This window comes from Rana temporaria, chromosome 2 (assembly GCF_905171775.1).
Source record: "Rana temporaria chromosome 2, aRanTem1.1, whole genome shotgun sequence".
In the NCBI taxonomy this organism is placed as follows: Eukaryota; Metazoa; Chordata; class Amphibia; order Anura; family Ranidae; genus Rana; species Rana temporaria.
The window spans coordinates 274,047,182-274,160,963 of NC_053490.1; the positions used below are offsets into that span (position 1 = coordinate 274,047,182).

Below are 113,782 nucleotides of genomic sequence, written 5' to 3' on the forward strand. Positions count from 1 at the left end.
GGAGCTTTACTGTCAATGCCCCTTAGCTGTTTGTCTTTTTTTCTTTTACTTCTTTTAGTGACCCTCATTTGGGAGCTGCCAATGTAGGCCTCCTGGATGCCTAGCTGTTTTTTGACGTCTGTCTGGGTTTTTTTTGTTTGTCACAGACATGTAACAAGTATAATAGAAAGTTGTTCAACGCTTCATATAAAGCACACATCCCCAAATTGACAATAGAACCAAAATCCCTCTATATGGGACTGTACTGGGAATAGAGATGGATATCTATCTCTATCTATATAATGTGAAATAAAAAAATGTGTGGCCATTTCATACATGTACCATTCCTGAACTTATACATTTAAGGGAAAGCCTACTTGGTTCTGTTCACAACACCATTTGGAGTGAAAATCTGAATACCCAATGCATTTCGAATATACATTTTTTTTTTCATTCTTCATCAGGAGTATAAATATGCATAATGCAGAGATTCTACAGTAAAGGCATATATAGCATTAACCACTTCTGGACCACCCCACGTGTATATATACTGCAGCAGAGTGGCCCGGCTGCGTGAAATCACGTACCTGTACGTGATTCGGAACTGATCAGTCCTCTGGTCCAGGCCAATGCTTTATGGCCTGCACCTGCTGATCGGTTCCGATGAATGGCAGGAATGTCCTGTGCCTGTGCCAGCGTGAGAGGAGAAAACATCTACCGTGAGTCAAGCACTACACTGACACCAGGACACAGGCATGTTTAACCCCCTGATCGTGCTCCCCCCCCAGTGTACAGATTTTTTTTTTTTTTTTTACTTATCACTGTATTGGTGTCACTTGTGACATTTAAATAGCATTAGTGTCAGTCCCAAATGGGTTCAGGGTACCTGCTATTTATTCTTGGTTTACCCCCAGTTAACCATTTTACTCCGTCAGTGTCATGTGTACAGATCCCCCCCCCCCCGGTACTTCCAGGCAACAGATTTTAAAATCGTTTCCGTTGCTCATGAAGGCAGTGGGCTTTCTAGCAGATGCTTCTTCAGAATCTGTGAAGCTGGCAGCTAGATCAGCAGCGTCAGTTAACGCAGCCAGAAGGTCGGTCTGGTTGAAGACATGGACCGGGGACGCCGCATCTAAGCTAAAGCTCTGCGTCTTGCCGTTTTCAGGGGACCATTTGTTTGGTCCTGGCCTCCAAGAAGCGTTGGAAAGAACGCAGGACAAGAAAAAAGCCTTTCCCGAAAGAAAGAAAAAAGATGGGAACAGACGTTTTTTTCGAGGGTTCAAACAGAACCAGAAAGATAGTGATACCCGTCCTAAAAAACACTGGGCAGGCCAGAAGGGATGAGGTAGAGGAGGAATCTTGTTTAACCCTCCTCAGGCTACCCCCAAATACCAGTGATGCTCAGGTCCCTGTAGGGGGAAGGTTGGGGGAGTTCCTCTTGCAATGGACAGAGTCTACAGTCAGCCCGTTTGTTCTAGACGTCATAAAAAACGGCTACAGACTGGAATTCCTTTCTCCCCCCCCCCCCCTCCGGTATTTTTGGTCACCCAACTCCCAAGGGATCGGGAGAAAGCGGAGGCCTTAGGCCTCCTTTTGGGAGACCAGGGGGTAGGCCAGGGGGTGTATTCACACGTGTTCGTGGTGAAAAAACCCTCGGGAAAATACAGACTGATATTAAACTTGCGTCCCCTGAACAGGTTTGTCAGGTACAAGCGCTTCAGAATGGAGTCGATATTTTCAGTGACCAATCTTATCTTTCCAAATTGTTTTATGGCCACGGTGGACCTCAGAGATGCATACTTGCATATCCCGATTCGCCCGGAAAGTCAAAGATTCCTGAGGCTAGCGGTGAAGATGGGGTCAGCCATCAAACATTTTCAGTTCAGGGCCCTCCCCTTCGGGCTTTCATCCTCCCCAAGAATATTCACCAAAGTTCTAGCAGAGGTCTTGGCACCCCTGAGAATTCAGGGCATCACAGTTATTCCATAACTGGACGACCTCTTGTTTATAGCCCCGTCAGGTCCCCAACTAGAGAGCGACCTGAAGGTAGCCTTGTCCTTCCTGGGCTCCTTAGGGTGGCTGCTCAACAAGGACAAATCACAGCTTGTACCTTCCCAAGAAGTCATATATCTGGGATACAGGATCTCCTCAGTAGAGAGGAAAACTTTCCTTCCGCAGGAGAAGATTCTCAAGCTAGAGCGGGCGATTGCACAGCTTCAGACAAATCTGGAGGCCAACATCAGAGAAGTGATGAGAGTGTTGGGCCTTATGTCGGCCTGTTTCCCGGCGGTGCCCTGGGCCAGATCCCACCTACGCCCCTTACAGGGGCTTATGCTCAAGCATTGGAATGGCAGGAGGGAGGGATTGGACCTTCCAATGCCTATTCTCAAGAGAGATCTGTGGTGGTGGCAGTCCAGAGGGAACCTAGAGAGAGGTCTTTCCTGGGATCCCCCAGCAGCCTTGGTGCTGACCACCGACGCCAGCAGGAAGGGTTGGGGAGCCCACTTAGAAGAAGATTGGACCCAGGGACGATGGTCTTCTTCAGAAGTCCTACGGTCCTCAAACCAAAAGGAGCTGTTGGCCGTCCTAAGGGGATCTCCAAGGCCCGTTTAGGAGGACAGCTTCTGCAAGTGAGAACAGACAATGCTTCCATGGTAGCCTACATAAACAAACAAGGGGGCACAGGGAGTCCAGCCCTTCAGGCCACGGCTGCACAAATTCTAAGTTGGGCAGAGTAGAATCTAGTGTGCCTTTCGGCAGTCCACTTGAAAGGTTCTCTAAATACCCTGGCCGATTTTCTCAGCAGACAACCCGTAAATCAAGACGAGTGGTCTCTGGACAGGGAAGTATTCGAACAAATAGTGTCTCTCTGGGGACTACCAGAGGTGGACCTATTCGCGGCAGAAGGGAACAGGAAGATTCCAGTGTTCTTCTCTATTGACCCTCAGGACAGAGCGAAGGGAATAGATGCCTTCGCCCATCCCTGGCATTTCAGCCTGGCCTATGCCTTCCCCCCAGTGAGGTTAATCCCCAAAGTGATTCGGAAGTTTCTCAGGGAACCTGCGGACCTGATTTTGGTCACGCCTTTTTGGCCCAATCGGCCTTGGTTCGCCAGCCTGAAAAGACTGGCCCTGTATCCACCTTGGACACTTCCGGAAAGAGAGGACTTGTTATCCATAGATCCAGTCCTTCATCCTCGGATAAAGAGCCTGAAACTGACCGTTTGGTTTCTGAAGAGCAACTTTTAAAGGCCCATGGTTTTTCAGATAGGGTGGTTAAAACCCTCCTGGAATGTCGCAAACCAGTGACAAGGGCTATCTACTCCAAGATCTGGAAGAAATTCAATTCCTGGAAGATAGAGCAGGGGTTGTCCCGGACTAACATCCCAGCAGTACTAGATTTTCTGCAGGCAGGGGTGGAACTAGGCTTATCCATCAGTACCCTTAAAGTACAGGCGGCGGCCTTAAGTATTTTTTTGGAGACTCCTCTTCAGCAAGATCGTTTCGTTAATTTTTTTTTCAAAAGCTTATCAAGGTCCAAGCCCGTTGGGGTCAGAGCCTGCCCCACTTGGGATCTTTCATTGGTACTGAAAGCTCTTACCAACAAACCGTTTGAGCCGCTGGAGGAATCTTCATTGAAGCATGTTACATTAAAAACAGCGTTTCTAGTTGCTATAACCTCAGCCAGGAGAGTTAGTGACCTACAGGCCCTTTCTATTAGAGAGCCCTTCCTAAAGGTTTTGGATGACAGGGTCATTCTTAGGACGGATCCTAGTTTCTTGCCAAAAGTGGCATCTACCTTTCACAGAACTCAGGATATTATCCTGCCAACTCTTTTTTCCTCTTCAGATGATGATGAGGGGGAATTGTTGTCCTTCTTGGATGTTAAAAGAAATATTTTATTTTATTTGGAAGTCACTAAGGAGTTTAGGCTTAGTGATTCCCTTTTCGGTAATTTTTCGGGTGCCCGTAAAGGCTACGGGTCATCAAAATCTTCCATCGCCAGGTGGCTTAGGATGTTAATTATTGAGGCTTATCAGATAGGGGGTAAGGAACCACCTACAGTCAAAGCCCATTCTACCCGGGCAGTTGCAGTTTCCTGGGCAGAAAGAGCCGGAGCTTCCCCGGAAGAGATCTGTAAGGCGGCAGCCTGGACATCTTATTCAACCTTTGCAAGACATTATCGGTTGGACCTGCTGTCAGACAAAGATCAGGCCTTCGGACGGAGGGTCCTCCAGACAGTGGTGCCGCCCTAAAAAAGAGTAAGTTTCTTGCTTGTCATCTCAAGAGGCTGTCCTGGAAGACGACTAGAGAAAAACCAGAGTTAGGCTTACCGGTAACTCTGTTTCTAGGAGTCTTCCAGGACAGCCAGAGTTTTTCCCACCCGGTGTCAATTTAGGAACTGGTATTGTGGTAATGATCTAACGATGTGTTAGTAGATTGTGTCTTTCAGGGTCTTCTGGTATTTCTCGGGCAAACTGAGGAGGCTGTCCTGGAAGACTCCTAGAAACAGAGTTACCGGTAAGCCTAACTCCGTTTTTTTTTGCAAGAAAGTTAAGTTGAACCCCCAAACATTATATATATTTTTTTAAAGCAAAGGCCCTACAGATTAAAATGGTGGGTGTTGCATTTTTTTTTCCACACAGTATTTGTGCAGCGATTTTTCAAACCCATTTTTTTGGGAAAAAATGCACTTTTTTTTATTTTAAAGCACTAAAACACACTATATTGCCCAAATTATTGATGAAATAAAAAAGATGATCTTAGGCCAAGTACATGGATACCAAACACGACATACTTTAAAATTGCGCACAAACGCGCAGTGACGACATACCACATACATTTTTAAAAGCCTTTACAGGTTACCACATTAGATTTACAGAGGAGGTCTACTGCTAAAATTACTGCCCTTGATCTGCCCTTTGCGGTGATACCTCACATGCATGGTACAATTGCTGTTTACATATGACTCCAGACCGATGCTTGCGTTCGCCTTTGCGCAAGAGCAGGGGGGGACAGGGATGCTTTTTTTTTATATATATATATATATTTATTTAGCTTTTTTTATTTTATTTGTAAACTATTCCTTCCATTTTATTTATTTTTTACCATTTTTATTGTTATCTCAGGGAATGTAAATATCCCTTATGATAGCAATAGTTAGTGACAGGTACTCTTTTTTTAAAAAAAAATGGGGTCTATTAGACCCTAGATCTTTCCTCTGCCCTCAAAGCATCTGACCACACCAAGATCGGCGTGATAAAATGCTTTCCCAATGGCGCTGTTTATATCCGGGGGGGGGACATTCCCTCCCACTGAATGAAAAAGCAGTCTAGAGACTAATTAGCCGCTAGGACTGCTTTTACATGAAAGCCGACCGCTGGCTGAAAAGAATGATACCAAGATGATACCAAAACCTGCAGGCATCATTCTGGTATAACCATTCAAAGTCCAGCAACATACCAGTACGTTGATGGTTCTTGTTGGACATAAATTGTAATCTTTTTTTTTCATGCAGCCTGTTGGCTGAACGAAAAAAAGATTGATCGGTGGGTATGCCCACCATTAGAATACCTCCCTTCATCCACCCACTTCTAATGATGGGCATACATGCACCATTTATATATGCCGAAGCATGGGGGCATCCTCCCGCAAAAAAAGTTATGCCGAGTACACATGGTCAGACTTTTCCACGGGAAAGCCTCCGTAGGAATGTCAACCGTAAGTACGCGGCATTAGGAGCAAAATCGCTCCTCCGCCCCTAATGCCCCCATGCTTCGGCATATATGCTCTTTTTTTTAACTGTGGTAGCGTTGGAGTCGCGGCTTTATATATCGTGGGAGCAAACGCTGTTGCTGTCACGCTAAATAAATCCGCGCTGCAACTGAATGGCGTACCTGCTAAGCAAATGATGGTTAATATTAAAACAAAGTAACATTACAGTATAACAGATCATACCATACCTGGAAAGCAAATACCAAAAAAAAAAACATAGTAAAAAATAAAACATTTTTTAACGCAACCTGTGCCTAAAATATATATATGCCGAAGCATGGGGGCATCCTCCCGCAAAAAAGTTATGTTGCGTACACACGGTCAGACTTTTCCACGGCAAGCCTCCGTCGGAATTTTGACCGTATGTACGCGGCATAAAAAGTTATGCCGCGTACACGCGGTCGGACACGGTCGACCGTATGTACGCGGCATTAGGAGCAAAATCGCTCCTCCGCCCCTAATGCCCCCATGCTTCGGCATATATGCTCTTTTTTTTAACTGTGGTGGTGAAATCACCTCCTATAGCACTGGAGTCACGGCTTTATATATCGTGGGAGCAAACGCTGTTGCTGTCAAGATAAATAAGTCTGCGCAACAGCTGAATGGCGTACCTGAAAACAGTAAAGTAAATTACATACCTGAAAAGCAAGCATGAAAAAACAAAACAATAAAACTTTGCAGAATAGAATACAGTAAAAAAGAGCAGAACAATAGAGAGGGAGAGAACAATAAAACGACAACTATTTTATTTATTTTTTTATATTTTTTGTGTTTTTATTTTTTTCTTTAACACTTTTTTTTGTAACTGTTGAACTTTTCGGTTCCAGGTTTGGGTCTCTCAAAATGCGATGGCATCTTGGGAGACCCTGTGTAAGTGTGCCTAGCCTGTGAAATGTTTTACCCTACGCTAATACTTCACTAGTGTGTGGAAGCGTTCAAAAAAAATTCACCAATACAAAGACCAGGATCGGCAGGACAGCGGGGACAAAAATAACGGGTGTCACGCCTATATCCGCGCTTGGTACAGACACGACATCTGCTTTGGGGGGCACGTTGGGTAGGGATACTCTCGAGGACATACGAAAAATGCCTCTCATGCAGTCGGCTTACTGCATTTGGTAGGGGATGGTGAGGTGCAGAACCGCCTGGATACAGGAGTTCTAAGATGATCTCATCCTGGAATTCAAGGAAGGATCAATTCCGTCCTGAAGCTTTGTATAAGACATAAGCATTCAGTAAAGTCAATTGAAATAAATATAGAGAAACTTTTTTGTACCAGCGTCTCGCCTTACGGGCAATATGATACGGCGCCATTAACTGGTCGTTGAGGTCCACCCCTCCCATATTTTTGTTATATTCGAGGACACAGAGGGGTTTCTCCACAAGACCAGCCGCCGTACAAATTTGTACTGTCGTGTCTGTGTGAAGGGTGGTAAGAACGAAAACATTCTTATTGTCCCACCACTTCACAGCGAGCAAATTATTACACCTGCAGCAGGCTCTCGCCCCCAGCCTAAGACGGAAATCTACAAGCCACTGGGGAAAGCCCCGGCGATTAGGTCGCACGGTGCCACATGCTCCAATCTGACGATCGAACAAGTGACTAATAAGTGGCACGCTGCTGTAATAATTGTCCACGTATAAGTGGTACCCCTTTCCGAAAAAGGGTGACACCAAGTCCCACACGATCTTGCCAGCGCTCCCCATGTAATCTGGGCAACCCTCCGGCTCTACCTCACTATCTTTGCCCTCATAAACCCTAAAGCTCCATGTGTAGCCTGTTTCCCTGTCACAAAGCTTATAGAGCTTGACCCCGTATCTGGCACGCTTGCTGGGAAGGTACTGCTTGAAATACAAGCGACCAGAAAATGTAATCAGGGACTCATCAACGCATACAACTTGCTGGGGATTAAACAAGGCTGCATAACGTTCGTTGAAATGGTTTATGAGGGGCTGAATTTTGTAGAGCCGGCCAAATTCAGGGTCTCCACGCGGACGACAAAGTGCATTGTCACTGAAATGCAAGAACCGCAGGATCGCCTTGTATCGTTTCCTGGCCATGTGAGCAGAGAATATGGGCATATGGTGGTGTGGACTTGTGGACCAATAAATCCGCAACTTCGGAAATTGGTTTATGCCCACGTTGAGGGTAAGGCCCAGAAAGGTCTTAAATTCGGAAATCGTAAGTGGTTTCCATTCTCTGGCAAGGACGGACTGGGGATTAGCGGCGATGTAAGTACCAGCATATAAATTACTCTGGCCCACAATAGATCTATAGAGATCTTCCGTGAAATACAGTGAATAAAAATCAAGTGACATAAAATCAGCTGTATCCACCTGAATACCGAGTTGGCCAGTGAATGGGGGAAGTACGGGTTCTGCAGAAGTGGTGGGAACCCAATCAGGATAGGCAAATTCTGCAGGAAGGGCACTATGGGCACGACGGGCCTGTCTTTGTCTTTTTCTCTGTGGCAGCGGGACACTACTTGTGCTTGCCACCTCGCCAGCTTGAACTGCACTTATGGGACTCGCCACGTCACCACGTCATACTGCAGTGCTGGATGAACGACCAGGGTGTACTAGTCCGCTGGTGCTTGCCAGTTTACCAGAAGGAATAGCGGCACTAGTACTTCTCTGCTCCATACAAGGGTCCTGCGGTTCTTGCTGATCAACAACATCAGAACGGGGTCGGGTACGCCTGGCCTTAGCAGGGACCACAACTTCGTCGTCAGAGCTATCTGGCATGGAGCCGCTGTCGTAAACAGGATCGTATTCTGAGCCAGAATCTGACAGATGCGTGACCTCCTCTTCACTATCTGTCATGCTCAGAATCCTGAAGGCCTCTTCACTACTGTACATACGCTTTGCCATTTTGGGCTCTAAATTTAGTCGTACAGTAGTGATAATTCACAGGTAAAAAAAGCACCTGACTGTCAGCAAAAGTAGAAAACGCTTCCAAAAAAAACTGTTAGCGATCGCAGGGATCAGGCCTGTCTCTGCGAACGCTGCAGTTATGTGTGTTGTGTTTTGGAAGTGACAGTGATCAATCGATACTGCACTTGGGTGGGTTGGGCTGGGCGGAGGGGCAAAACGCAGGTGCTAGCGGGTATCTGGGCTGATTCCGCTAACAATGCGTTTTTGGGTACCCTAAACTGCTGGGTACGCTAGTATAGATCTGATCAGATCAGGTATCGATCCGTTCAGATACTATACCACTAAGGGGGGTGTATGCTTTGCGCGTGGGTGTAAGTGTTACTTGCACTAACCTAACGCTGCCTGAGGCGACGCAGACCCTGACTGACGATAAAAATTAATTGATATCACCCGCCGGGCGATCAGGGGGTTAAACCTTTATTGGGTTATATACGGCGGGTGCCCTGATGCTATAAACAGCAAACTAACTAACCAGCGTCAACCGTAACACTTATACAGTGATCACTGGTGAAAGGGTTAACTAGGGGGCAATCAGGGGGTTAAAACCTTTATTAGGTATTATATGGGGGTACCTGACGCTTTCTAAAAACCTGGCGGCGAACCTAAATAACTAACTGGCTAACCTGCGTCACCAGTGACACTTATACGGAGATCACTGGTGAAAGGGTTAACTCTAGGGGCAATCAGGGGTTAAAACCTTTATTTATGGGGGTACCTAACGCTATAAAAACCTGGCGGCGAACCTCAAAAAATAACTAGCTACCTAGCGGCAACAGTGACACTAATACAGCGATCAGAAAACCAATCGCTTAGTGACACTGGCAATAGGGGGTGAAAGGGTTAACTAGGGCGGTGATCAAGGGGTTAAACCTTTATTTAGGGGGGGGGTAGGGGGCTACCCTGGACCTAAAGGGGCCTAAAGCTAACTGCCCTAACACTTTTTTCTGTCACAAATGACACTAAATGCAGTGATCAGAAAATAAATGATCACTGCAATCAGTGACACTGTGACAGGGGGCTGGGGGGTGACTGGGGGGGTTTATGTGCCTGTGTGTACTGGTGTCAGTGTGGTGCTTGGTGCAACTCACTGTTCTGATGTCTTCTCTCCTCAGCGTCGGACGAAAAGACCGACACGAGGAGGGTGACATCACTTCCTCTGCCTGTGTTTACACAGGCAGAGGGCGGGCAGAGGAGGAATCTGACTAGCTGGGAGCGATCACGAGGGGGTGGCTAGAAACGAATAGCCTCCCCCTCATCCCGGATCGCTCCCAGAGCCCACGGAACCGCCGCATGTAGTGGGGGGGTCCCGATCGGACCCCCGACCCACGTCAAGGCAGGCACGTACAGGTACATACATGTGCCTGACCGTGCCATTCTGCCGACGTATATCTACATGCGGCGGTCGTTAAGTGGTTAAAGTGTATTTAAAAAAAAAATTGCGTTTGAAAAATTACTGCGCAAATACGGTGTGACATAAAATATTGCAACAGCCGCCATTTTATTCTCTAGGGTCTCTGCTAAAAAAATATATCAAGTTCGGGTGTTCCAAGTCATTTTCTAGCAGAAAGTAATGATTTTTCTTTTTCGTACATCACGGGACACAGAGCTGCATATTAATAACTATGTGGGTATATAGGCCACCTATATAACCCCTCCCATACCGGGAGTACCTCAGTTTTTTCGCCAGTGTCTAAGGTTCATGGTTAAGATGAGCTCCGCTGGAGGATCCTTCCGGATCAAGCAAGCTTTGCAAACCGCATCCCTCCAAAGTGCCATTAAGGCCAAAGTGGATGGTACCCGGGCCTTCAGTAAAGAAGAACAAGGTTTTGCCTGTAATGTTCCTCGTAGGAGGGCTGGACCCAGGAAACCAGTGCTTTGGTTATTCATCAGATACCAAAGATATTTGGCTGGGTGCAATACAGGTCCAGGGCAGTGGAAGTTCTGAAAGCACCCGAGTCCCTGAAGGTCAGTGACATTGCCCACCGTGATGGGTGAAGATTGTATCTGTCTGAATTTTCCAGCAGAATCCTGTGGCAGGAAAGGTAAGTGAAGAGTCCTAAGGAACTTTAAAGTTCACTTGTGGATTTCTTCTTTTTAGTAAGGCGCCGTGTCTATTTTTCCCCACTAAAGGGTGTGAAAACAACATACCTGGTCAGAGCCTTCAGTGTGTCGCTGCTTCAGCAAGCCTGTCTGATGGCTTCCTCCTGGGTACAGTCCGGCCATCTGGGGATGTCAGGGGGAAATGCTGGCAGTCTTACAGGCATGGAGGTCAACCCCCCCCCCTTGTTTTTTGGTCGAGGGCTATGGAGCACCCCCGGTCTAGGGGACTGCTGGGCGCCCGCTTATAACTACCCCTGGAGGCTGTCTTCTTTCCCTTCCTCTCCCCACGCCGGCCTGTACAGCGCACGGAAATTGGGTTTAAACATGCCGGTGGGCGGGGGAGAGAAGAGTGGGGCGTGGCTTAGTGTGGCGATGTGTCTACGTGACCTGGCAGTCACATCCTCACATGGTGTGGGTGCAGGACTGATTCCCTACATAAACAAGCACCTTGTGGGGGTGCAGGCTGACGGAGGGATGCAGAAACGCTGGGGGCATGTGAATGGGTGATACTGGCACTCCCCGTGACACTTTCATCAAGCTGAAAAGTGGATAGCAGCTTTTAGGCGGGACTATAGTTTGGCAGTGGATGCTTTTTTGGTATAGTACTTCCGCTTTTGTGCTAAGGATGCTAAACCAGGGAATAATTCCTCAAAGAAGGCTTCAAAAACATCACCACCAGGCTCTGAGGACCCGTCATGCCTCCACAGTTCCTTCTTCTCTGGAGAGACCAGATGTGCCCCCCCCGCCTCTTTCTATGTTTCTGAGGAAGGGCTTTCCTCAGCTTTCTTGGGTTTAAAGGAGCGACTAGCAACTTTAATCGCATTCTCTTCCCATGGTGGTGAGAAGCGTAGACGGTCTCCCTCCCCCGCTCTGAGCCCTCAGGCTGTGGAACAGCAGTGGCCAATAGAGGATGAGGGGAAATGCTTGTTTACATCAGCATTTCCCCGTTCTCCCTCAGCGGACAAGGAGGAGGGAGAGACTGATGACTCCTCAGAGGAGTTTACTGTAGGGGAGCCTTTTTCAGCCTCACAAGCTGAAAAGTTATTAGTGCAATCCCCTACTGAAATTGTTTGCTTGGCGCTTAAGTTACAACAAGCTGGACCAGCCGAAAGGTCAGTTTCCTCCCTGGGTTCTTTAAAAGCCACTCAGGCCTTGCATGCCTTTCCTGTTCATCCTTTGTTTGAACAGCTTCTCTATGAAGATTGGGATCATCCGGATAAGCTTTCTTCCTCCTAAAAAATTATCTGCGCTTTTTCCCCATGGAAGAGAAGTTCACCAAGAAATGGAGTGTGCCAGCGGTTGACGCTGCTATTTCTTATGTACATAAAAGTCTAACTTGTCCAGTGGACAAGGTTCAGAGATCCAATGGATAAAAGGCTGGAATCTTTGTTGAAAACCGCCTTTTCTATGGCAGGTGTTGTAGCCCAGCCTGCAGTGGCTGTGGTAGGCATTTGTCAAGCCCTAAGGGATCAAATGGAGCAGGTTCTCAGGATGATTCCAGTCCGTCAGGCCCGAGATTTAGCTAATCTGCCAAGGGCAATATATTTTACAGTTGATGCTATTAAGGATTCTATTCATCAGGCCTCACGCCTTTCTATCCTGTTGGTGCATATGCGTAGAATTCTGTGGTTGAAGAATTGGTCAGCCGAAGCACCATGTAAGAAGCTTTTGGCTGGTTTTCCATTTCACGGAGAACAGTTGTTTGGAGACGATTTGGACAAATATACCCAAAATATTTTCAGTGGGAAAAGTACTCTTTTACCAGTTAAAAGAAGGAGTAGGTGTCCTTTTTTAAAACAGTCTTCCCCTCCACTGAGAGCAACCTCAGTCTCTAGGCAGTCACGACGGCCTACTCCGTCAGGGTCAAGAGGGAAGACCCAGGGTCAATCTCAGGGACACAAAAGAACCTGGGGGCCGAAACCTATTAAGCAGAACCCCAAGGCCTCCTTTATAAAGGGGTGCCCTGCACGATCGGGTGGTGGGGGGGGGGGGTTCTGCAGTTCTCAGGGACTTGGAGAATTACGGGAGTTTCCTCCGCCTCGTTTTCTGAGATCAAACGTTTCCCCCGGTTATCTCAGGGGGTAATCATAAAGATTCCTCCAGAAGAGCACGGGTTGGGATTCTACTCAAACCTCTTCACGGTGCCAAAGCCAAATGGGGATGTCAGACCTATTTTAGATCTAAAGGGTCTAAATCAGTTCATAAATATCCACTCTTTTCGCATGGAGTCTATATGGTCGGTAGTCTCCACCCTGCGGGGGGAGAACTGCTGGCTTCCATAGACATCAAAGATGTATATCTGCATATGCCTAATTTTCCCGCTCACCAGAAATTCCTGCGGTTCAAGGTAGAGCAACAACACTACCAACACACAAATCTACAGATAGGAAAGTTCTTTGTTCCGGTCACCTGGAAGGTGGTAACAACAGATGCCAGCCTTTCAGGCTGGGAAGCAGTTCTAGAACAAATGTCTGTCCAAGGCAAATGGTCCAAAGCCGATTTTTTTTTTCCCCATCAATATCCTAGAGCAGTGATGGCGAACCTTGGCACCCCAAATGTTTTGGAACTACATTACCCATGATGCTCATGTACTCTGCAGTGTAGAGGAGCATCATGGGAAATGTAGTTCCAAAACATCTGGGGTGCCAAAGTTCGACATCACTGTCCTAGAGATTCGGGCAGCACGCCTGGCTCTGAGCACCTGGACTTGCAAGTTACAGGGTTTTCCTGTCAGGATTCAATCCGACAATGCCACGGCTGTTGCTTATATCAATCACCAAGGAGGCACCAGGAGTCTCGCAGCCTAAAGGGCAGCAAAATCCTAGCTTGGGCAGAGAGGCATGTTCCTTGCATATCGGCTGTCTTCATTCCAGAGATAGAGAATTGACAGGCAGACTTTTTAAGTCACCAGCAGTTGTCCCCGGGGGAGTGGTCTCTTCACCCCGACATCTTCCTGGCCATATGTCAGAGATCGGGGAACCCGGACGTAGATCTGTTGGTGTCCAGGTTCAATAAGAAGTTGGACAACTTTATGTCAATAACAAGGGATGCATTGGTAACTCCTTGGAGTCAGTTTTCACTGATTTATGCGTCCGTCCCCCCCAGTTCAGCTGTTGCCACAGAATCAGAACCGAATGAAGGGCAGTGATTGTGGTAGCCCCGGCTTGGCCCAGGAGGCCTTGGTACGCAGAAATTGTAAAGATTGTCGTGGAAATATTATGAAGATGTATTTAATATGTAAACAGCATGCACACCCACCCTCCCCCAAAGACAAACACCCCCAAGTACACCTAATACAATGACTGAGTCACTAAATAAACCCTATTGTGTTCCTACGTGGGGCAGTGTATCCTGAAAAAACAGGTATAATCAACACTGGCCCGGATTCAGAGAGCAATTGTGCCTGCGTAACCATAGTTACGCAGCGCAATTGCTTACTTGCGCCGGCGTAACGAATGCTCCTGATTCAGGAACCTTGTTACGCCGACTGCAGCCTAAGATATGCGTGGCATAAGGCTCTTATGCCCGCATATCTTAGGCTGCATTCTTGCGATGGCCGCTAGGTGGCGTTCCCGTTGTGCTCTGCGTATAGTATGCAAATTGCATACAAACGCAGATTCACAACGTTACGCGAGCCCTGCGTACGCAGTTTACGTCGTTTGCGTACGGCGGTTTTCGCGTAAGGCTGCCCCTGCTAACAGCAGGGGCAGCCAATGTTACGTATACCCGTCGTTCCCGTATCGCAAAATTTAAAATTTACGTAGTTTGCGTAAGTGAATCGTGAATGGCGCTGGACGCCATTCACGTTCACTTTGAAGCAAATGACGTCCTTGCGACGTCATTTACCGCAATGCACGTCGGGAAAGTTTCCCGACGGAGCATGCGCTCTACGCTCGGCGCGGGAACGCGCCTAATTTAAATGATTCCCACCCCCTACGGGATCATTTAAATTGCGCGCGCTTACGCCGGGCATTTTGCTGGAGCGCACACGCAATTTACGGAGCTACTGCTCCGTGAATCGCGGGTAGCGCAGACAATTTGCGGGGGCACAGGGAAAAAAATGTTGCCCTGCGCCTCCGTAAAAAAAGCGCAAAAGGTACCTGAATCTAGCCCACTGTCCCTATGTGGAACCCAAGCGCTGGAAGCAAAACAAAAAATTATAGATATATATATGGGTATATGAATCCACCTTGGTAACCTACACTTGGAGAAAAATAAATATAGGAAAGCCTGTCACAGCTCCAAAATATGAAAAAGTAGTAATGATGAAATATCCATATGGGCTACAAGTGATCGCCTTAACCACTTGACTACTGGGCACTTAAACCCACTTAATAACCTGACCAATTTTCAGCTTTCGGTGCTCTCACATTTTGAATGACAATTACTCAGTCATACAACACTGTAACCAAATGACATTTTTTTTCTTTTTTTCACACAAATAGAGCTTTCTTTTGGTGGTATTTAATCACCATTGGGGTTTTTTTTTTTGCGTTATAAGAGAAAAAAGACAGAAAATTATGTAAAAAAATTATTTTTTCTTTGTTTCTGTTATAAAATTTAGCAAATTAGTAATTTTTCTTTATACATTTTGGCCAGAATTTATACTGCTACATATCTTTGGTAAAATAAGTACAAATTGGTGTAAATTATTTGGTCTTTGTGAAAGTTATATAGTCCACAAGCTATGGTGCCAATAGAGAGTACTGTAAGTGCGAAACGCGTCGGCCATACTGTATCTTGTTGGTTTGCAGTGACTGTTTGTGCAGTTGAAAAATAAAAAGACAACTTTTTTAAGTGATTTTGGAGTGCGGCTGTCCAGTTCTCGTCCATTTATTTGCTATGGTGCCAATATCTGAAAATGAATCACACCTGAAGTACTGAAGGCCTATCTCATTTCTTGAGACCCTAACATGCCAGAAAAACTGAAAATTTATTATCAAATACTTACCGTAATTTTCCTTTCCTGATAGGCTCCATGGCAGCATATGTGTGGGTTGGCACCGCCTCCATAACTACCCAATAGGACCCCTCCCTATAAATTTCAGCTGTGGGCTCTCAGCCGTGTTCTGTAACTAGCCTACTCCAAGCATTTGAAGGGACTCCTGCTGCCATGGAGCCTATCAGGAAAGGAAAATTACGGTCAGTATTTGATAATACATTTTCCGTTTTCCTGACATGCTCCATGGCAGCATATGTGTGGGAAATAACTTGCCAAACACACCCGGGAGGGAAAAATGCTGAGGCAAGAAAATAAATTAATTTAACACTGTCAACTGACAGCACTTGTAAATTAAAATTCAGTGAAGATAAAGCAGCCAGTTCAACACAATAGTGGGAAACAAAACGTATTAATAGATGACCACAAAGCCGCTCTGCATATAACTTCAGGTGCGACATGACGTGAGGCTGCCCAAGAAGTCGAAATGCTCCAGGTTGAGTGCGCAGTCACTGCCTCTGGAGGAGCCAAGCCATTGGCTTTGTATGCCCTCTGGATGGTCTGAACTATCCAAGCTGCAATGGATCTGATTGAGGCCCGTTTTCCTTTGTTCTTTCTATGAAGAAAAAATGAAAAGAAAATCTGTTTGAAAGATTCTGTCATTTCCAGATATTGACTTAATGTGTGCCCCACATCAAGGGGATGAATACTTTGAGCTTCAGATAACCCAAAAGTGGGCAGTACAATTTCCTGATTTTTATGAAAAATGGATGTAACTTTAGGATTTGAGCCCAGCATGGGAATTAATACTGCTCTATCTGGAAAGAAGGTCAAGAATGGTTCTTTTGAACCCAGATTTCTGATGTCAGAGACTCTTTTAGCTGAAGTGACCGCTACTAGAGAGTAAGATCCTTAGCTGATAATGGTTTATCCGGATCAGAGCTGATCGTGGTAAGATAGACCATGACAAGAGGCAGATCCCCTTTGGGGGACCTTGGGATGATTGGTCTAAGAGATTCCAGTAAATGCAGAGATGGCTGAGATTTGCACTCGGAGTGAACTGATTGCTAAAGGTAAGTCCAAACCTGTTTGTAAAAAAAAAACTGAGTATATCTTGGACCTCTGGGGAACTGCAAGGGTTAGTTCTGGAAGACATATGATCTGTAAATTTTGACCAGATACGCTCGTAAACTTTGTTAGTACTATTTCTTCTACCGTTAAGAAGAGTTGAAATGGCTTCTTCTGGACATCCTATTGCTTCAAGCCTTCCCCTCTCAAGAACCACACCCTGAGGTGCAGATGAGCTGGACATGGGTGCAACGTTGTGCCCTGAGAGAGGAGATCCGGTCTGAAAAGGAAGAGGGATCGAGTCACGGTAACTGAGAAGCGTTAGGAGGGAAAACCATGGCTTGTTGGGCCAAAATGGAATCACTGCTAGGATTTCTACATCCTCTTATCTGAGTCGGTTAAGAAACTGAAGAATCACAGGTACTGGTGGAAAGGCATATGTTATGCTGAATTTCCATCGATCTGTGAGAGCGTCTATCCCATAGGCTTGGGGATACCGGAACCTTGAATAACACTTGATCAACTTGTGGTTGTATGGGGATGAAAACAAATCCACTTCTGGAGACACTCCCAGTGTTAGAAGCCAATTGACCACTTCTATGTGCAGATACCATTCGTTGTTGTTCAATTGGATTTGTGATAGAAAGTCCGCTTGAACATTCTGGACCCTGGAATGTACACTGACGAGATGTTGGCTAGGTTCTTCTGGGCCCAATTCATAATTGGCTCCACCTCTCGGAGTAAGGACCAGCTGCGGGTTCCAACCTGCTTCCTTATATAAGCAACAGCGGTTGTGTTGTCCAGCCTGAGCATCACAGCGGAATACATTAATAGATGGCAGAAGGATATGAGCACCTCAAAGGCAGCTCGCAGCTCCAGTATGTTGGATACAGTTCATTGAGATGGTGTGCTCCACTTGCCCTGAGCTATTTCTGACAGGCAATGAGCGCCCCAGCCCTGATTGTTGGCATCCGAGGTTATTGTAACCCAAGTGATGGGATGGATAAAATGACAGTTGCGGAGAATCTTCCCCTGAAGCCACCACAGAAGAGACTTTCTCATGGGTTGAGTGAACATGATGCGTTGACTCTTGCTGGGGAAGTCCCATTGATGGAGAAACCCTTTTGGAATGGGTGAGTGTGTCACTGAGCCCACTTCACCATAGGAATGGTGGCTGTCATGGTGCCAATCACCTTCAAAATATTGAAGAGCAGATAGGTGAGGAGCAGCAAGTGTTGCGCGCATCCTGTGCCAGATTGTTGCAATTTTCTCTTTGGGCAATGAAATGGTGCCTTCTATTGTGTTGAAGAGGGCACCTAGAAATACCAGAGATTGTGTTGGAACAAGATGACTCTTCTCCAAATTCAATAGCCATCCAAATTCTTGGAGAGTGGCAATTACTAGGTCCCTGTGTTCCAGGAGTTGACTTCTGTCTTGAGCTAGAAGCAAGAGATCGTCTAGGTAGTGATGAAGACGAACTCCTTTCACTCGGGGGAGAGCCACAACGGCTAACAGAACTTTGGAGAACACCTGAGGTGACGTCATGAGACCAAATGGTAGGCTGGTGAACTGTAAGTGTTGATTGCCTACCGCAAAGCGGAGGTACTTTTGATAGTCTGCCGCCACTGAAACGTGGAAGTATGCGTCTTTCAGGTCTATTGACACTAACCAATCTCCTGGATGGACTGACTGCTGGATTGTCAATAGTGACTCCATTTTGATTTTTTTTTTTTTTTTTAATAAATCGGTTGAGATGAGTCAAGTCTATTACTGGTCTCCAGGTATTGTTCTTTTTCTGTACCATGAACAAAGGGGAGTACATGCCTTTGCCTCGTTCACCCTCTGGAACAGTAATGGCTGCGCCCTGAGTTACTAAAGAGCTTACATAAGCCAATAGGATTTGTTTCTTTTCTTCTGTACATGGAAGATTTGTAGGCATGAATCTGAGCCTGGGGTTGCTGCTGAAGACCCAGGTGTGGCCTGAAGAGACCGTCTTGATGGTCCAAAAATCTCGAATTGAGGCCGCCCAATTTCAGAAAGACTTTTCAGTAGACTCCTGATTACTAGAAGGAGTACTCTTAGTTTGCTTCTTGAAAGTCTGGATTTCCAGGGCCTTGAAAATTCACGACCAGGCCTGTAGCTGTGTGCTTCCCTTGCACGGTCTGTATTCTGCTCTAAAAAAAATGCGTTTCTGATTTTGTAAACGCCTGTCCTGAGGGAGGGACCCCGACTGTGGCCCGGGAAATGGCACTATCGAGTTTATTGCCAAAGCGAGAGGAGCTCTCAAAGGGAATGTGGCACCAAGCTTGCTTTGAAGCTGGATCTGCCGACCAGGGACGGAGCCGTAAGGCACGGCGGGCAGTAACCGCTGACAACAATTCTCGATCCACTAGGCGAATAACATCAGTAGAGGCCTCCCCCAGAAAGGCCGATGCTAGCCTGATTTCCTGAATAGGATAGCTCTTGGCCATTTCTTCAGAGATACTTCTGAGGGAATCATTCACATTGTCTGACCATGCCTCTTATACCGCGTACACACGATCATTTTTCGGCATGAAAAAAAACGTTGTTTTTAAAAAATGTAATTTAAAATGATCATGTGTGGGCTTCACATCATTTTTCAGGTTCTGAAAAACGACAAAAAAAATATTCGAACATGCTGCATTTTTTAACAACGTTTTAAACAATGTAGTTTTTCGGGTTTTAAAAAATGATTGTGTGTGCGCTAAAACGACGTTAAAAATCCGCGCATGCTCAGAAGAAAGTTATGAGACTGGAGCGCTCGTTCTGGTAAAACTACCATTCATAATGGAGTAAGCACATTCATCACGCTGTAACAGACAGAAAAGCGCGAATCGTCTTTTACTAACACGGAATCAGCTAAAGCAGCCCCAAGGGTGGCGACATTTGCATGGAATTTCCCCTTTATAGTGCCGTTGTACGTGTTGTACGTCACCGCGATTTGCTAGAGCATTTTTGTAAAACGATGGTGTGTGGGCAATGTTGTTTTAATGATGAAGTCGGAAAAACCTCGCTTTCATTCCCGGGTCCGTCCGTTCGTAGAACGCAGACGGAAACCCGGAAGTAAGAGGAAGTATTTCTAACACACTGCATATGCATACCACAAATTACACCCCAAAACACATTCTGCTATTCCTCCCGAGTATGGTGATACCACATGTGTGAGACTTTTACACAGCGTGGCCACATACAGAGGCCCAACATGCAGGGAGCACCTTCAGGCGATCTGGAGCACCCAGACCATTTCTGCCATTTCTCTCCTACATGTAAAAATCATCATTTATTTTCTAGAAAATTAAATGGAACCCCTAAACATTATATATGCTTTTTTAGCAAAGACTTTAGAGAATACAATGGTGGTCGTTGCAACTTTTATCTTGCATGGTATTTGCGCAGCAATTTTTCTAATGCTTTTTTTATGGAAAAAAAACTGTTTTGTACCTAAAAAAAACCCAGTAAAGTTAGCCCAATGTTTTTGCATAATGTGAAAGATGAAGTTACGCAGAGTAAATAGATACTCAACATGTCGCCCTTCAAAATTGCAAACGCTTGTGGAATGGCTCCAAACTTCGCTACTTAAAAATCCCCACAGGCGACGCTTTAAATATTTTAACTGGTTACATGTTTTTAGTTACAGAGGAGGTCTAGGGCCAAAATTATTGCTCCCGCTCTAACGTTCGCAGAGATACCTCACACGTGTGGTTTGAACACCGTTTTCATATGTGGGCGGGACTTACGTATGCGTTCGCTTCTGTATGCAATCTCACGGGGACAGGGGTGCTTTAAAAAAATATTTATATTTTATTGTTCATTTTACTTTATTTATTTTAGTTTGACACTTTTTTCCACAAAAATACATTTTTTGATCACTTTTATTCCTATTACAAGGAATGTAAACATCCCTTGTAATAGGAATATGGCATGACAGGTCCTCTTTACAGTGAGATGTTGGGTCAATAAGACCCCACATCTCACCTCTAGGCTGGGAAGCCTGAAATAAAAAAAATAAAAAAACAATCCCCGCTAAAATTGTTCTTATGGTGTAGAGCATTACTTTGCCCAGGGGCCCATGATGCTATTAAGATGGCCCTGGTGTGTACCTGTTTGTTTCTGGGAGTGAGTCCCATCGGGAACTATTCCCATTGGGAAGACGAGCTCTTGATCACATGATCAATGTGATAGCTTCTAATTTGCTATCATAGTGATCATCATCTGTACAGCCCACCCCTGTACTCTTTCTCTTAAACCCCTTTCACACTGGGCCCCCCGTGCATTAGCAGTAAAGTGCTGCTCGTTTTAGTGGCGCTTTACCGTTGTTTCAGTCGCTAGCGGGGTGCTTTTAACCCCTTTTCATGTGGTTTGAATCGCTGTCCCGAAGATGCTGCTTGCGGAACTTTTTCTAACATTCCGCAAGTACACCACCCCAGTGTGAAAGCACTCGGGCTTTAACACTCGGACGACATGGGAGGCAGTTTTCAGGAGCTTTACAGGGACTATTTCTAGTGCTAAAATGCCTGAAAACTGCCTCAGTGTGAAAGGGATCTTAAATTGAGAAAAAGATACATTAAGTGAATTTTACTAGGACTGGAGCAGCTGTGCATTGGTAACACATCAGCTTCAATCTTTTATTTTCAAAACTTAACTGAAAATGCTGAACATAGATGCTGACTGGTTGCCATGCACAGCTGCTTCAGATTTTGGCAGCTCTCGTTTAGATAAATTCCCCCATTGAATCTCTTTCACTTTGCTAGATGAGAAAAATATAAACAATAAAGTGTGTGTAAAAAAATTTAAAAAGATAAAATGGGTAGATCAGGGTTATGGTTGGGGTGTTGTATGTAGTATAAAACAAATAAACAGTTACATTTTAACAAATAATATTGTTTTTATTATTTTGGGATAGTTTTTCAATGCTAATAAAATAAATCATGAGATTTATCCATTACCGTACACCACCAGTCAGATATGGAGTTCGAATCCCTGAGGAAGCGTTGTATACCGCAAGCTCCACGCTAAGTCTGACTATGCTCTTTGTACAGATTTTATGGTTCGGCTTTATGTTGCCCATGGATGCATTTTCTATTTTATATGTTTTTGTATGAATAAATAATATACTTGTTTCTATTTCAATTTTTTTGTGTACTTTTACATATATATCCAGAGACCAACGTCAAATGCCCACTTCTTTTGCACATAAACTTTTTTGGGGGTTAATTCGAGGCACATTTTTGCCCATGCGAGAAGCCTCGGTTACACCGTTGCTTGGTTTCGAGCATGTGCAAAGCGGCGGGGGGGTGTCCCATGGCGCTGTTCGGCCGGTCTCTATGGCGCAGGTGCGCAACGGAGGCTGGCAATGACGTCATTCCGGCTGGGCATTTAGATGGCAGTCAGCCCCTGTCAGGTCGGGATACCTAAAAATATAAAAAAGCCGCGCCCAATGATTTAAGTTAAAGTCTATAGTACTCAGCAGGTGATAAGGATGATTAGATCCCATAGGACAATGTTCATATATTGCAGATGGAAACTTCAAAGTTGGTTCATGTATTAGAATAATGGCTGATCAAAAACTCCAAACCACCAGGTGACATGCATACAGTCAGTGCCAGCCCTCCACCGTAAATAAGAGCAGCTTACCAGATGGCAAGCCTTTAACACAATTGGCTATAGCCCAGCCACGGCCTTTAAATCCCCAGGTCACTTAGTTGGGACACTCCGTCACTACAACAGGATCCCAGGCTCGGGTGTTTGTGATAAAGGGTTGCGGTTCAGCCACAAATAATCCCATCAGCGGAACAACAGCAGTCAAGCGATCCCAAAAGCATGTATCGGAAGATAGAAAGGGACGCAATAGCGTAATATCGCAAGGTACAACAATTTATTAAAAGCAGTAATTTACTTACAGCAACGAGGTTAAAAACAGCATATAGAGCGAGTAAATAGTAAAAGCCGGCCGGCTTGAAGGAGCCCTCCTCCTTGGCGTGGTGACGTCACTGACGCAGCCTCCCAGACGCGTTTCGTCACTAATTGGACTTGCACATTGCCTTCTGCCATGAATCTCTAAGAGGGTTTCTTGTAGATGACATCGATTGACTCCTGAGGAAGCGGCTGTACCTGACTCTTGGAACAAGATCTGCTGTCTCCTGGTCTCTGGGCACCTCTGACCCCTTGATGAGATCCTCTGTCTTTGCCCCCCTGGGTGAGCACCTCTGTGTCCCTCAATGGATGTGATCTCCAAACTGGTCGGGATACCTGTGGGCAGCCTGTGACAGCTTGCCTCGAGCTCAGCACCACTCAGGGCAAGGTAAACCCTTCATTTCTATAGGCCTTGTTTGTCCTCCTTCCTCTTAACAGGGGAAGTAGCAAAAAAAAAGGGGGAAAGGGTTTTTCCTTTTATTTTGCCTCTCTGGTATCCAGGTTCTTTGCCCAGTGGTGTCTACGTGCTTTACAGCATTTGTATTGTCCGTTTTGTCCGGGTATCATGGACAGAGGCCTTCTAGTGGCCAGCCCTCTTGCACAAGGTATGTGCAGATGAGGGGAAGGGGATGAAACTCGCTTGGTTTTGCAAACAATAGATCTTTGGTCTTGATTCCCCTTTCCCCCTTCTACGGCTTCTCTTGCAGCCCTGCCAGATCAGGCCGCAAGACCATCACTCATCGTCTAGGTCCAGACGTGACTCTCAGTCTGGGTCCCACCACGGAAGGAGATGTTCCCATTCCTCCTCCAAGCAAAGGAGATGTTCACATTCCTCCTCCAGTCACCGCACCCACCGCCATGACAGCCGCTCTGATCACAGGGCCTGCTGGGGATGTGGGGCCCGAGTCCCGGAGGGCAAATCATTGTGTGATCTATGTTATGCTCAGGCGGTTGGGGAAAAAGAGACAGAAAACCAGCAGATGGAGTCTCTTGTGAAGCGTGTTGTTCAACAATCCCTAAAGGAGTGGGGTACGACGTACACACAGAGCCAGTCCACCACCCTATCTGGCTCCTTGGCTGGCGAGGACCAGGAGAATCTGGGCCCATCCCAGCCCTTTGATGCCTCCCCTGATTCCTCCCACAGCAAAATGGAGGGAGATGAGTTTGTCGGTGTCCTTGACTACTCCCTGGTTTCCCCATTAATCAAGGCGGTCAAAGAGGCCCTTAAGTGGGAGAACGCTTCCGCTCCCCCGGCAAAGCAGAGGAAGTTCTTTAAGCAGTTGGGGAAGAAACGTTCCAGTTTTCCGCTCCTTCCCAAATTGAAGGACATTTTTGATGAGGAATGGAGTAGAATAGACAAGAAAGTTTCTATATCAAACAAACACTCCAGATTGTACCCCTTCAAGGCTGAAGAAGTGAAATGTTTGAAAAACGCTCCCCTTGTCGACACAGCCCTGATGCAGCTAGCCAAACATGTCATTCTTCCCTTAGAGGACACAGTATCCTTCAAAGATGGCCTTGAGAGGAAGATAGACCAAGACCTCAAGAGGATCTATGGACTAGCTGGGATGGCTTGCAAGCCAGCCTTGGCCATTGCGGCCATGGAGTCTCAGAAGATCTGGCCCGGGGCTCGGCAGTTCAGGAACTGAAGCTGGCAGTAGCCTTCCTGGGGGAGACTTCAATCGACCTTATCTACCTGCTGGCCCGATCTATGCTGTGCTCAGTCACGGCCAAGCCAAGCTAAGTCCTTTTGACATGGTGCCTGCCCAGGCGGGTCGGGTGGGGGCTTCTCTTCCGGCACATCTAGGTGGCCTTAATCTCAGACTACTGGACCATCAAGATGGTCTCCACAGGCCACACGTGGTCCTTCACTAGTATCCCTCCCTGCAGATCAATTCCCACCCTACTACCATGGTCAGAAGTAAAGAAGCAGGTGCTGCTATCCTATGTAGATTCACTGAAAGCACAAGGAGCGGTGGTGCCTGTCCCGAAGGACGAAGAATTCCAGGGTGTGTACTCCCCTCTCTTCTTAGTACAGAAGAGAAACGGTTCATGGCGCCGGTGATAGATTTAACCTTCCTGTCAGGAAGGGCACGCCAGCATTCAAGATGGCGACTATGGTCGTTCCCCTGTTCCCACTGAGAAGGGCTGCAGGGGCGCGCTGCGTTTGCCAGCGCATGCGCCTGTCCAGGCTCGCACCCGCTTGCACACTAGTGCCACACAAAATGCCGGCTACTCCTTCTGCTACCCTGCTGCCAGCCAGTTGCCGAACCTGCTAGTATCTGACCCTGCTCCAGTGGTCACCTGCTTTGGACTTGTGTGTCTACTCCTCCAGTCCATCTGCCTGCACCTGCTCCAGTTCCCAGTCTGACAGCTGTTCCCAGGTCCGTCCCAGTTCCTGTTCCATTTCCGGTCCAGCTCGTCTATCAGCAACCTTGCCAGGCTCTTGTGCGACTCTGCACTCCTGCGCCTCCTGTTTTCCCTATCAGGGGCCTCGAGTCAGAGAGGCCTCCTTCTGCATACCAGACTTTTCCACCAGGTACGTGACACTTCCTCAACAAGTTCATAACTGTGCAACCAGGCAATTGGTTAATCTCGATCAATTTAAAAGATGCTTACTTCCATGTACCAGTGGCAGAGGGATTCCGAAAAAATACCTCCGGTTCCAGGTCGGACAGGAACACCTACAGTTCACCTGCCTCCCCTTTGGGCTGACATCCTCACCTCACGTTTTCTCGAAGGTCCTCCTGGCTGCAGTGGTCATTATCAGAACACGAGGGATACGCCTGTACCATTACCTCGACGATCTACTGTTGTTGTACCAAGACAAGGAGCAATTGCTAGCCCACAGGGAGCAGGTTACCGCTACACAGTGTTGTAAGTAACGGCGTTTAAATAAACACTGTTACCTAACGATGGGCCTTTTGAGGGTAACGAGTAATCTACCAGATTACTCTTCCCCTTTCGGCAACGCCGTTCTCATTACTTGGGCGGCGTTACTGAAATTACCACGGCGTGCGGGGGGGGGGCAGAGGGGGTCATGTGGCCACAGGCTGGCCTGTGATTCGTTCACGGCCGGTCATGTGGCCACAGGTCTGAGCACCACCACTTGGAGCGCAGACGTATTCGTTTGCTCTCCACCCCATCGCCCACATCCTCTAGAGACGCCGCACCGCCGTAATGTACAGCAGTTTCACGGGCGGCGGGCATGTAACTGCGGCACACTTGGGGATGTCATTACATCACCCCTTCGCTGGCAAGCGTCCTGATTGGAGGAGTGGGGATCCGCAGATCTCTCTGTCCCCACCGTCATGGTCCAACTGTAAGTACAGCCCCGGTCTACTAATGCCTAGTGTTTTTACTCATCTACCACCTGACACCTGGTCTTCTAGCTATGGGCATATTAGGAGGCGTTAATGTCAGGGGACACCGCTGCATCCATTACTGATGATTCCTTTGGCTGTCATCATCAATCAGCCCACTTTGCAGTATTGTTTATATTCCAATACACTACATTTGTCCTGCCATTCTTTTTTCCTTCTCATGTATTTATCTATTTAGTTCATGTACCCATTCATCTGCTTGCTACCCCCCCCCCCTTTTTTCTATTCAGTGTGTGACATCCAGCACTGCCCATCCCCGTTATATCAGCTCTCTTGTGAGTAGTTTTTTATTACCATTTTATTTGAATAAATCTGTCAACGGTAACACACTAAGCTGGTGCGCCTTTCTTTCTTTGCTCTTGTCGTTTTCTACTAGGACATTCCCCGTCCACAAAGGGCAGCAAGGCCTCTGTTACCTGTTTTTGACACTGTTGGTGTGTTCCATGTGGAATATTGATTAACTGTTGGACAATCCACCCATGTGCAGGAGTTTGCTTTCTTACAGGTCTGAGCTGGCCTGTGATTCGTTCATGGCCGGTCATGTGGCCACAGGTCTGAGCTGGCCTGTTCCACCTACCTCCTCCTCCGTCCCATGGATCCGATGAAGGATCAAGAAAATCAGGCAGGTCTCGGCGCTGACATCATTTAAGTGCAAAGGACGCCTTCAGCTCGGCTCCCGTGAGGCAAGGCTCCTCGGACCCGGGCCCTTGGACACCAGCTTGGCCTAGGCCGGCCGCTGCGGCCTTTCTTGTCACACCGGCCCCCACAGACTCCCGCACTGCAGGTACCGTACCACACTCACACACCATCTACTAGATATGGCTGTGTCTCTGCCCATTGCCTGGCTGCAGCCATTTGGTGCACACCTTCAGACAGGGATTCCATCCCTCTCACCAGCATGGCCACTGGTGCACTCCATGCTACACCAGCGAACATTCTGGATGTTGCTGCCTGGTTACCTCCATGCTTGTAGGCTTCCAGTGGTCAGTGTAGTCTAGTCTGTTTTGCAGTGGTCAGTGTAGTCTAGTCTGTGTTGCAGTGGTCAGTGTAGTGTCTGTGTTGCAGAGGTCAGTGTAGTGTAGTCTGTGTTGCAGTGGTCAGTGTAGTGTAGTCTGTGTTGCAGTGGTCAGTGTAGTGTGTGTTGCAGTGGTAACATGTGCCTGTAACATGCCTCACTGTGCCTGTAACTTACAGGCACAGTGAGGCATGTTACAGGCACAGTGAGGCATGTTTACAGATGGCACAGTGTCGTCTTATACGCCGGCAAAAAAAAAGTCAGTTACTTTGCTGAGTAACTAATTACTTTGCCAATGAAGTAACTGAGTTACTAACTCAATTACTTTTTCGGACAAGTAATTTGTAACTGTAACTAATTACTTTTTTAAAGGAAGATGAGCAACACTGCCGCTACACTAGTCAAACTCGAGTGGCTCCTAAACCTGGAGAAGAACCATCTAGAACCAGTCCAGCGCCTGGTTTATTTAGGGGCCCAGTTCGATACGGTGGAGAGCACCATCTCCCCCCCAGTGGAGAAGATTCTGGTCATTCGGGAGAGAATTTTGTGGGCTTTGGACTCCTCACGCCTGAGGGCTTCGCAATGCCTGAAAATTGTCGGCACAATGTCTCCGCGAACCCCATGGTCAAGTGGGCGCTGTGGAGATTACGCCCCTTTCAAACAGGGCTTCTTCAACAACGGAAATCAGGGGACATCAATCAGCTTTTTCACATAACACCATCAATGAGGAACAGCCTCTTCTGGTGGCTTCAGCGCAAAAATCTGCTCACCTGCCACTCCACTGCCCCCGTTCCGTGGGTTACAGTCACGTCCGATGCCAGCGGTGCTGGTTGGGGAGCCCTCTGCAGGTCAGAACTTGCACAAGGCAAGTAGGATGCCCGTCTTCACAACCCGGACTCGAATGTCCTGGAACTTCAGGCAGCCTGGTGTGCTCTTCAGTCCTTCACTCACCTCCTGAAAGGGGAATCAGTGTTAGTAAGGATGGACAACACCACAGTGGTTTCCTACGTGAAGAGGCAAGGGGGCGCTTAGAGCTCCACCCTGCTCCAAGAAGTCAAGCCTATTATGTCCTGGGCCCAGAGAAACTTAGCCAATATTTCGGCAGTCTTTATCCCCGGGACTCTCAACGTCCAAGCAGACTTCCTGTCTCGCAAACAGTTGGACAACGAGTGGTCCCTTTATGCGCAGACATTCGTGTGGATCGTATCCCTGGGAGTCGATCCCGAAGTAGATCTATTTACATCCCCCTGCAACTTCAAAGTCAGGAAGTATTACCGTTGCAGTCAGGCCTTCGGGGTAGATGCCCTGACAGATCAGTGGAACTTCAACAGGGCATTTGCCTTTCCCCCGCTTCCGATCATCCTCAAGTTCCTGCAGAGACTCCAAGCGGAAGCAGTCGAGGTGGTGGCGATAGCGCCTTACTTACCGAAGAGGCAATGGTTTCCCCTCCTGACCCAGCTGAGCTTCTGGGATCTGGTGCCTCTTCCCCTCAGGCCATACCTTCTTTCTCAGGGGACAGTTCTGCACCCTTGTCCGGCAGTACTGAGACTGATTGTCTGATTCTTGAGAGGGAGAGGCTGGAATCTCTCGGGTGCGCTTCAGGAGTAATCTCCACTCTCATGAGCTCAAGAAAGTCGAGTATGAATAAAGTCTAAAGGAGAATATGGGCCAAGTTCGTTGAATTCTCTTCCTCTGCTGACAGGTCATGTAGAGACCCCTGGAATCCAGGATATCCTCAGCTTTATTCTGTCAGGCCTAGATCTGTCTCTAATCATCAGCTCCCTCTGGGTTCAAGTCTGAGCTCTGTCTGCTTTCTCCGGAACCTCATGGGCCGTTCACCCTTTAATTCGACAGTTCTTCCGGGGAGCAATAAGACTTTGGCTTTCCTAGTTGCTATCACTTCGGCCAAAAGGGTTTCCGAGATTAGTTCTCTGGGTTGTCAAGAGCCTTTTCTGACTTTCTTCCTCATTCGTATGCTTGGTTCAAACCCGAAAGTCACCTCAGTGTTTCTTGCACCCTTTGGGTCTGGTATGAATATTATCCAAAAAAAACAAAAGCGTGGGGGTCCCCCCCCAAATTCCATATCGGGGCCTTCAGGTCTGGTATGGATATTAAGGGGTACCCCGCGCCATTTTTTTTAAAGAAATGGCGTGGGGTTCCCCCCAAAAATCCATACCAGACCCTTTAGGTCTGGTATGGATTTTAAGGGGAACTCTGCACCAAAATTAAAAAAAAAATGGTGTGAGGTCCCCCCTTATCCGAGCACGCAACCTGGCAGGCCGCAGGAAAAGAGGGGGGAGGGGAGAGAGCGCCCCCACTCCTGAACCGTACCAGGCCACATGCCCTCAACATGGAGAGGATGTCCCCATGTTGATGGGGACATGGGCCTCATCCCCACAACTGGGGACATCCTCTCCCCTACCCCTACCATTTCACAAAAGAAAAAGTGTGAAAATGTTAACAATCACAGCAGACAGTTTAAGACGAGTCCTTTATTAAAAATAAAAAATAAATTCCAGCGATGTAATCCAGTCTCTCGATGTCTGTCCAGCGATGTAATCCCATCTCTCCGTGTCCAACAATGATCCATTCTCCAGCGATGCTCCAGTTTCCACTCAGTTTCCAGCGAGGAATGAAAAAATAAATATTAATAAAAATGCCATAAAACTATCCCCTATTTTGTAAACGCTCTAACTTTTGTGCAAACCAATCAATAAATGCTTATTGCGATTTTTTTTTACCAAAAATATGTAGAAAAATACGTATCGGCCTAAATTGAGGAAAAAAATAATTTTATATCTTTTTTGGGGATATTTATTATAGCAAAAAGTAAACAATATTGCATTTTTTTCAAAATTGACGCTCTATTTTTGTTTATAGCGCAAAAAATAAAAACCGCAGAGGTGATCAAATACCACCAAAAGAAAGCTATATTTGTGGTAAAAAAAGGACGCCAATTTTGTTAGGAAGCCACGTCGCACGACCGCGCAATTATCAGTTAAAGCGATGCAGTGCCGAATCACAAAAAGGGACCAGAAACTTTACTTGCATAATGGTCCGGGTCTTAAGTGGTTAAAAATCAGTTTTTAAAACTTTATTTTTGCATTGATACATGTCCCCTGGGTCAAGACCCCCAAACACTTTTTATGACAATAACTTGCATATTAACCTTTAAAATTAGCACTTTTGATTTTTCATGTTCGTGTCCCATAGACTTTAACGGTGTTCGCGTGTTCAAACTAATTTATTGCCTGTTCGCATGTTCTGCTGCGAACCTAACCAGGAGGAGGGGGTTGGGGGAGGTTCGGCTCATCCCTATTAGTAGACAATCAGCTTCTAACTTCAGCTTGTTCAATTAAGCATTGATAATAAAACCTGGAAGCTGATTGGTTGTCATACAGAGCTGCACAAGATTTGCACTCTCCAGCTTTGGTAAATCTCCCCCACAGACAGTCCATAAACATTTTTCACACAGTAAGCTTTACACTCAGCCTGGAGCTGTCAGTAGACTGACTGAGAACACATCATGTACACACAGCCGTACAGAAGATATTGGACGGCCAGGAGACCAGCACCCCTCTAACCCCATTATCGCAGCTAGCACGTTCGCTTCATCAGAAGGACGTTACCGCCAGGCCTGTAGCGCGAATCTTCCCCTTTAAGCCGGTGGAACGCACGTCGAGGTCCTGTGGCACGCACACGCACAGAGTTCCTAGACGTTACGCACGCCCATTCGCTCCGCGCCTTCATTAGATTGTCGTCTAGAGGCTTCCGTTAGTCAGACATATTGTCCCGAAGGAGCCGGGAGAGGGCCTGACAGACCGGGGGGCAGCATGGGTGAGAACCGGGGGAACGTGACATGGGAAAATTGTGTCATGGGGCTGGAATAGGAGTTCGGGGACAGCGTTACCCGCCTTGTATAGCTTGCTTAGGGACTTATTCACTGGCCACAGCAACCCCACCCTGGAAGTGTGTCAGACCCAGAGAGTGCTGCCCCAGCAGGAGTGTCCTGTGCCCTTGTGTGTGTGGTGGGCTCTCCCCAGACTTTCATTACCTGTCTGCCCTGAATGGTGACCAGTGTTGGTAACCTGTTCAGTAGGTTTGCTCCTTGAATTCCTAGGAGAAGAGGAGTATGTCAGGCTTCAGGGCAATGTGTGTGAATGAAGGAAGGAGCACTCCTGTCTGTGGCATGTCACTTGTCCTCAGGTACTGTCATGGTGAAGGGCAGAGAATACTGAGCACATCTGCTTTCACCTGTCTATCGCACTCCTTATCACACAGAGCCCTTAGAAGTGTTTAGGGACTACTGTGTTGTAGCCAGTACCCTTTTATGTCTGCATCTTTAACTGCTACCGGACCTTTTTATGACACATGCAATTTGCGCAGAAATTTTTCAAATGCTTTTTTTTTGGGGAGAAAAAACGTTCATGAATTATAAAAAAGCTAAAGTTAACCCCCTTTTTTTTATAATGTGAAAGATGTTGCGCCAAGTAAAAAGATGTCACATTTTTTTTCAGAATGTTATGGGTTTATGTCCCATAACCTATCGCGTAAAGTTGCACAATTTTAGAATCTGACTGATATGACTTTGATGGACTTTTACACTCTCTGGCATTAAATCCTTATCAAAGTCGCATGGAAGTAGTGCTGGAACCTTTTCTGAAGTCGAAGCGATTGAATAGTTGTCAATTGGAACTGCTCTCATAGATGCATTTGCATATCCTGCGACTTTGGGTCTTACAAGTTGGATCCTAAATCGAACTGAACCTTAGTGTCAGTGTTTAGGACAAAAAATAAATAAAAACAATGTGGGTTTCCTGGCCCTACTATGGGTACAAAGAACAAATCATGTACATGTGGTATCGCCGCAATCATCAGGAACAGGGGAACATATTTCGTGTTTTTTGTGAGTCTTGGTAATTGCATAAAATAACCAATATAAAAAAAAAAGTTGGTGGGGGGGGGGGGGGGTTTACTCTCTTGCTGTCGCAATTTAAAAACAGGCCAGCACAGCGAGTCATTCATTCACAGGAATTTGTGAATGACAAAACTACAAGTCCCATCAGCAGACCGCTTGTAGAACTGCAAGGGTGCCAGTGAGTGCTTTTGTAGTTCATTCACACTTCCTACAGCTTTAAAACAGAAATCCAATACAAAGGTACTGCAGAAAGCTCTGCAGAAGTCTGACATTGCATCCCTTCTCTGCTGATCCTGAGAAAAAATATAAATTCTCTGAATAATGGCTGTGCTGAGCGGCTCGACTGTGTGTGTGTGTGTGTGCACACGCAATGCATCAGGCTGGCTGCTAAGCTTGGGACTCTGAAGAAAATTGAGATCATTGAAATAACTATCTTCTTGAGTGATTTCCAGCTTCCATAGCCATTGGGCAGGAAGTGTGTAGGTTATGTGTATATACACCCACCTAACCCCCCCCCCCCTTTTTCAGTGCCTTAAAAAAGTATTCATACCCCCTTGACATTTTCCACACTTTCTCATGTTACAACCAAAAACATAAATGTATATTATTGGGATATTATGTGATAGACCAACACAAAGTGGCACATAATTGTGAAGTGGACGTAAAATGATAAACGGTTTTCCAAACTTTTTTTTACAAATATCTGAAAGGTGTGGAGTGCATTTGTATTCAGCCCCCTTTATTCCGATACCCCTAACTAAAATCTAGTGGAACCAACTGCCTTCTGAAGTCATCTAATTTAGTAAAGTCCACCTGTGTGTAATTTAATCTCAGTATAAATACAGCTGTTCTTTGAAGCCCTCATCGGTTTGTTAGAGATCCTTGGTGAACAAACAGCATCAAGAAGGTCAGGGATAAAGTTGTGGAGAAGTTTAACCACTTAAGCCCCAGACCATTTGGCTGGCCAAAGACCAGGCCACTTTTTGTGATTGGGCACTGCGTCACTTTAACTGACAATTGTGCGATGTGGATCCCAAACAAAATTTATGTTTTTTTTTTTCCCCTTTTTTTTTCACAAATGGAGCTTTCTTTTGGTGGTATTTGATCACCTCCTGCGGTTTTTATTTTTTGCGATCTAAACAAATATAAAGCGACAATTTTGAAATAAATATAATATTTACTTTTTACTATAATAAATATCCCCAAAAAATATATTTAAAAAATATTATTTTTCCTCCGTTTAGGCCGATACGTATTCTTCTACATATTTTTGGTAAAATAATTGTACTAAGCCTTTATTGATTGGTTTGCGCAAAAGTTATAGAGTCTACAGGCAAGGAGAGCATTTAATCAGAGAAACAGCCAAGAGGCCAATGGTAACTCTGGATGGGCTGCAGAGATCCACAGCTCAGGTGGGAGAATCTGTCCACGGGACAACTGTTAGTTGTGCACTCCACAAATCTGGCCTTTATGGAAGAGTGGCAAGAAGAACGCCATTGTTGAAAGAAAGCCTTAAAGGCAGGGTTTGACAAATTTGCTTGGAATCTAGGAGCCAGCTAAAAAACTTAGGAGCCAGAAAATGCGCCCCGTCCCGACGAGCTCGCGTGCAGAAGCGAACACATACGTGAGTAGCACCTGCATATGTAAACAGTATTCAAACCACACGTGAGGTATCGTCGCGATCGTTAGAGCGAGAGCAATAATTCTAGCTCTAGACCTTCTCTGTAACTCAAAATGTGCAACCTGTAGATTTTTTTAAACGTTGCCTATGGAGATTTTAAAGGGTAAAAGTTTGTCACCATTCCACGAGCGGACGCAATTTTGAAGTGTGACATGTTGGGTATCAATTTACTCGGCGTAACATTATCTTTCACAATATAAAAAAAAAATTGGGATAACTTTACTGTTACACTTTTTTTAATTAAAAAATATATATTTTTTCCCCAAAAAAGTGCGCTTGTAAGACCGCTGCGCAAATACGGCGTGACAGAAAGTATTGCAACAATCGCCATTTTACTGTCTAGGGTGTTAGAATAAAAAAATATATATAATGTTTGGGGGTTCTAATTAGAGGGAAGGAGATGGCCGCGGCCTCAATTACCGGCCGCCGTGGCCTCAATTACGGGGCGCCAGGTCACAATTTCTTGTCGCAATTGCAACCTGGCGCCCGGATTTTGTCAACCCCTGCCTTAAAGGGGTTGTAAAGGTTCATGTTTTTTCACCTTAATGTATTAAGGTAAAAACATTCGAGGATTAGCGCCCCCCCCCCCCCCCCGAGCCCCTGTTTACTTACCTGACCCCTCGCAAGTCCCGCACCATGAATGCACTTCTAGGCTCATTCATTGGTTGATTGATGGCAGCGCAGCCATTGGCTACCGCTACTGTCATCAAATTAATGACGTGGTGCGCTGGGGGCAGTGCCGAGTGATACAGTCGGCGGCTATGGCTGCAGGCTGTATTATGGGAGCACGCCTGAAACTAACCCCCATGGGAGAGAGCTCCCATAAAAGGGGTTAGTTATTGCGGGGAGGAGCAGAGACAGCTGCCGAGAGACCCTGGAAGACCAGGATCGGGGCCACGCTGTGCAAAACGAGCTGCACAGTGGAGGTTAGTATAACATGTGTTTTTTTTTTTTTTTTTTTTTTTTTTTTTTAAAGGGAACCTTTAGTGTCCCGTTTGCAAAAAGCCATGTGGGGGTTCACGGCAAAAGTGTGTGGCAGAAAACTAACACTGCACATCACCCTGAACATACCATCTCCACAGTGAAACATGATGGTGGCAACATCAAGGTGTGGGGATGCTTTTCTTCAGCAGGAACAGGAAAGCTTGTCAGAGTTGATGGGAAGATAAATGGAGCCAAATGCAGGGCAATCTTAGACAAAACCTGCTCCAGTTTGCAAAAGACTTGAAACTGGGGCGGATGTTCACCTTCCAGCTGAACAACGACCCTAAACACACAACCAGAGCTACAATGAAATGGTTTAGATCAAAGCATATTCATGTGTTTAAATGGCCCAGTCAAAGTCCAGACCTAAATCCAAATGAGAATCTGTGGCAAGACTTGAAAATTGCTGTTCAGACGCTCTCCATCCAATCTGACAGAGCTTGAGCTTTTTTGCAAAGAAGAATGGGCAAGAATTTCACTCTCTAGATGTGCAAAGCTGGTAGAAACATAGCCCCAAAAAATTCAGCTGTAATTGCAGTGAAAGGTGGTTCTACAAAGTAATGACTCAGGGGGGCTGACTACAAATGCACGCCACACTTTTCAGATCTTTATTTTCAAAAAATGTTGAAAACCATTTATCATTTCCCTTTCATTTAAAGGGGTTGTAAAGGATTTTTTTTTTGTCCCCTAAATAGCTTCCTTTACCTCATCCTTCCATTTTGCTTTTAAATGTCCTTATTTCTTCTGAGAATTCCTCACTTCCTGTTCTTCTGTCTGTAACTACACACGGTAATGCAAGGCTTTCTTCCTGGCGTGGAGAAAGCCTCTTGAGGGGGCGAGCAGGAGTGTCAGGACGCCCACTAACACACAGCTCCTTTCTCTATCTGCAAAGTAGAGTGTCCTGACTTGCCTGCTCTCCCCCTCCCCCCTCAAGAGGCTTTCTCCACACCAGGGAGCAAGCCTTGCATTACGGTATGTAGTTACAGACAGAAGAACAGGAAGTCAGCATTTCTCAGAAGAAATAAGGATATTTAAAAGCAAAATCGAAGGATGAGGTAAGTGAATTTTTACCTTTACAACCCCTTTAACAAGTATGTGCCACTTTGTGTTTGTCTCAAAAAAACAATAATGTACATTTACATTTTTGATTGTAACCTGACAGAATGTGGAAAATTTCAAGGGGTATGAAAAAAAAAAAGTGGTTTTCTAGACTAATGGGCAAAGGATTGTTAAACGAATGACAATGGGTGCTGGGCATTCATCTGGTAAGCATGTAGTTTAAAAAAAAAAAAAAAAAACATTTTAAATGAATTTAGGTTTCCATTTGTCTGTACCAGAACCTTATCCTAGATGAGGGCCTGCTATAGATGTTGTCAGCGCCATTCCCAGCACTCCACCATGCTTTTTAACTAGCGTATGCCGAAACATCAAGCTGCCCCTTCCACTGGATGAGTCTGCTCTAGAGGTCGACCGATATTCGGCCATGTTGGAGAAATCGGCCGATTATTATCCAAATTAGGCCGATATTTAACACTGCCCGCACCTGTGTCAGCTGAGTGAGGAGGAGGGTGGCACTGGCAGGTGGCACTGCATGGCACTAGTTGGCACTGGCAGGTTGGCACTAGCAGGCACTGGTTGGCTTTAGCAGGTGGCACTGGCAGGTTTCACAGCCGATTAATGAAACTGCTCTCTGTAGCGCCATCCAACCTCACTGACGGTCTCTCTCTTTCTCTTTCTCTTTCTCTTTCTTTCTTCCCCCCCCCCCCCACGTATTCCACCCTCCTCCTCACTCAGCTGACACGGCTGCAGGCAGTGTTACATATCGGCCTAATTTGGATAATAATCGGCCGATTTTTCCAACATGGCCGATATATATCTGTCGACCTCTAGAGCAGACTCATCCAGTCAATCCATGTGGAAGGGGCGGCTTGATGTTTCGGCACACGCTAGTTGGAACGCATGGTGGAGTGCTGGGATGGCGCTGCCTACGTCAACATGCTTTGTCAGGGCGTATGACGTTCAATGTCTGTCTTTTTAAAGGGAAAATGCCCAATTGCCATCAATTGCCTCAGAACTTCGTTTTGTGGCCATATAGTGGTGACATGTCATATTGTGGCTATTACACTGGGGGGAAAAGGGAAATTGTGCACAATAAGTTAAATATCCCATATTCAATCAATGTATTTACACAGGATAAGAACGAAAGTTTAGGCTATGTCAGTCACCTCTACGATGTTGGGATTGCGAACGGTCACATTTGCTTGTGTTCTCAAACTGTCAAGCCATCAAATGGCTGGTGTCAAAATGGATCACGTGCAGCACCATGGACGTTGCAGATCAAACAGAAGCAGCTTCCTTGGCTGTAAAGATAGGAGGGTTTAAATCCACTTTCAAGCTGTTGGCAGTTTGGCCTCTCTAAATTCAGCAGTGCCTAAAGATGGAGAGCAACTGAGTGAGCATGTGCAGAGCAGGCTGACACTTTGATTTTTAAACCGTAGAGACACTTTTTTTTTCCGCTATACCTGCAAATAGGGCCAGTCTGAAGTGATCTAGCAGGACTTAATTTACTGACTAAAGTTCCACTTTAACGGATTCCTGACCACTACACGCCGATGTACATCGGCAGAATAGCATACCTGTACGTCTCTTCGTAATCCCAGGCTAGCGGGCGCAATTTTTTTTTTTTTACAAAAATATGTAGAATACATATAGGCCTAAATGGATAAAGTGGTGTGTGTGTGTGTGTGTGTGTGTGCGCACACACACACACACACACACACACACACACACACACACACACACACACACACACACACACACACACACACATATATATATATATATATATATATATATATATATATATATATATATATATATATATATATATATATATATATATATATATATATATATATATATATATATATATATATATATATATATATATATATCTCATGCACAGATTGCTCTCGCTCTAATCTGCCCACAGTTAAAATGGTTGCAGCCGGACTCAGTGGAGGGAGATTCACAGTATGTGTATGTATGTGTGTGTATATATATATATATATATATATATATATATATATATATATATATATATATACACACATATAATGCAAAGTGGTTGGAGGGAAACTTCAGAATGGTAAATACGTTTTTATTACAAATTATGTGAGCAGACAGCAGTTTCTCTTTAAGAATTGTTCCTAGTATCACAGTATTCATGCCCCACAAGTAAAAATTCTGTTCATTCCCCACCAGATTCCATAACGAGCCCCAGGAAGGACAACAGTCGCATGAAGAGCTATAAAAATAAGGCTCTAAACACAGAAGAGATGCGCAGAAGGCGTGAAGAGGAGGGAATTCAACTCCGCAAACAGAAACGTGAACAACAGGTCAGTATATCTGGATTAAAAATATTATGTAGAGCAAAACAGCTAGCCTGATTGTAAAACTCTTTCATAATATTTGTAGAAAGAGTACAGTGTGTAAACAGAGAGGAGGGTATTCCTGCAGAATAAATTAGACAATTTCTTACATGTAGTACTAGTTATCAGCTTCTAGAGTATATCCTATTAGAGCAGTGGTTCTCAACCTGGGGGTCAAATGATGATTTGCCAGGGGGTCACCAAATCCTGGGCTGTTCCTGGAGCCCGCAGCCGCCCATTCAGTTCACGGCATGGCTGGGGGCAGAGACTAGAAGTCAGCTGATGTGAGGAATGTGAAGTGGGAGAGGCTGGAAGAGACCCTATCTCCTGATTTCAGCATAGGTGTCACTGCTTCAAGACACCACAATGTCTGAGACACCGTGAATGCGGAGTAACACTACCTGTGATTAGAGTTGCCATTAAAAGTCCCCACTATAGTTCTCAGATCAGCAGATGACCTTGATTAAGAGCACCTAAGTTGACTGATCAGAACTCCCGCCACTAATCCTATTAACCCCACCATGAAATAATAGAAGGAATACAAATAGAGACTACATGGAAGGGAGAGAAAAAGGGGAACGAAAGACGGCTAGAGAGAGGGATGGGGAAAAAAAAGAGGAAGAAAGAGAGGTACATCCTCAAATGTATCATAAGGGGTTTTAATACTGTATGAGTGGAAGGGAGTGCTAAATGTCCGTGGGTTAGGGGCACAAATTACTTGCCTTGGATGCTGACAACCCACGCTACGAAAATAATTTTACCGTTAGGGGTCCCCGGAACTTGGGGAATTTTATCAAGGGGTCACGGCACTAGAATGGTTGAGAACCACTGTATTAGAGCATATAAAGCCATTAGGCTGCACTCAAAGGATGTCAGGCTAGGCATGCATATATCCTCTATTCACTATCTAGTAATGTCGGTGCAACGGAACCCCAAATGGGACAGGGGTTAACGCCGTGTATCGACACTCCACAATCCGGCGACACGACCCATACGAATCCCCCCCCCCCCCCCCCCGAAATGAGACACAGCTCTGTTCTCTGGTTCAACAGGAATAGACAATTTTTATTGAGAAGGCAGGCTCTTGTATACACCAAAAAGAATACTTGCAGTAATCAAATGGACAATGACACACTCCACCCACAACATCATACAATGGTTACTAACGAGCCCCCCCTCAATACACATCTTTTAGTAGACAGACATCTGGCACCAGCTCTTGATATTAACTACAGCTTATAAGTCAGACATCTGACCTTTTAGACTGTCTTGTTAACTCACAATCCACATTTATCAATAGAACTTCACACAATGACAGGTTCTTAGGAGCCAGACTAAGATTCATTTACATGACAGTAGCAGACGACATTAACACCTAAACAGTCGGTGTTCCCACATTGAATGAGTGGCTTTCTATTGACCGGTTGGGTTTAGAATCAATAACCTGTAATATTTCAAGATATCCTGGAATACATTGTGAATTATTATTGCCCCAGCTCATGTAATCCAATATATCATTTCTTAGTCATCCTATGCCCCTAGTGGACATAGGATGACTTTAGACATGAGTCATCGGTGAAGCTGAAACAGGAGTACCCCACACCCTGCAAGAGCCTCTGGGTCCCACGGGCCATTCCGTTACAGTTGGTTTCTGCAGCACGTAGGTATGCGCTGCCCCTCATACACAAAAACGGAAAGGGGGAATCAAACTGAGAGAATAGAAAGGGCAAAGAGTGAAACCTGGAGATTTCACCAGATGCAAAGTCTACTTCACTTTTCAGGGTGTAATTGGTTATAAATGTATGGGTCCCATGTTTTGTCAAATTGTTTAGGGGTGTCATTGATTATCCCAGCAATTATTTTTTTTTTCCCCCATCATTATCCGGTTAATGACCGCCCACTGTATATATACGTCCTGTTTTTAAAGATGGATATCTCAGTAACGGCAGCAGCTGCTGCCACAACCGAGATATCCATCTCTTCAGTGAGCGGTCCTGTGAACGATAGCGGCGGTCTCCGCGGCGGATTCGCCGCTAAATCATCGTTATCGGTGGCGGGAGAGGGGGCTCCTGCCGCTCTTCCGCGCCCTCCGCCGCTTACCGGAGCTGTCGGCAGTGGCGGAGGCGATCAGCTGCTGTGTGGGGATGCGAGTGAGGGCAAGATGGCCCCCACCCGTCCCCATAGCATTGCTGGGTGGAAGTGACGTCAAAACGTCAGTCCTGCCCAGCGTCTTAAAGAGACATCATTTTTTTTATTTATTTTATTTTTTTTCAAATGACAACATTTTTTTTTTTTTTTTTTGCATTTAAGTCTAAATATGAGATCTAAAGTCTTTTTGACCCCTCATATTTAAGAGGACCTGTTAAGGTTTTTTTTCTATTACAAGGGATGTTTACATTCCTTGTAATAGGAAGAAAAATGATACATTTTTTTTTATTTCAGTGTAAAAAATTATAAAATAAATAAGAAAACCAAAACTTTTTTTTTTTTTTTTTTTTTAAGCGCCCCGTCCCGACGAGCTCGCGCGCAGAAGCATACGCGAGTAGCACCCGCATATGAAAACGGTGTTTAAACCACACAAGTGAGGTATCGCCGCGATCAATAGAGCGAGAGCAATAATTCTAGCCCTAGACCTCCTCTGTAGCTCAAAAAATGAAACCTATAGAATTTTTTAAACGTCGCCTATGGATTTTTAAGAGTAAAAGTTTGACGCCATGCCACGAGCAGGCGCAATTTTTAAGCGTGACATGTTGGTTATCATTTTACTCGGCATAACATTATCTTTCACAATATATAAAAAAATTGGGCCAAATTTATTTTATTTTTTAATTCAAAAAAGTGATTTTTTTTTTTTACTAAAGTGTGCTTGTAAGACCGCTGCGCAAATACGGTGTGACAAAAAGTATTGCAGTGACCGCCATTTTATTCTCTAGGGTGTTGAAAAAAATATATATAATGTTTGGGTTTTTTAGGTAATTTTCTAGCAAAAAAAACTGTTTGTCTTGTAAACACCAAATCTGAAAAACACCTTCTGTCTTTAAGTGGTTAACCAACAAATATTCCTTTTAGCCTATACTAAGGAAACGGGTTTTCTCCATGCACTATTGATAGTAATTGAATATAGTAATAGTATTTGGTTCATTAAAGCGGTAGTTCACCCTCCTTCACCTCATTATTCCATTACTTTCGGCATCGTAGCGCGAGCTACGGTATGCCGGTCTTAAATTTTTAATCCCCGTACTCACTGTGCTATTGTTGATTGAAGAATCCGACTCCCGCGGGGAATGGGCGTGCCTATGGAGAGGGAGGATGATTGACGGCCGGCTCTGGCACGTCACGCTCCCCGAAGACAGCCGGAGTAGGTCTCGGCTATTCACAGCGCCTGCGCACAGGCTATGCGCAGGCGCCGTGAATAGCCAAGCCTATTTCGGCTATTTCCGGAGAAGCGTGACGTGCCAGGGCCGGCCGTCAATCACCTTCTCTCACCATAGGAACGCCCATTCCCCGGATTCTTCAATCAACGATAGCACAGTGAGTACGGGGATTAAAAATTTAGGACCGGCATACCGTAGCTCGTGCTACGATGCCGAAAGTAATGGAATAATAAAAAAAAACATTTTTTTTTTTTTTTTAACAGGGTGAACCCCCGCTTTAAGCAGAGCCATTTGACATTTTTGAGGGATTTACAGCCCAGTAATCTGCTGGAGTATTGAAAACCCCCATTCTAATACTCCCTAATATGGGGGCGTTCCCACTATACGTGGTACTAGTGCCTTGTAGGACATCCTCGAAAGCATAGTGAGGAGGTTCTCGGATGTCTTTGCAAGGCGGGAAGGAACTAGATGCCACCTAGTTGAGACCTTTTTAGATTTTCTTCTATCAGTGATACATTTTAAAATGCCACAAAAGTAAGATTAGTAACAGATGTGCAACTGGGTTGGCTCCATATCTACAGAGATCTCCCTATCCCAGTATATCATATAACCCATTTTGTTAGGAGGGTTGAGCAAAAGCCTGTAGATCGTGGATATGCCTGACTGAAGCTCATATTGTTGCAGTGTTAAGTTATACTAAGTTTGTCTTAAAGAGGAAGTAAACCCTGTTGGGCTGTTGAAAAGCCCACAATGTCCTCCATTCTTCATCCCTCTTCCTTCCGGGGCTGCGAACTCCGGCTCTGTGACTGGCCGGAGTTGTGTGTGCGGTGCCAGTCACGGCATGCCCCCAGCTTGAAACGGCACAGCGTGCCCTTTCAAGACCGCTCATGTGCAGTAGAAGGCATCGTTCCGGGACATTGCAAATATCTCCTAAACCATGTAGGTTTAGGAGATATTTCCCCTATCGTCTTTCAGGGCAGCACCTTGAGAGCGTGGCTCCACCCACTTGACAGGAAACACACCTCCACCAAACTTCTTAAAAGGGAGGCTCCTTCCACTTATCAGTCTTTGTGTTTCCTCTGGTGGGAACACATGTGGGGGTTAAGAGCTCTCTAGGTACTACCTGAGAGGTCTGATCTCCCTACTCCACCTGTGTTTTTTTTTTTCTTACCTCCAGAGAGTCTGTTCCTCCCATTCACTGGATAGAGAGTGCCTTGTGCATGGGCTCCTTCTTCCTCATCGGTGCTCAGTGAGCCAGGGACTGCTCCGGGTTACTGCTCCTTGGCAAGGTAGAAAGCGCGGACATCTTTTTTCCTGTCCGGGCAGCCGAACGCCGCCGCCATCTTGGGAAGGTCAGTCAGGCTGCTTCCCCCGGAAGTGAGGTAACCGGAAGGGGCGGCATCCTACGACGCCCGCCGCAGGGCATGGACGTCATTTCCGCCAGGAAGCACTGAGGGAGGAGGGAGGAACAGGTCTGGTGCCTTGTTAGCTGGTTCTGGTCCGGTACAGTGGTGCTAGTGGAGTCCGGAACCGGCAGTTTGGCCACGAGCATCACACTGCTGCCTCAACATGGACGCAGGATCTGCAGTGAGTGGAACAGACACTGGCACCAGCAAGGCCCAGGTAAGGGGTAGACTGAGGTTCTACCCTCATTTACTATGGGGTCTCTCTAGCTCTCTTCTCCCTTTTTAGGGGGGGGGGTGTGAGTGTTTCCCCCCCCCCCTGTTTGGGCACATGAGTGTAGTGGATCTCTTACTGTGCACCTGTAGTGAGCATCTTGATTGGTTTTCAGGCTGACTCAAATGGATGGTTTGTTTTTTTTTTTTTTTTTTTTTTTTTTTTTCCTTATCCTGGCAGGCCAAGAGCTCTGATTCTGGGAATAAAAAGAAATGTCCTTCATGCAAGTCTAAACGATCTGAAGGCTGGAGAAAAAAGCTTTATGTCAGACATGTATTGACTCATTAGTGAAGGAGGAAGCGTCTGCCGCTTGTAGCGACATAATCGCATCTGTTAAAGAATTGGATGCTACTATTCAGTCCTTTAAGTCCTCACTCAAGAAACCATCCGTGAGACAGACCTCTACCTCACAATCCTCACAAGACTCACTGTTGGTCCCTGTAGTGGAGGCAGAAGAGGAAGGTCCCTCCCCCTCACATTCTCTAGAATCAGATGAGGAGGAGGATGAGCTGGAGAATATGTCTTCAAAATATAAATTGTCTTTGGACAGGATGTATGCAGTAATCTGTGAGCCCAAGATACGTACCTTCCCAGTCCATACAGTTAATTTCTGAAGCGATCAAGAAAGAATGGACCGATCCTGAAAAGAAACCTTTCTGTGCTAAGGCGCACACAAGAAAAGGTTTCCTTTTGACGAAGACCCAGCAGCTCCCTGGAATAAAGTTCCAAAACTCGATGCAGCCTTTTCTCAAGTTCTTCAGATCTAGCATTTGAGGACATGGGGATTCTGAAAGACCCCATGGATAAGAGGATGGATCAGCAATTAAAGAGGGCTTGGCAATCCATCATGGGCAACCTTAAGCCAGCAATGGCGACTACTTGCGTCTCCAGAAATATGGAGTATTGGTTGAACCAGCTTAACCACTTCCATACCAGGTACTTACGCAGCTTCCCGCCCAAGCCAATTTTCAGCTTTCAGCACTGTCGCACTTTGAATGGCAATTGCGCGGTCATGCTACACTGTACCCAAACAAAATTGGCGTCCTTTTTTCCCCACAAATAGAGCTTTCTTTTGGTGGTATTCGATCACCTCTGCGATTTTTTTTTTTTTTTTTGCGCAACAACTAAAAAAAGGCTGAAAATTTGGAAAAAAAATTACGTTTTTATTTTTTTCTGTTAATTTTTTTGTAAATAAGTTTTCTCTTTCAATTACGGGCACCGATATGGCGGCACTAATGGGCACCGATGAGATGGCACTGATGGACATCGATGAGGTAGTACTGACGGGCACAGATGAGGTGGCACTGATTGGCGGCGCTGGTATGCGACACTGATGGGCACACATAGGCGGCACTGATGGGCACACATAGGCGGCACTGATGGGCACACATAGGCGGCACTGATGGGCACACATAGGCGGCACTGATGGGCACACATAGGCGGCACTGATGGGCACTCATGGGCGGCACTGGGCACTCATAGGCGGCACAGATGGGCACTCATGGGCGGCACTGATGGATACTTATGGGTGGCACAGATGGGCACTGATAGGTGGGCACTGGGCATGGATGGGCACTGTGGGGTGGCACTGATGGACACTGGGGTGGCACTGATGGACACTGGGGTGGCGCTGATGGACACTGGGTGGCGCTGATGGACACTGGGGTGGCAGCACTGATTTTTGCCAGGTTGCCAGTCAGTGCCCATTTGTGGGCACTGACTGGCATCTTTTTTTTTTTCTTTATGCTTTTTTTTTTTTTTTTTTTAGACTTTTTTTTTTCTGTCTTTTTTTTTTTTTGCCCACCCTGGTGGTCCAGTGTGGCGATCCGAGGGGGGGCTGCGCTGATAAACAATCAGCGCTAACCCCCCCTGTCAGGAGAGCCGCCGATCGGCTATCCTCTACTCGCGTCTGTCAGACGCGAGTGAGGAAGAGCCATCAACGGCTCTTCCTGTTTACATCGTGATCAGCCGTGGTTGGACACGGCTGATCACGTAGTAAAGAGTCTCCGCCGGAGGCTCTTTACCGAGATCGGAGATGCAGGGTGTCAGACTGACACCCCGCATCACCGATCGCCGCGATGCGCGCCCCCACGGGCGCGCGCGGCATGAAATCCTGCAGGACGTTCTAGAACGTCCTGTCAGGATTTCATAACCACTTCCCGGACGTAAATCGGCCATAGGCCGGGCGGGAAGTGGTTAAGGATCATATAATAGCTGATTCTCCAAAGCAAGAAATCCTAGACTCCTTTTCAACCCTGTCAACAGGGTCAAAAATCTTTTGACAAAGGAGTGCTTTATGGCATCAATCGACCTGCGAGATGCATATGCCAATAGCCCCTCAATCCCACAAATTTCTAAGATTGGCGGTAAACATGGGAAAAGAGGTCGTGCAATTCAAAGCCCTCCCCTCCGGCCTTTCCTCGGTTCCGAGAATATTTACAAAGGTCATGGCAGAGGCCCTCGCTCCTCTTCACTTACAGGGGGTAGCAGTAATTCCATACCTGGACGACCTGCTCTTCTTTGCCCCCTCCAGGGAGAAATTGTTGGAGGATCTCGAAAGAGCTCGCAGTCATCTAGAGGAATTGGGCTGGATCATAAATATGGGAAAATCAAATTTCAACCCAACCCAAGAGGCACAATTTATGGGGTATCAGATAAGCTCACTGGAGCAAAGAATTTTTCTCCCAGAATACAAAAAACTAAAGATACTAAGGGTCGTAGCCTCCTTACAGACAAATCAAGAGCTATCAGTCAGACAAGTAATTTCAGCTCTGGGAACCCTTACCTCATCTATGCCAGCGGTGCAGTGGGCAAGGCTTCACTTCAGACCGCTTCAGAGTTTCCTCCTGAAAATATGGGATCACAGGACAGAATCTCTGGAGGCAAAGGTAAAAATCCCCACCAAGGTAAAACTATCGCTTTGGTGGTGAAGTAAAAAAAAACTGTCAGCAGGCCTGTTATGGTCATTTCCAATAGAAAGAGTGGTAACGACAGACGCCATCCTATGGGGATGGGGGGCCCACCTGGGTCAGAACTATGCTCAGAGTGTTTGGTGTCCCGGTCAGAAGCAGAAAAGTCCTCCAATTGAGAGAACTAAGGGCAGTGGCCTTAGCTTTGGATGCCTTCTCCGCAGACCTTCAAGGTGCCCATGTTCCAGTCTTCTCGGATAATGCCACTACCATAGCCTACTTAAACAGGCAAGGAGGCACAAGAAGCAAGACACTTCAGCTTCTCGCCTCAGACATCCTGAACTGGGCAGAAAATCATTTGCTGTCCTTTATCAGCGGTCCACCTCAAAGGCACTTTAAATATAGTGGTGGATTTTCTAAGCAGAAGACGGATTCAGGAAACAGAATGGACCCTAAATCCGGAAGTCTTCACATTGATCACCCGAGCCTGGGGCCAACCACAAATAGACCTATTTGCGTCAGAAGAAAATACACAATTTCCGTCTTTTTTACTCCGTTCACAGAAACGACAGTTCCCAGGGAACAGATGCGTTAATACAGCCTTGGAACTTCCAGCTGGCTTACGCCTTCCCTCCGTTTCAACTAATTCCATTGGTACTGAGGAAGATTCAGAAGGAGAAGGTGGAAGTAATTCTAATTACTCCATTCTGGCCAAAAAGGGCTTGGTTTACCACCATTCTTCGAATGGCAGTCAGGCCGCCTTGGCGGCTGCCGCTCCGGCAGGACTTGCTTCTACGGGGTCCGATATGCAATCCGGAGGTGGCCTGTCTAAGCCTCACGACGTGGTAGCTGAGAGGCAGTTATTGAGACGAAATGGTCTGTCTCGACCACTTGTGACTACCTTACTTTCCAGTAGAAAGGTGGTTACCAGGAAGATCTATGCTAAATACTGGAAGGTCTACAACTCCTGGTGTCACTCGCCTAATAGAGTGGTGAAAAATCTAGTGTCAATTCTGGAATTTCTTCAGAATGGAGCAGAAAAGGGCTTGTCAGTCATTACACTTAAAGTGCAGATAGCGCATTGGGAGTTTTTCTGGAAAGGCCTATATCTTCAGAATCCATTAGTGTCAAGATTTTTCAAGGCGATTTCTAGGTCCAGACCAGCTCCCGTGCGACACTTCCCCAGTTGGGATTTGTCAGTGGTTCTTCAGTCACTATCTAAGGAACCTTTGAACCGCTACAAGACATTTCTCTGACGTACCTTACTTTCAAAACGGTGTTCCTAGTGGCAATTACGACAGCCAGAAGAATCGGTGAGCTGCACGCCCTGTCAATAAAGAAACGGGATCTTCTGTCAGCAAGCGATCAGGCTTTTGGCAGAAAGGTCTTGCAGGCTGTGGTCCCTCCCTATGTGGGTAAGTCTCTGTTATCCTCTGAAGGTGCTGTCCTGAAGGACTCATGGAAAACAAGTTACCGGTAAGTCTAACTTGACTTTTCAAGCACCTACAGGTAAGCCCTTAATCTAGGCTTACTTGTAGGTTAAAGTGGTTGTAAAGGGTTTTACAACCACTGTAACCTGTGTGTTTTTATTTTTATTATTTTCCCAAGCCATCTTCCAGGACCGCTTCACGAGAGAAAGACCCCCTCCCACCTAGAAAAGAAACGCATGATCCTTATTGATATAAAAAGACCACACCCTCATCAGTAGCTCAGTTTTATGTGCTATAAAGGCCACCATACCCTGACCCTGCTGGGCTGGATGTTGACAGCCAGCATGACGTTTGCGCACTAGGCTGTGCATTTTGGGGCTTTCCAGACCTGAATGCACTGTGTAAGCCATGGAGCACTTTCCAGGTCCAGAGTCATGCCACAGTTCCAATTGTGACCCTGTCTCTGAATACTGAAATCAGGCCAGTCGGACTAAAGCACAGTGTGCTACATCAGTCTACACAGCTGGGTGCTTTTTCTAATTCCCCGCCAGTACTGGTTTTACAGTGGTGAGGGTTAAGGTTGTGGGGCTGAGCACTAAAGCCTTATGCTAAGTGGGGTTCTGCTTGCACTCCATGCTCTATACCTGACATTCATCCTGGATGAAGCGCCACCCCGCTGCTGTTCCTGCTGCTCAAACACCACATGGATGTAATCTGGAACCAAAGACACCTATTTTGTTATTGGGTCTTCATCGGATGTAGTTCGTATTACCCTGTATCTGGAGGATCTGGCTGCTGCTCTAGGCCTTGGGTTGTTAGAGCACCAAAGGGGCCAGTTTACTGTCCGGGGGGGGGGGGGGGGGGGTTGAGATGTGGTCAGTAGGAATTTAAAAATGCCTCAGTGTCATTGGGAGTAAACAATGACTCGGGCTTGGCAATCGGTGGGAGAAAATAAAAATATTCCAAACTCACCTGTGGTTAAGGGTCCTGGGCCCCAGCTGAAATCTGTTTGAACTCTTCCCCTTTGAGAAGCAACTTGTAAATAAATAAATGGTTTGTTCCCATCGTAGATACACCAGTAAGCCACTTTATTGGGAATACCGCTAAACTGGTTGAGGGTGTGCTTGCCTTTCTGGGTTTTACCGACATGCAGTTATAGACCCTTCTTAAAGGCCATTTTAAATTGGCTGCTCTGTCCCCTGTTGGCGACAACCTTAAAGTGTTTGTAAACCTCAGACCTGAAATGAGAACAAAGCATCTCCCTCTGTAGTGTGTACTTGTCTCAAGTAAAAGCGCTAAATGTAATTTCTGTCTGCTGCTTTGTTCCTCTATCGGCACCAATCCCTTCTGGCAAATTTTCCTGACACCAAGAGAAAAAAGGTTATTGGAGGGACCTCCAGCATATTGACAGCCTCATCTGAAGCAAGAACGCAGAAGAAGCCCAACAGAGGAAAACCACATAATTTACAAATTACAAATAAATATCACAAATCTTTAAAGGGGAAAAAAAATAAAATGTTTCCAATATCCTTGCAAAAGCACTTAACCGTCCCCACAAACTCTTCAACTTAGTCGCTTGAACCATGAATCCAGTCTGCCTAGAGGCTCCGAATTTTGAGTTACAAGATTTTTGCAATGAATTATTGGATTATTTCATTAACAAAATTGAAAAAATCTGTGAAACAATTCAGCAAAAAAACACCACCAGCCCCCTCCCCTGTAAATCTCAAAGGTTATATTAATACAAACATGCCTCAATCAACAAATTTTACACTAAAGTCTATCTCCATCGACGCCACCATAAATATCATCGGTACCCTGCGAGACAGTACATCGCCTAATGACATCATTCCCACAAAACTGCTAAAAGAATGTGCCGATATTTTGGCACCGGCTATCGCGCACCTCATAAACCAATCATTCAAGGAAGGTACGCTGCTGACCTCCCTGAAACAAGGTATAATTAAACCCATTCTAAAAAAAAAAAAAACCTTGAATACAAAGACCCTAATCATCATCGACCTATAACAGACCTAAACGTCTTCTCCAAGGTAATGGAGAAAGCAGTAGTGCAACAGCTACAACACCATTTAGACACCCACAAACTACTGGACCCACTTCAATCGGGTTTCCATCCAGGTCATGGGACGGAAACCGCACTTCTCAAAATATGGGATGATGCTCTTGAAGCAGCAGACGAAGGAGAATCTTGTCTTCTGATACTGTTGGACCTTAGTGTGGCTTTTGATGCAGTAGACCACAGCTGACTCGCCTAGCAGAAGTAGCTAGAGTGGCAGACTCGGCTCTACCCTGGTTCTCCTTTCTGGAAAACCAATCCCAGACAGTGAAACCTAGGCCCTTTCACTTCTGAAAAACGTCATGCGGCGTCCCTCAAGGGTCACCCCTGTCGCCTGTACTATTCAATATTTATCTCCGCCCTCTCCTCAAAATCATCAGTAATCAGAATTTACTCTACCATTCCTACGCTGATGACACCCAACTTTACTTCCGTATCGGCAGCAAAAAGGATCATTATCTCGGACTAGCGAAATGCCTCCCTCTGATGGATAACTGGATGACGGAGAGTTACCTTAAACTCAATGGATCAAAAACAGAACTTCTGTTCCTCGCTAATCGAAAGACTTCCTACAACAACATGGATGCCCCTGCCCATCTTGGGACAAACCATCACCCCTAGCACCAAAGTCAAAAGCCACGGAGTCACATTTGACTCCGACATGACAATGGATGCACAAATAGGTTCAGTAGTCAGCGGATCTCACCATCTGCTGAATCTGCTACGTAGACTTGTTCTCTTCATTCCAAAAGAAGACACAGCAGTAGTGGTGAGAACAATAATCAACTCCAGGCTCAACTATGCAAATGCCCTTTACCTCGGACTCCCAAAATACCAGGCTGCTCGTCTACAAGTTGTCCAGAATATGGTGGCACGACTTGTAATAGGAAAAAAACCTTGGGAATCGATCACTCCTTCCCTCAGGTCCCTCCACTGGTTGCCCGTAAAAGACCGGATCACATTTAACCACTTGCTTACCGGGCACATATACCCCCCTCCTGCCCAGGTGAAATTTCAGCTTCCGGCACTGCGTCGCTTTAACTGACAATTGCGCGGTCGTGCGACGTGGCTCCCAAACAAAATTGACGTCCTTTTTTTCCCCACAAATAAAGCTTTCTTTTGGTGGTATTTGATCACCTCCTGCGGTTTTTATTTTTTGCGCTATAAACAAAAAAAAAAGCAACAATTTTGAAAAAAAATCAATATTTTTTACTTGTTGCTATAATAAATAGCCCAATTTTTTTTTTCTCAGTTTAGGTCGATACGTATTCTTCTACATATTTTTGGTAAAAAAAAAAAATCGCAATAAGCGCTTACAAAATATGGGACAGAATATTATTATTATTATTATTATTATTATTTATTATTATTATTATTTTTTTTATTTTTTACTAGTAATGGCGGCGATCTGCGATTTTTTTTTTTTTTTTTTTTTTTTTTTTTTTTTTGGGACTGCGACATTATGGCGGACACATCGGACACTTTTGACACATTTTTGGCGCCATTCACATTTATACAGCGATCAGTGCGATAAATATGCACTAATTACTGTATAAATGTGACTGGCATTCAAGGGGTTAACACAAGGGGGTGAGGAAGGGGTTAAATGTGTGCCTGTATTGTGTTCTCACTGTGTGTGGAGGGGGGGTGACTGGGGGAGGTGACCGATCTGTGTCCCTATGTATAAGGGACACAGATTGGTCTTCTCTCTCCCCTGAGAGGACGTGGAGCTCTGTGTTTACACACAGAGCTCCACGTCCCTGCTCTGTCATTACCGATCGCGGGTACCTGGCGGACATCGCGACCGCCAGGCACGCGCATCGGCATTTCGGGGACGCGCCGGCGCGCTCGCGCGCCCCCCAGTGGCCGGAGGAAACCAGGACGTCAATTGACGTCCTGTTGGATATTCAGAGCCACTGTGAAGCCGTCATTTGACGATGGCCCGGGGCTCAAGTGGTTAAGGTGCTCTGCCTGATGCACAAATGTGTACAGGGAAGCACGCCCCAATATTTATGTGATGCATTAAAATGCCACAACCCCAATTGCGTTCTCCGTTCTACCAACCAAAATCTACTCCAAATACCCAAGGCCCGCTACAAGTCCAAAGGAGAATGTAGATTTGCAGTGCAAGGACCTCGACTGTGAAGCGCATTACCAACCAGTATCCGAACAGACGTGAACCACCTGACTTTCAGAAAAAAAACCTCAAAACCCACCTATTCTGAAGGCAAAAAATCGAAGGAAATGGATACCAAGCGCCTTGAGGCGATTCACTTCGTATGTGTAGCGCTATAGTTTTTTCACTCACCTCTGTTCCTGTGAGCTGTGTGAAGGGGGGTGTGTCCCTTCCTCCAGTCAGCTCTGAGTGCACAGTATAAATACAGCTCTCTGCCCCCCTCTCAGACAAGCTTATAAAATTGACACTTTGAACAGATGTACAGAGGGGAAGACTGCCGATGAACAGATGAAACCAATCCTCCTACATAAATTGTATCGCCTGAGGATAGTCCTTTCACTAGGTATATGTGAGGGATTACAACCACTTTGTCAAACCATATCAGAATAAATTCCCTTAAAGCGGGGGTTCACCCTGTTAAAAAAAAAAAAAAAGTTTTTTTTTATTAGACCATTAAATTCGGCATCGTAGCGCGAGCTACGGTATGCCGGTCTTACATTTTTTATGCCCGTACTCACTGTGCTATCGATGATTGAAGAATCCGGGGAATGGGCGTTCCTATGGTGAGAGAAGGTGATTGACGGCCGGCCCTGGCACGTCACGCTTCTCCGGAAATAGCCGAAATAGGCTTGGCTATTCACGGCGCCTGCGCATAGCCTGTGCGCAGGCGTCATGAATAGCCGAGACCTACTCCGGCTGTCTTCGGGGAGCGTGACGTGCCAGAGCCGGCCGTCAATCATCCTCCCTCTCCATAGGCACGCCCATTCCCCGCGGGAGTCGGATTCTTCAATCATCGATACCACAGTGAGTACGGGGATTAAAAATTTAAGACCGGCATACCGTAGCTCGCGCTACGATGCCGAATTTAATGGTCTAATGATGGAAAGGAGGGTGAACTACCGCTTTAAGAGAGATCTCCTACTGCTGGGGAAGGTCCCTGTTTTATGGAGCAGTTAGAGCATATGTTTGGAGCCTTGTGATTTTAGCTGTAATGCAGTGGTCTCAAAGTACCGGCCCGCGGGCCATTTGCGGCCCGCGGACCAGTTATAAATGGCCCCCAGGCAGGGCAGAAGTGGGGGGAGCAAAAAAAAAAAAAAAAAATTTTTTTTTTTTTGAGCTGGCGCTATTTGGTGGTGAGCCGTTGGTATTACAAGTTATTACCACCAGATGTGAGCTGGCGCCATCTGGTGGTGGACGTTGGTATTACAAGTTAAGCATTACAAGTTAAACAGCAATTCTAATGTCATTTTACACTATTTTCACTGCCATCTTCTTCCCTCTAATTAGAACCCCCAAACATTATATATATATTTTTTATCCTAACACCTTAGAGAATAAAATGGCGATCGTTGCAATACTTTCTGTTACGCCGTATTTGTGCAGCGGTCTTACAAGCGTACTTTTTTGGGAAAAAATTGCACTTTTTTTAATTAAAAAATAAGACAACAGTAAAGTTATCCCCATTTTTTTTAAATATTATGAAAGATAATGTTACGCCGAGTAAATTCATACCCAACATGTCACGCTTCAAAATTGCGCCCGCTTGTGGAATGCCGACAAACTTTTTTACCCTTTAAAATCTTCATAGGCAACGTTTAAAAAAATCTACAGGTTGCATGTTTTAAGTTACAGAGGAGGTCTAGTGCTAGAATTATTGCTCTCGCTCTACCAATCGCGGCGATACCTCACATGTGTGGTTTGAACACCGTTTACATATGCGGGCGCTGCTCGCGTATGTGTTCGCTTCTGCGTGCAAGCTCGTCGGGACGGGGTGCGTTTTCTGGCTCCTAACTTTTTTAGCTGGCTCCTAGATTACAAGCAAATTTGTCAAACCCTGACTTACACCAGTGCTGGTGGTAATAATGCGCTCGCTGACACCAGTACTGTTGTTTTTGAAGTTTGAAAGTTTGCATGCGGCCCCCCATGGCATATGAAAACTTGTCTTGTGGCCCTCAGGTAATTTGAGTTTGAGACCCCTGCTGTAATGGCTTGTTACAATCTTGTCTAGCATGGGACAAACAGATGCATTGAGCACTCAGTTTTTTTAAATGAAAGTAGTAGCGCAAGAGTTCTATCGATACTGAACGCTAGGGGGCACTGCTGCGATCACCTGGTAGTCTGTCCTTGCCAGAAAAATGGAAAATGTGAATGGGTGATAGTGACGCACTGTGAGACTAAAAATACAACACAGGGATAATGCAAAAACCCACCAGCTGGGTAAATGCACCCTTGGTGCAACAATAAATAAAATAGGGGTGAGAGTGAATCAAAATATATAGCAAACTATAGCAATGTGAACTAGTGCAATGGTGTAGGTATACAATGAGAAGTCCACTAAAAACTCAAAAGCGTGAAAAACTACACACGTGTAGATGAAATAAAGTCTATTTAAATAGGAATTTCAGGAGAAAAAACAAGAAATCCAGTGTTTAATGAGGGCAAACTTCAGTGCAGACACCTCTAGTGGTACTAAATGCTCACCTCAGAGCTATAGCATGGATAGCCCAAAGTACCACAGGTGTTTCCTCAAAGCTGCAGCAAAACTGATGTATAGCTGGGAAGGAACTCCACATCAAATTGGCATAGAACAAGTAAAAAAATAATAATGGATTAATAGCATAATCCTGTAGGGGTGCTTGGAAGAAAGACTGATATATCACATATGCACGCACTCACATAAAGGCCATGGATAGTGGGCCTATCTCCACGAACACAGAGTTCGTACACTGGTCCTGTCTGTATTCTTAAGGGTCCCTGGGTATGTAAAGGGTGTCGCGCTTCTAAATCTTCCACCTCTTATCTTGACCCGTGGTATCCGGTGTAGTACTCAGAGGGTATGGGTGGAAGCAAGGAGAGGGAGACCCATAGTGCAGTACCGCATAACATTTATTACAAGGTAATTAAAAAAATAACTTGCATTTAAAATCGAAAAGGCAGAACCAAAACAAACGAGCAGCGAGCTCGTCCCTCCGCCGTCAGAGCGTGTCGGATCTGATGCTCCTGTTCCATACGCGTGTCGTCACACCACGTGACTTCCTACCCTGAAGAAGTCACGTGGTGTGATGACACGCGTATTTTTAGTCTCACAGCGCGTCGCTATCACCCATTCACTCAGTTTTTTTAGTTGGGATGCTGTATCCAAGGAGTAGCTGGTTAACTTTTGAGATATCATCTCTTCGGACCTGTTTTTTACATCATGATTTGCAAGACCGTGGCTGTTGAGAGTGGTGTTGCCTAAACGCAGTGGAAATCCATTCTTCTGCTTCACCTACTCAGGCGTTCAGAGCCTAACTCCCAGTTAGCCTCTGGAGCTCAAAGCCAGATAACTCATCTAAACCGCCTCTGCGTAAAGGTGCACCACCATTTCTTCCATTGACCAAGACTAGTTCCCTACCCTAATAAGAACTTGACCCCTCTGTCTTTCCGGCGGCACTTGCTACTTCTCAACGTACTGGGCACAGCACTTGCCTTGGTGTCTTTTCTGGCACCCTAATTGTGTGATGCTCAGATGACCTTTCCCAAAGAGGGTCAGCTTTTAGCACCCTTACAGTCAGAACCCTTCTGAAGGACCTAAAACCTGCAAGCTTCAACCAGATAGACCTGTGCAGGCGTTTATCACTGGTAACCATTTGTCACCAAAGGGAGAGGCCATGCATTTTAACCACTTTAGCCTCGGAAGATTTGGCTGCTCAATGACCGGGCGATACGGCACTGCGTCACTTTAACTGACAATTGTGCGGTCATGCGTGTTGTACCCAAACAAAATAGATTTTTTGTCCACAAATGGCTTTCTTTTGGTGGTATATGATTACCTCGCCATTTATTTTTTCTGTAATTTTGAAAGTGTAAATGATGGAATTTTTTTTTTTTTTTGACATAAGAATGTGGATGCGATAGGGGTCCCCCGCAACCTTCCACCGTGCTCGGCGAGGATGGGGTAGCTGAATGGTGGGCATGTACCGCACCTAAAATTACCTGAAAGCCTCTGCTTCCTTGAGGTATGTAAAATGGCCTCGGTCCTCTGACTGATTCGGCCGGCTTCCTTGCACAGTGTCTCCCCACCGGAGGAAACACTAATAACTGAGGTCTGGCAGGGGAAGTGAGAAATTTCTGGGCTGGCGCAGTGTTTCCTGAAGGAAGAGGAGGAGTCTATCTCTCAATTGTGGGCTGTCCTGAAAGACGGAGAGGGAAAAATATACTGCGCTCAGTGCTTTACTTTTCAGCACACACCACACCAGAACTGTGAACTGACATCCTTGGAAACGGAGCATTTTGCCTTGTGGTTGGGCTGAAAATTGCTGCCATGGCAACTTTACAGCATCTGGTGTGAAACCACACTGGCAAGAAAATAGTCGTTGACTAGTTATGCTGACCCACTCAGCATAACTGACCCACTCAGCATCACTGAGTGGGTGATGCTGAGTGGGATATTTTGCATCACTGACCCAGAACTTGTCTCTAGGTTGGGAACGTTGGTGAAAAGTCAGAAGCCCTTATACATGTACTGTATGTTGGTTCATAAATTCCAAATGTTAAAACTAAAAGGAAAAACAGGGCAGCAGAGGAGAGCTCAGCAATTGCAATATCTGCAGTGAAACTTTATTCTATATATGAACAAATGTTTACAGAAATCTAAAAAATAAATACATTTTTAATTTATTTTTTTCAGCTCTTTAAGCGCCGCAATGTGGAAATGTTTTCTGAAGACCCATCCATGTTTGATGGTCCAGTAATGGATCCCTATGTTAGCTCAACTAATGTTGGGGTAAGTGCAGAAGAGTACATATAAGTCTTTCTACAGCATGGTAACCTATACAGTATGTTTGTTTTTAATGGTGTGTGTGTGTGTGTGCTTTTACAGGATAGAGTTATTACCCTTGAGATGGTTGGGTCGCTGCTTTCTGATGACCCTGATCTGCAGTTGGCCACAACACAAAAATTCCGAAAGCTGCTATCTAAAGGTATGAAATCTTGTGAGTATATATGCCATTGAGCAGGCATCTGATGCACTTTAATGCAGGCCTTGACAAAATCCGGGCGCCAGGTCACAATTGCGACAAGAAATTGTGACCTGGCGCCTGCCGGTAATTTAGGCCGCGGCTTTGCAGCCTTGTGAAGGCCCAAGCTGCCTTCTGTGACCTGGCGCCATATGGTGGTGGCCGTTGGCATTACAAGTAAAACAGCAGTTCGTGTGTGTGTGTATTTTTTTTTTTTACTGTTTGCACTGCCATCTCCTTCCCTCTAATTAGAACCCCCAAACATTATGTACATTTTTGTATTCTAACACCGTAGAGAATAAAATGGCGATCTTTGCAATACTTTCTGTCACACCGTATTTGCGCAGCTGTCTTGCAAGTGCACTTTTTTGGGGGAAAAAATACTTTTCTCTTCCGTTCAGGGAAGGACACGGCAGCATTGACCTTGGGGTTATATATCCTTCTTTCAGGAGAGACGCAGGCAGAAAAAAACAGCACTTCAAGTGTTAAAACACTTCTTCTTTCAGTACAGCACCTTCCAGGGGGCAGGTCCCCCGGGTACATCCCACTCTCTGCACATGCAGCCCCAGTTTTTTCTGCCTAACGTTAGAAGACATGGCTCCTCTGGGCCCATGTGCTCTGGAGGTTTTTAGGCAATTTTTTTCGCTTTTATTTTTCCTGCATTTTATTTTTTATTTATTTTTTTGGATCCTGGGATCTACAATCAACTGCCGACTGGGTGACAGACTGGATCCTCGATCCAGCCTGCAGTGCCTGGTGCTTTTACTGTGTTCTGCTGTTTTTTGTCACTGTATTTTTAAAACGTGTGTGTGTGTGGCCACCATTTTGACGCTGACGCACCTCTATTGACTCGGCGGCCATTTTCTTGTAGTCCGCATGCTGTTTTTTCTGCATGTCGGCAGCCATCTTGGAAAAGTTTTGGCCTCTAGTGACCAGAATAATGGCGCCAAAAGCTCTCGGCACTCTTCCTGAGGGACGGCACAGCACGGGCAGCGTTCTCAGTAGCGCTACAGCCTGGTCGGGTGGTGAGTCCTCTGGGGAGTCCCCTGCTCTCTGTTGCGGCCGGGAGGGTGGCCTGTGGGTCCCGCCTTGCAGTACAAGGGCGGCATATATGGTGGGTCAGCATGGCGTCTGAACCGGAAGCTTCTACCCCAAACATGCCAGAGTTAACCCTTAGTGTCCCTGTTCCGGCGGCCTCAGTGGATGCTATGACGGCAGTCCTTGAGGCGTTTGTTGCCAGGATTGAAGCGGCGAGAAGGGGGGGTAAAAAGCGCCCCCTCCCTCTGCCTTCTTCTGGGGATGTCTCTGACACGGAATCGGGCCCTGCTTCTGCGTCTGGCCCTGGTTCCGTCATGTCAGATGATGCAGGCTTAGCCCACACGGACAGTGAGGATGACTCTGCTTCAGGGTCAAAGGAATAAGGAATATAAGGAATTTGTTGGAGCTCTTATCACTGCGGTGCAGGATACTCAGAAACTTAAGGATTTGGTGGAGGCATCAGATATGCCGGTCTCTTTTGGGTTCCGCAAGCCACCCCGCACCGCAAAAGTGTTTCCTTGTGTTCCATATCTGGACAAATTGTTGTACAAGGAATGGGATCGGCCGCAGAAAGTTTTTGCTATTCCAAAATACTTTGCGGTCCGTTACCCGTTTTGAGGAGGATTTCCTAAAAAAAAGTGGGTATCTCCTCCGTCAGTGGACCCCCCTGTGTCCAGACTGAACAAGGCTACCACGTTACCTGTGGAAGGGGCTCCCGCTTTTAAGGATCCCGCGGATAGGAGAGTTGAGGCTGTGGCCCGCTCCATGTTCACAGTGGTGGGGTCGGCGGTGAGACCGGTTTTGGCCGGGGCTCTGGTGTCAGACACTTACAGAACGGGCAAAGTCCTTGCTGCAGGAGCTGGAGGCGCAGAATGTCTCTGAGACCTGTGTGGACCTGGCCGACCAATTGGTGCAGGGCCTAAAGTTTGTCTGTGAGTCGGCCCTGGATACGCTCCCTTTGCTCTCCAGGGCCTCCGCGGTGGTGCTACGCCGCCTCGTGTGGCTGAAGTGTTGGTCTGCGGACCAGTCTTCAAAAAAGGCCTTGGTGGACTTGCCCTTTAAGGGTGAACGGCTTTTTGGGGCGTCCCTGGATGACATCATAACCACAGGCGGTAAGAGCACTCTGATCCCGCAATCTGGAAAGGGTAAAGAACCTCGCCGTAAGCAAGGGACCTCCTTTACTACCCCCAAGCGTTTTTTTTCGCCCACCGAGTGTGGCAGGAAAACGTTTTCAGGGTGCTAAGGCGCCCGCTGAAGGACAAAAGCGGCTGGTGGGGTGTCTGGGGTGTCCAGTCAGCCCAGGGGCGCTGGACTCAGGAGTCTCGCCTACCAATCAATGTACTGGAGCTCCGAGCAATCAAGTTGTGTCTCTCCAAGTGGTCTCTGGGTCTACAGGACCAACCGGTCAGGATCCAGTCCGACAACGCCATGGCCGTGGGGTACGTCAATCATCAGGGGGGCACACTGAGCTTGGCTGCAGCGACGTAAGTCGCGCACATCCTCCGGTGGGCCGACAGGTACGTTCCAGCTCTGTCGGCCATGTACATTCCGGGGGTGCTGAACTGGCAAGCCGACTACCTAAGTCGCCAAACGCTAGACCAAGGAGAATGGTTGCTACACCCGGAGGTGTTTCGGAGCCTGTGCCAAAAATGGGGCACTTCAGACGTGGACCTTCTGGCGTCCCGTCTCAATCGGAAGGTGTCACGGTTCGTGGCCAGGTCAAGGGATCCGTGGCCGGACGCGTCAGACGCGTTGGTGGCACCTTGGGGTCACTATCGCCTAATCTACGCCTTCCCTCCTCTGAAGCTTCTTCCTCGCCTGCTGCGCAGAGTGGAAGCCGAGGGGATACCAACAATCCTGATCGCTCCGGATTGGCCGCGCGGTTCCCGGTACGCGGATCTGGTGGGAGACTTCTCTAGGCGTCTACCCCTGAGAGAAGATCTTCTGTCGCTGGGTCCGATCTTTCACCCTGCTTTACAGTCGCTGGCTTTAACGGCGTGGCTGTTGAGAGCCAGGTTCTGAAGGATCGAGGCCTGTCGGGCTCAGTGGTCTCTCTCATGCTGCGAGCACGGAAGTCTACTTCACAAAAGATTTACCATCGTACGTGGAAGGCCTACATCTCTGTGTGAGGAGATGAAATGGCACCCCCGTACATACGTGATATCCCGGATTCTGCTGTTCTCACAGCGTGGAGTGGATCAGGCTCTCGCCTTAAGTAAGGTTAAGAGTCAGATTTCGGCTCTAGCTGTCTACTTTCAGCGTCGCATTCCCTGGTGCGCCCTCCACTGCCTCCATGGGACTTGAATTTAGTCCTTTTGGTGCTTCAGGAGGCTCCGTTTGAAGACATTCATAAGATTCCCTTGTTGACTCTGTCCCAGAAGGTGGTTTTTCTGGTGGCAATTACCTCGGTCAGCCGGGTATCTGAACTGGCGCCCTTGTCCTGCAAGGCTCCTTACTTGGTCATCCATAAGGATAAGGTGGTGCCGCAGCCGTCATTCCTTCCAAAGGTTGTTTCGGCTTTTCACATTTAATGAGGACATTGTTTTGCCATCCTTATTTCCTCAGCTGAAAAACCCGAAGGAGACCACTTTGCATTCCTTGGACGCGGTTCGGGCCCTGCGGGTGTACTTGTCTGCTACGGCTCCGTTTCGGAATTTGGACTCACTGTTCGTGTCGGTAACTGGTCCTAAGAAGGGTCTGGCGGTCTCGTCGTGCTCCAGGCTTATGCCCTAAAGGGGCGGGCGCCTCCCTTTCAGGTTACGGCGCATTCGACCAGGGCGATTGGTGCCTCTTGGGCTTTCCGCCATCAAACGTCTGTGTTACAGGTGTGTAAGGCAGCAACCTGGTCGTCAATCCACACCTTCTCAAAATTTTACAAGGTGGATGTGAGTGCATCTTCAGATGCCTCCTTTGGCTGCAAGGTTTTACAGGCGGTAGTTTAAGGTTGAAGTTCCTCCGTTGAACTCTTGTTTGTTTGGGGTGAAGCTTGGTTTGGTGTGTGTTTGTTTTTTTGTTTTTGTTTTTTTCCACCCCTCAAAAAAAAATTAACACTGCTTGGGCACGTCCCTAAGGTCAATGCTGCTGTGTCCGTCCATGAACGGAAGAGAAAATAGGATTTTTGTACTCACCGTAAAATCCATTTCTCTGAGTTCATGGATGGACACCGCACCCACCCCTCTGTTTGTACTGCTTGTTTACGAACTGGGGCTGCATGTGCAGATAGTGGGATGTACACGGGGGAGCCGCCCCCTGGGAGGTGCTTTACTGAAAAGTGTTTTAACACTTGAAGTGCTGTTTTTTCTGCCCAAGTCTCTCCTGAAAGGAAGGATATATAACCCTATGGTCAATGCTGCTGTGTCCATCCATGAACTCGGAGAAATGGATTTTACAGTGAGTACAAAAATTTAATTTTTTTTTTTTTTTATATTGTGAAAGATATGGTTACGCCGAGTAAATTGATACCCAACATGTCACGCTTCAAAATTGCGTCCGCTCGTGGCATGCCGACAAACCTTTACCCTTTTTAAAATCTCCATAGGTGACGTTTAAAATAATTCTACAACTTGCATGTTTTGAGTTACAGAGGAGGTCTAGAGCTAGAATTATTGTTCTCGCTCTAATGATCGCGGCGATACCTCACATGTGTGGTTTGAATACCGTTTACATATGTGGGCGGTACTCACGTATGTGTTCGCTTCTGCGCGCGAGCTTGGCGGGACGGCGCGTTTTCTGGCTCCTAACTTTTTTAGCTGACTCGTAGATTCCAAGAATTTGTCAAACCCTGCTTTTAATGTTCTAGTGCATTGAATGTTGTTCTAATGCAGTTATGCCTCTAGAGTAAGTCATGTTGGCACTGTCCCAAATTCCTAGTCCTTGATTACTTTGCATTTCAGAGCCAAACCCCCCGATAGATGAAGTGATCAATGCTCCTGGAGTAGTTGAACGGTTTGTAAATTTCCTTAAAAGAAATGACAACTACACACTACAGGTGAGTGTATTGCTTTGGATTCAGAGGTAGCTTCTGGAGAGGATTTAAGATTGGTATATACAGTAAGTACAACACTGAGTTTCCTCTATTTCTAGTTTGAAGCCGCCTGGGCCCTGACAAACATTGCATCTGGCACTTCACAACAAACCAAAATAGTGATAGAAGCAGGAGCTGTGCCAATCTTTATCCAGCTGCTAAACTCCGACTTTGAAGATGTGCAGGAACAGGTTGGAACACTAAATGTTTTAATACCCATTTGTGCATTCCTTAATGTTAGTAGCTTCTCATTCAATGAATGCTATTGTCTTCCCTTTACCTGTCTTCCTGTGGATTTCTTTAGGCTGTGTGGGCACTAGGGAACATTGCAGGTGACAGTTCTGTGTGTCGAGACTATGTGCTTGGCTGCGACATCCTTCCTCCTCTACTTAAGTGAGTACAAAATAATGCATAGAGCAAAATGGGTCTCCCTATTTATTTTAAGGGGGGGGGGGGAAAGAAACAACCTGTTACAACTGGGCTTATGCAAGAATTGTGTTGAGTATTTGTGTTGAGCCCCTTGAAGTCCAAAAATTAATTGTATACATGAAGCCTTGGCTTCTCTAGAATGGGGGTCAGCAACCTGTAGATCGTGGACAGGTGACTGGTAGATTGCAGTCTGGGCTTGCTAACCCACCATTCCAGAGCATCGGACTGAGTGCAATGTAGAGGGGCTACTTGTAAATTTGGAGCTGTAGTAGGGAGCAAGAAATGCATAAGCTGATGCCTCCTCTGTAGTGTTGGCTCCTGTCCCAAGTGGAGTGGTAACAACTGCTCTCTACCTCTTATCCCAGCTAGCGGTCTTTGCAGTGTTGCCAGCAACAGGAAAGATCTTCCGGTCAGTGTGAAGCGATACACTGGGCATAATTGTATAGGACTGTTTTCACACTGATGTGCTACAGTTTACCCACAACACAGTGCAGTGTACCTGCAGATTTCCTTCGTGTTTGCTGCGTTTAGCCATAGACTTCTATTTATATCATGCAGGTTTGGTAGACTTTCTGAAAGTGGCTTATTCACAAGTGCAGCAGGCACTGCTGCTCATCTCAAAAAAGCGATCTGCATGTGTTTGACAGGTGGTGAGGTGGCAATATGTTGCCTCCTCTCCACCAGATTTAAATCCGTTATTGTGACACAGTAGTACAGCAATTTGAGGTTTAAATCAGGTGTGAGGCGGCAACACTGTGCCCGGTGATCTTTGACTTCTCCCATATAGATCTCCACCTCTAAGGTTGCCTATCCTTGCTCTAGAGCAGCGGTTCTCAACCTCTCTAGTGCCGTGACCCCTTGATAAAATTTCCCAAGTTGTGGGGACCCCTAACAGTAAAATTATTTTCATAGTGTGGGTTGTCGGCACCCAAGGCAAGTAATTTGCGCCCCTAACCCACGGACATAGTGCTCCCTGAGTCCCTTCCACTCGTACAATATTAAAACCCCTTATGGAACATTTTAGGATGTACCAGTCCTCTTTCTCTTTTGTTCTCCTTTCTTTCCCTTTTTATCTCTCTCTATCCTAATTTATTGTTTTTTTCCCACATCCCTCTCTCTAGCCGTTTTTGTCCTTTCTCTTATTCTTTTTCTTTATTCCTCCCGCTCTTTTCCTCTACCTTCCATATATTCTCTATTTTTTATTCCTTCTCTTACTCCTTGGTGGAGGGGGGGAATGGAATGAGTGGCAGTGCTGGGGGGAGTTCTGGTCAGCCAACTTAGGTTCTCTTGATAAAGGTCATCTGCTGATCTGATAACTTATAGTGGCGACTTTTAATGGCAACTATAACCACAGGTAGTGTAACTCACTGTCTCCAGCTTCACTGTGTCTCCAGCTCTGTGGTGTCTCATAGCAGTGACATCTATGCCGAAATCAGGAGATGGGGTCTCCTTCAGCACCTCCCACTTTACATTCCTCAGTCAACTGACCTCTAGTCTCTGCCCCTCAGCCAGGCTGTGAACTGAATGGGCGACTGAGTGGGCAGCCGTGGGCTCCAGGAACAGCCCAGCTGGGCGGCCACAGGCTCCAGGGACAGCCCTGCTGGGCGGCCACAAAAAAGCTGGGAGAGCGGTGCAGGCTTCAGGAACAGTCCAGGATTTGGTGACCCCTGGCAAATCATCATTCGACCCCCAGGTTGAGAACCACTGCTCTAGAGTAAGCTCTTCCCCCTTCTTTTTTTCCTAAGCCCTATTGATGTTAGTCCTATGCCTCAGCCTCTATGTACTGAGGTTTTTACAGTTGCTTGGTAAGGGCTCAGTGGAGGTGGGGTGCTTCTCAACTATCCATCTTGAAAATTAATTTAGGTATTGTAATGAGATGTCACGTGCCTGTGCACCTAGATCACTCTTGTTAAAGTGAGATAAAGTGACCTGTGAGACTGTCAGCTCATGCATGGAAGCCAATCGTTCTTTAATGCTTGTGGTCAGCTTAACACTAGTATTTAAAGGTTACCTTTTTAGGCACCGATAGGCATAGACAAGATAAATCCAATTATGCAGTGTGTGTGTGTGTGTGTGTGTGTGTGTGTGTGTGTGTGTGTGTGTGTGTGTGTGTGTGTGTGTGTGTGTGTGTGTGTGTGTGTGTGTGTTTTTTTCTTCACTTTGTCTGATGCCTTTATGGTCCATTATTCCAATGCTGTCTGCAATGGACTGCTGAAGGGCCTGACAGGCATGGCACTAGCATCCTGGAATTTAGTTCTTTGCTTGAATTCCTGCTGTCCTTTTTGGAGTGTTTCTTTTGAGCATGGTCTCCTCCTAGGCTCTTAGGAGGATTTAATCTCCGTCATACTAGGTTTTATGATCTTGATTGCCGACTCTGATTGCATTGGCCATAAATATGCTTTCTTATTCATTTAGAACATGGGCAACATATATTCATATACCATGTGTGGCACCTGCCCTATAACTCTACCCCATTCTAAATCTTCAGTTTTTGTGCTAGAGTCTGAAGTGATGGAGCTCTTCTCCCCAGGGAAATCTGCTTCACTAGTTTTATCTTCCCAAGTTCTTCCAGAACAGCTTACGAGAGAGGTGTTCCCCCCTCATGTAGAACAGGAAACGCATGATCCAAATCAATATAAAAGGCTTGTGCTAAACCCCAGACCTTCAGTATGTGTTTCCGTCAGCTAGACAGGGTCACAGGAATGTTCTCCCCCCCCCCCCCAATGTGTTTCCTGTTCTAGGTGGGAGGAGTCTCTCTCCTTCCTCTCCCTCTTGGAAATTGAGTTAAGAGATAATACACTGAAGCCATGTATGCAGAACGGTAAAACCTTGGAGGCTGTACCCAGGGGTCTGTAATGACTGGGCTGGACCCTGCATGGACTCTTGCCTTGGCACTTTGTGCATTGTGGTGAGTCAGCCACAGGGTGCTTTACAGGTCCAGGGTCATGGTCCATCACTATGAAACCAGTCCCTGAAGGCTCCCTTTTGGGGGGTATGCCCACCATGACAGTGAAGCCTGTACTTTTATATACAGTCCAATGCCGTGGATAGATGAGATGGGGGTCCCCCTGTATCTCTGTCACTGTAAAAATAGAGCTATGTTGGGAAAATATTCAACAGTGCAAACTTGGCACTAACATTTAAACTCGGAGCTCAGTTTAGGTGCCTGACCAGGTGATGCATTATACCACATTTATTCAAAGTGCTAAAGCCAGAGTCCCAAAGGCACATGTGGATAAAAGGAATTGAGGAGTTGTCCCAGGCTGCTGTCGCAGATACACTTGGAGTAGTGGTAAACAAGGTTTGGACAATCGGAACAGCGTTCAGGGCTCTCGGTTCAAGTAATTCGTTTTGTGATATTCACCAGTGGTTTAGCGTTAATCTTGGATGTAAGAAAAGACTTTCCAGTGAATGAACAGTTAATGTAGTTTATTACAAAACTTGAAACCACAGGACAATATAAAATCTGTGAAATGTCCATTTTCCTAACTTCTGCGGGATTCTTTTTTTCTTCTCTCTCCCTCTTTCCCTTTTTCTTCTCTACTTTCCTTTCTCTTTTATAAATGATATACGAGACTTTGACAGGGCAATTCAATTCCTGATATTTTGCAATTAGCAGAACTACAAGTCCCATGAGGCAAAGCAAGACTGACAGAGGCATGATGGGACTTTTGCAACGGCTGGGGGTCCACTAATTGCTCACCCCTGCTCTAGTTGGTCAAGAAACTGGTATTTTTGTACTTGCCGTAAAAATTCTTGGAGTTCATTGAGGTATACAGGTACCACGTCTCTGACTGGATCATGCTTCTGGTACTGCCTTTCCCCAAAACTGAGACCTGCTTGAAGTAAGATGTTCTACCAGGTCAGCGTGATATTTTTGTTGGTGTCCAAATACTCCTGTAGCCAACAGTATAACCCAAATAATTTGAATTCCAAAAAAAGTAATATACTGTATATTTTTTTTTTTCCCTGCAGTTTGCTGACTAAGTCAACTCGCCTTACCATGACAAGAAATGCTGTCTGGGCCTTGTCTAACCTATGCAGAGGGAAGAACCCCCCTCCAGATTTTGATAAGGTCTTCTTTCAATTAATTTTCCATACAAATTGTGGTTTACAATGTTTCCAGAAATCTCATAATATTTGTCTGTAATCCTCTAGGTGTCTCAATGTCTTCCTGTGCTCTCACGTCTCCTGTTCAGTAGTGACTCTGACCTGTTGGCAGATGCTTGCTGGGCGCTTTCCTATCTTTCTGATGGTCCCAATGAGAAGATCCAGGCAGTCATTGACTCGGGAGTCTGCCGCAGGCTTGTAGAGCTTTTAATGTGAGTGATATAACTACACTTGGTTTTTACTTTGTATATGCTTCAATTTATAAGAGGGTAAAAACGGATTAATGGCTTAGTTTGTATGAACAAGTATATAAGTTCTCCCACTTAAAAAGATGAGAGGACTGTAATTGTCATCATAGGTATACCTGAACCATGAGAGACAAAATGTGGAAACAAATCCAGACAATCACATTGTCTGATTTGGAAAGAATTTATTTGCAAATTATGGTGGAATATAAGTATTTTGTCACCTACAAACAAGCACGATTTCTGGCTCTCACAGACCTGCATCTTCTTCAAGAGGCTCCTCTGTCCTCCACTCATTACCTGTATTAATGGCACCTGTTTGAACTTGTTATCGGTATAAAAGACACCTGTTTACAACCTCAAACAGTCACACACCAAACTCCACTATGGTAAAGTACACCAGAAACAAAATTGTAGACCTGCACAAGGCTGGGAAGACTGAATCTGCAATAGGCAAGCAGCTTGGGGTGAAGAAATCAACTGTGGGAGCAATAATTAGAAAATGGAAGACATACAAGACCACTGACGATCTCCCTCAATCTGGGGCTCCACGCAAGATCTCACCCCCTGGGGTCAAAATGATCTCAACGTGAGCCAAAATCCCAGAACCATGGGGGGGGGGGGGCCTTGTGAATGACCATTTTGTCTCTTTGTATACCTATGATAATTGCAGGCCTCTCTTTAAGTGGGAGAACCTGAACAATTGGTGGCTGACTAAATACTTTTTTTGCCCTGCTGTAATGTAATTAGAGCCTCTTGGGTGCTGCAAAATAGTTTTTATTTTGATCTTTTGTTGCGATTCGTACCTGGCCCACGTTCCTTTGCTACCAGTGAACTGAGTGGCTTTAATTTCTGGTGGGAGATTTGGTGGCTGGATTAATTGGTGCACAGAGAAAATGTGCCAGTATCTATTTGCACACTAATTTAGCCTTTTTATGTGCCAAAACAATATGTTTTGCATGATAGTGGAGGGCTGTTCGTCCATATAGATCTACCTCTCCTGTCTTATGCAGTGTGTAAAAGGGGGGAACTAATGCGCAAAACCACTCTAACCAAGGGCACTAGAAGCTGAATATTTAAAATACTCAGATATAATAATAATAATAAAATGGTACTAAAATTCTAATAAAAAGCAGCATCCACTACTAAAAGGTGTTCACACACCGACGATCATATGAAGAAGAGGGGGTGTAGTGGCGCTTGCCAATAGGAAATAAATGGTCAATGTATATATAATACACATATACGTAAAACGCACAACGTAAAAGGCCTGACCAGTGTATCCAATTTAAACGTGTTCCACTCCTATTTCCTTATATCCCACCATACATCAACAACCATGATGTGAGGGATGGATAACGTGAAGATAATGAGATCCAAAATGAGTAAATGACTAGAAATTTTAGTCCTCAAAAATTTCCAATAATAAATAAATAATGTGAAAGAAACTCCTTGATAAGTCCAGTGCAAAAATAAATAAATATAATAAATGGTGAAAAAGTAAAATCCAGAATAAATAATCAATAATAAAACACCTTTGAATAATTGCAAGAGAGTCTATATGTGCACAATACCGTGCTAAAATAAATAAATAGTGTTCAAAAAATTTAATAAATCAGTGCTTCAATATAATCTCCAAAGTGCACAGTGCTCTAAAAAACTAAGTCCGATAATCAAGTGCTTGATTGAATATTCCCCAAAGGTGCAATAGTGCTTGAAAAAAGATGATGCTGCAATCCACCGCACGATCATTCAGTGTATTTGTGCAGATCAAGCCTTATTGTAAGGTAATCCTAGCCTCTCACCTCAAACAAGGCTAAATTCAGCCCATAATGATGTCAATGAAGCCTAGCAGGTTCCACTGCGGATCTGTGTCTCCAGGTCAGCCCAGCTTGCTCCAGTCATCCGACCAGATTTCCCAGATTGCTCTCAAACTGGCACTCAATAGAAGCACAATAGAATCCCCATAGTATAGTAGGCAAATGCGTTTTAATAAAAAAATAATATAGCACTCACATTTTAAAATCGCTGTAATCAGCATGCAGATGATGACCGTAATCAGATTGACTCCACAGCAGTTCTCCTCTCTCGGCCGCTCCTCCTCCTGACGCGTTGCATGGCAGATCGACGCCACTTGGTCATAGGTTCTAAGTGGCATCGATCTGCCACGCATATGTGCTTCTATTGAGTGCCAGTTTGAGAGCGATCTGGGAAATCTGTGGTCGGATGACTGGAGCAAGCTGGGCTGACCTGGAGACACAGATCCGCAGTTGAACCTGCTGGGCTTCATTGACATCATTATGGGCTGAATTTAGCCTTGTTTGAGGGGAGAGGCTAGGATTACCTTACAATAAGGCTTGATCTGCACAACTACACTGAATGATCGTGCGGTGGATTGCAGCATCATCTTTCTTTCTCGTACATCACGGGACACAGAGCGGCATATTCATTACTATGTGGGTTATATGGAGTACCTTCAGGTGATGGACACTGGCAATCTCAAACAGGAAGTGCCCCTCCCTATATAACCCCCTCCCATAGGAGGAGTACCTCAGTTTTTTCGCCAGTGTCTTAGGTGTTGGTCATGGTTTAGCTTTGCCTCCACATCCTTGGGATCAAGGCAGGCTAACCGGATCTGTCCAACGGCCTCAGTGCTAAAGTGGACAGTATCCGGACCCCAAAGCCATGGGGTTTGCCCATAACGCTTCTCTTTTTAGAGAGCTGGGCCCAGGACTTAGAACCTTGGGCATCTAAAGCTCCTGTTTGCCAGGGTGCTATATGGGCCCAGGACAGTGGCTCCTTCATAGGAACCCAGGGCCTGAAGGTCTAGACGCCACCCACGGAGATGGGGGAAGATTGGACCTCTTGCTGTGCAAAAGTCCTGCGGCATGGAGCAGGTAAGTATTGGGGAGCCTGCGGAACTTGGTTCTTAGCAGATTCCCTGGAGGGAGGTGCACAGGGGGTCATGCCTGGGTATGCTCTGCATTGGCAAGGAATCACTATGTCTATGGTCAGAGACAGGATGATTCAAATCTTTTTCCCCCAGTGATAGGTGTCCTCCCTGGAAAGTGTTGTTTAGCTGGGTCTGCTGCGCTAGGTGTGGGATCTCTGTGAAATACAGGAGCCGTGTTTCCCATGCTAAGAGGAGGTCTGTGACCTACCTGAGGGCTTACCTGCCTGGGTGCTGCGCCGCTCCGTCCTCCATGTGCGATGGCCCCCGCCGACGGGCGCGCGCTCGAGATATGAACGTTTTTCGCGCCGTTGGCTGGGGTGGGGGCGCATCCCTGTGGGCGGCGATTTACATATAGGAAGGGGAGGCCCTTCCAGTAGCTGCCAAAAGCTCAGTGTCTTCCTGAGTTACAGAGGAGGAGGACGCAGAGCGGAGCTCGCTACACCCAGTGGCGGAAGGAAAGATTACAGTCGTTTTCTAAAGAATAGACTGTCAAACCTACAGATAGGTTTCCTTTTCCTTTTTTTCATCAGATGGCTATTGGCAATACTTATTAGGAGACAGAGTATTTTTCTTTTCCTCTTCAAAAAAAAAAAAAAGAAAAAAGAAGAAGAAAAAGGGAAAGTACTTCTGATCTCCCTTCTCAGTTTGGGCGTTAGTCTCTATCGTTCCCAAACCGGCAGAGGGTGGGGATTCCCCCGCAAAATCCGAGGGCTCAGACACGGCTATGCCGCTGCTCTCCCCACAGGACATATCAGGGCACGCCCTGATGGGACCTGGGGGATCTGGTGCTGGGGCTGGTCCAGTTCAGTCCAACCCCGGCTTTGTCACTGAGAGGGTGCTTGCTGTTTCTTTAGGAGAACTAGAGAAAAGAATGGCAAAAAGAATAGCTAAGGCTATATCGGGTAGAAAGCGGACTAGGTCTCCGTCACCCGAGCAGGAACCCTCAGACTCAGAGATCCTTTCCCTAGGGGAGTTGGATAATCCTGACATTTTGGACCAGGGTGGTTCAGAGATCGAGGATCCGGATACTGAGGAGTCTAGTTCAACCTCCCAAGGGGAAAGTTTGTGGGTTCAAGCTTTAACGGACATGGTCCATGAGGCATTTAAGTTACCCATACCAGAACCTCAAGTATCGGCGGTTTCAGCTTTAGGCTCATTAAGAGCGCCTCAAAGCAACGCAGTTTTTCCGGTCCATCCTCTACTCGAGGATGTCATATTTCAGGATTGGATCAAGCCAGATAGTCTTTTTACCACCTAAAAAATTCTCTGTTTTATATCCTATGGAGGAGAAATTCTCCAAAAGGTGGGCGCCCCCGGCGGTGGACGCAGCCATCTCCTGTGTGAACAGATCTTTAACTTGCCCTGTAGAAAACTTACAGGTGTTTAAGGATCCGGTTGATAAACGCTTGGAAACATTACTTAAGGCCTCCTTTACTTCAGCAGGGGCGATAGTTCAGCCCGCTGTGGCTGCTATTGGAGTTGCCCAAGCATTATCAGATAAGACTAAGCAAATGCTTAAACTGATCCCTGCCCAACAGGCAGAGGAATTTTCGGATATACCCAGGGCTATACGCTTTACGGTGGATGCTATCAAGGACTCCATCCAGCAGGCGTCACGTTTATCCTTATTTCTAATCCATATGAGAAGGCTCTTATGGTTGAAGAATTGGGAGGCTGAGCCCCCGTGCAAAAAACTCCTGGTAGAGTTTCCCTTCCATGGAGGACGTCTCTTCGGAGAAGATCTGGATAGATATATTCAGACTATATCAAGCGGCAAAAGCACTCTCTTGCCAGTCAAGAAGAAGGCCCGAGGGCCCGCATTTAAGCGCCAGCCCTCCCCGGGGCAGGGGCCCTCTAATACCAAGCAGTATCGACGGCCTCCTGCAAGATCAGGATTTAACAATAAGCCGCAGGGCCAAGCCACGGGTGGCAAGAAGCAGTGGTACCGCAAGCCTGCGAAGCCAGCCCCCAAGTCGGCCTTATGAAGGGGCGCCCCCACCCACGATGGTGGGGGGAAGGCTGCGTCTCTTTGCAGAGGTTTGGGAGGCCAGCATTCCCGACTGCTGGGTACGGTCTTCCGTGACCATGGGCTACAAACTAGAATTTCTAAAATTCCCTCCTCCTCATTACCAGGAGTCAAGAGTACCAGGCGACCCTGTGAAAAGAGCCGCATTGATGGCGGCATTGAATCATCTGCTATGCCAGAAGGTGATAGTAGAAGTACCAGTCCGGGAACAGGGATTGGGGTTCTACTCCAACCTGTTTATTATCCCAAAGCCCAACGGCGATGTCAGGCCAATCTTGGACTTAAAGGGAGTAAATGCGTACCTAAAGGTCCGCTCATTCCGGATGGAAACTATTCGGTCAGCTGTCACCGTGCTCCAGAAGGACGACTTCATGGCGTCCATAGACATAAAGGATGCTTACCTTCATGTGCCAATTTTTCAGCCACATCAAGTATTTCTACGCTTCGCGGTGGCTCAGCGTCATTTCCAATTTGTGGCGCTCCCCTTCGGGTTGGCTACGGCCCCCCGGGTATTCACGAAGGTCCTAGCCCCAATCCTAGCCAATCTAAGGACCCAAGGGGTCACGGTCCTGGCTTACCTGGACGACCTCTTGGTCGTAGACCACTCGTCTCCTGGCCTGGAACGAGCAGTGGCCCTCACGGTTCAGTACCTCGAGAGGTTCGGCTGGGTCCTAAATCGAGACAAGTCAGCATTCCTGCCCACAAGGCAGCTGGAATATCTCGGCATGAGATTGGATACAGAACAACAAAAGGTGTTCCTACCCCTATTAAAGGTCAAGGCCATCAAGGAGCTAATACAAATAGTTCTAAGAAAGAAAGGGCCAACTGTTCGCCTATGTATGCGACTACTAGGCAAGATGGTGGCCACATTCGAGGCGGTTCCGTACGCTCAGAGCCACACTCGCATCCTGCATGCAGCCATCCTGTCAGCATGGAGCAAGAGGCCTCAGGCCTTAGAAATTCCTTTGCCACTCTCACCAAGAGTGCGGCAAAGTCTATCTTGGTGGTTAAACCCTCAGAATCTCCTGAAGGGAAAGACTTTCAGTCCTGTGACCTGGAAGATAGTAACCACAGACGCCAGCCTGATGGGCTGGGGAGCAATTTTGGATGGTTGCACTCGCCAGGGCACTTGGGCAGCGGCAGAGAAGCAGTTGCCCATCAATATCTTGGAGCTCAGAGCTGCTCGACTAGCCCTCAGGGCTTGGACGTCCAAACTACAGGGGTTCCCGGTGAAAATACAATCGGACAATGCCACGGCGGTGGCATATATAAATCACCAAGGGGGAACCAAGAGTCAAGCCGCTCAGAAAGAAGTGAGCTTGATTTTCTTGTGGGCAGAAGCCCATGTGCCCTGCATATAGGCTATAGTCATTCCCGGAGTGGACAACCTACAGGCGGACTTCTTAAGTCACCAGACTCTGTTGCCGGGGGAGTGGTCTCTGCATCCACAGGTCTTTCAGACACTCTGCCAGAAATGGGGAGTGCCGGACGTGGATATCATGGCATCGAGACTGAACAAGAAGCTAGACAGGTTCATGTCCCGCACAAGGGATCCCAGGGCCTGCGGAACCGATGCGTTAGTTTGCCCTTGGCATCAGTTCAAACTTCTTTATGCATTTCCCCCGCTCCAGTTACTACCCCGCCTGCTGCGCAGGATCAGGGTGGAGCACATACCAGTTATCCTGGTAGCTCCAGCATGGCCCAGAAGGGCATGGTATTCACTAATCCTGAAGATGGTAGTGGGAGACCCTTGGACTCTTCCTCTACGGCCAGACCTGCTATCGCAAGGTCCGATCCTCCACCCTGCCTTACGGCATCTAAATTTGACGGCCTGGAAGCTGAATCCCTGATTCTCAGGGGTAGAGGTCTGTCTCAGAAAGTAATCTCTACCCTAATCGGAGCCAGGAAACCGGTCTCTAGGGTGATTTATTACAGGGTCTCGCAAATTTACCATCGATAGAGTATTAAGTTTCCTCCAGCTAGGAGTGGATAAAGGACTGGCATTAAGCACAATCAAAGGACAGATTTCAGCTTTGTCAGTATGGTTTCAGCGGCCGCTGGCCACCCACTCGCTGGTTAAGACCTTCATGCAGGGGGTCTTACGTATTAATCCTCCAGTTAAATCCCCGCTTTGCCCGTGGGATTTAAATCTTGTTCTGTCAAGTTTACAGAAACAACCTTTTGAGCCGTTGGCTGAAATTCCTTTGGTTTTACTGACAAGGAAGTTAGTATTTTTGGTCGCCATAGTTTCCGCCAGAAGAGTATCGGAACTGGCAGCCTTATCCTGTAAGGAACCATATCTTATTTTACATAAGGACAAGGTCGTTCTCCGCCCTCATCCTTCCATCCTACCAAAGGTTATATCCAGTTTTCATCTAAACCAGGATTTGGTATTGCCATCCTTCTTTCCTAAACCTACTTCCAGAAAGGAAGGGTTGCTGCATACCTTGGATATTGTCAGGGCCATGAAGGCCTATCTTAAAGCTACAGAGAAGATCCGGAAAACAGATGTGTTGTTCATTTTACTGGATGGGCCCAAGAAGGGGCAGGCAGCTGCAAAATCCACCATCTCGAGGTGGATTAAACAGTTAATCACTCAGGCCTACGGCTTGAAAGGGTTGCCTCCTCCGTTATCATTAAAGGCTCATTCTACTAGGGCCATGGGCGCCTCCTGGGCAGCACACCACCAGATCTCTATGGCTCAAGTTTGCAAGGCGGCAACCTGGTCTTCTGTCCACATGTTTTACAAAGTTCTACCAGTTGGACGTAAGAAGGAATACTGATACAGCCTTTGGGCAGGCAGTGCTGCGGGCTGCAGTTTGAGACCCTCGGATTCCGGGGGCTCCCTTTTGAGTAAAATTAAAAATTATTTTTTTCTCAACGAAGTTGGATTTATTATGATTTAAGTATATCTCTAAATTAAATCCTTTTGTCTTGGGAAGATGTCTCCCTCCCCTCATTGTAAGCATTGCTTTGGGACATCCCACATAGTAATGAATATGCCGCTCTGTGTCCCGTGATGTACGAGAAAGAAAAAGGGATTTTTAATACAGCTTACCTGTAAAATCCTTTTCTTGGAGTACATCACGGGACACAGAGCTCCCACCCCTCTTATGGGGACCATTTTGGGAGGCATACTGCTTGCTACAAAACTGAGGTACTCCTCCTATGGGAGGGGGTTATATAGGGAGGGGCACTTCCTGTTTGAGATTGCCAGTGTCCATCACCTGAAGGTACTCCATATAACCCACATAGTAATGAATATGCCGCTCTGTGTCCCGTGATGTACTCCAAGAAAAGGATTTTACAGGTAAGCTGTATTAAAAATCCTTTTTTTTTCAAGCACTATTGCACCTTTGGGGAATATTCAATCAAGCACTTGATTATCTGACTTTGTTTTTTTAGAGCACTGTGCACTTTGGAGATTATATTGAAGCACTGATTTATTAAATTTTTTGAACACTATTTATTTATTTTAGCACGGTATTGTGCACATATAGACTCTTTTGCAATTATTCAAAGGTGTTTTATTGATTATTCTGGATTTTACTTTTTCACTATTTATTATATTTATTTTTGCACTGGACTTTTTCACTTATCAAGGAGTTTTTTCACATTATTAATTATTGGAAATTTTTGATGACTAAAATTATTTCTAGTCATTTACTTATTTTGGATCTCATTATCTTCACGTTATCCATCCCTCACATCATGGTTGTTGATGTATGGTGGGATATAAGGAAATAGGAGTGGAACACGTTTAAATTGGATACACTGGTCAGGCCTTTTACGTTGTTGTGCGTTTACGTATATGTGTGTGTGTGTGTGTATATATGTATGTATATGTGTATATATATATATATATATATATATATATATATATATATATATATATATATATATATATATATAGTATGTATATATATTGACCATTTATTTATTTCCTATTGGCAAGCGCCACTACACCCCCTCTCTTATGCAGTGCTGCCCTCACTACAATATTAACCACTTGCTTACTGGGCACATATACCCCCCTCCTGCCCAGGTGAAATTTCAGCTTCCGGCACTGCGTCGCTTTAACTGACAATTGCTCAGTCGTGCGACGTGGCTCCCAAACAAAATTGACGTCCTTTTTTTCCCCACAAATGGAGCTTTCTTTTGGTGGTATTTAATCACCTCTACGGTTTTTATTTCTCTTCCGTTCATGGACAGACACAGCAGCATTGACCTTGGGGTTATATATCCTTCCCTTCAGGAGAGACTAGGCAGAAAAAACAGCACTTCAAGTGTTAAAACACTTCTCTCTCAGTACAGCACCTCCCAGGGGGCAGGTCCCCCGGGTACATCCCACTCTCTTGCATCATGCAGCCTCAGTTTTTATTCTGCCTAGCGTTAGGAGAAGACATGGCCCTTCTGGAGTCCATATGCTCGGGAGTTTTTTTGCACATTTTTTTTTTTCTTCCGTTTTTTTTTTTTTATTTGGATTTTTTCCTGCATTTTTGGATCCTGGGATCTACAATCAACTGCCGACTAAGTGACAGGCTGGATCTTGATCCTTGTCCGTTGTCCCCCCCCATGTTCGGCCATCGAGCGTGTGCCGGCCTTTAGCTAGGCTGTCCACGACATGCCCCGTTGCTCCAGGGGTGGCCGGTGAGCTATATGCTACAGGGAACACATATGACCGGTCTCTATGGCTTTGTCAGTGTGCCAGGCCGACAGCCATGCCGTATCTGCTGCAGATGGTTCTGTCTGGAATGCCTCCAGCCGGTGGTCGCAGGATGGGTAAGTAGTATCCCCTTGCCTTGGCAGGGTGGTTTGGCTGGTGCATTCCTGGGGAGGTCGATTGAGGGTTCGCCCTGCTTTCCTCTCTCCCTTCCTCTCCCTCTTTCCCCGTTCTGGGTGGCGGCTGTGAGGTGGGGCATCCGCCTGGGGGGGGCTCTGTGCTGCTGTGAGGTGCTATTTTTTTTTATTGCATTATGGTGCTGTACTGTGTTCTGCTGTGTGTTACTGGGGTTTTAAAACTCGTGTATGGCCGCCATTTTACCGGTTCTATGTATCGGCTGCCATTTTCTTGTAGCCCACATGCTGTTTTTCTGCATGTCGGTGGCCATCTTGGAAACGTTTTTGGCCTCTAGTGCCCGAAATAACGGCGCCAAAGCCCGCAGAATACTTCCTGAGGGACGGCACAGCATGGACAGTGCTCTCAGCTCTTCAGCAGCGCTGCACTCTGGTCGGGGTGGTGAGTCTCCTGGGGGTTCCCCTGCTCTCTGTTGCAGCCTGGAGGGTGACCTGTGGGTCCTGTCTTGCAGTACTAAGGCGGCATGTAGTCTGAACCGGAGGCTTCTACCCCAACCATGCCAGAGTTAACCCTTAGTGCCCCTGCAACCTCGGTGGCTGCTATGGCGGCAGTCCTTGAGGCGTTTGTTGCCAGGATTGAAGCGGCAAGTGGCCAGAAGGGGGGTAAAAAGCGCCCCTCCCTGCGCCTGCTTCTGGGGATGTCTCTGACACGAAATCAGACCCTGCTATTGCATCTGGCCCTGGTTCCGTCATGTCAGATGATGCAGGCTTAGCCCACACGGACAGTGAGGATGACTCTGCTTCAGGGTCAGCGCACGATAAGGAATTTGTTGGAGCTCTTATCACTGCGGTGCGGGATACTCAGAAACTTGAGGATTTGGTGGAGGCATCAGACATGCCGGTCCCTTTTGCGGTGCGGGGTGGCTTGCGGAACCCAAGAAGTGTTTCCTTGTGTTCCATTTCTGGACAAATTGTTGTACAAGGAATGGGATCGGCCGCAGAAAGTTTTTGCTGTTCCAAAATACTTTGCGGTCCGTTTTAAAAAAAAAAAAGTGGGTCTCTCCTCCGTCAGTGGACCCCCCTGTGTCCAGGCTGAACAAGGCTACCACGTTGCCTGTGGAAGGGCTCCCGCTTTTAAGGATCCCGCAGATGGGAGAGTTGAGGCTGTGGCCCGCTCCATGTTCACAGTAGTGGGGTCGGTGGTGAGACTGGTTTTGGCCGGGGCTCTGGTGTAGCAGACACTTGCCGAACGGGAAAAGTCCTTGCTGCAGGAACTGGAGGCGCAGAATGCTTCTGAGCTCTGTGTGGACCTGACCGAACAGTTGGTACAGGGCCTAAAGTTGGTCTGAGTCGGCCCTGGATATGCTCCCCTTGCTCTCCAGGACCTCCGCGGTGGTACTACGCCGCCTCGTGTGGCTGAAGTGTTGGTCTGCGGACCAGTCTTCTAAAAAGGCTTTGGTGGACTTACCTTTTTAAGGGTGAACGGCTTTTTGGGGCGTCCCTGGATGACATAAAGGATGCCACATGCGGTAAGAGCACTCTGCTCCCACAATCTGGGAAGGGAAAGAAACCTCGCTGTAAGCAAGGACCCTCCTTTACTGCCCCCAAGCGTGTTTTTTTTATTTATTTTTTCGCCCGTCAAGTGCGGCAGGAAAACTTTTCCAGGGAGCTAAAGCGCCCGCTGAAGGGCAAAAGCGCCCCTAGTACCGCAAGCCTGCTTCTGCATGAAGGTCTGCCCCTGCCCGCATCTCGGGTGGGGGGCCGGCTTCGCGAATTTGCGGCTCGGTAAAGGTCTCTCCTTTCCGACCGTTGGGTTTGCGAAGTAGTTTCCTCGGGGTACAAGATAGTTTTTTTTTTTTTTTTCTCTTGCCCATCAAACTGATTTATTTTTTTTGCTCCGGGTCGCCGGAAGGAGCTGTCCAGGATCTGCTGGTCAGGGGGGTGGTTGTACCGGTTCCTTCAACGGAACGGTTTCAGGAGTTTTACTCCAATCTGTTTGTACTCACCAAGAAGGAAGGGGTCCGTCCAATCCTTGACCTCAAGGCCCTCAATTGTTTTGTCAAAGTGCACAAATTCAGGATGGAGTCGATTCGCTCGGTTGTAGCAGCGCTCCATCAGGGATTTCCTAGCATCCTTGGATATCAAGGACGCGTACCTGCATATCCCCATATGCGCAAAACACCAGAGATTTCTGCGTTTTGCGATTGGAGAGGACCACTTTCAATTTGTGGCCCTCCCGTTCGGCCTGGCCTCAGCACCACGGGTTTTCATCAAGGTGCTTGCTCCGATTCTGGCCCTGCTGAGGCAGCGCGGGATCGCTATCGTATGATACCTGGACGACCTTCTTCCGAGAGCTTCTTCAAGCTCAGTTAGAAGAGGACGTATCTATCACCTGTCAAACCCTCCGAGAATTCGGTTGGCTATTGAATACCCAGAAGTCAGTACTGGTACCATCTCAGCGGCTGGAATACCTGGGGTTAGTCCTGGACCTTTCAGAGGCGAGAGTTTTCCTCCCAACGGAAAAACTACAGACATTGCAGTCTGCGGTGCAGCGGCTGACAACCCAGAAATGGGCGTCGCTTCGCTTTTGCATGAGAATGCTGGGTCTGATGGTGGCCTCTTTCGAGGCAGTGCCGTATGCCCAATTTCACACTCGAGCATTGCAAAAAGATTCTGTCACGTTGGGACAAGCTCCCTTCGTCTCCCGATTACCAGATTTGGGTGAGTCGCCTGGTCAGGTCCTCCCTAGTGTGGTGGCTGACATCTCCGGCACTTCGGGCCGGAAAATAATTTTTGCCGTGCCATTGGACAGTGATCACAACGGATGCCAGCCTCTCCGGCTGGGGGGGGTGTCTGGGGTGTCCAGTCAGCCCAGGGGCGCTGGACTCAGGAGTCCCGCCTACCAATCAATGTACTGGAGCTCCGAGCGATCAAGTTGTCTCTCCAAGTGGTCTCTGGGTCTTCAGGACCGACTGGTCAGGATCCAGTTTATCAACGCCATGGCCGTTGCGTACGTCAATCATCAGGGGGGCACGTGGAGCTCGGCTGCAGCGACAGAAGTCGTGCACATCCTCCGGTGGGCCGAAAGGTACGTTCCGGCTCTGTCGGCCGTGTACATTCCGGGGGTGCTGAACTGGCAAGCAGACTACCTAAGTCGCCAAAAGCTAGACCAAGGAGAATGGTCGCTACACCCGGAGGTGTTTCAAAGATGGGGCATTCCAGACGTGGACCTTCTGGCGTCCCGTCTCAATCAGAAGGTGTCACGGTTCGTGGCCAGGTCAAGGGAAGGGATCTGTGGGCGGACGCGTCAGACGCGTTGGTGGCACCATGGGGTCACCATCACCTAATTTACGCCTTCCCTCTGAAGTTTCTTCCTCGCCTGCTGCGCAGAGTGGAAGCCGAGGGGATACCAATAATCCTGATCGCTCCGGATTGGCCGCGCCGTCCCTGGTACGCGGACCTGGTGCGTCTGGTGGCAGATGTCCCCTGGCGTCTACCTCTGAGAGATCTTCTGTCGCAGGGTCCGATCTTTCACCCTGCTTTACAGTCGCTGGCTTTAACGGAATGGCTGTTGAGAGCCAGGTGCTGAAGGATCGAGGCCTGTCAGGCTCGGTGGTCTCTACCATGTTGCGAGCACGGAAGTCTACTTCACGAAAGATTTACCTTCGTACGTGGAAGGCCTACATCGCAATGTGTGAAGAGATGAAATGGCGCCCCCGTACATACGTGATGTCCCGGATTCTGCTGTTCTTACAGCGTGGAGTGGATTGGGCTCTCGCCTCAAGTACGGTTAAGAGTCAGATTTAGGCTCTAGCTGTCTACTTTCAGCGACCCTTGGCGCACTCCCTAGTGCGTACGTTTGTGCAGGGGGTTCGGCATGTAGCCCCTCCTGTGCGCCCTCCACTGCCTGCATGGAACTTGAATTTAGTCCTTTCGGTGCTTCAAGAAGCTCCGTTTGAGGACATACGGAAGATTCCTCTGTTGACTCTGTCCCAGAAGGTGGTTTTTCTGGTGGCAATTACCTCGGTTAGACGAGTATCGGAACTGGCGGCCTTGTCCTGCAAGGCTCCTTACTTGGTCATCCATAAGGATAAGGTGGTGCTGCAGCCATCATTCCTTCCAAAGGTTGTTTCGGCTTTTCGCATTAATGAGGACATTGTTTTGCCATCCTTATGTCCTCGGACGAAAAACCCGAAGGAGGCCACTTTACATTCCTTGGACGTGGTTCGGGCCCTACGGGTGTACTTGTCTGCTACGGCTCAGTTTCGGAAGTCAGACTCGCTGTTCATGTCGGTGACGGGTCCTAAGAAGGGTCTGGCGGTCTCGTCAGCCACCATTTCTAGGTGGATCAGACCGGTCGTGCTTCAGGCCTATGCCCTGAAGGGGCTGGCGCCTCCCTTTCAGGTTACGGCGCATTCGACCAGGGTGATCAGTGCCTCTTGGGCTTTCTGCCATCAAGCGTCTGTGTTACAGGTGTGTAAGGCAGAAACCTGGTCGTCAATCCACACCTTCTCAAAGTTTTACAAGGTGGATGTAAGTGCATCTTCGGATGCCTCCTTTGGCCGCAAGGTTTTACAGGTGGCAGTTTAAGGTTGAAGTTCCTCCGTTGAGGAACTCTGATTTGTTTGGGGTGAAGCTTGGTTTGCTGTGTGTGGGGTGTGTGTTTTTTTTTTTTTTTTTTCCCCTTGCCACCCCTCAATTTTTTGACACTGCTTGGGGACGTCCCTAAGGTCAATGCTGCTGTGTCGGTCCATGAACTGAAGAGAAAATTAGGATTTTTGTACTCACCGTAAAATCCATTTCTCTGAGTTCATGGACGGAAACAGCACCCACCCCTCCTTTATTTGTACTGCTTGTTTACAAACTGAGGCTGCATGATGCAAGAGAGTGGGATGTACCCAAGGGACCCGCCCCCTGGGAGGTGCTGTACAGAGAGAAGTGTTTTAACACTTAAGGTGCTGTTTTTTTCTGCCTAGTCTCTACTTAAGGGAAGGATATATAACCCTAAGGTCAATGCTGCTGTGTCCGTCCATGAGAAATGGATTTTACGATGAGTACAAAAATCCTATTTTTGTTTGCGCTATAAACAAAAAAAGTACATTTTGAAAAAAAAAACTTTTTTTTTTATTTGTTGCTATAATAGCCCAATTAAAAAAAAAAAATTTCTCAGTCTAGGCCGATACGTATTCTTCTTCTTCTACATATTTTTGGTAAAAAAAAATCGCAATAAGCGACTGGTTTGCGCAAAAGTTATAGCGCCTACAAAATAGGGGACAGAATTTTTATTATTAGGGCTGCGACATTATGGCAGACACTTTTGGCACCATTCACATTTATACTGCGATCAGTGCTATAAATATGCACTAATTACTGTATAAATGTGACTGGCAGGGAAGGGGTTAACACTAGGGGGTGAGTGTACCCTGCATAGTGTTTCTAACTGTGGGGGAAGGGGACTGACTGGGGGAGGTGACCGATCTGTGTCCCTATGTTCAAGGGACACAGCATCGGTCTCCTCTCTCCCTGACAGGACGTGGATCTGTGTGTTTACACACACAGATCCACGTCCTTGTCTGTGTAACCGCCAGGCACGCGCATCGGCATCTCAGTGATGCGGCGGGCACACGCCCCCCCAAGTGGCTGGAGGCCGTATATAGACGGCCTCCTGGCAATTGGGATCCACACTGTGGCCGTACAAAGTCGTACGGCCGGCAGCAAGTGGTTAAAGTGATTTGTAAAGGTTTGTGGGGGTTTTTTTTTTATTACAACAAACATGTCATACTTGCCTTCTCTGTGCAAGGGTTTTGCACAGAGCAGCCCCAATCCTCTTGTTCTGGGGTTCCCTGGCAGCGCTCCTGGCTTATCCTTCATTGGGTGCCCCCACGGAGAGATTTTCTGTGAGGGCAAACTTGCGCATCTCACTGCTGTGCCCATTGATAGACGGTGTTTGACCGCGCAATTGTCATTCAAAGTGAGAGCACTGAAAATTGGTCTGGGCAGGAGGGGGATTATGTGCCCAGTAATCAAGTGGTTAAAGAACGGTACCAAGGTGATACATGCAGCACCCCAGTAAAACTCCTTGAAGCAATGTCATATTTTTTGACCGATACTTCTAAAAAAAGTTAATATTGGCCACCGATAATCGGTCGATCCCTTATGCAAATACTTTAAATTGTGATGGCAGTGTGAAATAAAGTGCTTTAATTGTTTTATTTGTCTAAAGGCCTGAGTTGTAACATACATCTCTCTTGCTTCCCACCAAGGCACAATGATTACAAGGTGGCATCACCTGCACTGAGAGCTGTAGGAAATATTGTTACAGGAGATGACATCCAGACACAGGTGAGAGCCATTATGTAACTAAATTATGAATTTAGTTTTACTTTTCTTTTAAGGATATGTATAATTAGCTGTTGCAAATTTTGTATTTCTCTTTTCATCCATGGACGGACACGGCTTCCTTAATTCTTGACTTGTGGGTTATGTTCATGTTCTATAGGAGAGGACTAGGCAGAACATGTTAGATATTTAAATCCATATTACTTTAAACAGAGTTGAACAGCCCCACCCAGGGGGCGGTCCCTCCAGACGTAACCCTCCGCCATGCAGTCAGCAGCTCAGTTTTTTTTTTCCTGCCTAGTAGAGGAGTAGGACCTGGCTCCCTTTTGGACTCTGGGTCCTGAGGTAATTTTTTATTTCATTTATTTTTATGTTATTTTGATGAATCTTCTATCAACTGCCGGCTGGGTGACATGCTGGATATCCTTGTTGTCCCCCCTCAGTCCGGCCATCGAGTGTGAGCAGGCCTTAGCTACGTGCTGGGTCGGCCACAACATACCCCATGGCTCCAGGGGTGGCCGGTGAGCTATATGCTCCAGGGTTCACATATGACCGGGCTGCTTGCTGTCTCAGTCACAGTGGACTGGGCCGACAGCTACGCCGTACTACTCGGTTGAAGGTCTGTCGGGAACGCACCAGCAGGTCCTCGCAGGGATGGCCAAGTACAGTTCCTCCTGCCTCGGTAGGATGGAACTGCTGGGCATTCCCAGGAAGGGGGTTCTTTTGTCTTCCTCTCCCTCTGTCACCCTTTTTCCATCTTCCCTTGCAGGGCTCGCTGCGACCAGGGAATACCCTTTGTGGGTCCCCAGGTCCCGTTATGGTCTGTGGGGGTGTCCAGGCCCGCTCTCTGTGGGGGGTAGTCTTTTAGTGGGAATCCTCCACCGCGGCCTTCTCGTCCACATCGCTGTATTTGGGCGCCATTTTGGTAGAGCCGGCACCATTTCTCTTATTGTCCATGGACGGACACGGCTCCTTAAATCTTGGGTTGTGTTCCCTGTTTACAGGAGAGGACTAGGCAGAAACATGTTAAATACATGTTACATTAACAGAGTTGAACAGCCCTGCCCAGGGGGCGGTCCCTCCAGACATAACCCTCCTCACTGCAGCTTGCAGCCTCAGTTCCGTTCTGCCTAGCAAGGAGAAGGATGTATGGCTCCCTTTGGGCCCAGCGCCCTGAGGAGAAATTTTATTTTACTTTTTCTTGAAGAATCTTCTTTCAACTGTAGGCTGAGAGACAGGCTGGATAATATAGATCCTTGTAGTCTACTCAGTCCGACCAGCAAGCGTGGGCACACCTTTGCAAAGAGGCTTGGTCTGCCACGCCATACCCCATGACTCCTGGGGTAAGGTGACCAGATTTTTAAAATGAAATCCGGGGACATATTTTTTCTTTACTAGTAATGGCAACAATCAGCGACTCTCTGCCCGTCGCCACCCGCCTCACAGCCTCTCAAATCTTACTCTTCGGGCCCCAGGAACTACTGGATGGGGAGCGGAGGAAGATCACTCCCCCAGGGAAGGCAAGGAGATAGGCAGGTGGCTGGCCAGGATTTGAGCCAAGGCAGAAGAACATGCGAGCGGAGCTGAATGGGCATGCGCCCAAAACTGAAGAAATATTCCCTCCACTCCGACCAGCACATGATCATCAGAAAGGGGCACAGATAATGGGAAAGATACAACCCCCCTATGCTAGTAGGCACTGCAGAACGGGGGGTGTAATTCTAATTTTTTTATTTTAATTCTGCACTGATTGGGGCAGATTCACGTACAATTGCATGGGCGCAGCGTATGTGAGATACCCTACGCCGCTGTGACTTTTCAAAGCTTTGAATCCAGAAAGAATTTGCGCTGTAAGTTACGGCGGCGTAGTGTATCTCTCGCGGCGTAATGGCGCGTAATTCAAATCGGCGAGTAGGGGGCGTGTTTCATTTAAATGTAGCGCGTTCCCGTGCCAAACTAACTGTGCATGCGCCGTCCCTAAATTTCCCGCTGTGCATTGCGCTAAATGACGCCGCTAGGACGTCATTGTTTTGACGTGGACGTAAATTACGTCCAGCCCCATTCACGGACGTCTTACGCAAACAAAATAAATTATTTTCAAATTCGACGCGGGAACGACGGCCATACTTAACATTGCGTACGCCACCAAATAGCAGCTTTAACTATACGCCGATCGGAAACGACGTAAAAGAATGCGACGGCCACTCGTACGTTCGTGGATCGTCGTAAATAGCTAATTTGCATACTTGACGCGGATTACGACGGAAACGCCACCCAGCGGACGCCGAACAATTGCATCTACGATCTGAAGGTGTACGCCTGTCGGATCTAACCCAGATGCCGTCGTATCTTGTTTTGAGGATTCAAGACAAAGGTACGACGCGGGAAATTTGAAAGTACGCCCGCGTACTTCCTTTGTGGATCTGCCCCATTGTCTTTGAAATTGCCCCGGCCCCTTATTAAATCCAATCTGGGGACAAAACCAGGGACAGACTTGGTCCGGGGACATTGTCCTCAATCAGGAGACTGTCCCCTGAAACTGGGGATGTCTGGTCACCCTGTCCTGGGGGGGCCGGTGAGCTTTTCTCTGAGGTCCACATATGACTGGGCTGTGGTGTTGTCTCACTCACAGTGGACCGGGCCGATGGCTACCTCCATTTCGGTTGTAGTTCTGTCAGGAATGCGCCAGCGAGTCCTCGCTTGGATGGGTAAGTACAGTCCCCCCAGCTTCGGTGGGTTGGTACGGCTGGGGTTCGGGGGTCCCTTCTCCTCCTTTCCCTTGCTGCATTGCTAACATTGCCGCTGTCAGGGGGCCTTCCTGAGGGGACTGCTTTTATCTGGCCTGTGTTTTTTTTCTTTTTTGTATTGGGCTTTCCTGTGAGGAAAAAGCCCTGTGATGAGCACAGATGTTTATGATTATACTTCAGCAGACGCTGACTAATTGGTGACACCTGTAACGGTTTTGCTTATCTGTGTTTTGCTTATCTGTTATGCTGTATCTGTGTCTTGTCCTTGAATAAAAAAGCCCTAGGAGGCTTTTCCTGTTTAAACACAGGTCCCTGCAGAAGTTACCTCACGGTTCTTTTCCTCTCACAGGCAGCGCTGGGCAGTCTCCTCCTGAGGAGTCCCCTGGTTACCCTTGGTGAGCGCAGCAAGTGGGTGAGAGGCCCTGAATAGGGCTCTAGGAGCTTTTGTCTATTTGTATGGACAGGTGTGCATATTATAATACACACTATGTAAATATTGGAGTCAGTATCTGGGTCCTTCCCCACATGCTTGTGGTGGCAGTAGGTGTTAGCACCTGGGATTACCATAGAGTTTTTATTGTTAGTCCTGGACACAGTTTGTGCAAGGGTGGGGGTGGACTGCGGGCGGGCGGTAAAAGAGTGCCCCCTTCCCCCCGTTATCCCCTGGGAAAAGCCATGGACCAGGTACCTAGTGTAAAAAAAAAAAAAAAGCAGAATAAGGCATTTATGGGTGCGCTTTTTGGTGGTGCGCTGGTTGGCACTGATGAGGTGGTGCGCTGGTTGGCACTGATGAGGTGGTGCGCTGGTTGGCACTGATGAGGTGGTGCGCTGGTTGGCACTGATGAGGTGGTGCGCTGGTTGGCACTGATGAGGTGGTGCGCTGGTGGGCACTGATGAGGTGGTGCACTGGTGGTGGGGCGCTGGTGGGCGGCACTGATGAGGTTGCACTGGTGGGTACTAATGTGGCACTGACGGGCTGCACCCCACCTCTCCCCCCTATGTTTTTTGAGATGAAGGAAAAAAAAAATATTGGCCGCAAAAATCGGCAACGCATATCTGCCATCGGCCGCCCCGATTTCCAAATATCGGCATTGGCCAGAGAATAACCCATATCGGTCAACCTCTAGTCAGCATTGCGGGCGGCCATTTTTTTTTTTTTTTTGTGGTCCGCACCCTTTTTTCTGAGGTGTTTCGGCGGCCATTTTGGAGTGGAATTTTTTGGCCTTTAGTGCCGGACTAGCTTCCTAGCTTCACCCCTCGGGTTTCCTCAGACACATGCTGTGTGTGAAAGGAGAGCGGTCAGCGGCGCTGAACAGATTCTGACTGGGTGGTGAGTCCCATGGGTAAACCTTGGCAAATCGCTCGTCCTCTACTGCGGACGGCGCTGGACTCCAGGACAGGTAAGTGTCCTAATATTAAAAGTCGGCAGCTGCAGTATTTGTAGCTGCTGGCTTTTAATAAAAAAAATTTCGGCTGAGCTCCGCTTTAAGTGTAACAAGTTGTTAAATGTTGTACCTTCATTGAATGTAACCATTTTGCTAAATTTTTGAGGCGCCTCTCCTCTTTTATACTCAGTTGTGACATGATGCTGCTTGTATATCAAGTCAAAATGTATTTAACCACTTGCTTACTGGGCACATAAACCCCCTTCGTTCCCAGGCGAAATCTCAGCGTCCGGCACTGCGTCGCTTTAACTGACAATTGCGCGGTCGTGCGACGTGGCTCCCAAACAAAATTGGCGTCCTTTTTTCCCCACAAATAGAGCTTTCTTTTGGTGGTATTTGATCACCTCTGCGGTTTTTATTTTTTGCGCTATAAACAAAAAAAGAGCAACAATTTAAAAAAAATATATATATTTTTTACTTGTTGCTATAATAAATATCCCAATTTTTTTTTAAAAAACTATTTTTTTTCTCAGTTAAGGCCGATACGTATTTTTCGACGTATTTTTGTAAAAAAAAAAAAAAAAAATCACAATAAGCGACTGGTTTGCGCAAAAGTTATAGCGCCTACAAAATGGGGAACAGAATTATGATTTTTTTTATTATTTTTTTTTTTACTAGTAATGGCGGCGATCTGCGATTTTTATTGGGATTGGGATATTGCGGCGGACGTATCGGACACTTTTGACACAAATTTGGCGCCATTCACATTTATACGGCGATCAGTGCTATAAAAATGCACTAATTACTGTATAAATGTGACTGGCAGTGAAGGGGTTAACACTAGGGGGTGAGGAAGGGGTTAACTGTGTAGCCTGGGTGTGTTATAACTGTGTGGGGGGAGGGGGGTGACTGGGGGAGGGGACCGATGCTGTGTCCCTATGTACAAGAGACACAGATCGGTCTCCTCTCCTCTGACAGCACGTGGAGCTCTGTGTTTACACACAGAGCTCCACGTTCCTGCTGTCACCTACCGTGTCACCGACGATCGCGTGTACCCGGCGGACATCGCGGCCGCCAGGTACACGCATCGGGTCTTCGGCGATGCGTCGGGACAGTTTTTACCCGCCGCGCGCCACCCAGTGGCGCGCGCGGGTAATGCACATAAAGGCCGTTTTTAAACGGCCACTTGGCACTTGAGAGCCGCGCTGCGGACGTATTTCGTCTATAGCGCGGATCTCAAGTGGTTAAAAAATGTGCTTGTCTTGCAAAACGCTCTTCAAACAAGGTTTTACTGTAATTCTAAGAGGTTCACATACTTGTTCTTGCTACAGTATGTAGAAAATCTCTTCCATTCCCTTTGTGAACCTTGCTTTGCAACCTACCTGTGACTGTGCTCCTTCATCGTGAAGCATACCATATTTATAGGTCTTATACAACTAGGAAGTATTGGGGATTAAAGGAGACTATGAAGAAGGCCGAAGTGAGGAATTGAGACCATTTTATATTGGGTGGGGTGAACTGATAAATGTAAAATGTATACACTCTCTAAAAGCAGACTGCATGCTGAACAAGGGAAGGGTCCCTCAAAATGCTATCTAATGGCGTAAAGCCCAGAGTACAGAAGGGATTAATGCACAAACCTTAACCCCCAATAACTGGATGTCGTGGGAAGCTACACTTTTATCTTATTTCCATAGACCTCCTCTCTTCTATATAGTATAGGATTCCATATTCTGGTTTCCCTAAACCCTTAACACACAGACTGCTTGGCTTCAGCCTCTCCCTCAATTGTTGTCTGATTTGAATCCTTCTGTAGTCTTGAGCTTTCCTGGTGTCTGCAGCTCTAGTCCACAGCCCTCCCTTGATCGATCTTCAGTGCCTCTTTCTCCTGTACAGTACAGCTACCATTTCAATACATAGTGCTGTTTTCAGTGTGCAGTTAAAGATGAGTCCACTTGTGTAATGCTGATTTTATCTAAACTCTAAAAAATGACTGTCTATTTCTGTTTAAATGCAAAGGGGCAGATCCTCAAAGAAATTACGCCGGCGTATCTCTTGATACGCCGCGTAATTTCAAATTTTGCGAGTCGTATCTTTGTTTTGGTATCCACAAAACAAGATACGACGGCATCTGGGTTAGATCCGACAGGCGTACGCCCTAGTACGCCGTCGGATCTAAGATGCAATTTTTCGCCGGCCGCTAGGTGGCGTTTCCGTCTTATTCCGCGTCGAGTATGCAAATTAGCTATTTCCGACGATCCACGAACGTACGAGCGGCCGTCGCATTTTTTTACGTCGTTTGCGTTCGGCTTTTTCCGGCGTATAGTTAAAGCTGCTATATGGTGGCGTACTCAATGTTAAGTATGGCCGTCATAATTTTGAAAATGTTACGTCGTTTGCGTAAGTCGTCCGTGAATGGGGCTGGACGCCATTTACGTTCACGTCGAAAACAATGACGTCCTTGCGACGTCATTTGGAGCAATGCACCCTGGGAGTTTTTACGGTCGGCGCATGCGCAGTTCGTTCGGCGCGGGGACGCGCTTCATTTAAATGAAACACTCCCCCTTACCCGCCGCATTTGAATTCCGCGCCCTTACGCCGCGAGAGATACACTACGCCGCCGTAACTTACGGCGCAAATTCGTTGAGGATTCAAACCAACTCAAAGTAAGTTACAGCGGCGTAGCGTATCTTACATACGCTGCGCCCGGCGCAGATGTATGTGGATCTGCCCCAAAGTCTTTAGTAGATACATGGCAATATTATTATTTAATTTTTTTTTTTTTTTTTTTTTTTTTTAAATGTGCAGATCCATGTTTATTTTAGACGAAACACAGTTCAGAATGCAGTGCACTTTCCATACAGCATGTCTAGTAAACAAAAGCAGTTTATACTGACCTACAGACGGCCACAGTATGGTGCTATGTAGAGTATTATAGGTCTCCTAGTTTCCAGTTGATAAAGAAAGTTCTCTGTATTTCTCATAAGGTCATCTTAAACTGCTCTGCCCTGCCTTGTCTCCTGCATCTACTAAGTAGTCCTAAGGAATCTATTCGTAAAGAGGCCTGCTGGACCATTTCTAATATCACGGCTGGAAACAGAGCCCAAATACAGGTAATGTGTACATATTGCAAATGTAAAACTTTTATGAGCAGCAAGGTTTAAAGCGGTACCCATTTATTTATTTTTCTTAGGCTGTTGCAGATGCCAATATATTTCCAGTGTTAATTGAAATTTTACAAAAGGCGGAGTTTCGAACTCGTAAAGAAGCTGCATGGGCTATCACAAATGCTACATCTGGAGGCACTGCAGAACAGATCAAGTAAGATACTAGTGTGTATTAACCACTTGAGCTCCAGAATGTTTTATCCCCTTCTTAACCGGGCCGTTTTTTTTTTTTTTTTGCTATTTAGCACTGCGCTATTCTAACTGATAACTGCACTGTCATGCAATACTGTACCCAAATGAAATTTATAAATTGTTTCACACACATGGAGCTTTCTTTTGGTGGTATTTGATCACTGGGTTTTTTATTTGCGCTGTAAATGAGAAAATTACTGAGAATAGTTTTACTTTCTGCTATAAAACATATAACCCCCAGCCCCTTGAATCCTGAAGTGGGGAGTGACGTACAGTTAAATCGCTGTACCTATAGGAGCTGCCAATCCACAGTTCAATGTGGACAGATGGTCCTTTAACTAAATAACATTCGGAATTCTGTATTAATGTTTACTTTTTTGCTTTTTCTCTAGGTACCTGGTAAACCTGGGCTGCATTAAGCCACTCTGTGACCTCCTTACTGTCATGGATTCTAAAATAGTGCATGTTGCCCTAAATGGTTTGGAAAATATTCTGCGACTTGGGGAGCAAGAGGCAAAACAGGGAGGAGATGGTGGTATAAACCCATATTGTGGGCTAATTGAAGAAGCATATGGTGAGTAAGCAGAATTTGGCAAGCAATCCATGGGTCTCCTTTTGTATTGGAACAGTGTTTTGAAAATCTGTCTTGCAATACCAAGGAACCAACCAGGGAAGGTCCAAATATCTTTATTGTTAAACGGAAGCTTTGCTTATGGCTAAACCTAGTTCAAGCAGTTTCACAGGAGATATTTCCCTATAGCATGATTAGCATTTCTGTATTTTCAACCATTGCATGTCCATTTGAATGGCTTTGCAAAAATCTGCCTTAAAGAGGGGGTTCACCCTAAAAACGATTTTCTAACATTACATCCAGCTCACGGTCTACATTGACAGTATGCCGTTTGTTTTTTTGTTTTTGCTGTACATACCTTGTACAGCTGATTTCTTCCCCGGCTTCCGGGTCGGGACTCCCGCGGGAGTGGGCGTTCCTATCCAGCAGGTGATTGACGTGATGACGAAAACGACCTCACCCCGTCGCATAAGGAGTGTCACGAGTTGCCGAACGGCGCCTGCGGACCGACGTTCGGCTTTTTTCGGCAACTTGTGACGCTCCTTATGCGACGGGTTGAGGTCGTTTTCGTCATCGCGTCAATCACCTGCTGGATAGGAATGCCCACTCCCGCGGGAGTCCCGACCCGGAAGTCGGGGAAGAAATCAGCTGTACGAGGTATGTACAGCAAAAAAAAAAAAAAACGGCATACTGTCAATGTAGACAGTGAGCTGGAAGTAATGTTAGAAAATCGTTTTTAGGGTGAACCCCCTCGCTTTAAGGATGAATGCAATTTTACAAGGAAAAAAAATTCTCAAACGTGTACCAGAAATTTGTGAAAAACTTGCATGTGAAACCTGAGTGCTTGAGCCAACCCCTAATGTCTTTTCTAGGTCTATGTACAACCTTGGAAAGGGTCCAGGGTATTTGATTGCTGGCTGGGGGTCTTGTTTGTACTAGTAAGGCCCCTTGCACACTGGGGCGGTTTTCATGCGGTACAGCGCTAAAAATAGCGCTGCTATACCGCATGAAAAATCATGCCCTGCAGTGTTCAATGTGAAAGCCCGAAGGCTTTCACATTGAAGCGGTGCGCTAGCAGGAGCGCACCAAAAGTCCTGCTAGCCGCATCTTTACCGCAGTATAGGAGCGGTGTGTTCACCGCTCCTATACCGCGCCTTCCCATTAAAAACAATGGGAAAGCGCGGTATTAACCCTTTTTCGGCCGCTAGCGGGAGTTAAAACCTCACCGCTAGCGCCCAAATATCGCGGTAAATACGACGGTATAGCCGCGCTACAAATAGCGCGGCTATACCGTCACCGCGGCTCCACGCTGCAATGTGAAAGCAGCCTAAGGGTATCTATTCCACTTATGCAAGGAATGTTTCTCTAGACAGTCTAGAGCAGGGGTCCTCAAACTTTTTAAACAGGGGGCCGGTTCACTGTCCCTCAGACCGTTAGAGGGCCGGACTATAAAAAAAACTATGATCAATTTCCTATGCACACTGCACATATGTTATTTTGAAGTGAAAAAAACAAAATGGGAACAAATACAATATTTAAAATGAATAAGAACAATGCAAGCTCCCCAATCATCATTACATCATCATCATCATTAAAAAATCATCAGCTCCACCATCATCATCATTACAAAATCATCATTACAAAATCATCAGCTCCGCCATAATCATCATTACAAAATCATCATTACAAAATCATCATTACAAAATCATCAGCTCCGCCATCATCATCATTACAAAATCATCAGCTCCGCCATCATCATCATTACAAAATCATCAGCTCCACCATCATCATCATCATTAAAAAATCACGCGGGCCGTAGTTTGAGGACCCCTGGTTTAAACCCCCCCCCCGCCCACCATCATTATCGTAAGCCAGGCCCCCCCCCCCTTCATCATCATTAAAAACCCATCAGCTCCCCTCACCATCGCAAGCCAGCCCCCCCACCCCCATCATCATCATCATTATTAAAATAATCTTTAGCTCCCCTCACAATATAGCCACCCCCCCCCCCCCCCCATCATCATTAAAAATAAACTTTAGCTCCCCTCACAATCTCAAGTCACCCCCCCCCCCCTCCCCCCCAATCATCATCATCATCGTTATTAAAAATTAACTTTAGCTCCCCTCACAATCGCAAGTCACCCCCCCCCCCCATCATCATCATCATCATCATCATCATCATTATCATTAAAAATAAGCCAGCCCCCCCCCCCCCCCATTGTAAGCACCTCACAGCCTCCTTACTGTTTTGTGCTGTGTCAGTCTGGCTGTCACGATGCTCCCCCACTGTTCTGGCACGCTGTGTTAAATGTCCCGCCCTCCTCCTCCTCCTAGACTAGCTTGTGTGACAGACAGCACGCTGGCTCTATCACACGAGCTAGTCTTCTAGGAGGAGGAGGAGGGCGGGACATTTAACACAGCGCGCCGGAACTGTTAACGCTGTGTCACGGAGATCTCCGTGACACAGCGGGATTGCTGTGTAACCGGTCGGCATTGCCTGTCAGGGACGGGCGGGCCGGTTTAAAGTCCCCCGCGGGCCGCATGTGGCCCGCGGGCCGTAGTTTGAGGACCCCTGGTCTAGAGTTTAGTGAATGCTGTGAAGCTTTGCCGATTTTCCATTTTCCAATCATGTGCAAGCAAAACATTTTTTATTTTCCTTGCACACAATTACTTTTCAGGAGAAAAATGTGTTCATGTTGTTGTCCGTAATCGTTTAGAGCTACTTTCTGCTCTAGGGAGAACATATTCCCATAGTTCATCTAAGAGGTATGTGTGTGTGTCGGTGTCTGCAATCCCTGAGAAGTACTTTCTTTTTGAAAGAACTATTCACATAGGTCATCAAAAAATATTTAGAGCCCCAAGGGCACTGTCAAATATACATTAGTGCTAGGTCACACCAGACTCGGTTCGGTGCGCTTTTTTTTCCTGCACTAAAAATGCATGCACAGTGTTTTCCATGTTTTCCATGTATTCCACTGGCTCTAGTTCACACCATGCAGTCAGTTTCCGGTGCAGAAACTGACCGCATGCATTTTGTGCAGATAAAAAGCGCACAGAACTGACTGGCACTGCATCTGGTGTGAACTAGCGATTGAACAAACTTTCACAGTACTTGTTATAGGTTTTCACTTTTTTGAAATGTTACTAAATAACACACCTGCACATCTGCCAGGAGGTTTGGAAAATGTATGTTGCTACTAGAGGAACTTTGTCAAACAAATTGAAGGAAAAGTGGACTGTTGCTATTCACAACTAGTGGAATTTTTTTTATTTATTTATAAATTCAACATAGTAAGTGGCAGTGGTATACAATGTGCTAGAAAGGCAGCCTACAGTTGACAACATGGGATTAATTCAGTTTTCTCAGAGTGCATGATGAAAACTGGTTGGTCGCTGTTGACAACCGCTCCATTGTTTTTCACGGCTGTTTTTTTAGAGGTTCATAAAATGTAGATAGGAAATGCTAGAAATGGATTTATATTTATTTTCATGTTTTTTTATGTATATATTTTTTTTTCCTCCCTTAGGTTTAGATAAAATAGAGTTTCTTCAGAGCCATGAAAATCAAGAAATTTACCAGAAAGCTTTTGAGTTGATAGAACATTACTTTGGTGTAGAAGATGATGATCCTCAGTTGGTTCCATCTGTGGATGAAGCTCAGCAACAGTTCATTTTTCAGCAAACAGAGGCCCCTATGGAGGGATTCCAGCTATAGACGGAATTGGACAATTGTGCCACCCTACCACCACAGGTTCCATTCAGTGGGAAGTTTGGAAAGCAGCACTTCACACCGGAGTAAAGTTAAACATGGTTTATTAGAAGAGATTCTATCCCCTTCCTCCTATTCTTGCGCTTTGTATGTGCAGAGAAAGCTGTGATTCTAATGGCTTTGTGAATGCCTCAGTTTAAACTCCATGAGCTCAACCTTTTTATGCTGCTTTTTGTGAGGTCTGTATCTAAAATGCATACTTTCCTCCAGCGCTGAACTTTCTCTGTTTCGAAAGGTCCTGTAACTTTTTTCCTTCCCTTTTGGTTGGTTTCAAAAAGGACTTTCAGAATTTAAACGCATTAGAATAAAATGCGTTGAGCATACTTTTGTGCTGAAGCACATGGAGCAAAAGGAATTTATTATTTTTTTTATTTTTTTTTTGTGAAAGATAGTGGTATTTAAAGAAAAGGAATAAATAAGTAAAATATCTAAACTGCTGTGGGCAGTAGTGATCAAAATGAAGCCATAAATTGGATACCCTCCAAAAGTGGTAACTGATGGTCATCGAACATGGCTTTAGGTATTGTTTCAGTCATTTCATCAGGAGTTTATTTGCCAGTGGCCCCATGCTGTACTTGGCTTTATATCGGACTGGGTGCTTGCTGGCAACGCAACCTCCTGCGTGCCTTATCACCTGCCTCAAGTGGCAGTTTTCTCATGTTTTTTGTTTCTCATTATCTTCCTCCCATTGCAAAGATATGTTGTGTTTAATTTTGTTTGCCACAACCGTTTATGGCTACTAGTAGTGTTCTCAACAAGGTTCTACCTGAAACTCATTTAAACTGTGCCTCTGATTTACATACTGTAAAGGACAATTTATGGCATGAACCAGTCCATTTCGGAAGGCTGTTAACCTGTAATTCAATGTTGAAAACTGGGACATGGTGCAAAGAAGAAACCGAAAATAAATAAAATGAGTAAAACCGGATGCAGAAGTAGAACTCGGTGTCCATCATAGTCCATAAAGGGTTAATTCCATTGCCATCCTGACACACTTGGCTGCAGCACATTTAAAAGACTGAAGAATTCTTTGGAAACCAAGGGAACACGGGAGGGCAACAGACTAAGTGTAGTATTAGAAAGCTTTAATGGATAAAAGACAATTGGTAACTCACAAGCAATGGAGAACAGCGCCTGTCATCAAATTGTCCACTTTTGTTATCAGTAATGGTAGCTTTAAATGAGGGTTTTGTAGGAGAATGGGCCAGTGTTTGGCAAAGGTTTTTCTCCATACTCCTATAGTGGCTATGGTATGGAGTAACAGATTTCACTGTGGGATCTTCATCCGTTTTAGCTATTTTACCTCAACTGGCTTTAGTATGATAAAGTGTAAGCTTTTTTGACTAACCCAGCTACCCCATGTCGAAAAACAGTTTTTTTAAGACTTGAACTCTGCTGGATATAATCTTCTGTACAGTTCTGCCTCAGTCTGCAAAATTAACTTTCAGGGATCCTTTTTTTTTTTTTTTTTTTTTTTTTTTTAAGGGTGTTTTCATGTCCATTTGTGATAATTCATCCATACAATTTTAATGCTTCCAGTATATGCAAGGAAAAGTGTATTAAACAAACAAAGAACCTCTACTAAACCCCAAAATGTGTCCGCTCACCTTTATAGTTAAGGTCAGCTTTGCATAATAATGCTTTTAGGCCTTGTTCACAAAGCTGTAAAAATGTTACTGATGTTGCTACACATGTTTTCTAGGAGAAAAGATCCGGGTGTAATAAGTAAATTGCTTGTGTATAGATGCGTTTAAACGTATAAAGACACTTATGCATATTTGTTATGATTTATTTTTCCCATTTTGCCTACAAATGCATATATGTGTTTTTATGGGTATGCTCATGAAGCCCATGTTGGCAGATTTTTGGATTCTGTGTTGCAGATCTGAAAGCGGCTCATGTGTATGCACCTGTGTGAATGACTCCAGTGAAAACAATACATACTTAAACACTTGTATATGCAGGTTTTTTGTTTTTACGGCCGTGTAAATGAAGTCTTAGGACCCAGATTGCAACAAGATTCCTTCTGGCAGCAAAAGTCGTCAACCCAATCAAACTACCATCCACTTCTGAGTCTTCAAATGCTCTTTGACACAAGCATGTTTAATTGGATCCCACAATTATGCTCTCAAATTTAAAACAAACCATAGTGTTCTCTGTTTGCTATTTATTAAGAACTAAAAATGCATTCACATACTGTTGCAAATAGAATCGCTTTGTACAGAGCCAGCAGCCCTGAAATGCTGATAAGCCGCTTACAGCCAAGAGGAAAGATCTCGCCACTCGGTGAACAGCCAGCTCTCCCTCAAATTGCTAGGCTCCGCTAAACGTTTTGTCAATAGTGATGTCTTCAGGGACACGGCACAATTGAAAAAACATGTTGGGCTCCCTAGTTTTCTTTTAATACAGAGACATTCTTTAGTTATATTAAACTGCTGAACCATTTCTAACATCGCAGCTGGACACCAAGCCCAAATGTGTACATATTGAAAATGTAAAACCTTCTATGACCAGCTAATTTTTATGTACATGTTCGTTTTTCTTGCGCTCTTATGAATGCCAATATATTTTGAGCATTGATTGAAATTTTACAGTAGGGACAGTTTAGCTCTTTAAAAAAAGCCATATAGGCATATCCCAAATTCCACATCCTGGAGGCACTGCAGCACAGATTAGGTAAAAATTATATGTATTCATTTAACTAACAATTCTGAAATCTGTTTACCTTTTCTCTAGGTACCTGGTAAAGCTGGGCTGCATTAAGCCACTCTGTGACCTCCTTACTCTCATGGATTCTAAAATAGTGCAAGTTGCCCTGGAAAATTTCCTGCAACTTAGGGCGCAAGAGACAAAACTGTGAGGAGATGGTGGCATAAACCCATATTGTGGGCCAATTGAAGACTGTAATTGAAGTACTGTCATGGATTCTAAAATAGTGCAAGTTTCCCTAAAATGGTCTGGAAAATATCCTGCGACTTGGGGAGCAAGAGTCAAAACAGGGAGAAGATGGTTGCATAAACTTGTATTATGGGCCAATTGAAGACCTTTACTACCATGGATTTTAAAATGGGGACACCACACGATCGATGAAATATGTTAGGTGGAGCCTGGAAGAGTGGAGTGATCTTTTTGCCCTTGGCTGTGAGTGGCTTAAAGTAGAGTTAAAGGCAAAATGTTTTCTTTTGGATAAAGTAAGGAAGGGATTTTACCCCTGTAAATTTTTCACCATCTGTATCCCATTGGGGAGATTTACCTTCACTTCCTGTCCCATAGCCAAAACAGAAAGTTAGGGAAAATCACTAGAAATTATGGGAATTCCTTCCTATTATCTGGGGATAACCCCAAATTTTTGGAATTGATTTTACTTTCACTTATGATAACTTTAAACCGGATACAGAGAGGGGGTGAATCTCCCTATCGGGGGCACAGACCGCACGCACAGACCGCAATAACAATTGACAGGTGTTATAGTTCATCCCCACTCTATCAAAAACTAAAAAAAAAAAAAAAGTTTTGCCTTTTAGTTATACTTTAACTTCATTGCAGTGCTGCTGACTATTATTCTATCTGCATCACTATGTGAGTGCATTTTTAATATAATAAATACCAAATGGAGAACATTGTTTGTTTTAATTTTATTTGAGAGCATAATTGTGGGATCCAATTAATCATGCTTTTGCCAGAGTGTTTTTGGAGACTCAGCAGTGTATGGCAGTTTAATTGGGTTGAAGACCTTTTCTGCCTGGAAAAACGTTGTTGCCATCCTTAAAGTGTTATGTGCAATTGACCTTTTGTGATAAGTCAACTATTGGGGTGAGCGGACACCTTTTTGGGGTTCAGTGGAGGTCCTTTTCTTTGGGAGAATCTATGTATTGGGAAGCATTACAATTGGATGGATGGATTATAACATACTGGATTTATACCCTCAAAAATCTGTCTCCATCTGTATCTATATGGCTGGCCCTTGCCGGCCCTATACCGAGAACTGATTGATCAAAGACCACTGATTGTTAAGTTCTCGGGTCCGCTCTAATCAGAGTGGTGATTATCGGTCACTGCTCTGCGCTCCGCCCCTCCAGTGTTTACTTGTGGTTGAGGCTGAAGCAGCTGGCTCAGGTTCGAGGAGGCTCACTGAGAAGCTCAGCCAGCTGCTGGCCAGGCACCTGGGCAGATCCCAATGTTACTGTTTGGACCCCTGCAAAGACTGGGCTGGCTCTGTGATGTCAGTTGACTGTGCAGTTTAGCCTCTGTTGGCTGAAACTGGGTCACAGGAGTGCCCCACAGGAGAAGTATGGCCAGAAGAGCTTTGGGCATACTATTTTAATGGATTCCTGAAAAGTTTGTTCAAGGTGTAATTGGAGTTCTTTTGAAGCTGTATAATAAACTTACCCATGCCATCTCTGTGTACAGTGGGGCACTTGTGCAGTAACTGATGGTTTGGGATTTCTGCATCCGGTTTGCACCTTCCCAGCAATGTCACTAACACTTAGTTTATTTTAACAGTTGTGACAATAGCCTGTGCTGGTGTGGAATTCAGAAAAATGTATCTACTTGAATTAAAGTTATATTTAGCTGGCTTTTTATTCTCCTCTCATTCTCGTATGTTCTGTTCATGTTTAATCTACTTTTAAAGCTTTTTGAATATTTATATGGCATCATCGGGTTTCAGAAAAGAAGGGCCAAAAGGTCTTACTGATACCAGAAGTATTTTTAGTCATTACAAAAGCTAATTTTATGTTTAAAATGCTGTATTTTGGTAACATTATTGGTATGGGGTTGGGTTTTTCCCTTTAGTTCTAGTGAAGGGAACTCCTTAAGGCATCAGCATTCCAAGACATTTTGGACAATTTCATGCTCCCAACTTTGTGAGAACAGTTTGAGGATGGGACCCTTCCTGTTCCAACATGACTGTATCAGTGCACAAAGCAAGGTCCATAAAGACATGGATGATCAAGTTTGGGGTGGAGGAACTTGACTGGCCTGCACAGAGTCCTGACCTCAACCTGACAGAACACCTTTTCAATGAATTGGAGCAGAGATTGCGAGCCAGGCCTTCTTGTCAAACATTAGTGCCTGACCTCACAAATGCGCTTCTGGAACAATGGTCAAACTTTCCATAGACACACTCTTAAACCTTGTGGACAGCCTTACCAGAAGAGCTGAAGCTGTTGTAGTTGCAAAGGGTGGACCAGCTGAATATTGAACCCTACAGAATAAGATGCCATTAAAGCTTGTAAAGGCAGGTGTCCCATTACTTTTGACACTATAGTATAGGTGCATGTTATTTGTACCTGTAGTACAGCTCAGAAACAATAGTGCACTTTTTTTTTTTTTATCTTGCCTAAAACACACTGCCGCTAATTAAAACAAAATTATTTAAACCCTGTTCAAAATATACTGACCCTGACCTTTAACCCTTACTTGACCCGAACGGTAAACCTGACACTGACCTGAATCAAACCTTGATCCTAGGTACTTTTTTTTTCTTTTTTTTTTCTTTTTTTTGTTTAAATATTTTATTGGTATTTCAGAAAAGAATCATATAATAAAGCAATATACATGTGAAAACATAACACATCAAACAGTAGATTAAATTGAATAGGTCAACAACAACCAAAAAGCAGCAGAAATCAATGAAACATTTATCATATAATCACATCAGTGGACACAGTTAAAAAGGTCCGTCAGGGTCAGATTGAAGGATATGACAGTATATTATAGTAGAGAATAACTAATCAAAAATGAATAACATTAATAAAAGGGGAGAGTCTTAAAAAAAAAAAAAAGAAAAAAAAAACAGGGGGGGTATCAAAAGATAACATTTAATTGCATATGAAACCAGATCAATTAACACTAGAATGATGAGTCAGGTTTTGAAACTCAGCAGATTTGGTAAAGCTTGTCCAGCAATTCCATCTATCATGGAATTTAGCAGGGGAATCCAATGATTGAAAGATCAGATCCTCTATTTCAGCAATCCGTCCAACCCTTCGGAGCCATTCCAAAATGCTAGGAGGGGGAAGTGTCTCTCCAGTGTGTCGGGATGCAGAGTTTGGCTGCATTAATCAGTTGTAAAACGATTGTATTTCTGTATATGTGGTGGGGTAATGAGGTGTGGTGAAGCACCAACTGGGCAGCGGAGAAATCTGGAGAGTGAGAGGTAATAAGAGGGATAATACGGTGGACATCTTTCCAAAAGGGTTGTATAGCAGGGCAGTCCCACCAAATATGTAAGAGGGTCCCTAAAGAGGATTTGCAGCGCCAACATGTGGGAGGAGTGGCAGGGTTGAATTGATGAATGATATCGGGTGTCCTATACCACCTGGAGAAAAGTTTATATCCATTTTCCTGAATAAGGACATTCATGGAACCCTTATGAATATTATCGAATATGATGCCAGTCATTAGCAGAGAGATGTAAATCAAGATCTCTCTCCCAATGCAGGATATTTCTATCCTCCTCGAGTACCGTATCAGAAAACTAAAGTGAATATGTTTTTGAAATAAGATGACGTTGGGGGTTCTCATTGACACATAATTTCTCAAATGGGGTTTTGGGCCTACTCCAAATCAGAGGAGGGTTAGAGTTTATTACAGAGTTTAGTATAATTTCGTAGTCCATTTTGGAAATACCGAGGTTTCGGAATCACTGGGATAGGAGTCATCGGACCCGGGGAGGACGAGATGTTAAGTTTTTAGTACATAATGTTCTAAAAATCCATAGTGTGGGACCAGTTAGGGGGTGGCTACTATTTTCACTGGGAATTTTACGCGGTATGGTCCAGGGGAGGTGATGTAGAGGGACTTTAGAGGATAGTCCCTCCAGATCAACCCAATCTTTCGTCTTTCCGTGAATGTGCCAATCAATGATACGAGACAGATGACAAGACCAATAATATTTCTGTAAATTTGGAAGTCACACTCCACCCAGCAGTTTAGGATTGATTAGTGTATCCCATTTAATCCTAGGTTGTTTCGAATTCCAGACAAATTTCAGACATATTTTTTTATATAAATTAAAGAAGGATGCTGGTAACTTAATCGGGATGGTTTGCAAAAGATAGAGTAATCTAGGGAGGACATTCATTCTGATTATGGCTACTCTTCCAAACCAGGAGAAAAAAATCTTTGTCCCACCTCAGCAGGTCTTCTTGAATGGATTTAAGGACTGGTAGAAAATTGGAAGAATATAAGTCTCAGTAGAAGAGGTATGCGTATGCCTAAATAGGACAGAGACCGTTCCTCCCACTGAAATGGAAAATTTTGTTTACATAGTGATATTAAATCAGGTCGTAGGGTGACATTCAAAGCTCTGGATTTATCAAAATTAATTGATAGGTTGGAAATCTGAGAGAAAAACAAAGTCCTTCAAAAGATTAGGTAAAGTATTAATGGGATCCGTTAAAAAAAGCAGGATGTCATCCGCATAAGCGGCCAATTTATATATTTTGTTGTTGATATCGACACCCTTAACATCAGGGTTATTTCGAATTCTTCTAAGAATAGGTTCCAGAGCCAAAATAAATATGATTGGAGATAGAGGGCAACCTTGGCGAGTTCCGTTTGATACGGAGAACGCGTCCGACAGGTATCCATTAGTTTTAATTCTTGCTGTGGGAGAGGAGTAAAGGGCAAGAATGTAACGCAATAAGCGGTTGCCAAGTCCAATAGACTTTAGGCATTCGGTCATATAATCCCACGCAACCTTGTCGAACGACTTCTCCGCATCGAGGGAAAGAAAGAATCTGGGTTTAGAGTGTTTAGTCAGCCAATGATGGATATTGATGGCCTTCTGAGTATTGTCCCTAGATTCGCGTCTAGGGACAAAACCAACCTGGTCCAGTGAGATTAAATCCGGGATTAGGGGCAATAATCTGTTTGAAATAATTTTGGCATAGAGTTTCAAGTCCACATTCAGGAGGGAGATAGGCCTATAATTAGAGACTATGGGCCAGATTCACAAAGCGATACGACGGTGTATTTACAGATACACCATCGTATCTCTGACTTACACTGGTCCTATCTATGCGCCTGATTCATAGAATCAGATACGCATAGATAGGGCTAAGATCTGACAGGTGTAACTGTGTTACACTGTCGGATCTTTTTTTCAATTTAAAAATGGCGCCGGGGGCGTTCCCGCTGATTTACCTTGAATAATATGTAAATCAGCGAGATACGCAAATTCACGAACGTACGCGGAGCCGACGCAGTCGTCTTACAACGTTTCCGTAGCGGCTTTCCCGTCGTATACTTACCCCTGCTTTTATCAGGCGCAGCCAATGTTAAGTATAGCCGGCGTTTCCCGCGTTGAATTTGAATTTTCTAACGTCGTTTGCGTACGCCGATTCACAAACACGCGCTTCGCAAGTCACGCTCACGTCGAAACCACTGACGTCCTAGTGACGTCAGTGGGAGCAATGCACGCCGGGAAATTCCCCGGACGGCGCATGCGCATTTAAATCGGCGCGGGAACGCGCCTGATTTAAATAGTACACTCCCCCTAGCCGCGGAATTTTAATTCCGCCGGGGGATTTAGGATCCGCCGCCGCAAGTTTGGAGGTAAGTCGTTTGTGAATTAGCCACTTGCCTCTCAAACTTGCGGGAGCGGATCTTAAATCACGTAGATCGAGCGGATCTATAGATCCGCTGATCTACGTGAATCTGGCCCCATAAGTTTATTTTTGTCAGGTTTAGGTATCATCGTGATGTGTGCCTCTAAAAGGTCCCTGTTGTTGTCAGGCAGATGTTCGGGGATGGAATTGAAGGATTTCAAAAAATACGGGAGTAGAATGTTGGTGAAGGATTTGTAATAGCCTACAATTTACCAGTTTTCAATTGATTGAGAGCCAATTTTGTTTCATCCCATTCCAGTGGACGATCTAATTTATCAGCTTCTGTTTTAGGGATAGGATTAGGGCTGTTACGTTTTAAGAAATCAGTGATCAATTGTTTTCGAAGGACGGGGTCGTCTGAATCTGGGTCATTAGAGATGTTATAAAGTTTGGAGTAAAAAATGTTAAATTGTGTAGCAATATCAGAGGGGGAATTGAACTTCTTCCCTGAAGAATCAGATATGGAGTGGATAATGGAATTTTGTTTTTTTAGTTCTTAGGGCATTTGCAAGCAATTTCCCTGATTTGTTGCCATATTCGTAAAAAAGCTTGCGGGATAGCATAAATTTTTGTTTAGTTGTCCTGTCCAATTCCTCAAGCAGAAGCTTCCTGGCATGAAGAAGTTCATCATATGCATCAATCGCCAGCCATTGTTTGTGTTTGTTTTCAAGTACATGAACTCTATCAGCCAAAGTAGTTATATGAGCTTGACGTTCTTTTTTTCGCTTCGAGGCCATGGAAATAAGTATGCCTCTAATGACGCATTTGTGAGTCATCCAGAGGTTCAAAGGTTGTGTGTCAGAAGAGTAATTTTCCTTAAAAAAATGTGTTAAGTGGGAAGCAAACAAAGATGCATTTTCAACGTTGTTAAGAAGGGAATTGTCTAATCTCCATATAAACGATTTGTTTGGTCTAACGGAGAAAGAGAGAGAGAGAGAGACAGAAATTGGATGATGGTCTGAGAGAATCATGGGTTCAATGGATGCGGAAATCAACAAGTCAAGTTCTGTCTGGTTCAGGAAAAAGTAGTCTATTCGAGAGTATTTGTTGTGAGGTGGGGAAAAGAAAGTGTAATCTCTAGTGTTGGGATGCAGAGTACAACAAGTATCATGGAAGGCAAAATCAAGTACATTTTTAATTGAACGAAGAGCTGAATAAGGTAAGGTGGAGGTACCCGATGATTCAATCAAAGGATTAAGAGCTACATTAAAATCTCCTCCCAATATTAACAAACCAGATTGAAAATGGTGGAGTTTATCAAAGGTGTCCTTGATAAATGGAACCTGTTGCTTGTTAGGGACATAAACGTTAGCCAAAGTAACATTTTTATTGTAGAGAACACCTTTCAAAAAAATATAACGGCCATCAGGATCTATCAATGAATCCTGAATTTGTAGTGGGCAATTTCTAGAAACAAAGATAGAAACTCCCTTAGATTTAGAATCAGGATTAGTGGCGTGATATTCAATAATGTATAAATTATTATGAAAATTCGGAATTTTGTCAGATTTGAAATGCGTTTCCTGCAAAAAAACAATGTCAGCATTAGCTTTACGAAGCAATAGGAATAGTTTCGATCGTTTCTTAGGAATATTAAGGCCCTTAACATTTAAAGAGTATAAATTGACCTTTAAAGGAGGGTTGGAATTGTTATTTGATTGAGACATGTTATCTTGTAGATAAAAAAAAAAAGGGGGGGAGGGGGAGAAGAGAAACAAGAACCTACGGAGAGAACGGACTAGTTCTCCAAACCATAAATATTAAAAAGGTTCGGTTCAGGACAAAGCAAAGGGTACGCAATCCGAGAGAGCAATACCCAGAACTTTATCACTGAGAGGAGGTTGGGATGTCCGGAACAGGAAGAAACTAAATAATAGGGTCCGTATCCCGCCGCTACAACACTATAAAAAGGAGCAAGAAACATTATATCGGAGGGGTTTTCAAGACCATTGAAGTACTTATCCCTAGAAAATGCAGTACCAGAAAAAATCCGAAGATAAGTGTCATTACTGGGTTAAAAACAGAAAAATTTTACATAAACAGAAATAGAGACTAAAATAATATGAAAGAGGATAATATGTATTATTACCATCGAGATCTTGTCTAAAAGAACAATCTAATGTGAACAAATATCCTAACTGATATATCTATAAGAGGATAGGTGAACCGGAAAGTAAAAAATAGCCTCCATAAAGAAAAATCATAAAACAGTCTTTGGAATATAATCTTTGAATATAGCGAATATTGCCCAAAAAACACCATTAATATTAAGCAATCAGCGAGAGGGGAATAAAGCAGATATTATTAGTGTCTACAAATTTAATAATTTGGTGTAAGTAACATTACTGGTGAATAAGTGGAAAGTAACAAATAACAAAAGGAATTGAATTTAACTAGCTACCTTGAGCAATAGATATATCCAGAGGTAAAGTACAGGCATGTAAGCAAGTACAATGGCCTCAAGTATTAAAAAAAAAAAAAAACTGAAGAGAATTACCAGGACACTAGGACAGCAGGTGAGAAAAAAATGCTCCCCAATGGGGACAACAATAAAAACTTCTCTCTATCCAAAACTAAAGAATGTTGTCTGGGAATTCTATGTTAAAGTGGTTTGGAGGTTGGTTCTATTCATTGGTAGAAGTATTCGCGTTTCTACTCAGGCGGCAACGTATATTAGGAGTTTAATGATGCGCCCGAGAGAGTTAAGTATTTAATTGAATGGCGCCCATCTGGGGAGGGGGTGATTGGATCCAGATGCGGAAATCACACTTCCCCATCCACACAGACCCATGTCTGGAGATCATCTTTCTGTGCAAGCCCAAGAATATTTCAATTCTCAACCCTCCGCGTAATTTAGGCTAAAATCACTGGAATATGACCCCCAAAATGGTTGCAGCCATTTATAGTGTTAAATGTATGTAGGGCACTTAACACAAATACACACAATATGAAAAGATCAATTTAAAAAAAAGGGTATTGATGTGAATCAACAATAAATTAAATGTAGACAATCAGAGAAACGGGAGAGAAATTTTTAGAGAACCTCAAAATATATATGTATACATATATAACCTATGGTACACAGTTCCGCGGGTCAGCCACGATCTAAAACAGTCTCGACTTGCCGGTAATTAGTTGAGAGAGGCGTTAGGCTCAGTGTGTGGATCACGTGATGTATACAAGCCAATGGTATCGGATCTCACACGAGCGGAGCAGCTGTGTCTTCCAATAGGCTTCAACGGTGCAGGGAGAGATGATTGATCCAGTGCGCGGATCATGTGACGCGAGGGAGTTCCTGCATCGGACCACACGCGTGCAGATCCGCCGTGTTCTTCAGCAGTCTTGACGAGATTTCCTCGAGCGGGGAGAGCTGGTCGGTTCAGCACGCGGTCCACGGGATGAATAGGAGCCCTTGTCAGCGGAGGGAGAACGTCTCCTACGAAATCTGGCTTTCTTTTATTTTTTACACGTTTGTTTCCTCTCCATTCACAAAAAGGGAGAAAGATGCATCCTCTTGCGCGCTCTCTCTCTCTCAAACACAGGGGCGGGCTTCACCGTGACTGCTGTGATGGCCAATCGGAGGCTATCACAGCGATCGGACTCCAGGAATCTGGAGTTCCAGATCGTTGGTACGGGACCTGGGGCTCCACTGCAACCTAAATCTCTGTGCTGTGTGCTCCCAGCACCAAGATGACTGCGCAGATATGCGGCACTACGAAAAAAAGCCCAGTCCAGTGAGGCCCCATTTCTGGGTCCTGTCGCTGTCAAGTGGGTACCATCCTTCAGAGTGATATTGCGCAGAAAACCGCGAGTCAAGCTTTTGGCTCATGGTTGTATAACGGTGCCTATCACTTTAATAGATTGTATTTGGCAGTGGTACGGCTTGTTGAATGTGAAATGGAGTATTATTTTTACTGCAGCATGTGCAAAACAGCTGCATGTTAGCCATTAGTTGGGTGGTCGGGGCAGTAAAAACTGTGACTCAACTGCCTTTTTTTTTTTTTTTTTTTACCCCCTGGCCATGTGAAGGAAGCCTTAAAGTGGTTGTAAACCCTTACAGGCCACTTTATGCTACAGGTAAGCCTATAATAAGGCTTACCTGTAGCTACCTGCATGGTTTAGGAGATATACCCTGTATGTGCCAATGCCATCGACGCATGCGCACTGGGGCAAACTTGAGCAACGACGCGTATGTCTGTGTGCCGTTACCGGCAGCTCCCAGTCAGTGCCGGAGCCATAACAACTGGGAGAGATGTCGGCTTTCACACTGGGGTGCTACGCTGGCAGGGCGTCAAAAGTCCTGCAAGCTTCTTTGAGCTTCTTTGCAGTGTTTTAAGAGCAGTGAATACACTGCTCTTAAAGCGTCCCTTCCCATTGAAATCAATGGGAAGCACCTACAAAGTGCCTTGGCAGCAGCACTTTTATTCGGCCACTAGTGGGGGTTAAAAGTGTGCAGGTAAATTGCCGCTAGTTTTAGTCGTGCTTTACCAGCGATTTTGGGGCGCTGGCAGTGTAAAGGGCTCTAAGTGTACATTTACAGCACAGCTCTATACTGTAAAGCTGTGACTCCTGTATGAATCTGCAGGATTGAGGTCATTGTGAGGGGTTGCAGTGTTGTGGCACCAGTGCCTAAGGCCCAATTTTCCTGCCCCTGTTCAACAGGGGCATGTAATTACAATTCTTGATCTAATATTTCACAGCAGGGCGTTCCAGTGCCCACCAAGACTAACTGTGAGGGCTTACAGTATTGTGGCAACACCAACACCTAGGGTCCAAATTTATGCAGAGTATATACACGGCAGGCCCCTACTTATAAGCATCCAACTTACAAATGACTCCTACTTGCAAACGGAAGGAGACAACAGGAAGTGAAAGGAAATCTACCCCTAGGAAGGGAAATTCTCTTCTGTAAGAGGTGTCCCCTGTCCACTGATGCTTTATCACAATCCTTGTTTCACAAAAAAATACTTATTTTTAAAAAAATCATTTGTCATTGGGACAGAAAGTGAGGTGCAATCTTCTGAACAGATGCACACAGACAGCAAAACAAATGTTACAGGGGTGATAACCCTTCTCTATGTTTTCAGAAAAGCTTAAAAATAGATTTTATGGCTGGAGCTACACTTTAAGAAAGTACTAGTTCACAATTACAAACAGATTCTACTTAACAACAAACCTACAGTCCCTGTCTTGTTTGCACCGCCTGTATAATGCTGTTCAAAGTATATAGGGCCAAAGGGGCTTGTAATGACCTGGGGGGCAGGGAATTTTTCATATTTTTTTTTTCACTTTAACTACTTGCCGACCAGCCGCTGTCGGCTGAAGGTCGGCTCCCCTGCGCGAGAGCCCGACTCCCGTGCGCATGCCCGGCGGGCGGGATCGCCGGGCACATGCGACAGCTCCCGGTCCTGTCAGGGGGGGAAATTACCTATCGCCTGTTCATACAATGTATGAACAGCGATTTGTCATTTCCCCATGTCGGTCCACCCCCCTACAGTTAGAACACACCCAGGGAACATACTTAACCCCTTCCCCGCCCCCTAGTGTTAACCCCTTCACTGCCAGTGGCAGTGGCATTTTATAGTAATCCAATGCATTTTTATAGCACTGATCGCTATAAAAATGCCAATGGTCCCAAAAATGTGTCAAAAGTGTCCCCCATAATGTCGCAGTACCGAAAAAAAATCGCTGCCATTACTAGTAAAAAAAAAAAATATTAATAAAAATGCCATAAAAATACCCCCTATTTTGTAAACGCTATAAATTTTGAGCAAACCAAACGCTTATTGCGATTTTTTTTTTTTATGAAAAATATGAAGAAGACCAAAAGAAAGCTCTATTTGTGGGGAAAAAAAGGACGCCAATTTTTTTTGGGAGCCACGTCGCACGACCGCGCAATTGTCAGTGCCGAATCGCAAACAGTGCTCTAGTCTTTGACCAGCAATATGGTCCGGGGCTCAAGTGGTTAAGCATCATTAAAATCGCTGCTCCAGAAAAAACGACCGTTTTTATAACTTTTTTTTCCATTGATACATGTTCCCTAGGGCAAGACCCGGGTCCAGGCCCAGACTGGGACAAAAAATATGCCCGGGCATTTTGGATTGAGCAGCTGTGACATGTTAACCGGCCCTTTCCCCACTGTCCACCCTGACGGAATCCCGGAAGAGGTGTGTGTGTTTGGGGGGGGGGGGTTAGGCGAGGGGGTACCAGGAAAGAGCATAGGAGGGTGGAGAGCACAGGGAATAACCTTGAGAACATGGGGTGGGGTGAGAGCACAAGTGAGGCAGAGAACACAGGGAGAAAGAGGAGAGCATGGGGGAGGTGAAGAGCACAGGGCGGTGGCTGAGAGCACGGGGGGGGGGGGGGGGGGTGGAGATCACAGGGGGTGGGGGAGAGCATGGGGGGGATGTGGAGAGCATAGGGGGAATGTGGAGAGCATAGGGGGAATGTGGAAAGCACGGGGGGAATGTGGAAAGCACGGGTGGGAATGTGGAAAGCACGGGGTGGTGAAGAGCACATGGGGGATGTGGAGTGTGGAGAGCACAGGGGGGGGGGGTGTGGAGAGCACAGGGGGATGTGGAGAGCACAGGGGGATGTGGAGTGTGGAGAGCACAGGGGGGGGGATGTGGGGAGCACAGGGGGGGATGTGGAGTTTGGAGAGCACAGGGGGGGATGTGGAGAGCACAGGGGGGGATGTGGAGTGTGGAGAGCACAGGGGGGGATGTGGAGAGCACAGGGGGGATTCGGAGAGCATGGGGGGGAATGTGGAAAGCACGGGGTGGCGGAGAGCACATGGGGGGATGTGGAGTGTGGAGAGCACAGGGGGGATGTGGAGTGTGGAGAGCACAGGGGGGGGGGATGTGGAGAGCACAGGGGGGGATGTGGAGTTTGGAGAGCACAGGGGGGGATGTGGAGAGCACAGGGGGGGATGTGGAGAGCACAGGGGGGGATGTGGAGTGTGGAGAGCACAGGGGGGGGATGTGGAGAGCACAGGGGGGATTCGGAGAGCATGGGGGGGAATGTGGAAAGCACGGGGTGGCGGAGAGCACATGGGGGGATGTGGAGTGTGGAGAGCACAGGGGGGATGTGGAGTGTGGAGAGCACAGGGGGGATGTGGAGTGTGGAGAGCACGGGGGGATGTGAAGAGCACACGGGGGGATGTGAAGAGCACACGGGGGGATGTGAAGAGCACAGGGGGGATGTGAAGAGCACAGGGGGGGATTTGGAGAGCACAGGGGAGGGGGGGGGGCTTGGGGGGATGTGGAACGCACACGGGGTGGTGGAGAGCACAGGGGGGAGGAGGAGGAGAGCACATGGGGGGATGTGGAGAGCATAGGGGGGGATGTGGAGAGCACAGAGGGGGGGATGTGGAGAGCACAGAGGGGGGGATGTGGAGTGTGGAGAGCACAGAGGGGGGGATGTGGAGAGCACAGGGGGGGATGGGGGGATGTGGAGAGCACAGGGGGGGATGTGGAGTGTGGAGAGCACAGGGGGGATGTGGAGTGTGGAGAGCACAGGGGGGATGTGGAGTGTGGAGAGCACAGGGGGGGATGTGGAGTGCACAGGGGGGGATGTGGAGTGTGGAGAGCACAGGGGGGGGATGTGGAGTGTGGAGAGCACAGGGGGGGATGTGGAGTGTGGAGAGCACAGGGGGGGGATGTGGAGAGCACGGGGGGGGATGTGGAGAGCACAGGGGGAGGGATGTGGAGAGCACAGGGGGGGATGTGGAGTGTGGCAAGCACAGGGGGGATGTGGAGTGTGGAGAGCACAGGGGGAATGTGGAAAGCACGGGGTGGCGGAGAGCACATGGGGGGATGTGGAGTGTGGAGAGCACAGGGGGGATGTGGAGTGTGGAGAGCACAGGGGGGATGTGGAGAGCAGGGGGAGATGTGGAGATCACAGGGGGATGTGGAGTGTGGCGAGCACGGGGGGGGATGTGAAGAGCACAGGGGGGATGTGGAGTGTGGAGAGCACAGGGGGGATGTGGAGAGCACAGGGGGGATGTGGAGTGTGGAGAGCACAATGGGGATGTGGAGAGCACAGGGGAGGGGGGGGGAGCTTGGGGGGATGTGGAACGCACACGGGGTGGTGGAGAGCACATGGGGGAGGAGGAGAGCACATGGGGGATGTGGAGTGTGGAGAGCATAGGGGGGGATGTGGAGAGCACAGAGGGGGGGACGTGGAGAGCACAGGGGGGGGACGTGGAGAGCACAGGGGGGGGACGTGGAGAGCACAGGGGGGGGATGTGGAGAGCACTGGGGAGGGGGGAAGCTTGGGGGGGGTGGAAAGAACAGGAGGTGGCGGAGAGCACATGGGGGGATGTGGAGAGCACAGGGGGAGGAGGAGAGCACGGAGGGATGTGGAGAGCACATGGGGGGGATGTGGAGTGCATAGAGGGGGGATGTGGAGAGCACAGGGGGAGGGATGTGGAGAGCACGGGGGGGGATGTGGAGAGCACAGGGGGGGGATGTGGAGAGCACAGGGGGGGATGTGGAGTGTGGAGAGCACTGGGGAGGGGGGAAGCTTGGGGGGGGGTGGAAAGAACAGGAGGTGGCGGAGAGCACATGGGGGGATGTGGAGAGCACGGAGGGATGTGGAGAGCACATGGAGGGGATGTGGAGTGCATAGAGGGGGGATGTGGAGAGCACAGGGGGAGGGATGTGGAGAGCACGGGGGGGGGGGATGTGGAGAGCACGGGGGGGGGGATGTGGAGAGCACAGGGGGGGATGTGGAGTGTGGAGAGCACAGGGGGGGATGTGGAGTGTGGAGAGCACAGGGGGAATGTGGAAAGCACGGGGTGGCGGAGAGCACATGGGGGGATGTGGAGTGTGGAGAGCACAGGGGGATGTGGAGTGTGGAGAGCACAGGGGGGATGTGGAGTATGGAGAGCACAGGGGGGATGTGGAGTGTGGAGAGCACAGGGGGGATGTGGAGTGTGGAGAGCACAGGGGGGGGGGATGTGGAGAGCACAGGGGGGGGATGTGGAGAGCAGGGGGGGATGTGGAGATCACAGAGGGATGTGGAGTGTGGCGAGCACGGGGGGGGGATGTGAAGAGCACAGGGGGGGATGTGAAGAGCACAGGGGGGGATGTGAAGAGCACAGGGGGGGATGTGAAGAGCACAGGGGGGATGTGGAGTGTGGAGAGCACAGGGGGGATGTGGAGAGCACAGGGGGGGATGTGGAGAGCACAGGGGAGGGGGGGAGCTTGGGGGGATGTGGAACGCACACGGGGTGGTGGAGAGCACAGGGGGGAGGAGGAGAGCACATGGGGGATGTGGAGTGTGGAGAGCACAGGGGGGATGTGGAGAGCACAGAGGGGGGGGATGTGGAGAGCACGGGGGGGGGATGTGGAGAGCACAGGGGGGGGATGTGGAGTGTGGAGAGCACAGGGGGGGATGTGGAGTGTGGAGAACACAGGGGGGATGTGGAGAGCACAGGGGAGGGGGGAAGCTTGGGGGGGGGTGGAAAGAACAGGAGGTGGCGGAGAGCACATGGGGGGATGTGGAGAGCACAGGAGGTGGCGGAGAGCACGGAGGGATGTGGAGAGCACATGGGGGGGATGTGGAGTGCATAGAGGGGGGATGTGGAGAGCACAGAGGGGGGGATGTGGAGTGTGGAGAGCACAGGGGGATGTGGAGAGCACAGAGCGGATGTAGAGAGCACAGGGGAGGGGGTGAGAGCTTGGGGGGATGTGGAAAGCACAGGGGGGGGGGTGGCGGAGAGCACAGGGGGGGAGGATGTGGAGAGCACATGGGGGATGTGGAGTGTGGAGAGCACAGGGGGGATGTGGAGAGCACAGGGGGGGTGTGTGGACAGCACGGGGGGGGGGGGGTGGACAGCACAGCCACATGGGGGAGGTGGAAAACACGGGGGGGGGGGCAGAAGGTAGGATAGGAGGAGCAGTGGGGGCGGCTGCATATGGAACAATCATTCCCTCCATCTTCCTCCTGCAGTCTCTGAATGCCTGCTTCTCCTCTTCCTCTCACAAGCATTCCGAGACCTGCAGGAGGAAGATGGAGAGAATGATTGTTCTATATGCAGCAGCCCTCACTTCTCCTTTTATCCAGGTTACAGGAGGGGGGCTGAACTCACGTTTTTTGGCATCCTGTGTGTGTGCAGTACAAGGCAGGCATCACCGCCGGGCACCGTGGGACCTTTCTCGGCAGGACACAGCAGCTCTAGCTCCCCACCATTCTTAGTCACGCCCCCGGCACCGACGGCTAACCAATACGGGCAGCCGTATCGTAGGTGTGTCATCTAGCTCCACCCTCTTTGGTTCCGTCCCCCCGGTGCCGATGGCTGAGTTTAGCTGACAGCCGGGCGGCCGCGGAGAGGCTAGCTGAGTGGTGCGGGCTTAAAGAGCAGCCCAGCTCTCTTGGGCCCTGCGAGGACTTGCCGCCTGGTGGCCCTAGCGGCCGCGGCCCACTGGGCGTTTGCCCGGTTTGCCCTATGGTCAATCCGGGCCTGCCCCGGTCCCCAAACCTGTTTTCCAACAATAACTTGCATATTGGGCTTTAAAATTAGCACTTTTGAATTCGAACGTTCGAGTCCCATTGACGTCAACGGGGTTCTAAATGTTTGCGCGAACGTTAGG

At 46.5% G+C, this 113,782-nt stretch overlaps 1 protein-coding gene across 3 annotated transcripts; it reads left to right on the forward strand.

Moving 5' to 3' along the window:
- Window positions 1-30,854: 30,854 nt before the first annotated feature.
- Window positions 30,855-99,155, forward strand: KPNA6 (karyopherin subunit alpha 6). Of its 3 annotated transcripts, XR_005746993.1 has the most exons (15): window positions 30,855-30,963; window positions 37,974-38,107; window positions 56,453-56,548; window positions 56,645-56,744; window positions 61,712-61,806; window positions 61,902-62,033; window positions 62,147-62,235; window positions 66,247-66,346; window positions 66,430-66,593; window positions 82,666-82,744; window positions 89,861-89,986; window positions 90,067-90,194; window positions 90,625-90,806; window positions 94,331-94,598; window positions 97,309-99,155. XR_005746993.1 is itself a non-coding variant. In XM_040337057.1 (14 exons), the coding sequence occupies exons 1-14, from the start codon at window positions 30,960-30,962 to the stop codon at window positions 97,317-97,319; spliced, it is 1,440 nt and encodes a 479-aa protein (XP_040192991.1). In that variant the 5' UTR covers window positions 30,855-30,959; the 3' UTR covers window positions 97,320-99,155. The 3 variants fall into 3 exon arrangements, 2 of the variants coding, with proteins under 2 accessions (XP_040192991.1, XP_040192990.1); XM_040337057.1 differs by lacking the exon at window positions 94,331-94,598; XM_040337056.1 differs by having other exon boundaries at window positions 94,331-99,149.
- Window positions 99,156-113,782: the final 14,627 nt, after the last annotated feature.

Bases quoted from the DNA above. Each gene is read 5' to 3' on its own strand.
- KPNA6 (XM_040337056.1), top strand. The intron at 61,807-61,901 runs GTGAGTGTATTG...CTCTATTTCTAG, and splicing joins ATGACAACTACACACTACAG to TTTGAAGCCGCCTGGGCCCT. The intron at 90,807-94,330 runs GTGAGTAAGCAG...TTCCTCCCTTAG, and splicing joins GCTAATTGAAGAAGCATATG to GTTTAGATAAAATAGAGTTT.